This window comes from Dromaius novaehollandiae, chromosome W (genome assembly GCF_036370855.1).
Source record: "Dromaius novaehollandiae isolate bDroNov1 chromosome W, bDroNov1.hap1, whole genome shotgun sequence".
Taxonomy (NCBI): Eukaryota; Metazoa; Chordata; class Aves; order Casuariiformes; family Dromaiidae; genus Dromaius; species Dromaius novaehollandiae.
In genome coordinates this window covers 13,119,105-13,263,283 of record NC_088130.1, presented here as the reverse complement: position 1 = coordinate 13,263,283, position 144,179 = coordinate 13,119,105, and the positions used below count along the sequence as shown (strand labels likewise).

At 39.9% G+C, this 144,179-nt stretch overlaps 1 protein-coding gene across 1 annotated transcript; it reads left to right on the top strand.

The window, feature by feature from the left end:
• The first annotated feature begins 78,036 nt into the window (after nt 1–78,036).
• LOC112981841 (transmembrane channel-like protein 1) lies at nt 78,037–143,372 on the top strand. Its single transcript, XM_064500133.1, has 20 exons — nt 78,037–78,076; nt 85,560–85,625; nt 85,749–86,124; nt 90,469–90,609; nt 99,915–100,005; nt 101,607–101,688; nt 110,105–110,211; nt 111,447–111,545; nt 115,910–116,052; nt 119,482–119,626; nt 121,657–121,851; nt 127,323–127,502; nt 127,725–127,877; nt 129,065–129,193; nt 134,199–134,266; nt 137,111–137,350; nt 139,933–140,058; nt 141,770–141,848; nt 141,947–142,085; nt 142,839–143,372. The coding sequence occupies exons 1-20, from the start codon at nt 78,037–78,039 to the stop codon at nt 143,108–143,110; spliced, it is 2,871 nt and encodes a 956-aa protein (XP_064356203.1). The 3' UTR covers nt 143,111–143,372.
• Nucleotides 143,373–144,179: the final 807 nt, after the last annotated feature.

The following is a 144,179-nucleotide window of genomic DNA, read 5'->3' as shown; positions in this document are numbered from 1 at the left end:
ATGTATTTGTACAAGCATGGGATGTTTTTCTTAGGGACAGAATGTCTTGAGCTGTGAAGTTCAAAGCTTTACCTAAATGTTCAAAATAGTTCAACTTTGCTTGAATGCAGTTTCTACCATATTCTCTTGGTATTTTGAGGCTAGAGTGTAGTGGGGCATATATTTATAGGCCTCTTTAAACCAGCTAGAATTGGAAGGTATGGCTCTATGGGAAATATACCACTGAAATCATCAGAAAGTCTTTTTTGCCTGAAATGCCTTCTAGAGCTGGTCTTTTTCCTTGTCAGAGAGACATCTCCTGAGACCCAAAAGCTTCTATTTGAGATAGATAAAACTTCCAGATAAATTGAATTATATTGTGCTGAAATATAGCATATTATGCAGAAGTATAGGACACTATTCACTGCAAAAGGCATGCTATGGAACACCAATCAATCTATCTGTAACGAAGCCTTGGAATAACCCCCATGTCATCTGAAATGTTTGGGCTGGCTTCAAACTTAGTAGCACACAATGGTTTTGACTATTACAAGAAAATATTCAAATGCAGCATCTTGATGATATCCTAGTAGAACACTCAAAACATTTAGAGTTGGATGATTTCATTTTCCCCACTGGAAAAAGAAGCTGAGACAGTTTTGTGACCAGAACTGAGGATGATAAGTCTGATTATAAAAAACAAATTTTATCTACTAGTAGCCCTGGAGAGTGATCTCCACCTCTCTTACTTTAGCAGGACAGAGGCAGAAGATTGTTTCAATTGAAAAACATTAACTTCTCTTTCTTTTTCCATTTCTGAGGTAAATCTCAGAGCACTGTGGTTTTCAAGAGATACGTCAACAGTTTACTGGAAGAGCACCTTTTATTTAAATTGCTGATTATTAACCTCACTGCCAAGCTATACTCCTCCTTCAGAGCAAACCCAACATAACTTTAAAAAAAAAATCTGAGTAAAGAAGTAACCACACATTTTACTTTATTCAATGCCAAAGACCTAATTCTAGCTCCTATTCTGGAGACTACTTAACCTGAGAATTTCAGGAAAACTATGAAGTTCAGTCAAGCTACTTTTAAGACCTTTTCTAACTCAGGATAGAGAGGGAATAACAGGGAACCATAAAAGGAGACTTCACTCCTTTGTTAACCTCAACATGTAACCCAGGGAGCAATGGGAGGAGCAAAAGGATACTTCCACCCTTAGAAGCAATAACCTTGAAAGAAGGGAATGGTTTGTATCTCACCTTGGTCTGCTCAGTGGCATCACAGGTAAGCTGTGCTTCTGAGGAAGTGTGGGGCTTGGGTCAGGGAGAGAGGATTTAAAACAAATCTTTTCCTTCTCAGGTGACCATCCTTGATGTGAATTAGTAGCTAGACCAGATATATACACACCTTCCATGGTCTTACAGCTGTCATTCCTGGTTGCACTTTGTGTCTTGTTCAAGGGTGTAGGCATGTTCTCATGGGACTTGGGAGGTGAGGGAGGCAGGAAATGCCTGGTCTGGGACTCACAGGGTGGTAGGGTGTGGAGCAGGATTTTGGGCACTCAGGCCCTCCCCTGAAAGCAAGCTTACCTTGTGGTGAAGGGCAGCTGCCTTTGCAGAGGCTTGGGATGAAACTTAGCATCCTTGAAAAGTTTTGGTGGAAACATGTTGTTTTCAGAGAGAGATTGTGAGCGATCTGACAGAGAGGGACGGATGCCCATCTTCACTCACAGGCTCTTTTCTCTAAAATTTATTACTACTTCTTGGAATGTAGTTGTAAGCTTTTACCTAAGAATAGTACCAAAAGGCTGCCAATGCTTTCCCTCTCCCCTTTCTCCTGTAATGCTGACATTCCAGTAATGATGTATACTCTGAGAAATAGTCTCATCTTCATTATTGGCAATAGAGGAGATGTAGAGAGTGACTAGATTACAAGCTCTTTGGGCAATGACTCTCCTTTTCTATATTGGTATCCTACTTAGCATAATGTGATCCTAGATACAGCTGCTATTCCTAGGTGCAACTAGATAATAATGGTAATAATTATTACAAAGCAGGGTTTGAAAGGCAGTGAATCTTTATTTGCATGATTACAGAATAGGAGGGCTTGTTGGCGTATCTTTATATAACATGCTTTAAAGGATATGTTTGTGAATACCAGTTTTAATAAACTTTCCACATTCTATTTGCTAAAACTCTTTTTAATTGTGCTTTATACAACCTTATTGAAATGAAAATTATGTACGTACTTGAAATTTATGTGCTGAGTACCTCAGCCTTATCTGTGTTTGCTGTCACAAAATTATACTCCCTGTTCAGAAGCAGTACCTCATTTTCGCTGTTCAGTCTTTTACAAGTGATGTAATGTTAGTAGCTTTTCTTGTTGCTCTTGATGTTCCTTCCAAGTCTCAACTCCAGTTGAGCTTTGACTTTCCTGTCACCATCCCTACAGGCATAATGTTCTAATCCTCAACGCCTAATGTTTCCCATTTCCTCCTTTGTAGCCTGTCTGTGCTTCCATCCCCTGTACGCTGCCTTTTTGTGTTGGAGCTCCATCATGAGTTCCCTGCTTTGCTAAGCCAGCCTCCTCGTACATCTCCCTGATTGCCTGAGCGTTGGCATGGACCAGATTTTGTGCTTGTAGGATGCTATGCTTAAAGGCTGACCAACTTTCCTGAGCTCCTTTGTCTGTCAGAACTGCCTCCCATCTGATCTTACCTACCAGCTCCCTGAATAAGCCAAAATCTAGTCTCCTGAAGCCCAGGGTCTAGGGTCTGGGCTCTGCTACTCTCCTGCTTCCCTTGCTCCCTTCAGGACCTTGACCTCCACTATTTCATGGCCACTACAGCCAAGGCTGCCACTGATTACCACATCCCCAACCAGCTCTTCCTTGTTAGTGAATATCAGATCCAGCTGTGCATCACCTCTGGTTGGCCCACCCAGTACCTGATTATCAAGAAATTATCCGTGGCACCCTCCAGAAATCTCCTGGATTGCTTACACCCCACCATGTTGCCCATCCAGCAGATGTTGGGGAGGTTAAAATCCCTGATGAGAACAGGTGTCTGTGGCACAGAGACTTCCTTGAGCTGGTCAAAGAAAGCTTCATCCCCTTCCTCACCCTGGTTGGCAGAGGTCTGTCACACACTCCCACCGCAATGCCACGCTTAGTGGTGTCCCCTCTGAGCTGGCCTTGTAAGCTTTTACCCAGAGCCCCATGCACCCAAGCTGCTCTTCCACACAGCAGGCAGCCCTTCTCCTCATCTCCCCTGCCGGCCTCTCCTGAAGATCCTGTATCTGTCCATCATAGCACTCAGTTGTTCAAGCTGTCCCATGGCAAGGTGGTTTAATGGAAAATACCTTGTTGCCTGCACCCTCATTTGAATGTCCAAGTCAGATGTGTCTGATCAATGGAAATGCCAAATGGCGAAAACCACTTTCTTAGGCAGCCAGATCCTAAGTTTTTTGGGGGTTCCAGTTATCAAAGTGAGCTTCTTTAAGTCTATCTGCAGCTTGATCAGTTGCAAGTGTGGACTACAGGGCAGTGATAATGGGCTTGGCAGGAAAATCCTCCTGTATATTTTGTATTAATCTCAAATCCTGGGCAGTTCCAACATGGACAGCATGTTACAATAATCTAATTGCAATGAAGAAGATATATTGTTAGGTATAGCAAGGCCTTCTTGCGACTGAAATGTCCATATTCTTAAGCAGACAAAAGAAGAGTAATCTTTGTAATCTATGCGTGTTACCTAAACCTTGATTTAAGGCCTCGATTTAAGATGTGCCAAGTTGTGAACGTACATGAGTGTGGCAGACAAGTGCCTCAGTGAGGCCTGCTGTGATGATCCTAACCAGTGTTTCTGGTTTCCTTTATTCATTGTATCAATGGCACCTTAGTCTTACCTAGATTCATTTTCACCTCCAGAACTTAATGGGTTTTGAAAGACATGTCAGTTCATGGGCTATTCTGAATAGTGTGCTCTCTCTTTGTGCAAGTCCTCGCATCCTACTGTTACCTGTCTCACGTGAAGAATATAATCTGTAGTTTCCTCACCTGTGCTTGTGACTGGCAAAGTATATCTGACTGTAGGAACTAGATTTCTGTCTCCAAATATTTTCTGCAACACAGCAAGAAAGAAGTGTATGTATTTGTGTCATCCTAAGTACCTGTGTTGTTTAAGTCACTTGGATCATCTAAACCATGTCAATCAATCACATCAGTCAATCCTATCAGCTACATGAAAAATGAAGAGTGAGTTTCACAGAGTTCACAGGAATTATACTTAGTGTCATGCACCAAGAAGTATCTGAGATCTCATCTGTTATCTCTGTGCTTGTAAAAATAGATTGATTCTTTATTAATTATTCACACCTTTTAACCAAGTTTCAAATGTATAGCAAACATTGAATATGTTGCATTAAGCATTGATTGTTTTTATCAGACGTGTCCTGTAATGAATATGTGCATTGTTCATTTACTGAAATCTCTGTTGCCGGTAAGTAACTTTTTATAACATTTCTTATAATAAATATAAATAATGAATAGATTCATTTCAGATCTTGTAAACAACTTGAAAATTTCTCATCATCTTAAAAAAAATTTTTCTACTATTGATCTGAGAAATACCCTTGAGATGTCTCTGTTTTTCCCTAGTTGTTTCTTATTTTGCATCATGTTTTTCTATGTTCCGTGTTTCAGTCTTGGCTGCTTGTGAGTTCTCTGCAAAAGGAGCATGTTACAATTAAATATGTACATCAATAAAATACAAATGAAAAGCCCTTATGTTGTATAAATAATGTAAATGGGAGATAGATCAGTTTCTGAGTAAATTTCTTGATGTCTTAGTGTTTTCTTTTTGTTTTGTTTTGTGACCTTTATTTCAACTGGTTATTTGTATTCAGATTTGAATTGATAACATTAGTAATATCTTGAATTCTTATTAAGATTTGTGTTTATGGAATTCTCTGAGGAACTGAAATGTGAATTATCTTCCAGTACTTGAAAGTGTTGCTGCTCTGTAAGATAAATTAAAAACCCAAACTGAGACACAACAATAAGAGATTGTTCAGTTTTCTGCTGTTTGCCTTCTGCTGCTTGCTCGAACGGCTGTGAACTTTGTCCTATATATATATCCATCTCAAAGCACATATGTTGTAGGAGCTTCCCTTCACACAAATTGTATTTTTTCACATTTAAAAAGAATCCTGCTGCACCAGTGTTTATTAGAGTTCTTTCTGCTCCAGAACATGAAACACCTGTATTTTGCTCTGCTGTGATCAGCTTCTACTGTTGAAAATGATGAGAGCCATCACTACCATCAAGGGAAGGAGAACTGTTCTCCATTTCCAAACGGTACCAAATTGGTTTCCAAGTGAACCGGAAAAAAACAGAAAATGAAGTGGGCAACAGACTATGTGGACTAGATGAATATCTTTGTTGACTGTGGCACCTTAATTCTTCTTCTAACAGCGAAACAAAAATAAATCAACAAAAGAGCAAACAAAAGCACTGGTAATAATATACATTTGTGAATATACTCTTTCACAGTACCCCTGGGAAGTATGGAAAGTATTTTCCCAGTAAGAGAGTGACTGAAAATGCTCTTTAGTGACTTGCTTATATGCATATATGTGTATGTATGTACTGTATTTAATTACAAATAGCCTGTACATACATTCATTTTTTAGAAAAAATTGTTTAATTTTAAATTCTGTTAAATGTAATCTTGGAAGTTAACTCTCAAGTTTATTTGTCATTCAACACACTTCACTATTTTTAACTGCCAAATGTCTGTTTGTTTTCCCTCTTTTTGTAAATTTTTGAATTCAAGAATTCTTGCTTTGGATGGGACATTTAAATCAACATGGTATCTGTTTCCTAAGAGATATAACTTTATTGGATACAAAGACCTTTCTTTACTGCTGTAAAACTCTGTCTCTAGCTATTATGTCTATTCTTTTCTTTACATATAAATGAAATGGGAGCAACTAACTTGTTTGTAAACAGGGGGCAGCATGAAATACAGAATCTAATTCAGTTTCTCTTGTTTCTTCATTTGCAATAAAGGTGATTTAATTTCTCTGCAGAATGACACATTAAGTCTAACTGTTTTGAGTTTGAACCTAAGAGAATATTCTAGCCTTACAAAATTGCTTTTAAATGAACCTACCTTGAAAAGTAAGGAGTGTTTTCCTTTGCTCTGAAAGTAGGTCTGTTGCCAGTCATGAGTGTTTCTATGGTAAGAATCACACTGCTCAAGCTAAGGTTAAAACCATGTGTTTTAGATTTCTTGGGGGCCCTAAAACTATTAGTAATTAAAAGTGTATTTTTCTTTAATTAAATCAAGTTCAAAAAATGAAAACAGATAAATATACAAATCTTAAAGATTTCTTCTTCTTCCATCTTTAGTATTCTTGGTCCTAATTCTGGTCTTAGCTACATCAGTGGAGATTTGGAGTAGGTGCACCGTCACTGCTAGAAAGTTATAAGTAAAACTCCCAGTGACTTTTGTGTACTATTGCTGAGGGCAGAATCATGGCAACATCAAGCACTCTTGAACGTGTTATTCTAAAATCCTAATAAGTTATAGGCCAAGCATCTGTAGCCACTGTGCTTTTAGAATTTTTTTTACAGGACAGAAGCACAGACTGTTCCCTTTTCTCAGCCATGTGTCTTCCTCACAATGTTTACCCTGAGAAAACTGCAGTGCCGGTTGTAGGCATCCATTTCTCTTGATCTCTGACTTAGTTTTCAAGATTTTTTTTTTTATTAACTACATTTACATGAGAGTCAGATCTGGACACTCAAACTGCTGGGAAGTTCTGCTCTTACATTTCCTCTGGCAAGTAACGTTGTCTTCATTTTCCTTGTCAGATTTCTCTTTATTTTTGGATGTCTCCTGAGCAAAGATCAAACTGTACCGGTGATGTGGTCAGCTCAGACAAATACCCACAAGCCACACATCCTGATATAGAAAGTCTAAAACGTGATCAGGTCTCAGTCCTGGAGAATCAACAGGTGCGTTTTCATTTTTTTTCAGAGTGAAAGAAAGTTTTTAAAGGTGCATATATGGCTGTAGTACTGACAGGTGATCAGAGAAGAAGATTGAGGTAGGCAGATAAAACTATGTTAGGAAAGCCGGTGTGAATCTGCAGTGCATGCTTGTTTAACAGCGTATTTACTGATTCATATAGTGCGTGAATCCCCTGGTGTGGGCCAAATTCTCCTTTTAGTTGCATCTGTGTTGCTATACAGACCCCACTGGGCTACTCAGCTCTACTTGTGGATGTAGTTTGCTCTGTTATAATGCAGCTCTTTGTGTCTGATGTAAATGTAAACTAATCTGTGTTGACTGATACTGGAATATATCTGATATGAAAGATAATTTCTCTAGGGCACAGCAATTATTCACATTTCTATGTGATATAAAAATTATTCTTCCAATAAGGCAAGGACTTCATTTGGAATGGATCACCTTTCTATTTTTTCAGAGTGGGATTTTTTGGAGCTAATTTGGATATGTGGCTTGTAATTTGCTCACCACAGAGATGTAAATATTTGGCAGGATACCAGTGGTAATGATCTATGAATGTCCTCATTCAGTTTAAGGAAAAAAAAAAAAAAAAACCCTTAACCCTCTCCTCACAGGAATTTTCAGGACAGTACTATTTTTGTTTTCTCTGATGCTGGGAAGAGCTAAGGGACAATTCATCAATTTGCTCAGAAAATAACTTCTGATCTCTATTTCCTATACCTCAACACTTTCATGTGCTGTTCTGTGGGAACCCCATGAGTGCCATAGTGTTGGATCAAAACCAACTTGTAGTAAATTTCCTCAGAGAACAAAAATTATGAAATGTGGATGGATAGAACCATAAAAGAAATTTACCTTTTAAGCTGCTTAGATCCTTTGTACAAAAGAACCCCAGGAATTCTTATGCCTTGGAGCTAAGACTGGATCAATGAAATAGAAAAGGAAAAAGCTTTAAATGCGCTGCCATATGGAGACTCATGCAACACCAGCAAAGTTGTAATGAATATGTTTCCAGGACTATGGGTGTATAGAAGCAAATTTATTTTGTTACTAACACGGAGCTTTTAGAAGACTGGGTTTTAAAGGCATAGTTCAAACTTACATATCAAGAAGAAATTGTTCCACAGTAACTGGAGTAAGAAAGATTCCTGCTGACTTCAGAAGGCTATAGATCATGTAAGGTATTACTCAGAGTTATTGGTCTTTGAAAATTTACTTCCTGCTGAAGTTTTCAACAGTGCTTAACTGAGGGATATGAATTATGCTAACTTTTCACTGAGCAGGAAAGTTTTCTTTTATAGGATAAGCTATCGATGGCCCCCAATCCTGAGTGCTATTTATATTTTATATTCTTTTATAGTATTGCTTGTATTATGTACTAGGTATTATTTATAGTATTATTTTGACTTCAAAGCTAGTTATGGGCACGTAACAATTCACATAATTTGTAGGCCAAAGAAAATAATAATTGTTACGTGTGATAAAGCAAGAAAAACTACTAAATAAAATCTGCCTTCAAAGGAAAATAAACAGTTTAAAAGCAGTATTTGAGTGTTTCCAAAATAAACTAAATAAAATCAACATATGAAAAATGTTCAGACACTTTAGATGGGCATATGTTTAAATACAAACAATGCATTTTTTAGGAGAAATAACAGGGTGGGTCTGATATTCTCTGCTGATACACTCATACTCTTGTTTACAGCTTTGCATTGAGGAGAGACTACTTTAACACTGGGAATTTAAAAACAGTTTGTTGTATTTGGATTCAATTCTCAAGTATCAAAAAATGATGTCCACTAATATGTGCCTGCAAAACTAAATGAAAACTGCATACTTTTCCTCTGCAACTTCATTTTTTTATATTAACATGCTCTTCTGGGAGAGTTAAGGCCAACTGAAAATTTTCCTGTGTTGTATAAAGCATATCACCTTCAAAGAGCACTAGCAAGAAGTTGCTCAGTGTTGAAACTGAAAGCATACATACATCCTTTTTAATTAAAATGCTAATACAGTTCTGAGATCCTGCTTATTATTCTGGATTTTTAAAATTTTGTATGGCATGTGAAAGATGCAATACAGTATTTCAATTTACTGTAGCATATGCATGCATATGAAATAGCATGATAGCACTTATTGCAGTTTTAAGGGTGACTTAATAGGCACTTCCCTGCAACATTATTACTCATTAATAGAATTTCATTAACTGATAACACCAAATTTATATATAACACTTCATAGATTTGAAAGCATTCCAGAAGGCTAAAACATCTCCATTGCATCCTTTAGTATTTCTGTTGTAACTCACACAGAGGTTAAAACACCACCTTCAAGAGAAACTAGCAGTCTGTGTGGTACATACTCAGACTGAGGTAGCCTTCAAAGAAGTAGATTTGACAAAGTTCATATCAGCCACATCTTGAACATGATTGAAATGTTTTCCTCAAGGTATCTTAGTATAACACCTAAATGACCATCCAGCCAAAATTCCTAAAAGCTGTTGAAAATCTTGACTTAAGTCACTTTTAAGAGGCGTACAGCAAATCCGTGGAACCAAAGCATGTTCTAATCTGATTTCCACAGCTGTGGGTTAATTGTAATAGCCAGTTTGAGCTTCTACAAATGAATTCTTTGCATGCCAGTCCAGTGTTCTTGCTGTAGAGCCATACAAGATGTTTACTTAAATAGTGAATTTAAAAACATTCATGATGATCTTTTACTCACAGGCCATTTGCTCTAGACTCTTCTCAGAAGTGTCTACTTGTTTTGGCAAGTCTTTTAACCCCCTGTAAGTTAGCCTACTTTAAAAGCCCTGTAAGTGTAAACAAATACATGTAATTTTCATTAAAATGGCAGTTTATCATTCATGTTACATTTCCAGAGGTAAGATACTTTTGGAAGAAGCGCAACACTGTTGAAAATGCAGTTTAAAACCTAATGAATATGCAAAATTAGGAAATCAGGGAAAGCATTTCCTTTATTGCATGCCAAAGACACCACAAGCCTAGAGAAAACCTTATTTTATCTGTCTCTTCATCTCTCAGCACTTGGGAGATTTCTTTGTCTATATATTCTTGACTCCTTCCAGGTATCTGACAGTATCAGTTTATAACTTCCACTTTTCCCTTTTGAGAATCTATTTTTAAAAGAATAAAGATAGTGCTTAACTGGGCTTCAGTATAAGACTGAAGGTATAGAAGGGAAGCACAGCAGGGAGCCCTGTCTATCCAGATGCATTTTCCAGAATGTCCTGGAACTTTGGGTAATGCCACATGTTCCCTTGCATTTTAATCTAAAATGAAAAAAAGATAGCAATTGCAATATTGATCTATAATACTGATACATAAGTGCATATCCATTTTACTACTGATTATCTCATTACATTTACTTCTTCTTTTAGAAAGTCCCAATTGCTGGGGAGAAAATGTATTTATCACTTCAGTTGAAGAAGGCCTGCTGTACTGGGATTGAAGTGGGAATTATACAGAACACCTTTGGAAAGCAGGTCAGCTTTTATTTAGATACCTAAAAATGGATTTGTGCGCCTAATTTTAGTTGAACATGTTGACCTAAGAGACTGGGACAAGGACACCTGTTACGATGGTGGCAGAATCAAAAAGGGATCCCAGGAGTCTTGGTGCCTTGCCATTTCTTGGTGCCTTGCTATTTGTTTAATCCCCAGGAACTGCTTCAGTACTCACACTACTCCTTCGTGTAAAAGATTAGCCCAGCCAATCTGTGCTGGTTCTCACAAACTCAATGAAATTTGTTTCCAGACATTGTGCAATCCTGAGAAGCAAACTTACCCATCCAAATGAGTTTCTTAACGATGTCAGGTCACCATTTTTAATGTGCCGATCTTCAGAAACTGGACAGTTTAGTTACTCTGCCATTGGATAAGTTTGTTTGCTCCATAATCCAGAGGTCAAAAATGACAGAGGCAGGGAGAATCTCCTCTGAGAGCTGGCATTGCATCTTTAAGTACTGACTGAGATTTCCAGTCCTATCCTTAGCAATGCCAGTGATGCCTTCCCAGTCACGTTGGCTTAGTTCATCATGGCCCATCAGTAATCTTGTGTACTCTGTCATTCTCGGGCTGAAAATGCTGTTCACTTTTTGTAAAATGAGCATTCCAACAATAAAATAAAATAAAATAATAATAATAAAGTTGTGTCGTAAAGATCTCTCAGTCTGGAAGAAGAACTCAGTTTACCAGAACTCCAAGGGACTATTCATTCTTTAGGCTATGATGGTCTTCTCTTACTTCTTTTAGCAGAAAATCTAAACAGCCTATATACATTTTATTTTCATCCTGTTAGGTTTTCAGTGTTTGTTGACTTCTTTTCATTCACTTTTGAATTTTATGAATGTTCCTTGTTAGGTTTCCACTGTTGATAACCTTCCTGTTATCCTCTGTTTTTAGTATCACATTTTATTTTTAAGTCTCACAGTTTATGACTAACGAAGCTAGATATTCACTGAGAAGTTGACTGAAAATGTATGAGATTGCACTGAACTCTTGGGGCTTTGGCTGCTTAGTCCTGTGGAAATTCAGGCTCTTACTTGTCCAACCAGTGCTATATCCACCAGATCAGGGCAACGGCATTTTTAGAACATTCAAAATGCTCTTTCACAAGACCTTCTAGCTACTATTAACATCTCATCCACCAGAAGTTGTGCAATATCCTTTCATACACATTGAAAGAAGCCCTTTTTTCAATGTGTTTCACCTAGGGACACACAAGAGAAACTAAATGTTTTCTAGGAAGAGATCCAGTGGTCAGGCACCTTTCTTAAGTAATCAGTTTTCAACAGATAATTAAATGTCAGCTTCTTTGCCTGATCTCTTCCTTTCTCTCCTATTATTTAAGCTATCTGTTGAGGGAAGCGAGTTATCTCACCAAAATCTTTCCATTTCACCTGATTTATCACTTCAACATTTGAAAAGCACAGTAGAACATAATTGCACCCAAGAGCGTAGCTTAATATTAACATTTCTTTCCCTTCCATTGCTTCAAAGGAACCAGCTTCTGCAAGACAGAGGCAATACACCTATAAGCAATGTTTTGAAGATGATTACTACAGCTCATAAAATACAAAGCAAAGATAAATACAGAGCATGCATGAGCTCTGTGAGCTCTGATTTCACTAGAGAAAAGAAATTTATATCTAAAGTATAACTGATAATCTAAAATTATATCTGTAACATCTTTCTTTTTAAAACTGACACCCTTATATTTGGAAATTTTTCATTGCTCCAGTCCACCAAAATGGATAAAAACAACTGGTGGATGTTTAATATAGAAGGGCTGTTAATAAGACCTATAGATACAGGTGATAATGATTTTAATTCTAAGACACTATTTTCAGTTGCCTCTGAGCCCTACTTGGTATTAGATAGCTGTGAGGCAAGTTTATGCTGCAGATATGTCTTGACTATGTTATCTCAGACTGAGTCTGTGCTAGACTCTCCTGGTGCCAACATGCTTATAATGACAAAGCTATGTTTTCATTGGTGTAGCTTCTTTCATTCGTAAGAGGAACAGGGGAGAGATTTTATTATACTAGTGCTGGAGGCATTCACTGGAACAGGAGTGATTTGTCAGTATAATATAGTGGGCTTTTTAAGGTGAAACTTTCTCTGTCAAAGACAGTAATGTCTGCATCATAACCTGTTTGCAGGCATGGCATTAATACCGGTATATTGTAATTTCTTTTGCTTCACTTTGCAATCTTAACCTTCTTTCCATATCCTTTTAAAATTAAGATACCATTTGAGATCAAAAGCACCTCCCTAATGTCAGTGGAAAGACGCTGTCTTTGACGAACAAGGGAGTTAAAAGCAGAACTTCTGCTGGGGATGGGGTCACATGGCAGAAGGGAGATCATACAGGAAATCTGGGCATACCTGTGCAACTGAGACAGTGCAGTACACTCAAGGAGAGTGATGGGGACTTTGCCAGTAGGTCCACAAATTAAACATCTCCATTTGCCAAAATGCCAGCTAACAGGTCATATTTGCTACTTTCCGTTTCTTCCCCAGGGCTACCTGTTAGGTACAAATTGAGACTATGCCCTAAGGTCCAGGATTCAGTTTGGTGGCCCACCTCACTTGAGACACAAAGTGCATAGCCCAGTCAGCTGACCTGTGTACTCATCAATATTAGAGCTATAATGACAAAAGTAGAATTGAAGCCAAGTATTGACAGGATCAAAGCATGGTGGGGGTGGGGGGAGTGGGATTGGCTGAGTCACTGGAAGAACTGAAGGAAGCATAAATGTGCTTGTCATCAGTCTCAAAATGATGCCCCCAAAGGAGTTAGAAATTATATAACCAAGATTAAGAAATAGTTATAAAAGATCACAGCCTATGGAGGAGTACAATTAGAGCTAGTATATTATCATATATGTAACTTAGCTCCTTTTGTAATTAACAGTGACACTCTCACTGGTTATAGCAGAGCAAAACATAACTAATGTTGAACATTGGACAGTTGCAATTAGGACAATAGAAAAAAGCCAAAGTCAGATAAACACAAAATCCATTGAGCCTAATGGGAACCATGTTCAAATATCTGTGGGCAGAATTTGGCCCAAGAGATCGAATACCAGATGTTCTCTTTTGGAGAGACGTATTTCATGAATAACAGGTAATGAAGATATGTACTTCTTCACCATTGCCAAAATATAGAGAATGACGTTAATACTCTCAGGGCTTCTGAACCTTGAAGAGATTATATTCTCTCTTGCTGCATTTTGTCATTCTGTGCTTCGGTTTACTATACACTGGAAAAAACACTGCTGTTTTGTTGTTAAAGCACTGCGTTTATCGTCTACATTTAAGAGTGTCTACCACAGAACATTTTGAATTTTGTTAGTCTGAGTGCATCAAGCATTAAGGTTATTACTAGTAAAGTTATAGAATAATGTAAAATGAAATAGTAGTAATAAAAGTAAAATAAAAAATCTGAAGAAATTCTACTCACAGAGTGTCTCAGTAAAACTCTTGAATGTAGTTTCAGGCTGTCAGAGCAATTCCAGTGGAAAGCGACATGAACATTTGGTCATGATATCTCATCTTTCCCTCCCAGCAGACTCTGAAAGATTCATGGCTGAATATTGGGCATCAAAGGCCTCCCTCTGCATAGCAAAATTAACCCATGTGCTATATGGAGTTACACTGGTGTTTTCTGGTATGAATTCAGATGCGGGGATCCTTCCCTGAGGCAGAAAGACTGGTGAGAGCCTGCCAAACCTTTCATTTGATATAGGTAAGCACCCTGCCAGCCAGAGCACAAGCAGGGGAAAGTCTGTTGCTAATGAGGCCTTTAGTGAGCTTATTCAGTGCAGCCTTTTGGTGACTTTTGAAGATGTGATTTGCACTGCTGGCAGAACTGTACTGTGGGAGCAACAGTGAAGATCCTGCCCGAGTGGATCTTCCATTGGGTTTGCTCAAGAACATAATGGAAAAACCTTCATGATGCTTCTTTACTCACGGCCTAACCAGGTTAAATGACTGTATTTCAGTTTAGGCCTTAATAGTCTCTCAAAGGCGTTAAGCTTTCTTGACTGAGCTACACTGAATGGAAAAAAAATCCCTTTTTGTTTCTAGCCTGGGCCTAGGTTTGCTGAGTCTAGTCCACAGGAAATGCAGATAGGAGTAGATTGGGAAAGGTTTCAAATATGATACCACTGATATTTCTGTGGAGAACCTGAGAATGGCCCAAGTCACATGAAACCTCTCTGTTCAGGAGTGCACCAGAACCTTTATACTGATGGCTTATGGGGCTTTTCAAAGATGACTCCCCCGCTGCTTCCTTACTGAAAATATGGACAGGAAAAGGCAAAGAGGAGGTAAAGCATGGACACATTTTCTGCCTTTTCACATGGACCACGTCCTGTAGAGGAGCTCTGCCCCATTTGCTCATGACAGCCAGAATATCCCAGTCGTCTTCTTTTCTTGTCTTCTCACAGTGGTGCAATCTCCCGCAGAACTTCTGCTGTGTACTTCTGCACAGTACTTCTGCTATGGCATGATGAATTCATCCATGCTCCCCTCCTGTCATATAAAGATCACAACAACCTTGCCTTTTAACCCCCACACTCAATATATCTGCTTTCTGCTATCTTAACATAAAGACTCTTGACTTGGGCTTTATAGCAGCCCTGCAGCCATTAGCAAAAATACTGCAAAATTAAAAACCAACCATACCACATGAAAATGTTGTAGCTTATGACTTAGAAAATGAGTTTGGCACAGACACAGGCTATTTAGTGATTTATTTTACCATGTCCTTTATAAAGATGGAGCCAGTGCATACTCAGGTGCACCACCGATTTTCAGTTTTCTCCGATTGCCTCAGTGCTGCTATTAAATAGCTGGGAAATAGTAAGCACTTCAGGCCTGACTCCTCGTTGAGCAGATGAATGTTAGTACTCCGACTTCCTTTCCAGCTTTCAGCTGTTTCGTGGTGGTGCTCTGTGCTCTAGGAACAAAAGGAAACAAAGGGTTGGCTTGTCTCTGTGCTTCCTTCTCTTCTCAAGTTTGGATTTGGACAGGAGAGTTGTGGAAGGCTTTCCACACTTCTGGCTCCCATCTCCCTTTTGTGCAAGGACTTTGCTCATTTCAACTATGAAATTAGTCATGCTTGTAAGTGCTTTTGCCAAGTCAGTGGGTCAGTGACTTCGGGGAGGTTGTATTCATGAACTGTGGCTTTTCTTAAAGGAAATAAATGGACTACTGGTTAGTTACAGGCTCAAAACTGCCGAAGAAAGGTATGTGGAAAGCACTTGGCTGTGTTTATTTGCCTTTGGGTAACATTCTACCTGGTGCCAGTGTCTGGGCACTCTATTTACCCCTTTCCCCCCAATCAAAATTTCAAGTGAATTCTCATAGTGTAGGCAGTGGATTTTACTATTACATATTGCTTGATTTCTTCTCCCTACCTTTTACCTGCTTCTATATTCTAGAGAAAAGATCTGATGACTTCTTAATGCTCTCACTTCTCAAGTGCCTTTCGGGAGCATTTGTCATGAGCCATGTCTTTTCCTGTTTTCAGCGTTGGACACCCAGCTCCATCCCCATGTCACCATGTCTAGCTATTTCTTTTTTTAACTGTGGAGAGTAAAAATGGCCCTCCTTTTCCCTTTTTTGTGGTTGGAAGTGTGTCAAATTACATCACATTAATAGGGAACCTGAGTGTGTAGGTGGAGTACAGGGGAGACCAGCCTATCTCATGGCAGTGTAAAGATTACAAAGGGGCCCTATGGGGCGCTGGTCACACCCTGGCAATTGAAGGAGTTATCTGGCAGCTCACGGGAGCTAGTGGCAGAAATAATCCTGTGAACCATCTTTTTAGAAACCACAGTGTTATTAAAATATGTATTTAACTGAGTCCCAAAAGAGTCAAATGATAAGAACAAACCAGCTATAAGGGTTTATATTCATCTTTGATGTGCAGCCGATTTGCAAATAGTCTCTGTTTCTCTGTTCATGTCCTGTAATTACTATGAGTCTCTGTATGTCTGATGTGCAATGCAAATTACTAACCCAGATTAAATATTGTAGTAACACCCAAGCGTGCTGACCTTTTGACCTGTGGTCTTGCAGTTGTTCTGGAAGCCTTCAAAGTATTTTAGGTATGACATGTATATTTAAGATCCACCAATGGTGACAGTGTCCTGTTTGTGAGTCTCAAACCATCAGCTGGTTCTCTCTCTTCTCCGTTCAGTATGAGTAACCTAGTAGGAAATATTATGTCATTATGTACTAGTAAGATCTTTCAATATTAGAAAGAGCTTCAGCTATAACCAGGCTGGCAAATCCCACAGATGGAAACAAGGGCTGTTGTGTGAACTCCCTGAAGTTGGTAGCTGTAGGAACCAACGGACTGTAAATATGCCTGTGAATCTATATCAGATGTGCATGTCAGTGAATCACCCGTCTTTGGTTTAACAGACTCCCTTTGCTGAATTGCTGAGTCTTGTGTAGGCTCACCTCTGCTGAAAGGAGAGAAGATGCTGCTACATTTTTGAGGAATTGTGGTGTGGTTTAGCTACAGTGACATCATTCGTTAGCTCAGTAGAATTTTACTAAATAAAATAAGAGCTTATGGGAGAAGTTTTAGTACTGGAAACTCCAGCTTCCAGGTATGAGCCACCAGACTAGGTTTTCAGTATAAAAAATTTGGGGTTAAGAGGTATGTTTTCTATGAAGAATGTTTTGTGGTTGTTTTATGAAATGCAAAAATTAGTGCTAATCAGCTTACTTTCTCCTGGTTACTCTAACCACAGTTTTTTGCTCAGCTTCAGAAACACACAAGCTTCATGGAACTTGAAACTTTGCAAATGAAAGTAAGTTTCTAGTTTCTTTTTTATTGCAAAAATGATTTAGAGTATTTTAAAATTCCATATTTTGCAAACTTGTGTTTAAAGGAAGTTTTTCAAAGAAATGCTGCTTTCCATACAATCCTCAAGGAAAGCTGACAGAAGCATATATCCTGTTGTGTACATATCATACTCCAAAAACACCAGAGAAAACATCTAGTACTTAAAAGTCAGGGTTCTTGGAGCAGCCGTGGTTCAGGCCTCTTGAGGTTATGCATTATGCTACAGACTTTAATTATATTGTTACATGCATTTTTTTCTGCTCAAAATTTTGCCTAATCTACCCTAATTCTGACATTTCTGAACTTCCAGTGTTGAACTTTGCATTATTAACAGTTCCTCTAGCATCAGGCTTTTCTTTTAGTGTGGAAGAAGGGGGAAATGAGGGAATGTAGTTTCTGGAGGTCTTTAAAACTTAAAGGAAGTCATCCTGTAAGGGAACGAAGTCATCTTGTTCAACTGTCCTGACCATCTTTCCTGTGGGGCCTAAACAGAGCTAAGGAATCAAGATACTATTCTCATCTAATTGAATTAAAAGAGTAATTGCAGTAGAAGCCCAAGGGGCTAAAGTCTGCTAAAATGATAAATGGTAAAACCAGAGATACATAAAACAGCCTGAACTATAGGCCTCACTTCCTGTATGACATATAATGTTCTCTCCTGCTCTTTCCTTTTCCACTTTGAGAGGTAGTGTATAGATGTGAAGATACACCAAAAAAAAATCAAGTTTCCAGGCTCATAATACTGGATCAGTTTCAGTTCATTCTGTGAGCTAATACAGCCTTTGTTCTCATAGTAGCTATTCATCTGCTTTTTAGTTTGATGGGAATTGCATCCAGTCTTTTCCCAGTTCCTTCTCAGTACTCCCTGAGGGGTGCTGTCTTGAGCATCTCCTACGAGGAGCTAAGTACTCACACTTTTCAGGAGCTGCTGAACTTCTCAGAAGAACCAGACCATGTAGTAAATGTCAAAGTATTTTTCTAATGAAAAAAATATGTTGGAGGAGAATAAAAATTAATATCTAAACAAAGCCCTGGAGACAGCCTAAGACACTGTTCTTATAGAAGGGCAGGCATTTTAAAAGACTCAGAGGAACAATAAGAACATATTTTAAAAATCAAAATCTCATGGAAAAAAATCTTTGGGGTCAAGGGGATGGAATACAGATTTCAACTCTACCAATTGTAATTAAAACCATAAGCTTGTGTTGTGATTCTATTAAAAAAATCCAGGAATCCTTATGGAAATCATTATTCGACCTCTTGGTGCACCACTGAAAGAGAGAAGAAAGCCCCAGTGTCACAGGTTGCTCCATGCCAGAAAACTCCTTTACCCATTCCTTTACCCCAGTTAGTGGAGTAACGTTATGGAGGAGGAGACCCAGCAGTTCTGGGGAACCGCTGTCCTTGGCCCGGGCTCTGCTTTGTGGTTTTACCAACATATACTTATGTTGGTTTGTTTTTCTTGATGATGATGATGATATTGGTGGAGTGGCTCTGATGAACAAAGCAAATGGAAGGTGCTGAGGTAAGAAGAGGAGCTCTGTGCAGCTCAGTGCCTGCGCAGTGCTGCTGTCATGTGTCTGATCAGCATGTTAATGCACCAGGTAATGTACATTGCGCAACAGTGCTATGTTGGTTTTCTCCATGCGTGCATGGAAATGAGAAGCGCGTGGGTATCATAAATCAAAGCCCAAATGTTACTGCATGTCCAGAGAGAATGGCCTCCTGAATGCCATGCTATTGATAATTCTGACTTCTTTTCCCCAAACTCACAATCCAGCACAAGAGTCCTACACCCGAATGAAGCCCTGCCAACATCAGTGGTGCCGTTCATGAGTACAAGGGTCCATTCCTGCACAGTCGCTTGCGGCGCTGAGGCCTAAGAGCATTTAAAGAGGTCGCGTCACATTGTGAGTGCCTGCAGAGATCCTCAAGTAGTTATAGCTTATAATTGATAAGGACCTAGCTCTTGGAATGCCAAAATTGTATAGATAAGAGATTTGCTATTAAAAGGGTATCCTCTTTGACCATTCTAACTTTAATAATCACTTCTTTAATCCTTTCTTTTTTGAAAATGTGTAGGCAGCCATTGTCTCAGGAAAAGAGAGAGAGACCAAGAGCAAAAGGTTTCCAGTGAAAGGGGTTTTATTTTCTTCTCTTTCTTGCCATGAAAGAGTTCATTGTTCCACCTCCACAGTTTGTTGCTGGCTGTGGAGAAAGGAGCAAATTACTGAGTGCAGGCAGAGGAGAAGAATGGTATTGAACTGCGATGAACAAGGGTTTTCATCACGACAAGAACTGGCCAGATAAGAAATCAATTGATTTGTGTCAGATGGCTGATGTTATATTTTAATATTCCAGTGGTGACTGTGTTATCTCTGATGCCTTTCGGAACTGTTTGTACTTTGATTTAATCTGGAATTAAAGCTTTCAGATTCAGTAAGCCCCACAGGGGAACAGTTACTTGTCAGCTGTGATTAGGTTTAATTAGTGTGAATGGGAAATTTGCCATTTCCCCCCTTATTCTTAGCTCATCGAGTTCTATTGAGTTATTTTGGGGGGTTAAAAAAAAAAAAGAAAAATATTCTGGTGCGTTTTGATTCTCAGGGTTCTGAGTCACATTGTACTACCATATGCTTGATATGAAGTTTTATAGCAATTAATTTTAACACACAAGAAGATATAATACCAGATAATGTTAAAAAACCCTTCTGCATTATACAGAGAATAAATTTAATTTCCTTTCTCTATATACAAATGCAGAAGTGAAGAAATGTGGCTAAAGAAATCAAGGTGAATTTGTATTCTTTCTTCTAGCAATTTTGATAGCACTTTCTAGAGGGAAAATTTACCTGTAGAATTATATTGATCTAATTATAGTGCTATAGTTATGCTGGAATAAATTCCCATGTGAGCAATCTTAGTCGGGAAGGAGAGTGCTCACACAAGGATTTATGCTGATATAGCTCTAGTGAGATAATTATACCAACATTGTTTGACCCATAAATTTCTCCATGTAGATAAAATGCTTAGCACAAATGGCTAGCTCAGAGACCCAGATCCAATGTGCAGTGAGCCCTGAAGGGGTGCTGGAGAGTGGCTCAAGTACCGACCCTTTTGTTTCTTTTCTGTATCAATTCCTCTGTCGGCATTTAACCATTAAAGCTTTTCAGCATCATCCCGGAAAGCTCCTCATCAGAGAAACAACACAGATGCTTTGTAATATGTTGTCAAATACAGTATATTTTTCCTCACTGTATATAAGACATTCACTGAGCAAAAACAAATTGGGAAACATCTGTAGCTAATTTTAGTTAGAGGAAAGGAGTGGAATTTTCAGGGATGTCTGTAGGCCAGGGTCATTAACAATGACACAAGCAACGTGTATTGGATGTAAATTGGTTAAAAATCTGTGGGCGGTGCTGCTGTAGGCTGGATAGTTACTATGACAGTATGTGCAAATAGTGTGATGGCTGATTTATGTGCAAAGTCATGATTAATTTCAAGTGGGTTTGTAGGTCTTTACATTTGACCTCCTTTTCTAAAAATACCCTTCTCAAATTTCACAAGAACTATTTTGTAACAGAATTTGATCTTTATTAACTCTTAATGAATACATCCAATTGATCTTAGTGTTGCGTGACCATGTCCTAACAGCGCAAACTGAAATCTTGGAAAATAAAATATAGTGTTTCAAAGAGTAAGGAATAGAGGCTAAATAGACAGAGCCATCTTTTCTTTGCAATGTACTAGATTCAGTGCCATACTCCTCTTGCTCTGAAACAATAATTAGAGGCACTATAACAGTTATACTCTTTGCACATTCATAATGATAGCGTTTACTTCAGGGAAGAAGCAGAATATTCAAGACAGCACCTTCTTAAAGAAAGAATTCACAGCTTTTTCTGGAGACTTGGGTTTGAGTCTTCTGTAGTGGTGGTGTGACACAGCTGAGCCCCAGCTGCATAAAACTGGTGCAAGGGAGAACAACCTGATCCCTGGGTTTTTCGTTGTCCACTTTTAAATATATTGGCCTGAAAAAATGCATGCACCTCTATATTTCCTTCAAATTTCCAAGTGGCACATATGGAAAGTGGATAACTCCAATTAAGGTTAAACAAAGAAGTCTCAGTTTGGAATTGACTCTGTGGCAAACAGGAGTAATTTTCTTTTCCCTTTCAATTATACATATTCCTTCTGTCCTGTTTGGCAGCTGTCATCCTGGTATCTTAATTCTGGCTCAGAGGTCAGAAGAATATCTCCATCTTGGACATGTAACTCTCCTGATTCTTACAGTAAAGGCATTGAATATGCATCGAGCTCCATGTGGGAAAAGGAGATTTTCAACATCTATGCTATAATGTGCTGCATAGCTCTAAGACATACAGTAAACAGGGGCTCAGTTCTCTGCTCCCTCACAAGCATTATGCTGATTTAACATAAGATTGCAACAGAATTAGCTAAGTGTAGACTGCTGCTAGCGAATTGGGGAAACAGCCAACCTACTCCATGTAGGCCTGATTCTACTTCATTCCTTCTCTATGCTATATGCTTCATTGGTGGTCGTGCAGCAATCCTGATTTACACTGCGGTGAATTCCTACATTTAAAATGCTATACAACTGGCAAACTGTAATAATACTTTTAATGAGCCAGTTAATAGAATACTAGTACAGTTCTTTGAAAATACACGTAACTACAGATCTTGAAAATACATACATTTATAGTTCAGTCTGTTTTAATTATTCAATACTAACAGCCTCTTTTAAGGGGCAACTAAGATGAACTCATTTCACTAACCAGAGAGGAAAAAGCCTTACACCATCCAACAGCCACATTTTAAAAAAAGCTTTATAACAGCCTAAAACCCAGCTTTAAAAAAGAAAACAAATTAAAGCAGCAAAAAAGTCGAAGCTCTCAAGAGCAGGAATGTCATCCCTGTGAATGACAATGTTTTTGTTTCTTTTTCTTCTTATTATTAAGCAAGCATTCTACCCTCCCATACATTTTTAATAATGCTCTTTTTAGTACTGGGCCAGACTGAGACCTCAGTAACATTGATATAAATCCATAGCAAATTCCATTTGACTTCCCATAGACCCAAGCAGTGACACCCTATAACAAATAGTATTTTATTCCATACAGAGGAGTGTTGGAATTGATAGTACAACTAACAGAATAAGGTATTATTCAATATAAGTCAGTATATTATGGACCAACATTGGAATTTGGCATCTAATATTTTTTCTAGTTATTGGAGTCATCATTCAGAAACCAGTGTGGGCTCTTAAACACCACACTACAGCAAGAAAAGATTAACTTTGTGGGTCAATATTGATTGTACCTGAGGGTGTATATGCACTGGAATTTACTTTGTAGTGACTCAGGCTGCATTGATATAAAAAGATCTGCATATATGCAACATATTCCCTTAGTTTACTACAAGGGACATTACTTTATTGATATTTTTTGTGTTTAGCTTTGCAATCATAAGACCTGAATGATGAACAATTCTTGCTACTTTTTATCCTGAGAAAATCTACGTTCAAAGTGCATCAAAGTCTTCATAGCACACTGCTGCTAGACGCTGCACAGCATCTACAAAAAAAAAATGTTTGGTAACCTATGTGAGCACAATGAAATGAAGGAGAGAGGCTTGGGTTTTGAGGGTTTGCTTATGGAGGACAGTCAAAAAGACAGCAGGACAAGGAGGCAAACCCAAAGAATTGCTGAAGAAGGAAAATTGCTGTAAGTGGGGAACTGACAAGGAGCTGCAGAAGTAGATCTTGTGGATAAATGAACTACCAGAGCATGCTTACTTGTTGCTCTTCTACCTCTTCCTCTTTGGTATCTCATGGCATTTAGATTAATATGAACTTCCATCAGCAGCGGGTGCTGAAAAACCCATGTCTGAGGAACAGCTTCCCATAAGAACCTGTGACACAGAAACTCCACTAGCAGCTGGGATAAAGATGAGATTTTTTTCTCATAGTCATTGTCAAGCAATGCGACAGATTTCTCTCACCTACACTAATAATATATTGTGTGTGATCTCTTTAGGGAGCTGATAATGCACCAGAGCACACAAGCTCAGGGGAGTGTATGTCTAATACATACTTCATCTGATGAGTATATCCCATCTAGATGTGGAGACTATGTGGACAGTCTCAGTGGAAGGGGTGTCATTCAGAGCTGAGGAGGCTACACAGGAGGCAGTGTAACTGAAGTTACATTTATACTGCAAGAGCAAACATCTTTTGGAGGTTACCTTCCAGATCCTGACTCTATGATCATCTAGATCAGTGGATCCCTTAGGCAGTGCTGTGATTTCATTCTGGCTCATGTGCTTGGGTTTCCCTTGTGTGGAAAGCAGGATGCAGGAGATGCTGTGTGCTGTATTTCATCCTGACAGAATTGTCATACAGCTGGGTGCTCATCTAGGCTCCAGGAAGGGCTTGAGGACCTCACCGTACAGATGTAGCCCTTACAAACCCTGCTCCCCACTATCACATTTAGGCCCTGCTGGTGGATTCTAGGTTAAGGGCATATAGGAAATATTCCTGTTGTTAAATAGAAAATAGTATTACATTTTTTTTTAAATTAGGAAACTTTATCTTGTACCTTGACATTGTTTCACAAAATGAACCTTCCTTTCTTTATACCTTTAAGACCGGATAGTGAATCAGGGTGAAACTATCAGATATGTGCTGCACTGTTTCAAATGAAATGGCAAATCAGAGTACAGTGGTGTACAAAGGCAGTCTTGAGGGACCTGAACACTGGGGAAGTGTTTAGCAAATTTGGGGACTGGGGAGAATTTTCTGCTGATCCACAAAGGATCAGTGCAAGGGCTTAGTGCTGCCAGGCAGTGAATTTGTTGAGGATTTTCCTTTGACAGGCACAAATCACATTCTCTCCTGCAAGGAACGTATCTTGAAGTGTCCCTTCAGCTATTGATTCCTTCTACAGTGAAAAAAGTGGCCCATAAAAGCTGGGTTGCTTTGATTCCTGTGGACATGAAGGTAATGCTGAACTATTTCAGAGGTTCTCAAGAGGGCTGTAAGCGGCAACAAGGAACCTTGAGTCAAAAGGTTAAAGTTTCCAAACTGAGAAGTCTCTTGTCCTATAGTTCAACTCCCCCTACTCTCCCCCACAGTGTTTGTGCAGCACTGAAGCAATTGCAGTTTAATGAAGATAGAGATATTGTTTGTTCAAATGTGGAGATTTTCTGTTTTTGCCCAATGACTCAAATGCGCCCAGCCAGAGAGCTCTTCTTCCATTCTTTTAGGAAAATACACAGTTTTATAAAGCATTTGAGAAGGTATTCCACATACAGTAACCGTTTCTTTGAGCCAATAGAACAAAAAGCTTAAATAGATCACACAGTAAAGGTATGCTTATCACCTTCATTTCAGTGAGTGTGCCCTCATATGACTGTATCCTCACTAAGGTACAGCTCAGGTACAACAAAAACATGGGCCCAGCAGGCCCTGGGCCTTGGCTAAGGCTCACCACCGCACAAACTAGGACAAGTGACTCAATACGTTAGTCAAAGCCTGTATCTTAAAGACAAGCCTCTTTCTCAAAGCAGACATGTGAAACATTCCTGATACTGTGTCTCTGGCAATTCTCCCTTAGGAGATGGCATCTCCTAGTGTGCTCAGACTCTCTGGAAAATTGCTGTCTTTGTCTCACTGCAAAGCTTGCTTTGTTGCTTTTGACAATGCTGCAGACAACACATCAGAATCGGACTTGAGAGGTGATATTACTCATCAGGGATCACTATCTCCCAAAGTCATACTCTGCTGTAACCCTGCAGCTGTTTTGGGGACCATTAGACAATTTCCTTGTGCAAGCAATAGCCTTCATCAGCTGTGGTCACTGAGAGAAAACAGCAAGACCCAAAACAAGACAAACACATTGCAATGTCCATGCATTCAAGGAATCATTAGGTTCTTGAGGACTGCTAAGTGCAAGGCAGTGACAGTGTATCTATTAAAGAGTTGTGCCCAACTTCCTCACAACAGTCCCGCTTGTCAGGCTGTCAATACTGCATTGGTTAGTGACTGCAGGTAGCCACGGAGCACCCCAAACTGCCAGGAACTCTAGATGGCTGCAGGAGGTCTCCTGTGTGTATGTTGCTGTTGCTGAACAGATCATCTTCTTCAGTCATGGGTTTCTCTGGGTCTGCAGCACTAACTGCTTCCCCCATCAATGCCTCTTTATTATTCCCAGAACAATAATGCACTAAATGATGCTATTCTTAGTGTCATGCTTAGTGAAGCAGCTACTCAGGCTTCTTCTTGTTCTTGGCCCCATCCTTGTTCTCCTTGGGCAGCTGCAGATGAGACGGAGGAACCTGTGACTGTGGCCGCTAAAACCACTGCCACAGCCAGTGACTAACACAGTGCCTGGCTTGCAGCCAGGCTGCAGCAATCAGCATCACGTCAAATATACACACATTGTGTGTGTAATGCGTATGCCTGATTATCAACGCTGCAGATTGCAGCACAGTTACCTCTACAGTGATCTGTCAGGACAACACCTGGCTATTCATTGGCACTGGCTGTTTGAAAGAGTCAGATCATGAGATGACAGAAGAACTGTCACGGATTTTTCACGTGTGATCTCTAGAGGGGGTACACAGCCGTTTTTGACTGCTTCATAGCCCATGTCCCACCATGCATTGCCAGGCCAATGCTACAGTCAACAGAAGCCAGCAGTGGTATAAATAAGTGCAGGCATCAGAGGAAACCTTCCTTGTGTGAAAGCACTAATTCACTGTAAAGTGAAAGCCATTGGGATGCAGCCACTGCTTGCCTGTTCAGATAGTATGCTTTAAATGAAATACATCATCTTGATGTAACCCCAAGAAGGCAGACGAGCTCTAAATCTTTTTCTACACTGGGATAGCTTGGGGTGATGCTACTGAAATAAACAGGTGAGCTGTATTTATTCATCTCAATTACTCTAGACTGCTTTTTAGAGAGGTGTTGGATTGATTGATGTGGTCCCAAGGTGATAGATAGGGATAGATTAATTCTGGCCATGACACTAGAACTTAGCTTCTTTTTAGCAAATAAAACTATATATGCATTCATCAGTCTGGTAATACTCTTGTGTTTTTGCACCTAGGCTCCAACTATAAGTTGGTAGCAAAGTCTGACAATATTATTTCATTACCACAGTCCCTGGAAAAAAACCACTAGAATTAACTACTAATCACAGACTTACTATATTAAATAAAAGTTGTATTGTCTTCCCAGTTCTATTGCAAGTTATGCCCTAAATACAGACTCACAAGATTTGTGTTTTGCCATAAAATGTCACAGGCCAGAGTTATGATCATGTCAATGTATGAGGCTGAGCCACAGGGCCTGCTGAACACCATGGAAGTGCTCAGAGGTGCTGCCTGGCCAAGAAACTGCAAAATCCCTTAACGCTAATTCAAAAAGCCTATCAGCAAATGGGTGGAAAATGCAGGACATTTATCTCACTGCTTCATTATTGTTGTACAAATGTCAGAATTCTTTCCCCCAGCAGCTCTATGAGAAAAGCAATAATTTAAGTACATGCAAATAAAATCAGGCTGCCACTTTGAACACTGATGTAGAACCAACGCTGAGATGAGAGTAACAACTAGGAGCAAACTCTGTTCTTCTGCTCACAATTTCATTGTCTGGGTTTTGTTGTCCAGCTTTCTTTGTAATGAAACCCAAAATTTAATAATGAGAAGCCACATTTGCTGAGTTTGGCTATTGTGAGACAGAATTACTTTTTATCTTACAGTTAGCTGCTGCTTACTTACTTGGTGTGCATTACATAAGGCTGCAATTTCAATCCCCTCCTAAGCTGCATTAAAGACTGTGTGTGCATGTGCATGCATGCGTGCGTGCGTGTGTGTGTTCAGACCATCTCTTCTGTGTGTGTGGTGAGAACATGCCAAGCATATTGTCATCATTATCAAAATACAAATGGACAAAAATAGTAACACAGTATGCAATAATCTATTTTTCATGTGCACAGAGTATACATGCAGATCGTATTGGTGCAACTTAGCAGCCAGGGCTTTAAAGCTTTGTTCTGCAGTGACTTGACGCAAAGCTTCCTGTAAGCTATGTTGGATGCTGAAGCCATGTGTTACTTAATTCTGCAATCATTAAAGACACCATATACGTGAGTGGCTCTGTGGGGAGGAGGGAGAAAGTATAACAATGCAAATCTTGCAGCAATGAGTTGCTCCATTGGAGGAGGGGAGAGAAATATAGTAAATAGAAACTTGCAGTACCTGGTTAATATTCAATGTTAGCCCTGATCCTGGAAATACTTGTTCATTTATTTGACTGTAAACACACAGTCAAAGATCAGGGCCTTTTACTGTCCTCCCTTGAACCGACACTGACATCATGAGAAAACAAAAACCTGGCTATTTTTTCTTCTCCAGGGCTACTATAGCCTTTGTTCTCTCAGGAACATGTGATTTGCTTGGACTCTTTCTAAAAGAATATCATAAGTAGAAAAAATTACAGGCTAGGCCCTAACCTACCACATCAGCACTGTTTGCCTCTGCACTAGTACTAAACTTTTCTTAGGGCTGACAGTGCAGTTCTTTTCTGAACCCTAATAGTTGTCACAATTCCTTGGGGAATTATTATTAAAGCATAAGTAATGCTTAAAACCATGATAAGTCTCGGTGGAGCTATAAAATTGCAGCCAGTTTTGCACAGGTATGTTTTACATGACGGCACAGTATCACTGTTTCTTCCGTTCGGAATTGATTAGGAAACTCCCCCTCCCACGCCTTTTCCCAGCTGTTTAACCAGAGCACTGCGTATGTCTCTCTCCTGAATAGAGTTTGTTTTAAAGAGGTGTGTACAACAGGTTTGTGCATGTGTTGAATCTCCAAAGATGCTTTTGCAAAATATTTATACTTACATTGAGAACATGGAGTTCACTTGAGGGAATACAGTATACAGTATACTGTGCTGTACGTGGAAGGAACCAAATATTAATATATTTGCCTATATCTAGACTGGCATTTACTATAGTAGAACAAAACAAAAATAAAATGTGCAAGACTATTTCTGACAAGCTTTCTGTTGGAAAATGCACAGGGAAAGTGTGTAACTATCAAAAATATAGGAACGAAGGCTGCTTTGTTGGAATTTCCTTTACAAAAAGCAAACAGAAGACATATTTCAACCATGTCAAGATTTCCCAATGAGCATTTAGGCTGAAAACCTACAATGTTTAAAAATTTGAAATGGCTTTTCATTTCAATTATTATGTATACGCACCATATACATTAATATATATATGGTATAATACAACAGTTGAAAAACTGACATTGACACCGTATGATTTTGAAATGTTTTGACCATTCCAACATTTCCCTTTTCTCCTCAGGCCCTGGAACTTCCTTTCTGAAGAAATTTGAAATTTGGGGTTATCGATCCAGTTAAGGGATAAAAAGTGAAAATCTTTCATAAAACCTGATTTCTGCCAGTGCTCAGTCCTCATGATGACTGTTGTGATGAGAGAGGATTGGGGTGATGATAGACTGACTATAGCATTCAAAGAAAGTGGAAGAAACTGATTTGAGACAATTTAGAGGAACAAAACCACAGAAAATATATTTTAGGGAGCAATCTGGCATAAGACTAGGTGAACTAAAATGGCTCTTCTATCTTTTACTTTTCTGATTCTGTGACCCTACATTATTTGCTGTTAACCCATTGAAATGAGCTTTGACTGCTCACCATCGATTTCCAGTCCTACAGACAGTAACAACGAAATGAGGTGTATTACTCATGTTCCGACTGCTGCCTGGCACTGGTGGGTGGGTTGTGATCCGACACTGTTAGAAGATGAGAAACTGCCTTTCTGAGTCTCCCCCTGAGGCCACCATGTAATTTAGGTGCTAACTACTAGAGTAGGAAGATTTTCTTTTTCTCACCTTCCCATGTGCCAGGTAAGATGATATTTTCCATCAACAAAAAGGATGGAAGCATCTGAAGATTTCAATTAAATCAAATGCTGAAGTCACCACAGGACAAATGATAGAGCCATACAAGTGCTTGTAATTGCTGTGCTGTTGTCACCTTCGTAGCAAGAGAACAGGAGTGGATGTAAGAAGAGAGTGAATACAAGTACTCGACACTGCACTGTCTCTAGAGTCTGGTCTTTTAAACTAGGCTTCTGGCATATTGAACAACTGGTGTGCTCTAAAACTGGACATTTATTGCAGCAGCTGCAGCTTGAGTTTGAAGAATAGACAGAAATCCTAATAGAAAATACATTACACTGAAAGGCAACATTAGGCAGCTATTTATATGCTTGTAACCAATGCATACAAATAGCCAGGGATGAATGTGACATTTTAAGAACCCATTAGACTTGTCCAATTAGGGAATTCTTTCTTTCAGGAAGGTTTAAACAGCAAGGAAGACCTCAAATTCTGACTTGCAGTATCTTCTTTCTGGTTCTTGTTAGCGTTTCATAAATAGACTGTATGAGATGTAGCAACATTCAGGAAAACCTGTTGTTCCTCATTAACGGTTCGGTCGTACCTCCACTAGCAGAAGTCTGTCCCTATACTTTTATTTAATTCAGCCTTTCCTTTTAATAGCTGCTCACCATTCACCCCAGCAGCCACACTATTCTATTTAGAGCAGCTTTGAAAATTGTTGAGGATGCTAAAAACTGCCACCTTTGCGAATCTGCTTCTTTGCCACAGCATTTGCAAGAATCATGTGGCAAGAGGGGAAACAAGTGGAAAGAGACTTAAACATACAGAGAAATTGCTAAGGGAGTGCAGAGGAAGTGAAGCCAAGAAATTAGGCAAAAGCTATATATTAAGAACGGTTTTCTAATTGTGGGAGCTATTAAGCTTGTTGAATGAATTGCCAAAGAAAAGGTGGAAGTCCCTCTCTGAAACTTTTGTAAAAGGAGTTGAAAGCACTGCTGAATACATGGCAGAGAACAAGACTGCTCTGGCAAGAGGAGAACAGATGAGCTAATAGATCTTTTCTATCTTTAATTTTTGTGATTCATATTCCATCAGTCAGCACATGGTATAGGGAGAAGAAATTCAGTACCAGCCAAATTGGTGCAGTTTTACAGATGGGGTTGTTTTCAGCAATTACTTCATGTCTGCCGAGAAGCACTTGCATGAAGTTCTTTAACCCATCAAACACTGGCATATTTCAGTGTGCAGGGCCTAGATGATGCTAAGGGAAGAAACAATTCACCTTTTTAAGAATTCTCAGCTATTCTTGCTGAAGGCGGTGATTTGTAATCAAAGTGGTTTTATCAGTCCTGTAATATTGACTTCTTTCATTCAGAAATCACAGAACCTCTAAGCAGTTACTAAGTAGCAACACAGTTTGACTTCTTTGAATGTTCATTCTAGTTTTAAACTTTTAGCATTTACATTTTTTTCTTTTCTTTTTAAGTGGCTGTAAAGGCTAACCTCTTTTAGAAATAGTGAAGACTCTCATGATAAATGCATACGCCAAGAACGAAATAGCCATTGTAAAACCAGCCACGATTCTGGGTGTACAGCTTAGGTACCTGCATGCACAAAAATGTTACTTAGAAGCCAAACTGGGCCCTGATGTAGACATTTATGTGATTTGGAAATGCAGAATAAGAGCTGTAGTTCTGAGCATGGGCTGCTGGCTCCTATGATGAGGTCAAGGAAGAGCATCCTTCTGGATCTCTGAAGCCTATCTGGGGATGAGGAGGAAAGAATTAAGTCATAGGATGGGATAAGGGTCTGCGGGGGTGAACAGAATTAAATGGCATTTATACTCCTGGGGCCTACGCTTCAAAGAAGAGAAGCCACTGTCACCCCACATCCATCGGCAAGGCACCTCATCGGACTGCGAGTCTAAATGCTGTCCCCTAACAACCTATTAGCAAAAGTCCTAAGGGTCAGCTGAGGAAGCGGTCCCACTGTAACAGCACTGTGAGGCACAGCTTGAGTCATGTCTTCCCCAGGTGGCTGCAATAAATCTTTGGCCCAGCATCAACAGCTTGCTTCGTCATATATAAACATGAGATACCAGACAAACAGGTAGCATTGCACCTTTTGAGACAAAAGAAGGCAGGGATAGATGTGATACAATTATCTGTTATCTCCTGTGTGATGCCTCTCACTTGTGTCCAGAAATTCTGGTCTGTTAATGTTCAGATAAATACATGTATGAGCAGTATTTACTTTCTTGGGAAGTCCAGAGTTTTTCTGCTGGTCATATAATCCTATAATGACAGGGTGTTAAAGTAGACAAATAGCAGGCAAGGAAGTAAGCAAAACCATCTGGGTTACTAAGGTGGAGATGACTCCTGTCCTACCCTTCCATCAAGCTGCCAGCTTTTCTGTTTTTTAAAGAAATTTGTTCCTCAAGTCTTCTTTAAGCCCCAATGACCATGGATTATCTCTCCTATTCATCTCAGAGCAGATATATGTGTCAGAATTATCCAGTCTCCCATGCTTTCAGGTTGAACTGATCTGGATGTCAAGTATACCTTCCAGGCATTTAAAATTATAATCTCTTCATTAAAATTCTTCTGGAGAGAGGGGATAATGAGAAATAATCACACAAGGAAAAATCACTACCCAGGGGATACAACATCTCATTAAATCACTAGCAAAGATCTGTGTTAATAAACCCAATTTAGGTCTTTTTCTGCAAGGAGGTGCTTTCTTTTCCTCCTTGCCTCCATCCTTATGTGGAAGGTTGTCCTTCTGCATGTTATAGTCCCAGATGTACTTTATTCCCTGTGCAGAGTGGAAGGCTAAATCTTTAAACCCCCTGGTGAAACATTGAGGGCATATTGAGGCCAATCGTTCATTAGTAATTTATTTCTTCCTCGATAGCTATTTTTAACACAAACTCTGCAAGCACTTAAGAATGTAGACAACCTGAGGCAAATGAGTTGTCCCATGGAAGTTAATGGTGTAACTTTTATGAATAAAGTAAGCTCACAATAATGTTTACAGAATATGCATTATGGCACAGGTTATGCAGATGTGCAGTCTTAAGTCCTACTCTGAATAGAGTCTAGTTAGAACGAATCAAAAGCCAGTTTAACTCTGATAAAACTACAGAACATATCCTTTTGAGGTTTGAAGGTTGGACAGAGGGTTTTTTTGGTTTTGTGATAATGACTGCCCCTTATTGGGTCCAGACACAACAAGATGGGAAAAGCTGAAATATTATATGACCAACCATTTTTGCTGTATTTTGCCTACATTGAAAATCATTATGCAATTTGCAAGAAAGCCTATTCAGTCATTTCTTCCCACTTTTAAGATTTGAGCATTTTTTGGAATTTATCCACAACAAACGTTTGGGTCTTTAGAGGTTATCTTCAAGCAGTGTAAGTAGTCCTTAAAATATGAAGTATTTTGGATCTCTGCTCAACTCCCGAGCTTTTCTATTGAATACAAGAACAAGGTAGTATCCCTTTAAAACACTCTTATTAGCCATCAACAGTGCTCACTGTTTGGTTGGAATGATCTGCTATCTTCCACTAGTCAGGCTAGCAGTTTTCCTGTTTACATAGGAAATGTAAAAGTGGTGATCTAGACTGTACACTGACCATGTGTAAGCTTGTCTCATCTTGCAAGATAAACAGTCCTAAGCAATGCCCAATGCTTAGGAGGTATTCCAGGTGAAGTAGTCTCAAACCAATAAACCAAATAAATAGCAAGAAAACACTAAAATAAAATGTAAAAACTTGTATTCTAAGGCTTCAATTAACCCTCATCTCTGCTGACAGAGAGGAAAAGGAGAAGGAGATAGATTATTTAGGACTAGAGCAGTCTGGAAAATGTCTGAAGATATGAGTTTTGTTAAAAATGCTGGTCTTTTTAAAACTCCTGAGTATTTTGGAAAGATATGTTGGTTGTGAAGAACATCAGGTGAAATATCATTGGAAATATGTCTGATTTTCTTTCAGCTCACATGATAGACTGCCAGAAAACCTATGATAATCCTGCGTGTGGGTGGTTCAAGGGCTGAGGACCCCAAGGCAGTGGATAGCTGTGTCCTCGGATGCTGCTCTGGACTCAGGGACACCCTAACTTCTTCCCTTAGCTGAGCGCAAGACAGCAGCAGGAAGAAGGGAAGTACTTTCCATGAAACCCAGTTCTGGAAACCCTCAGGACTTACAAAGCCTCTGCAGAAGGAATGGAAGCCCTGGGAATTCTGTCTCTGGCTGAGCCCTGAGACTCTTGGTTTGAGGGTGTAATTTTGAGGCTCCCCAAACTTTTAGACTCCGAATTCATCCATAGCTACCAGTACTTACAAGAATCTGGTCCTTTTTCACTCCTTTAAGGCAGACAGGGAGATAGATGAAAGACGACAAACTCTGGGACTCACAGCTGTTAGGATCCTTAGGGTCACCGGTTTCATTTTGTTTAGAATTCCTCTAAACAAAATGTTTCAGTTGTTTTGAAATAATATTATGGAAATGTGGATATTTTCCCTGCCACAAGAAATACAAAAACATCCTACTAACCTGCCGCTGTAGCCTATCTTCATATTATTAAGTAGAAGGACACTTCATTTTTAAAATTATTGAGTGTAAGGGTCTGTATTCATTTGTAGCTCATGACTGATAATGGTGCTAGGCAAGGGATTAGATCTGGCCTATGACCCTTCCAAATGCAGTGTATGACTGAGGGGTGAGGGGAGGATTTTATATGGGTCTTTGGTTTAGCTCAGTAACTACAGAAGTGGATGATACAACTACACAATGACCGAGGGCGAGTGCAGTCACACGACGTCATCTGACATTTGTGGGTATAAACATCTGAAAGTGCAAATGGAGATGGCTGTGGTATTGCTAGCACAGAGAGCCATCATGGCTGTTTGATCTGTCAACTTGGCACAAAAATTAGTGGGAAAAAATTCAGGACTCCTTGTGTAGATACTGGACTAATACTAGCCAAATTGTGCACACCATTTTCCAGCTCATAGTCCAGTTTCTTAAGATGATGAAGTTACTGTGAAACAAGTGAACAGAAGATGATTAAAAAAAAATCAGAATTAATTCACTAAGCTGCAGTATTTGAATCACCGGTGCCCTGTATGATGGTATTCTCCACTTAAGGGAGAATGTGCTCCATTAGGGCACACTGACTAAATCAATACATACATTTAACAGAAGGTACTTTCAGACTGTCTGCAGGCAGAGATGAGTAATCAGTATTTCAGATATGACACATTCGTAATACTATATAAAGACTAATATCTCCATCTAATATCTAATATCCGGGGCACACACACATTATGTCATGTTAACCTAGTTAATAATTAGTCAAAGCTTGTTTATGCCATATCAATGGGGAGCAGCCCATTAAATTAGTCTGCGTTATACAAATTAACCTGCTGTTTATCTAATACTTACATTATCCCTTGAAATAACAATAACAAAGTTCCCTTCCTGTGATGAATGTCATTTTGTAATTGATGTTGTTGATGAACCAGTTCACTGTTACAAACAGCTGCTTTTTTCATAGTTGTCTTATTGCTTTTGCTGTGAGTTCCTATTGGAATAGCTCCTGTGAGCTGCTATTCTAATATACTCAAGTGAGAGTGTTCAGGACAAAATAGCTATTCAAACAGAAAAATGTCATTTTGACATTTTGTCTTGAAAAAACAGGCATTAATATTTTTTATTAAAGAAAATGTCATTTTCATATTTATGTCATATATGTCATTTTACATATTTAATCTGGGAAATTAGGACTAGCTGTAAACATGACAAAATTATTATTTCCCTCCTGCCCTTCCAGTAAGGCATGGGCATCAGGTAGCATTTATTTTCTTCCAGTGATATATATAAGTATAAGAGTAAGGGAAAGAAGGCACTACTATAGCTATAGGAGAGTTTGTGTGAAAAGGTGTTTTTTTGCATTGACCATGCTGTGCTATGAACTCAAAAACTATTCTCACTTCAGCTGGCAATTAGTTGCAGTCTTAGTCCTCCTCTTGTTAAAATTATGTCTTCTGGGTCACGACTTTTCCCGCATGAATAAACATTTCCACTGCGTCATTGGAACATGGGTGTCTTGAGATGTTCTGGTCTCAGGAAGAAGAGATCTGTCTCAGGTAGCTAGAACCAAATTCATTCAGCTTTTAACTTGAATTAGATTTGGAGTTCAGTTATGAAGTGAGGCGGAGATCAGTAGCTTCATTCTAGGTGACCTGTGCTGCAGCACAAGCAGACCAAAAAATGGGCTTATAGCAATACAGGCGTTTTAAATAATTTGACATAGTCATTATAGTTCACCCGTAGTATGGGGATGTGAGAGGTTTATTAATGCTATGAAATAATTATCTGCCTGTGTGCAGTCTTAATGTTTCTCTCCTTTAAATTCATAACAAAAACATGTTAAGAGAGATAATATCTACAGAGAAGTGAATCTCAGCGACGAGCTGTTAGAAACCTCACTGCCCAGAAGTGAACTGGTAAAAACCTGATAAAATAATTAGATCCTATGGTATGAGAAATTGTTTGAAGTATTCCTCTTAAGAAGTTTTAGAGGGTTTTTTTTTTTTTTTTTTTTTTTTACATTTACACAAGGAAGTTTCTTTGAGCAGTGCTGCATCTAGTTTTTCTATAGTCCTTGCAGAAGTACTTATTTCCAGCAGTGAAGATGTCAGTGATGAGATGATAAAGCAATATGGACAGAAAAGAAGAAAGAGGGAGGAAAGATTCGGTGGGACTCAGCACCGTTCCAGTTCCCCTTCAGTACCTGGGATTTTGCAGTAAAAATGTAAATCACCAAGAAACACTGGAGCGGCCTGTCCTACCCACCTCTCCTTGCCGCAGTGCCAGGTGGCACCGAAGGGCTGGCACATAACCGTGTCCCAGGGTTGGACGTGCCGGGTTGACCTCCAGGCCTGGGAGGTGAACGGGGTGGGGATGGCACTCGGGGATGATCCCCGCCTGCCCGGCCCTCTCTGCTCCCCGATCACGGAGACAGGACACCTCGCTTGACCCTCTGCTACGCTGGGCCCCCTGGAAAAGAGCAGGAGAGCACCCTGTTTTTCTGTTGCAGCAGCACGGGAATAACCTTCGCCACTTGCTTCTGCCTCCAGCTCCAAAACATTTGACCAGTAGAAACCTGTAGAGGGTTCACAGGGTTCAAACAAACAAGGACATTTCAGCCCATGCACTTTATATTAGTCAGCTGTCTTGAGGGAAGTTATTTACAGCTAGTTCTGCCTACCCCTTGGCCTCTCCTACACACCCCTGCCACCCCCCAAATTCTTGGTAGATTTCCAAGGTATGACTAATGCATTTTTATAAATGCTTCAGGCTTCACATCCCAATTCTTGCACTTTGATGATCTGTTTCATCCTATTCCTGTTTGCTAATGTTTCAGTCAACAAGAGTTGTTTGCTGCCCGAGGGGAATGCTGGAGTAACAATGGCTTAAATTATTCCTAAGCAAGTTCCAACTCCGACCTGATGGGAAAGATGAGAGATTTATTATTGCTAATTTAATCCTTGTGAGACATCAGATGCTTTGGTGATGGGCATTGAGATAAGAGCTTGACTACATAAACAGTGAGATGAGATTAAAGGATGGTGGTGGTAAGGATTAAAATGAAAGAATGTACCTTTCTGCCAGTGAATGCAAATAGGTAGTATGAACAGTCACAAACACTTTGTATTGTTTCATTTAGACTCGTCTAGGCCAGCATTTATCATGAGATCTACCACTGCTACAGCTTCATTATGGTGAGGCTCAAGCTTTATAGTGTAGGTGAAATGATGTCATTTAACCAAATCTAGCCAATGCCCTGGTTAAGATACCACTGAGTCCTATCTAGTAAACTTGGCAGTAGGAAGCATAGCAAAGCTACCCTGAAGAGACATAGGTGGGGAGCTGCTAATGCTGGAAAGTGGCCAGCAGTGTGTCTCCCATCTGCCTCCTATAGAAAAGACAGGTTGGGATCTGGCAGAGATTAGTAGAAGATAAGAGGGAGCTGGGGAAGTGCAAGAGGCGTCGTGCTCGTCTTGATCCTTGGAGGATTTCCTATGGGTATAACTTTGAGCATGATCTAAGCTGGAGTTCAGGATCAGGGAATGGAAAGGTCACTTGGACACTTTAGTTTTCTTCTTTCTCTACTCTCTTGTGCTTGGCTAAAGTAAGAATTTGTCTCCAGCACATTCGTGCATATTTCTGTTCTTTGTGGCCTCCATTACCCCAAAAGCTATTGAGATCTTACTGAGCTGCTGACAGGGGTGCAATCATTAACATAGTTGGATGATGGTCCAGGATATTGTGATCAAAGTATTGTACTGACAATACAAGCAGACCAGAAACCTGTGGAAAAATTGCCACAAAATAATAATGTGTTGACAGTCATCCAGCCAGCTGAAAAAGGAGGTGGGCATAGTCTACTAACTGGACTTTTGCCTTGCTTCTTTTCAACCTTGCAATATAGGGAGATGCAATAATCTGGGTAGAATCTGATGAACATGGGAGAGAAAGTGACTGAGCTGGAAGAAAGGGATGCAATTTTCTATATAGGAGGGTAGAAGAAGACTCTCATAGCCTCGTATATTGCAGGTTAATGACGACAAAATGAATAGTTACCTAGCAAGGTCCTAAGCCTTTTGGGGGACTACTAGGCACATTAATTCTTTCCAGGTAAGATCTGTTTTCATACAGTTTTCTAAGTTCTACCCTGTTTTGAAGACTACGGTAACCCATGTAATTAGCAAAAAGCCCACTTGTGGTCCTACTGAGTTCCGAAAGGATCAGAAAACAATTATGCCATAAGTATTTGCCATCCTACCTCCATTATTGCAGCTGCTATTTTATCAGTTATCATTCCTAGATATAAGTAGCTAAATTCCTTCCAATTTTTACATTGTAATGGACAAGCGCTTATCAGTTAAACTTTTCAGTTTGTGCTTTGCAGTACATCTTAAAGGTGATAAGGAAAGAACACTGCTAATAGCAAGTGAAGCCTCAGTTACTTTCTCCAAAAATGTTTGGAAAGCCAAACACTGTTCACAAAAGAGAAACTGAAGTAAAGTCTCTGCTACATCTAACCTAGCTTCTGTAACCTACCATATAACCTAACAGTGTTATAGCACATCTTTTTGCGTTAAATTAGATCCTTTGCTTGATATTAATTAGGTAACATTTCATATTTGAAAGCCACCCCCAGATATTTTCAAGCTTGTCTACTGCTTTTGATACTACTCTGTTTTAGTTTAATTTGGAGGTAGATATTTTTGTAGTATTTCTTTTGTCAGGGGAAAGAATTTTGCTGCTTGTTTGTATGTTTCAACTGGCATTTAAATCTTGTCTTTTTTATGACTTTCTCCATTAAATTGCATATGTTTATACAGTGAAGAACAGTGAAGGAAGTACATCTTCTACCATGTAATGTGCTAAAGTAAAACTAGTACATGCTGCTGCTGAGGTCCTGGATGGTTCCCAGATACAGAACAAATTGTTCAGGAAGTTTTCGCCTTTTCTGTTCTGAGGCATTATTTAAAAAAAAAAAAGTCTGAATCAGTTATGGTGGCTTTTTAGGTTTGTGACAAGGATAGGATCTACTCACACTGGATTGAATGTACTCATTTGTGAATGTCTGGATTTTTGTCCAGCACATTATTCCTCCAGTTAGCACACATTTGCATATGGACAGATGAAGTTTTCTTCCCACAATCAGTTACCAAATGCCATTAAATATGATTACGGACAAATCAGCTGGAGTCATTCATGAGTAACGTTTTGCTGAACTTCTGAGTGAATCTTTTTCAGTGGTGGGTGTGTGAGGAATGAATGTCCCCAAGGAGGATGGGTTCTCTTCCCTGTGGGACTCCCACACAATTCCCTCAGTATTTTCCACCTGAAGTTAATCTGGGTGAGCTTCTCAGAAAAAGCTTGACTTAAAGGATATGTAAGGAGGCACTGGGTGGCAATGTAACTTGCTCCAAGCTGCAGCTGAACACGTGGTGGGAGCCCCTGGTGTTCCACAGGAGCACCACGCTGGGGTCGTTGGAGGACACTGAGCTGCACTGTAGTACCATTATAATTACTGAGTATTTATTTGGTTATTGGGATGTTTCCTTGTGACTATATTGGGTTAAATCAGCAAGGCTATTAGGCAAACAAATAGGAACAGGAAGCAGCAGTTTGCAGTGAGCCAGCTCATGCTAAACACTTGAGAACTGTTGTGGGGCAGTGGTAGAGCTGCTGGCTGCTGGGAGTTCAACTTGACCTCCTGCCGAGCCCACGGGACTATTCGAATCCAGTTTGGGAACTGGCAGGAACAAGGGGACTCTGTAGCAGTGAAAGAACTTTTTCTTGTTAGAGGGGAGTAGGTTCCTAGGAAGCTGATCAATGGGTGAGAGGCACTTGCTGGTTTCTTAAGAAGTTTGGCCTGGATTTTAGAGTGGCAGTGTGGCAAAACAATGGTAAACTCTGGAGAGGGAACCTGGATTTGAACCAAGGATCTCTCACACTGCAGTCAAGCGATCTTTCCCTGAACTCTACTCTGTGCCCCTACAAGGACACTGTCACAGGATGGTAGGGTTTTAGGGGAAAAGAAATGAATGCAGATTTTGGGTTGTTTGAGGATTCCCTTTCTCAAAATGTTCTATCTCTCCTGGTGAAACTATTTTAGTTTTGAGAAGCCTGAGGGGATTCATGGCTGGTTTCCAACTCCAGAAGGAAAAAGCAAATTGCATGGATATGCCAGGTAGGCAGACATGATAATTAGGGAATCACAGCCAAAGCCAGAGAGTGGGAAAGTTGCGTGCTTTCACGTTTCCTGGTGTCAAATCAAGAAGCTCAGACAGCTGAGGAGATTTATTCAGACACGTGAAAAGGTTGATAGAAGAGCAGGTAACTCTTCAACAAAATTCTTCTAAGGAACATGCCTGTCATAGAATAACAAGGAGTGGGGGAATAGGGAGCTGGGATGTTACTTCCTGTTTTTGGCAGGGATTGTTCATACCAGCAATGATCCAAATCATTGAATAAGGGCAAAGGACTTTTTTATCATCTCAAGGAAACTGAGGGCTCACAATATCGTCCTAACCCCAAACCAAAATGCTTCATTAAACTCCCTTCTGACTCTGACAGGCACCTACCCCATCTCCACTGAAGGAACAGTTAGTCACTGTGTCTTGGGTCTTATTTATTGGTTTGGGAATAGATCTATGTAAAAATTAAAGATAAAAGAATTACGGCCTATCCCTATAGAAATGTTGATGTTTGTTTGTAGTCCCTCTATTTGGATATTCTAAACTTAAAGTGAAGTTTTAAGGCAGAGAGCCCTGATTTTAAGTGCAGATGGTTAAGATATCAAGATTTTTATTTAATTGTGATTGGACTCATTACAAATGTAAGTTGTCCTTTGTGTGCACTCCTTGAAATGTTTCAGAGGGTTGAGTAGTAAGATTCAAGTGACAGCATGACTGTACAAGTTTCAGGAAACAACATGGCACGATACTGCGTGGGGAATAAGTTAAGATTTTTTGCTTGCAGCAGTGACAGTGACATGCTAGGTGCTTTCCAAACACACCAGAGGAGTCTCTAGTGCAAGGGAATCATAGTCTAAGAGGAAGACAAAGTAATACAGAAGAGGGAAGTAGAACAGTGCAAGCTAATTGCTCGTGAAACAAACAGGATTCACTACAAAAAAGGCAAAAAACACTCAAAACAAAAACAGCAGTGGTGAGTTTTGAAGCCAGAATTAAAAATGGAAATGATGATGGCCTGTGGAGGAATTCATGTGTGGGCTGGGGAAGGACTATCAAAGAAGGCATAGAAATGACTGGGTGAGAAACTGGCAGTCGTGGAGACAAGGATGGTTGCTTACTGGAGTGGTGTGATGTGGAGGACAATGAATGGAGAGAGGCATGTTTGCAGAATCTTGAAAATGAAGAAACAATCAGATAGCATCAGGAAGGAAGGAGAAGTCAAGCAAGGAAGAGAAGGCGCATTGGAAAGATAGGAAATGTAACATGCAGAGCCTACGCTTCCATTTCTTCTGCACCATTACTCACATTTCCAATTTGCAGTCCTGCCCCACCAGTAGCAGCAGCAGCAGTGAGAATGCTACGACAGATACTGCACCGCCAGAGCTGTCACTGTCATTCTGTCTACATCTTCTCTGAACTGGCCTGGGCTACTAGGGTTATTGCCATGAGTGAAGTACACATAAGACTGTGTCAGGCAGAAAATTTGAGGACAATCATAATACATAAGTATTCCAAAACGTGTGTGACTGAAGAAGGAGTGGGGAAAAATAGGAAGAAGATGAAAGTAGATGAACTTTTAAAAGGAAGGAATGGTATTTTGAATGCAACTTCATGCATTTCTTAAACTGTATCTTCATTTCAGATTGCTTATGTTCAAAGGCAAATCTTCAGGTCGGGAACACAGACATGAGAATAGGGTGGATGGTATGGCCCTGGAATAAAGAAGGGGATAGGAATTTATAAAGAGAAATAAACAGGGATGCAAAAGGGAGAGAGAGAAAAGTAGGTTGGAAACATCCTAGGGGTACATGTAACAGCCTCAGCCCTTTGGACAAATTAAGATCCTTGTTTCCATTTGTTTGACTGAAGCATCTTTTCTCTGTGGATGAGGCCTTAGCTGTGAGGTCCAGCCTAGCTGGAGGATGAACCACCTTAACCTTCAGCAGCTCTGATCATCTTCCAGGCTGCACAGCTGCAGGAACAGAGTTCATTTATGTCCCATTAGTCCTGTCACTTTATTCCATGTGCACTCCCACAACTTATTTGGGAAGTGGGGACTCTCGGGTGTCAGAGGCAGCAGTGCCATTTGCCCCATAGCCATGTGTTGGTGGAACTGTGTAATAAGGGCAGTACTTGGGGCCCTTTTGTGCTGGTGGCTTTGGCAGCCCATTTTTCCTATGGTTCTGTTCCTTCCCCTTTACACCAAACAGTGCATACACTTGGATTGCTAAAGCAGTGCAAGTGCAAAAAAGCCCCCCAAAACATAAACTCAAAAGTGAACCAAAAAAAGCGCTGTAGTTCAGCGTCAGCAGTCTTTTTGGATAACAGTTTAAGGAGGTTTCAGAAGAATGCACAGATAAAATGGACAGAGATACCAATTACTCAGCACACATATTGTAGTCTCATTGAGTTTAATTAGCAGTGAACTCTGTGGTACCCAGGCATTTCTTTCTAAACACTGTTGTTTACAGTTTGAAAGAGCAGAGAAGGCCGAACAGCTTTGAAAGTGTTGGTATTCTGTCGCCAGCAGCCCAGTGGGAAATTCACAATGAAATCCCGTCAGCCATTAAACTATTTAAAGAGGCATAGACTGGAGAAGGGAGGGGAACAAGAATAGCATCATCTCCTCATTGTGCAGAAAAAGGAGGGATCAGCTTTCTTCCTTTCTCTGTCTCTCATTGATCAGTAAAGCTCAATGATGACATGTAGCAGGGTGACCTGAAGTGAAAAGAAAGTATTTTCAGTGTATTTCTAGCTTGTGTAACTCCATGTTACCATTTTAGCTACGTATCCATTGCCATAGCAGCTCTAGAAGGCTGGGCTAATCTTGCAGCCTGTACACTTCTATATGCTGATGTTATTATGATAGCAAATGCTGATGTTATCAGGATAGCAAATGGCCCTTTGACATAGAAAATAGACAGAATGTGTGGAAAGCAATTCCTCTGGATGCTGAAGCTTATTATTATGTTTTTTATAAGTGCAAAATCACAGATATGAGTTGTGAAGAGAGAAATAAAGGAGTAGAAGGTAAGCAAACATGGAAATCCAAGAAGTTGTTCAACAGAAGATTGACGTGGACCGAGTAAAGATTTTCTGTGAGATCAGGTGTTTCGTACAGGCAGAAAAGGGAAGAGTATCTATAACAGTAGTAATCTTTCTCTGCAAGAGGGTAGATTAAAGAATGAGGAGAAAGCAAAGTTAAGAAGGGAATTGAGAGTGACGGCTGCAAGTGCTTGAGCATTACACAGCAAAACCAGAAAGATTCAAGAAAAATGTAATAGCAGGGTAAAAGACCGAGGAAACAATTTTGTAGTGAAGAAGGACAATGTGAGTGCAAGAGAAGCCTGAGGTAGCCTTTAAGGTGCAGACATGAGTACAGCAAAGTCAACGGGACAGTAGTTTGCCTCCCTGCTGTAGCTCAAGACGTAGAAATGTAAAAGGGAGTCTGATCAGGACTAGCAGTCACATGAGATCAGAAGAGAGACAGCAGTGGAAATTATGTGTGTGGGTGAGGAACACTGACCAAGGAAGAAAACTGGAAACCCTTTGGTGCCCCAGAGAGAGTGGGCGAGGGAAGCGGGAGGAGGATCTACTGCAGAATCATTGCAGTGACTGCACTGCATCTTGCTGTGGTGGAATTAACTCCACTTATTTTGAAGGTACTGCAGAAAAGGATGCCTGGATTAACTGATTGCATTTATGACTCATCTGGTGATTTTCAATTTTTGTCATAGATTCTGTCAGAAGCATTAGGGATATTCTCTCAAATATCTGCTGAATGGAATCATTCTTTCAGGAGAAATAATTATGAAGTTGTTAGAGGGTGAGAGAGAAGGGAGGGGAAAGAAAGACTGTCTCTCACTAATTCAGGCCTAATAAATATCTTACCGTTGAGTGAGAATATTCAGTAGTGTTATTGTGCACCCTATTATATCACTAAGCCATATATCCTAATAGCAAACCGTATTGCTCTTTGGATAAGAAAGGATTGCTAAGTCAGCAATTTATTGGCTATGGTTAGCAGCATACGCATTTTTTTAAGCTGTGTAAAAAACAGTAATGTACCACATTGTCTTCAAGAATAAATGAGCTCAGACTGCAGTCTCCTCAGGGCAGGGATTTTGTGGCTTATGCTATGCTTGCCTAAAGAAGCTTTTGTGGAGTAGCATGTTCACTTGTGGCACTACTGAAAAGCTTATAAATAATCATCTCTTTGTAGCTTCGTCAACCTTTTTTTCATCAAAGACTTCTGGCTATTAAATGACCGAGTTACTTCATAAATATGTCTTCTTCTGGGAAGCATTTTTTTTCTGTAATGCGTTCAGTGTTTAGGATTCACAGCCTTGAGGAGTGCAACCATTTTATTTCCCATAGAACAATGAATAATAGAAAACAATAACTGCTAACCCTGTCTCCTTATATTTTGACATTATTATTTTTTATGGTAGTGTTCTGACCAGCTGTGCTTTACAGTGAGTGTGTCTCTGGAGGGGCCTGATGTATAGTGTCCTCTTTATTTCATACTGCTAGTTCAAGGAGTTGGCTAATCTATAAAGCCATGAAAGAAATGGGTCTTTGTTATCAGGGAGGCTATTTTTCCTGCCAGTGCATTCTCATGACATCCGTAGTCAGCCAGAGCATTTTGGCCAGCAACTCCTGGGGCTGATCATCCAGCAGAAGCTCTGGGTCATCCAGGATGGGTACTGACAACTTCTGAACGTTGCTCTGCCAGATGAGAAGATTATCATTACGGGCTGTTTGTTACCATCTGCCAAGCAGAGGTTACCACCCCAAAGCTTGTTCCAGCTGAAGGGATCATATGAGCTGTCAGTTACCCACATCAGGAAAAGTCAGGAAGGTCAGCTCAAACCACTTGGCTGGATAAGCCAATTTTGAAGTGGACTAGGCAGTGCTGGTGTAATCCCTCTTGCTAGCTCAACTCCACACTGGTTATGACTGGCAGAGGATGGGAACAAGCAATCTTCAACCAGAAAACCCGTTTGCCACCCAAGCATCTCTCTATGGCCTGAGATGACCCCCAAAACAGTTAGCTCAATGGTTGCTTCTGAGAAATGTTATGAGAGTCCATTTTGGGTTTTTGGCTTTCCCTGAGGCATCTATGGGTCAGGCAACTGAATAAGCATCTTCTGTATGTGATGCTGTTGTACTTTTCAGCATTGTTCGAGAAGTAAATATTTTATGCTCAGTCCTGCTCTCCCAAAAATGTTGTACAAGAGTCATACCCAAGAGGGTAAATGCTTTTGTGAAATAATAGTTGAATAAATAACACGCTAGAATGCTGAACTGACACTAAATCAACTAGGCTGCATTAAATATAGCCTCAGTACTTATTCACTATGGCTATATACAAGCAAATTAACCAAAATTGCACTTGAATAATTATTGGCACTTGAATGAAAATTGTTTAGTAAAGTTTCCCAAGTTTTTTATCCTCATGTGATGTACCTTTTCTGCAGTCTTCATGACAACCTATTTATATTTAATTACATTTACTGTATTCAGCCAAGCTGAGAATGAAACTTGAGGTAAAATTCTCCAGTAGCTCTTGATGAATTTGGTTGCCAGCCCTATGCTTGTGTAAATTAAATACAGGCTAATGATTTGTGCCCTTGAAATCATAGAAGAATGACAGAAGGAGCGACATAGAGCTAAAATCTATGCGGAGCCACATAAAATATTTTTATCTAGCAGCCAGTTAACACAAGATCATCAAACTTCAAAGCCTGGATCAAGGTCAGGCAAGTCAAGGCTGGGTCTGGTGAGAGTCCGGACAGGGCAACAAACAGCAGCAGCAATAGTTTCAATGTGCACCGAAACCAGCTGTTCTGAGCTTGACCTTGGGGCTCTTCCTGCTAACATTGCTTCTCTTGTCACTGTTAATAAGCAGATGCATTGCCGGACGGACCTGATAGACAGGCTGCAATCAGAATGAGGAGCTGGTGCAGAGGGTATGTGTGAAGGTGAGGATGCTAAAGATGATTCATGTAGAATGGGAAGGGGAATGTGGCCAGGGACTGTCACCACCACAGTTCCACCGTGCAGCATGTTGCCCTGGGCAGAGCCTGGCCTTTTGTTGCTAATATTAGCCTGTGTTTTTCTGCTCTGGTTTGTTGGGGTTTTTTTTGCTTTGCCACACATTTTTGTTATGACCTTAAAATATTTCTTAAAAAAAAAATTCTGTCATTGTAGCTTACAATCCAGCAATACGCAAAAACGTTAGTTAGCTTGTGTTATTACTCCATGAAGGAGAAAGAAGGGTTAATGTTTACACTTCCCTTTGATCTGTGTTAACCTTCTCTCACATGTTTGTTGGGTCAGTCAACAACAGGGAGGCTTTTCATGGAAGAACTTCTCTATGCAATGGTACCTTGGTGAAAAATGGTTGTAAAAGGCACAAGGACATTTTTAACACACACGGGTGGTTTCACTGGATGCCAGACAACAGAAAAACAATTCATATACATTTTTACATTCTCTAGGTCACAAATTATAAGAAGTGTCCATTTTCCCTACAACATGATATTAGGTTCAGTTTCCAAAAGGTAGATAGGTGGTAACTGAGGTCAAATCCTCAATCTGCAGTGCAACTTTGTGTGTTTTTTTTCCTCTCTAAGGTGCTACTTGTTGCTTTATTGCTTTCCTACTGTGATCCTCACCCTGTTTCTTTAACATTTCTCTTTCCTGCAGAGTAAATAAATAACAGACCATCTGGAGAGCATGCTTTCACTCCCTGTCCTATGTGCAATATTTAAAAGAAGCTTCAACTGCCAATAGCTTTACATTTTTTTAACTTAAAAAAAAATCAGGGTTTTCAGAGAGTATCGTTTCCTTGAAATCCTTTGAGGATATTCAGTTTTGCCACTTGGAAAAACATGTATACACTTTTAGAAAGCACGCTGACAGATTTGCAAGGTTGTTGATTAGAACTGATTATAAAATAAATGCAGTCATCTTGTGATATGTAATTAGATTAGATTTCAAGGAGTTTTGTATTGATTTTTATACCACCTATTATACACCTCAGGTAGAGAATGGAAAAAATAATGTAGTCCTTCAGCCAGTTGATTATGAGTACATTTTGCATACCAAAACCTTTTCATAAATAGTTCTCAGAAATGAAGGAAGAGGTCTCATCTAATGAAAGGTAGTTTTGGTAAGGAAATTCAGACAGCAATTTGATGGGTATTTCTTCTATCAGCAGTGCTGCCTTTAGAGGCTCCTTCCCCTTGTATGTATTCTTATCTTAGCATACTTGAATTAACTTTACTCTGCCCTTCCTGTCACAAGTGAAAAGAGTATTCAACTCAAATGGGAGTTTATCAATGGATTTAATTCAATATAGTTATATCTGAACTCAGCTGTAAAGACAAAGTGTTTGCACAGCCATGCAAGTGGACCGTGGGGCCATGGATTTGGACTGGGGAGCTCATCTGGGACTAAAGAAAACCTGAAAAAAGGCAGAAAGAAAAACATTTTATAGCCAGATTGGTTCCATCAGCTGCAACAGCTGGAGGGCTTCAAGGATGCTTCAAAAGAAACACTTACCAAACTACTCCCTAAAAGGGCCATTTAGATAGAATTTGGAATTTTATTTCCCTCAACACCTCTACTATTGTGAAAAATTAGCCAATGCTTTTTTTTAATGTTTCGTCAGAAAGTTAGTTCCCTTGTGGCTGTGTTTTGCCTTAATACTTTAGTAGGGGGCTTAAGTGCATTACCAAATTATTCCATATAGTCATTAGGATAATTTCTGCTTCCCTGATGAAGTATAGTAAGAGAACATCCAATGGGTATCAGATAATGGCTGGAATCCCAACATGCTACTGTAAATAGTAATTAGCTACATTTTGACATACATGGTCATGTTCCCAGCTTTTTGCCTGTCTGCCCAATGAAGGTAACAGCCAATACACACTTTACAAGATTGCAGCCAACCGTTTAGGTGTGAGCAGGAGTGAAGCTTCTTCAAACTCTGTCCTGATGCGCTCAGCTGTCTCCGTGCTGTCTTTGCAAGGTGGTGGCCTTTGCAAGGTGCTATAAGAGTAGAAGGGCAGGGAGGGTGCAGCACCTACCTGTGCATGGGGTGCTCACTCTTCCACCACTCTCAGGTTTGCTTCTAGCTTGTGTCCTCCTGAGGCAGATTTCCCCCACAAAAAATGGTGTTACTCCCCATTGCCACAAGCATGAGCAAATAGCATGCCAGACTACCACGATGGAGACAAAGGATATTATACTCATGCACTTAAGTCAGTGTAATTAACTGTATTAAGTACCCATTTTATTATGTTTTGTGATCCTTGGATGGAAGATGTTCAAGAAGAACTGAGAAAATGTAGCTATTCTGAATCTATTCTTGAAGACTGCTGATGCCAGGCAAACTTTAACACTTCATAAGGCATCTCCATAACTCACTCTTTCCTTCTTTGAGGAAACCCCCCCCCCCTCCTAAACTTTGCACCCACTGCAATGTATATTCAGCAAGCTACAGAATGGGAGCTTATCTGCCAGAAGTCCTGTAGAACATTCATTTTACCCACTCCTCTTTGCCAATCTATCTGCCACGTAATGTACTAAATGAAAGATTAACACATCTGAATAGTGCTTTTGTTGTCTCTGACTTTTTTCCCCTTCCGTGACTTAATGCCAAGTTCTAATAATGTTTGAATCAGCTTTGAAACCCTGCCAAGAATTCTTCTGTTCCATCATTAATAATTTTATTTTGGCAGATGTATGATGTCATGCAGCATTGCACTGAGACTGGATTTATTCAGATTTGCTTGTGAGATCATTACACGTCACAGACACAGTGTAGAGCTCCTGGAGAAATTTTTTTGCTCATTTACTATATGCTAAGAGGGACACCCAAGTCTATCTCTGTGTTTTCAATAACTGAGATTGCTAAATGCTTCCAGTCACCATAACCATAAATCATTCTGAGGTCCAGCTCTCTGGTACCACAGAGAAAGTCCTGAGGGGATCTGCAAAGGGAAGTTGCCTTAAATTGCCATCCGAGGGTCATATAACACTGGCAGATGATGAAACCTCCAAACGCAGCAGGAACTAACAATCTGCAGAGTAAGAGCTTCTACATTCACATAAAAAGCTCCTGACTGATTCCCCTCTGTCCACAGTCGACCCACCATGGCACGGGACATCAGTTGGCTTCTCTGCAGCTGTTCAACATAGACTTTGAAGGAATTAATGCAGCCTGGTGTCATATTCATTTTCGCCTTGACTACTGTATGTAAATACAAGGAGGGGGCTGCAGGGATGAGATGCTGAAGCAATTTGTAGCTTTGCCTCTGCTCCTGCTGGCATTTGTGGGGTCTAGGCTGGGGCTCCTATGGGAAGATGGCAATCCCTCCTTTCTGAGCAGAGACTTCAGTGAATGCTGCCCGCCTCTTTCTTCAGGCTGTAAGTAGGAGTAGGGAGTTTCTGTTATACAAAATAGAAGCACATAGTACACAGCTGTTTGCATTCCACTGTGCAAATGTATTGGAGACAGGTTTCAGCCTGGGTTGCAAAGGTCTTGCTTCAGTCTCTGGCTTGACTGCTCTAGATTTGGGCATTGTCGCCTTCTGATGCGACAATCTCCCGTTCGCCTGAGACGGCACGGAGGCTCCCCCAGCCTCCGGGCCAATGAGCACTGACACCAATATGAGGATGCTGCAAATGGCGTTTATTGTACGCATGTATTCGCTTATATACCTACAAGCATACTGCTATCTCTACGTCATATCCTTCCTCTTCCTTCCTCTTTCCGTGCCATCGCGAGATCTTCCGATCGCCGTTCCCTACAGGGCATGGAGTAATGAGAACTGGGTACCCGAATATCCCCAACCTGATGTCTGGGGATGAGCAGGCAGTGGCTGAAGCCACCAGTGCTTCTGTGGAGAAACTTGAACGAGTTTCAGAGTTTTTTGCAGCTAATATCCAGCCCATATTTAATATTCAGAAGCTACAATTTCATCTTGTAATAGTTCACTTCCTCCCATCGTTTTGTTTCTATGGCCTGCTTGGACAGTATTTATCAAATGTTTGTTTCTACTTCATACCTGAACACATGTATATGCTTGATTAAAAGAATATCAGTCATGGATGTGGTCTGGTGTTTTCCAAACATATGTTTGAGAGAATCTTTGTAAGATAAAAGTTTGTAAACTCAAATCAAATAATAAAAGGGATATAAATAGTCTGAGTCACAGTTTAGCTCCTAGTTTAGGAAACTGTGAACAGATTCTTCTACTGGGAATTACATTACAATACTAAAGCCTACATATTGAAACCCAGTCCACTTACTGTGTTGGTCCAGTAAGTGCTTGAAAGAAATGCTGTCCAAAGGTGTTCTTCCTGGAAACTATAGTTGCAAGAAGGCACTTCAGACAGCTTGTGATGAAGGAAGGTGGGAATTTTGCCGTGCTTTCGAATTCATAAGAATTCATTTTGTTTCTAGCTATTATCTTCTGCTGACTTAGAATAATAACTAATTGCACAGAATTTCATCCAGCGATGCTCTTTGATAAATAACTATTGTGATCTGCAATTTTTTCATTCTGTGCAAGTGATTCTAGCATTCTAATTTCATCTTTTAAGTGTAGTTACATGGAATACGTAGCTTTGGGTCCCATTTGATGTGGCAGCTTTGGCAATGGGATTATGATAATGAACAGATTAGACACTTTGATATTAAATAAGCATACTGTTAGGGTGTAAAAGGTTTCCTTTTCTATATTCTGCATTTATGGCAAAGTGAGTTGGAACTCTGATTCCATATTCCTCAGATACACTATTAAATCTGATTTTCTCAAGTTGTCCCCCGTATCTAGGAACTGCAGTGCTATGATCAAATATCTCATTATTTGGATTTATAAATATCTCCAATACTTTGTCTGAACAAATTGGAAAGCAGATGCGTGTAAGTCAGAAGCAGAATAAACTACACATACTCTACTAACTTTTACCAGCATCATGGCTGTGTCAGGAAGGTAGGGAGTTCTGAAATCTAACCAAAGGAATGGGATAGGCCAAAGCAAGTACTGTAGCCCTGTTATACTGGCAAAACTCACAGGTACAGTCTATTTCACTTTAGGAGGCTGAGAAAGGTTACACTAGTAAAAGTGTAGCTGTACTGGCATCAAAGCACACACTGCTTCACTGCAATACTAGTGTCCTGGTGAAGTGCTGTTGTGTGGATGGCAGTACAAAATCGACAAAACTCTAATCATTAGTATGATTTCAGTGAAATCCTTTCTGGGGAAATTTGGCGAGTTGTTTGTGTGAATATGTTTGCAAGGTTCTGTGAGCTGTAGCTTTAACCAGTTTTAAAACTGGGTTACATTTTTGGAATAATTTCTCCTGCACAGCTCAGGCTAAAGGCAATAAGAAAGCTGATAAAAACAAGAACACAAAAATACAGCTTTGGTGTGTGATATCTGAGGCAGTGTATGCGACAATTTTGTACATAGGTAAAATATTTTATTTAAGGACATGACACAAAAAGGGCAAGATGTTTTGGACTAATAGGAGGAAAACTTTCCTCAGAAAGTTAATGTGGGTGAATAAAAGCAAAGCAAAATCCTCACCCTATTTAACAGTGAAAAATGCTTGCTGATTTGAAGCTGCAAAGTAGTCCGGCTTGATAATTTCCATATTTTCTTGCTTCTACTGAACGGGAAGGAGGAGGGTGTCATGAGGCTTTTACCGGCTCAGGAATGCCAGTAGCTTGCGGATAGCAGTTCTTAGTGATAACTGTCTCCACACAACTGATGAGGGAAAACTGGAAATTATCTGAAGAAGAAGGCGGATTCATAGATTATATAGATCTATAGGACATATCTGTGAGCCCCTCATCCCTGTGCCTGAGCACCCCATGCCATTCTGCTATATTTGCCTATTTTTGAATAATTGTCCTTCCCATCAAAATAATATCTCAGAACTTCAAAACTATGGTCAATCTCCCTTTTTTTTTTTAACCTAGTGTATAGGTGGGAATTTCTTATACATCATACCACAGTGTAAAGTCTGAGCATTTAGCCTGCTGCCTAATAATTAAGGGCTCTGTCTCAGTGAAAGCAGAAGGTATGTTAAGAATATTGTGAGAAGGCCTGCTTCAGGCAGATTTTTATCCGAAATTTTCTGTTTTAAAGTAATGTAGTTTTTTTCTTCTTGACATTGGGCACATTACTTAAAACAAATAAAACTATTAAAGGCCTTATTATCCCTCCTTGGTCTTAGTAGAGAGAGTGCCTAAATTAGCTGAAAAGCTACTGAAGAACAACAAGAGTATGCAGGTTTTTCATACATTATGAAACCTGTGTATTAAATGGCATCAGGGCTCCAAATCAAAATTACTAGTCTGAAAAGGTCACACAGAAGAGGACATGAGAACCAAAAGATATATCAAACCACCAAAGATATATCAAACAAATTCAGCATGAATACTTCAGAAGGAGGGAGCTGACAGCTGGCTTCCCACAGCGTAGTCCTGTCTGGCACAGTTGTCCCACACAAATCGGTGGGCCTTCTCTCCCAAGTAGTGAGACCGAGCAATTGTGCCTGAGCAGGACCCTCTTGGCCTGTGGTGCCCTGTATTGTGGCACCAGGCTTAGTGAAACATCTGTGATATTTACCTGCATGGTAAAAATCTTCAGCTTCAGCAAAATGACATGAATTCTGCTGGTCTAGTGTTTTTCAGCTGATATGACTCACCCCAAGATTTTTGCCTCCAGCACAGCCCTCTTAACGTCCGTGCACTGCACAGTGCCCTAGCCCTTTCCCTTACTTCAGTTACTAATCAGTAACATATTTTGGAGGGAGCCCTGCATTCGCCGTTCAGCTTTCCTGCCTGCCTGCTCCCCCGTAAGACAGAAGCTGGAAGACACGGCTAAGCCCGTCCTGGTGCGTTTGCCTTGTGCATCCTCTCTGCGCCTCCGTGGTGCCTGCAGTCGGCGTGACGTTGGGCAGCGGGAGAGGACGGGCCGACAGTGCGCTTGTTCAGCACAGCAGCTACCGCTCTTTTCCTCAGGTTAATATTGAGCTCAGCTTTTATAATGTAGGCTACGAGAAGATGCATTCCACTAGCAAGGACCTTATAGACAAGAGATTGTAAATGACTCAAGATTTTCAAGTGGTTCAGGTTTTCCAAACTTCAGAGCTGCTTTTCTTGTTGAAATCAAGAATCTTTATGTCACCGTGATTAAAATCAACAGAACTACATAGATATAAAGCTGGTGTAATGGAAAGGAGAATCAGGCCCACTCGTAAAAAAACCCACTTCATTGAGGAGCATTATAGCTTGTGCTGTCATTCATGAATAGGAATGTTTTGGCTGTTATATTGAGGTAATACACTTGAAGTCGGTGTAGCAGAATGGAAAGCAGACACTTTGAGTGCTCCCACCTCATGTTTACTTAATGTGCAGACTAATTGGGGGCATCATCGGATATCAGCGCTGAGAAAAGACATTTCTCTTGTTTGAAATTAGGTCAGGAGGAAACCTGACATTTCCTCATCTAGCTGACTGCCACGTTTGTCTGCCCGGGCAGCGTTACTCAGAACACCCTCTGCAACTGAGCAACAAAAAACTGGCAACGCTAGTTGCTCACTCTGCTAATGTCGTTTACTGGATATAGCTTTCTGCTCATTTTTTCATCAGAACTTTTTTTCTTTGGCTTTGTAAGCGCAGTGTCGTATGCATCTGATTAATTTTGTGAGTAAGCCCTAGCAGAAAGCGGAAGCGGCTGGCTCGCAGGCTCTGTTTCTCTCTGGCTTGGGAGATATTGCAAGGTGGGGCTATGACGGCAGCTGGGGGTGGCTCAGCAGAAACTCTTGTCACTGGGTTTAAAAAGTCATTCAAAACCAGCTTGTGCCTCTTTCTTTGTTTTCTTTCGCTTCACCTAACTGTGCTGGGGAAAAACCCTGTAATAAGATGAATGAGTCATGTCTTATGCTGCTCACTATTTGTTTTGAAATTCTGTGCCAGATTTGAGCACCAGATTGCTGCTTCTTCCATGGCGACTTTGTTTTAAAACCAAACGCACCTCTGTAACAGTGCAGAACTGTTGAGCGCCTGGTGCAAGGACTTACAACAGACGAAAAGCCTTGATCGAACAGGGACACTCTTCCATGCATTTGAGCAGGTTAAGCCTCGGTGACGGCGCGAGGACCTTTGTGCGTGATGCAGGGTAACACTGGAGGGATGCTCAGATTGGCCTCTCGAAAAGAAGGGTTTTGAGGCCCCAGGCACACAGAGCTATGACATTCATGCACGCAGACAGGCAGGGAACTTGTTTTTGTACACATGCATGTGCCCACTTGTGCAACTGCAGCAAGTGCTTACTTAAAATAGTTAGACATCAGCAAGCGATTTTGAAAGGCTGGTAAAGTTTCGAAATTCAGGTCCTCAGGGCTACCCGCCTCCTTTCTATAGAGAAGGAAAAAGACCAGAGTTCAGGTTACCATGTAGAAAGGCCAGAATAAAAATGGGGCAGCACATGCCCAGAGATGTTTCGAAAGTCTGTATGCTAGGGACAGCCCTTTTTTTCTGGTCTCCTGAACTTTCTCTGGGCCTGTGCCTCCATCTCGGGATACTCCACTTCTCTCTCCCCGCTGCTTGCACTGCAAGCGGATGATGTGCGACGTGGATCTGACAGTCGCTGGGGGCCGGCAGCTGCCTTTTCCTGCTCGGGACCCCCCAGCAGTTGTTCGGCATCTGCGGGGGGCTGCTGGGAGGCCCTTGCCTGCCCTGGGCCGGCTGGGAGAGTGGAGCCAGCTGCCACCGTCCTCTTCCCAGGGCTCGGCGGCAAGTCCCAGCCACCCGAGGGAGGGGGATTAAAGGAAAGGCAGCTGTCTGTGACCATTAATAATAAAACAGGGTTTGTTGTGTTGTTAAACTTGCTGGGTCTCCTTCTTCCTGCTGAAGCGGGGCTGTTCAGGACAGCTGAGGCAAGCTCTGTGGTTTCCCAAGACTGAGAGGGGAGAGGCTCGTGTGGTGACACTAATTCTGCCCTGTCTGCAAAATCGGGCTGGCCCCACAAGGAAAAAGTAATCACTGCTGCCGCTTCACCCCTGTTAGTCCTGCGGTGAGCTGATACTTCTTAATCACTCCATTCGGTAGCTATACCTAGCTGATTCACGTTCCTGTTAGGAAGAGGAACCAGGCCGGTACGCACTGCGGAGTCATGAATCACGGGCTCTGCTGCTTCCGGCTATATTTATCACGGATGGGTGGATGTGCCTGAAGGGCATAGGGAGCCTGTTTAAAACGTCACGGTTCTGCACACTGCTCGTGGGACTGTGTCTTGAAAAGTTTCATGTACTGCAAACAGAGCAGCAATAAATCTTCTGGGATGTGGCCCTGGACTGATGATTCAGCTCTCCCATAGGGGCTGCCTAAAACAAATGACCACAGATGTTTGCAGAGCGCACAAAGAAATTCCAGTGTCTTCTGCCCCTTTCCGTGAAAAGACCTGCTGGACTTGGAGGAAAGAGATGTGATGATTAGAGCTCTGTAGTAGAGGAATTGCCTATTGCAATGCAAGAAAAGGAGAGAGGAACTGAAGGAAAAGAGAAACGGAGAAGGTAGATCAAGCCTTGGCTGCATGGTGCAGATTGGAAAGGAGAGGGTGAGCCAAGACCACGTGGAGATGAGGAGCGAGGCAGCAGTTTCAGGAACAGCACTAGCGTAAGGCCACTCATTTCTCTTCTTGTGCTGCAGTGTCTGTGGATGGGCTGACGAAAGAGAAGGGTCTGAGTATTTCTGGTGAAAGCTCCTGCACCGCGCAGCTGTGGCTTAGGAGATACAGCACGGCAAAAAGAAGGTGCCCATCCCATCCCCATTCAGTGACTCTTAACTAAGGGGACGTGTCCAACGCATTAAAATCAATGAGACTTTACACAGCGCATAACTAACCATGAGCATGTTTACATGTGCTGCTGAGTCGCAGCCAGAGACAACACGCAAGGGGCAAGAATGGGGGGACAGGAGAGAGGAAAAGAAACCCCAAACCCAAAACACTTTTGGGCCTAGAAACAGAGGCCCAGGAAGCAGGCAGCATTTCCAGAGCACATGCGCATTGTCAGGGTTTCAGAAGTGAGTTTTAAAAAATCACATAGTCGGCACACACAAACATCGCAGTGTGAAACAGATTGCTTTAGTCATTTTTTTGGCATGTAAAAAGCCAAACTCTCCCTCGCCCCTTATAAAAGAAAAGAACATTGTTCATTCGTCTCAGTTGATGGTGGTTTCTTTCTTCTCTTTCTAGCAATCAGTGAAAGAAAAAAGGCAGCAAGAATGAATAAATAAACAAACAAATAAATAAGAGCCATTTTTTTAATTCCCAATGGCAATGTGCAGCTTTTGCTCTGGGAATCATGCTTACTTCTGTATAGAGCAGAGATCTCAAGGGTCCAAATCTCCCACGTCTTACTTTTCAGTAAGCATCACTGATCATCAGTTGTGGTGACTTATATGAGCGTGTCCCCACAGGATCTGGCTATTACTGCCTTAGAAAAAATTACCAGTATCTCCTTTTTCCTTATACCACACCATTATGTCAGTGGTATCTGGCTCATCAAAGGTCTGGATGCGAAATATTTCTTATACTGATATGAAATCATTTTGTTGATTCACTGCATCCCATACAAAATTAGCTCAAATCGAATCTTCCGAAAATAAAGTATTTGAAATTCTTTTATGTCTATGTTGACTGTTATCTAGCTCTTTCAAGCTGTACATGTAGATTAAATGAATAGCTTAGAAAACAAAAGACTCCCAGAAAGCTAATATTTGTGAATAGGGTAGAAAAATACCCTGCCATGTCTGTGTTACCTTTGAACTCCACTGTAAAGTGATGACAAATCTTCAGTAGGGAGCAGTTAGGGGTCTATAATGCAGCTAGCCTGCGTATCGTTGTCATGCAGCAGCACTGGGTAGATCCAGGTTGAGCTGGAGAGCTCACTCGTTCAGGCAAGCGTGGCTTGTCTTCAGAGATCTATAAAATCACAAATGCAATGAATCAGGAAGGATCATGCACAGGCTGAAGGAAAGACAGGACAAATTCATGGAAGAGAAATCCACTGAGGGCTATTAAATATACAGAAACCGGATCAGGCTCAAGAGATCCGAGAACTGAAGAGAGTTAGAGGTTGGGAGGAGAATACCAGAGGGAAAAGTCAGATATACTTGTCTTGCTCTTGTACCCTTCCCTTGCATGTGCTTATGGCCACTGTTCAGGGTAGGACACTAGGCTAGACTGACCTTTAGTGTGGTCTGAAACAGCGGGTATTATTTATATATACGCAAGAATACACAACCTCTTGAAATAATGAGCCATTAGAAAAAAAAGAAGTGTTACTTTGAAAAATGCCTTAAAAACCACTGACACTGAGTAGGAAGATTCTGGAGGATGACAAAAATGATGGAGGATCTTGATTATTCTCCTGATTTTTTTTAATTTTACGGTTTTTATAAAATATTGTTCTTTTGCTAACTACTCTTCTCTCTTACTGTTCACCTGCTGGAACATCTGTAAAGCACGAATTGATCATGCTGTACAGCTGTGCCACACACAGCTACAGATTTAGAAAAAGTATGATCTGGTCCATTGTTATGTAGTTGCAGTCTAATTCTTTCTGAATTGTGACTTTCTGAACAAATAGAGACTACCACAGAGAGAACAAATAACTACAGAAGGATAGTGGAGCATACTGTCTACAATTTTCATATCTAGACAATGAATAAGAACAGTGCTTGTGAGTCTATCATGAATAAGCATCAGCCTTTGTCATGGTGAAAAATTTTAACTCAGAATTTTTCTATAGGTTTTCGACATAAGTCATAAGTGTATAATAGTATAATTTTTAGGAATTCCGGGGGGTAGAAGGAAATTACAATGCAAACTGTAGGTGTAATGGTTTCCAAAGGCAGTCTCTGCCTTTGCAACAAGCTTTCCCACACACATTTTAGTACCTGTGACTCATTGCGGAGGCTGATATTAATTGTTCGTGCCAATACTTTCATCAGTGCCCATTGATGTAATGTGTCTCAGTGTTTGGGTGCTCCAGTGAAGATGTCACCAGAGTACCGGAGATGCCTCTAACTGACTAATCCTCGCTAAATTCAGTGGGGTTTAAGTACCTGGCCGCATAAACATCCTTTGTGAATCCCAGTGAATATCCTTCTTTATGCTCTGTGTTTTATCCAAGTGACAAACAAAGGTACCTAGAGGCCTTTTTACCCTCAGATATGCCATTCTGATAGAAACAGTCCTTAGAAGACCCCATAACCTTTTCTCACAAAAAATTGACTTACCTTTGGGACAGCACTGATATTCCAGCACACTGTTTCCTTCGCTCAGGAGGCAATGAGTAACCTAGGTAGACTTGGCATAGTCTACAAGAGTGGCACAATTCTCACATGACAAATGTCTGTGATTAAAAACAGGAAGGACAATTTTCATTTTTAAATCATGGGGTGCTGTATAGACAATAGCACACGTAAGCTTTTATAACTAGCACTGATCTATATAGTTAATTAATGTAACTGGCATTATGTCACAAGTTGGTATTTAGTGTGAAGCATGTTTTACAGTTGTTGTGCTTTTTATATTGACTCACAATAAATCAGCACAGGTAATGAGAGAGTCATGATATAGAATTCACACTTTTTGTTGCCACAAAATGTCATGTGCTGGATTATTTGCTGTCTAAATCATAAGAAAGTGGAGGTAGAACACAAATGATGACTTCTAGTTACAGTTTTATTCTGGGGCTTTCCAACAATTAGGAAGATGTTGCTTTTTCTTGAGCGTGCCTTCTATAAAAGGAACTGAGAGTTGGTATAATAATATCTTCATCAGAAGTATACTACACTATCTGTTCACTCTGCTTTGGCTTGACTGTCTTACTGACAGTATTGATTTAATCACTCTGAGAGACACAGAATCCAGATGTATACCCCTGCAAAAAGTATGTTTATATGAATGAGTTACTTTTTAATGGTTAGTGTAAAATGAACTAATAGCTTTACAGTAAAACAATCACCAATGCTAACATGAAAACAGACCAGTTCAGAGTGCTCCAGCCAGGCTTCTGCCTATGGGGGACCATCTTTGTGCCTCCAGCTTCAGAAAGAACCTAGGGACACTAACTGCTCATGTTCGTCATTGATGTAGATACTGAAATTTGGATCATGCGGATACCCAGCTACACAGTGTCATCCACAAAAGTGGGATTTGCCACGGTGCTGGTTTGTAGGATTTCTTTTTCACTTCTGAATTATGTAAACCTGTCAATGAAATTTTGATTTTACAAATAAAATTTTATGAGTAAGTAGCATATCACTATGAATGTGACTTTCTTAAAGAGTATCACTCTGGCTCAGTTTAAAATTCTAGCTGTGAAAATCATCTAATATACTGATACACTTACATGGTTATTTGTCTGTTCGTGTCCATTGTCCTGCCTGAGCAAATGCACTCAGCCTTATACATAAAACATTGCACCGCAAATTTGAAAAATCCTTCTGATGCATTTTATGATTGAACAGGCTCTGCTGTGGCACTTCCTCAGATCTTTCAATAATGAAATCTATTCATATTTCATCTCACTGAAAATCAATCTGACTTTTTGTTGAAAATATGTGATCCATGTAGTATTTTTTTAAATTAAATTATCAGGACAAGAAAAGAGAATGAAAAAAAGAAGCAAAAGAGAGAACACTCTTTTATAAGAGAATAAGCTGAAGAAGAAGGTAGGAGAGAAATTTCTAATAGGTTCGTCATTAATTCCAGCCAAGTAAAAAGTTAAGATGAGAAAAATAATTTCTCACAAAAGATTCGGGGTTTCCTCACTGCTGAATTACTTCACTTTTATATCTCTGAAACTGGGTTTCAGTGGAGTCACATGTCCAGAACGAGAATAATGGATTGGTAAATTGCAGTGGTGTCCTGCTCCAAGGCCAGCTGTCGTCAGTGGGGAGACTCCCTTGAACCTCCACAGTCTGATCTGGGGACCCTTCGGAGCATGTGGTTGGGTAGATCCCTAGTCGCTGACATTGTCAGGGCCTGCTCTTCATAGGGGGTTGGCATTGGCTTCACCAGGAGCAGAATCAAACACCTCATGCTGTTTGGTAAGTAGGGACAAGACTAGTCACTTAAACAGCTAATGGTCAAATGGTTGGCTGGATGAGACTGCTCACATGCTTAAAGGTAAGCATGTGCTTCGACATTCACCTGAACTGGGGCCTCCACCAGTCACCTGTGCAACCTCTACCACAGTCTGTTGGCTCTGTTCGAGAAGAGCTCTTTGTAGCCCATGAGGAGCTGGGAGGTTTCCTTTCGCGTTACAGGCTCACAAAAAGTCTCAGAAAAAAACACATTACCTTACTGTATGCTTCAATTTATGCCAAAAAGCCACTGTGAAATAATAATAAAAGAAGGATTCCAGTATTCTCATACTCAGTCCTCACTCATATAGCTAGCCTGCAAATCCTCCAGAGGAATGTCACCTATAGCACCTGTACTACAAGACACCTCAGGGTTTTCTATCACCAGCTCTCAAGGCAGTGGTATTTCCATGTAGGAGATGAGGAAGCAAATGCACAGCAGCAAGATATTTTACCTGAAGCCACCCAACATACCAGTGTTAGACCCAAGCGTCCTAAGCGATGGCAGCCCCTTCTCTATGCACCAGGCTGCAGTCACTCCCCAAAACATCTGTATACAGATAGCTAACTTAGCAGGATTCCCCAAAGACTGAAACAGGGCTCACTTCAACATCTGTGTCTATTCCTATGAATTGTTTTTTTCCATAGTTTTTCACCTTAGCTCATCTCTGAATGTCTCTTTCTGACAGAAGATGAAGAACATTACTGATTAATATTTCCTAGGTAGAGCCCAAATGTGTGCTGGAGATTTATTCAACCAAATAAACAACATTTCTATCTTTGTGTGCTGAGTTTGGATATGAAAAACAATAACAAGCGGTGAATTGTAAGTGAAAAAAAAAGAAATGACAACTTAGAGACATCTAGAATTTTGAGAGCAGGGTCTGATATGCTCAGAATAAAAACAAAGCATCATCATCTTATTAATATGTGCCAACCACAACTGTTCTAGTCATGAATCTAAACTGCAATATTTGGAATGCTTGTATTTACCTTTTAGCACTTGAAACTTCTAAGGACGTATTGTAAGCTTATTATGAGGGCTATTCTTCTGAAATAGAAGCTATATTCAGCTGACTGGAGATGAATGGCTTTAAGAAGAAATACCAAATGTTGTGAAACATGAAAATTTGTCAGTCGGCTGACATGCACTCATATTGTTGTCGGCTACTTGTTAAAAAGCGGGGAAGCTAAAAAATGGATAGGAAAATACAAAATAATTTATGTCTAAGCCAAAATAGAACTAAACATATATATCTTTTGCGATCTAAAATATTTCATTGCCATTCAGTTTTATTTGCCTCTTCCTATAGCATCTAAGATTGCTTTGCTAATGGAAAGGGATTTGTATGGTTCAAAGTAAAAAGCAGTCTCAAGACTTTTGTCCATTAGTATTGCTGCTGAGTTTCAGCTGTTAACCAAAATGATTTAGAAATTTATGCATATTGTGTGAACTTTTAATATTGTGAATGTACATTTTAAAATATATCTGCACCCCAGAGACATACATAAGAAAGTGACTCCTTTTCATACATAGGATGCACCTGTGTGTTCAACTATGTGCAGCTATAGGTGTGGCACATTGGTTCTGCGGGAAAAATGTATGTTCTTTGCTAATTTTTTACACTTGCTGTTTGCGAGTTATGTGTTCTTAGATTTGTGGGTAATAGGGAACATGTAGGCCCAGTTACTGTGGCAATTAAAAACATGGCAACCATTGGAAAACATGATCGAACTTTGGAGGAGGCATGGCTGTTTTCATTTAAACCAGTCACTCTGCTTGTACTCTGGTCAGGCCAGTCCTCTGCTTGTAGGGGAGGGAATGCTCTCCATGGGTCTGCGCGTAAAAGAGGTTGCTTCCATGGTTTTCATGTCAGCAAGTCAGAGCCTCTAACTGATCTCCAGTTAGCCGGTTCTGCAAAAGGAACAAGTGAACCTGCATCCTTTGAAATTCTCAGAACAGCTGTTAAACAACTTGATGGTAAGCCGTTTGAAATACAGATGTGCTGAAACCCCTCAATGACAAGCTCATTTGTGACTGATAAGGAGAATGGATCAAATCTGCTTTCATCTACAGTATTGAAATCAAAGAGTACTTTGTATATTAGTGGTATCGCAGCGAGCGGAACATGGCCTATAAATGTGCATGCATATCCTCAATGTAGACTTGAATAAAAATCTTGGAAATGAACTTCATGAAAATTTTAGTGAGGCTCAGATGGGAACAAGAACTTCACATCCTTCCTTCTTACCACAACAGTCTGGTCTCATTTACACAGTTTATTAGGGCATGGCCTTCTGTTACATAGGATTTACATCTGTGAAAATGAAATTAACTTCCCTAGATCTAATATCTTATATTTCTGAAAGATTTAAACCCTGTTTCAAACACTGGCTCCTTTAACTTCTAATCTGCGTTAGAAGAGAGGGCAACTTAAGTCTATTTTACTTACAGACTTTCCAGAAAGCACAAGAAAAAACTTTGTTTTCACACCACTACTCAGCTTCACCATCTTAAATTCATGTGTTATATTTACATGAAGACAATGAAAAATATTCTTCATAATTAGAACAAGATGAAAATTAAAATTAAATTTAAATCTCCAACAAAACCTCATTCTTTTAAAACAATAATAAAAGGGGTTGTCAATTGTTTTAGAAAGTAGCTTATGGAAGAAACTTGATACTTGACAGAAAAAAGGATCTCTCCAATTTTTGGATTTAGCTGCTACATGTATCACAAATTTAAGGGAATATCTGGATTTCATGAGCATTTTAGTGTCAGTTTCCTTGGCAAAGGTAACAGAGCTTGGAGGAAGGATTTAATGAGGCTTAGGGCTGCTTAAGTGCAGCTTCCCCACGTCCAGGTACGTGGCCAGGCACCGTTGGATGCATCCTCCGTGCGTCCCTCCTGCAGCCATACAGCCCACTGAACCCCTTCAGTAGAGCTGGGCCAGTGCTGCCCCAAGGGGGGGGGGGGGGGAACAGTCAGCTGCAACTCTGAATGCATTTCTATAGTTAAAAAAACCTTCTAAAGAAGCAGCATTATTAACATTTGATCCTACCAGAAGACAGAGGGGTCTGTGCATTTAAAACACAGCTGTCCTCTGTGGGTTATTCCCTTAAAATGCTTTCCTCTGTTAACACTACATGACCACCTAATTTGCACGTTGACTTTGACTACTCGACTTTCCTGCCTTGCCTGACCTAGGCGTGAAGCCCCCATGACCCAGCAGGAAGGCCGAGGCCGCAGGGCCGCTCTAGCGACTTGGGGACTGCGCAGGCCTTGAGGAATGGACGGTGCCAGGGGCTGCGTAAGCAGACGGACACCTCTGGGCTCCTGACATGGACTGATGTGGAGATGCTATGGGCTCATCTCACACCTGCATTTCCAGTGTCACTAAGAGTTCAGATTTCCTCCCACATATAAACAGCAGCACACAACAACCCACAGCCACGTACGACACCAAGTTTTATTTGTCCTTCAAAATCCCGTGAAGAGTGCTGCACATTCTGGAGTGCCATCTACTGGCACCTTACCTGTGTCATATTTACAGTCATATTTTTTTCACAAGCACTTTCATATCAGCTTCTTCACGATGGCTTTCAGTGCCAAATTCATAAAGCCTTGGTGGTGCAGGGTACCTTGCCCAGGACTGCCCCTCTGCTCTTCACTACACTCTCCAAGGAGGATCCTCACATCTCCCACCATGTTGAAGCTCCACATGGCCAGAGACCTGCACCCAGTTCCTCGCCCTGCAAAATCTTCATGCGTGTCCTCGCACCAATGGTGTGCCTTGTCAGCATCCCAGTACCTCACTCACAGTGGTCCTTCCCTCTTCTCATCCTTACTGCTGCCTTTGTAGGTGCCTTGCGACAGGAGCTCTAGTGCCTCCACTGAGGCACATAAGCAATGTACATACGCTTAGCTGTAAAAACAAGGGAATAGCAAAAGCGCTAATATCTTTATGGTCCTACACAAATAGAAATCTATGAAGGTGATGGTGAGGACTGGGATAGTAGCCTTAGAAATAGAGGGATTTCAGCCTTTTGGGACCATCACAGGGAATTAAGGTCCAGTTATTTATGTGACTGACTATTAGAAGAAAAATGGACTTTGCTTAAGAAGAGGAAACAGTTGAATGGCCAGGTCAGTTTATCTGGAAATATTTATTTACTCCTGTCCATCTGTCTATCTCTTTCTATATGCCTGTCTGTCTCTGTCAGATTAGGTACATATTTTTCCTGTCAGGAGACGTTCACAAAATTATTTCTAGATGTTCAAGATTCATAAACACATTCAGGTTTCTGGATCCAAGTGCCTTCTGTCTATGTAGAAATATAACTGTTTCTAAAGCTGCCTTTTCTCCCATATTGAAGAAGCGGTCTAAGGTATATGTGTTTTATTGCTTGTCTGTCTAGTTGATATCTGCAAGTGGTGTATTTGGTGTCTATTTGTGCCCATTTACTGGCAGAAACATCAGCCAAAGAAATGAGATTTACATGTAGTACCAAGACTGGACTATCTTCAGAGCCTTCTTATCTCCTGTAGCTCATTGCAGTCCAGGTTTATTTCTGAAAGCTGTTTTGCTTACAGCACATAAACAAACTGAAACCAAAGAAAACATTGTTTATGCCACTGTCAAATTAACCAAGAATCACACTAATCTCTCCCATCCAAGTGGCTGATCAGTTGAAATACAAGTCACAAGCAGGAACATAACTGACATGGCTTAATTTCATGCTATTTCTTTTGCTGCTTCTAAGAAAGACCTTTGTTGGATGGCCCTCTTCTTTCTTCAGTAGACAGTCATTGATATTTCCTGGACTGCAGGTTGCATACTGAAGGGAGCCTTGCGCTCCATATGGGACTGAATCATACGTATTGCCACCTGCTGATAACAGCTAAAACTGCAACCTCTCAAAAGGGGGCTGGAGTTCCTCACTGCAAACTATAATTCAAATAGTTTAGCAAAACCTCTGTCTATGTGGAGGGTAACAGATCCAGAAGCTAGAGATGACATATCAGTCATCAACGCTGCCTGTGTTTCTGGCTATGCATATATTTATAGATTGAGTGGTATGTTTTTAAAGATGTATGAAGGCTCTTTCCTGACACTTTTCATTATTGTGATAAATGAAGAATGACAGAAACAATAAAAAAAAATCTTTCTCTAATTCCACAGAAGTTGGGCGTATTAATTAAGCCAATTAATATAATTTGACAGATAGATACGTATTTCTGTATGTGGAGAGCTGAAATTAATGGGTGAGTTTTGCAGCAAAAGGACAAAAAATATGTGCTAAGAAAACTAATATTCTTTCACCTTTTTTTTTTTTTCTAAATGAGGAAAAAAAAAGAGCCAGAATTTGACTCAGTGGTCTTGACCAGGACTGCTGGGGGGTGAAGGAAAAGAAATTCTCTTCTTCTGCAAAAAGAGTGATGTTAAGCCTCTGGTCATGGCATCTTAGCATGGCAGTGCTGGACTCATCTCTTGCCAAGGCTGTGAATACAAGGATGTGTTTTCCAAGAATCTCCCTTATTAAACGATGACGCAATGTTACCGTGCTTAAGGACAAGGATGATTATATTCTGAAAAAGCTTGTGAAAACTAGCTTTTGTCTTCCATCCAGTATATAAGCTTATGCAATGAAAGAAAAGCTCACTTACAGATGATAAGTTTTTAGCTTTTTGTAATTTATTCAGTAGCCGATGATCTGCATTTTGCCCAAATCGTAGTAATTTTAAGACAAACTTCAGTCTTTGCTACATTTGCTGATTTTTTTTTCAAAGGATCTTTGATGTTGTGAATCATTCTTTATAGGATGCTAAACTTCATAGCTTTGGTTTTAATGAGGAAGTGATTTTATGGTTTTAAGTATATCTTTCAAGCCTCAGTTTGTGCCTCCAGGATTGGAGCATACTGGTCGTATTTTTCCAATCATTGCTGGCTTGTACATGCGTGTGTAATTTTATAGGATTTCATGCTTTGTTTTCAAAGCATTTTGTCTTATTTTATCTTTAGCTTGTTCTGTGCTCACTTGATACAAGCATGTTTATTTCCCTGCTCAATTGAATTATGGGATTTGTGTCTCAAGAGATTATTAATAGTCTAGGAAACCCTTAACCTGCAGTTAACTTGCAAGCCTCTAACCTATTGTGGCCAAACGATAAAAGCTGTTGTCGTTCAACAGCTGTTTAAGAGGTCAGTAGCAAATGAGTTCATAGTTTCAAAGTCTTTCCTAATGAAGGGATGTCCACATTTTAAACGTCTGCTGACACTGATTGGCATTTGTATGGGAAAGTGCGGAAGAATGTCGAGGAGATAGGCGATGGAAGCCAGCCAGACCGTTCCATGGGAAAAGGAGCATCAGCAGGGCATGTTGACCCACAGTCACGTGGTTGAGCCTGTGCCAGGGTGGCGCTGCACCTGGGCCTTGAATCGAGAATAACGATGAGCTCAACATGCTTACTGCGCATGTGTATGGTACATAAAAACTTCATCTAGTGCCCCCCCACCATGTTCCTCACCCTGGACCGATGCTCAGCGGTGCCAGGGATCCCCCGCTCCATTATTGCCTCGATCGGGAAAACGCCGGGGAACCCCCGCTCAGACGCAGAGGTAATAAATGCTCCATATCGACCATCGTCTGCCTTGTGTTTGTGTATCCGTCCCTGCCGGGAGTCCAGGCGGTGCCCCCGCCTCACCCTTACAGCATTCATTCTGGCATATCACCTCACAAAACTAAGGCTGAATGTATATGGAAATTAACATACCTTGTCACTCATATGCTGTTATTCCCATAAGAGCACTCAAGCAAATGGGTTTTGTGAGAAATTTGCCATATCAGTAGATAAAAAAATTCTAAGTAGTATGCTTTTTTTCCTCCCTGTGAAAACAATTTTCTTGCCCAAAAGATGACTTCTTTTGTAGTCTCTACCCAGTGGAAAAATTCTATTCTTCTAGTAGAACAGAATTAGACCAGACTTAGTAGAATAGAATTAGACTAGACTAGACTTCTTTTTGGTAGAACAATAGAGGCTATTCATACGTTTAGCTTGCTTGACCTTGTCTTTGCAGGATACTTATTAGTTCCTAGGAGAAGGCGCTGGTTCAGGGCATTGGAGGATTATAGGCAGTGTCATGAATAATGTTTCATTCAGTAGCTGAAGAATTTGTCATTGAATTGACTACTTTTTGCACCATTGTTCCCTAGATTCCTGGCTTTCATTTTTATCATACTCACTTGCTTAATTTTATAGACAGTATGAAACAGAGTGGTATGAATAGACCAGTTCCTCTTGCTAAAAACACCGTGCCCTCTGTCATTTTGCAGAATTTGCTGTTTTCCCTCAGTATTTTGTTATTTTGCTGAAGCTGCATGCTCAAGGCTTTACTTTCTATTGTCTGACCATGATGAAACATGCTCTGGTGCTCTTTCCTCTATACCTTTCCCAGCAAAAACAGAGTGGTATTAGTTTTATAGCATTTGCCACTTGCCTTGCCACTCTGGGGAACCAGAGTGGGATGCAGATGTTAGCCAGGAAATGTGGGGATCTTGCTATTCTACCATCCTAATGCCTTCATGAGGTATAGACTGGTCTGCTCCAAGAACGTTAGATGGGCAACGCGCAAGGAGAGAAATCCTTGAAGCTGATTACAACTTCTCCGCTTCCTCTGGCATGCATGGAGACAAGGAAAGTTTTAAGCCAGGTTGGCTGGACAAGACTACGCCTACTAAGTCCCTCACAAACAGGCTGCCTGAAAAATTCAGCAAAAGCGTGGGGTTGAAAGTAGTCACTGATGAATGTTAGGTTCTCTGAGTCATGATAGCTCATGTAAGAGTTATGTAGTACAGGAAACTTATTGTACATGGAGTACGTTAAAGTTGCCATGGTCTTTAGGAGGGCTTGGTCTGTGGTTTGCATAGGGCGTTGATCGCCGGCAATCCTGTAGTCTCAAGTGTTTGAACTGGTCTGTGCAGGCTAGGGCTTCTGTTCACCCCTTTTTGGCTGCTCCAGCCACACTTACTGTATTGATGAGTACTTGAAGACATGCCACAATCAGTATTGTTTAAATCTAACTGTAGAAGGAATGAGCAATAAAAGGTTGCAGTGAGACACAGAACTGGAGTCCCTCTATTGACAGCAGCCACAGCTAAGCAGCAAATAAAGTTATCTGAGCAGAGTGCCCATTTGTCAGCATAGCAGGTGCTGGGAGCAGCCAGCCATAGCAGACAATGTGCAGTATCAGATGAAATTATTAAAGAAAGCAGCTGTATCCATGACCATTCATTCAGCCGTTCATTTTGGCTAGGACAAAGACAAAAATAAGTTTCTAAGTAGAAAACAGCATTGTCTTTAGAGGATATATGTACACACATTTTCAGATAAACATCTTCCCAATGCAACAAATTTTCAGAATTAGTCTAAGGAACAGGAAGCATGGATATGTAGAAAGTCTGCTATTTCTCTTTTTTAATAAAAAAACTCATTTCACAGAATTTTTATGAATTTAAAGCTCTTTTCAAGCTTCTAATAAAACATTCCAACTAATGATGGAGTGATATAGATTCAGTGATCAAGATCAATTTGGGTAAATTCCTCTAAATAATATATGCCACCCAAATTTCTTCTGATCTACATTAACTGGCTTCGTGAGACTGCTGACGGTTTCTGGATCAAATTGAGCCAAAAGTAGAGGAGTATGTATTTTTTACTATGCTTAGATGCTCTATGTTCTCCTGATAGATGTAATCACCTGGTTCAAAGGAATAACATCTGGGTTTTGAAGGACCTTACATTACAGCATTTCAGAAATGTTAAGAAAAAGAAAAGAGCTTCAAATAACTGGAATTTCATGTAGTTTTTTGATTTAGCTGTTAAAATTTCCTTTTAATTTGCTGCTCAGAAAAATTGATCCAAATAGTGTTGTGACCACAAAGCAGGCAAGAGAGGGTCAGATATCAGCGGCGAGAGACACTCAAGGTTCATAAGGGGTTAAACAGGATAGTTTAATAAAGGACTTACTGCATGGGAGCCCTGGGAACTGCGCAGAGGGGTCACCGATGGGCGGCTGCTGGAGGTACAGGTGGACGCCCAGGCGGGACTCAACTTGTTGTCCCTAAGGGCCCCTTAAGTCTACTAGAACTGTTTCTTTATCTCAACCGTGCTACCCTTGAGTAGCTACTGCCTGGGAAGCAGCTAGATGTTGTTGACAAAACGGAGTATGCACGCCTGGTCCTGGTGGGAATTTGGTCAGTGTGTAGTTTCACACGCTGGGGCTGCTACCACGTACTCTGCCCATCACTGACTCCTCGCCAGGTCTTCCACAGGTGGTCTCACTACACGCCACCCCCTGACTGACAGAGACGTGTGTCATGGATGAGTGGGGAGTAATGCACTTCACTTGTAAGAGAGAAGCAGCAATATGTTTTATTGAGGTCAGATAGTGATTTAACAAAGTTCAATCATAAATAAGACGAAGATTTAATGAGGGTTGATGGCAAGGTTCATTCAGTTATTTAATGCATGGAGGACAGGATCAGATAACAGTGTCAAGGAGACCCTCCCGTTGAGTCACGAGGTTCAGAATGGACCCCCTTGCTTTCCAAACTCTTTCTGAGGGGAGTCTGAGGGTGGCTGGATTCACTCTTAGTCCCAGACTTGGTCAGTGGTTTATGTCTAAAGGATTATGTGCACAATCAGAGATGTAACTCAGTGAAGTTTCGTGTGTTGCAAAGTTTCAGCATGCTATTAGTCACTCACCGAGGATGTGTCGCGGGTAAGGAATTTGTCAACCTCGAGGAGTAACCTCGAGAGGCGTCCCTGCTCCAGAGGAGGTTCTGCAGTGCAGCCCACTGCTGTGCAGGAGAGCTCCATGGGCTCTGGGCTGCCCCCTATTTATGGGGGGGAAGATGATTGACTCAGTCATATTTGCATACTAGATGGATTTTAGCTGGCGCATGCTCAATTAGCCCCTGCCTGTGTGCTGTTTACGGAGAGGTCAGGTTGAGGGGAGGGGGGGCAAGAGGGTGGGAAGGAGCACACTGTCACGACGTGGTATCAATGCCACTAGTGTGTGGACAAGGTTCAGACATGCCTTTTAGGTATTAGCCTAACTAAACAGCTAAGGTGTACAAGCAACTAAATCATAGTGAATATACATATCTATATATACATTTACAGTAAATTATAACATGTATGCACACAAAACTGATCAGCCCAGAAGACTAGGAGCGTAATGTATTTTCCCCATAGTCCTAAATTCGACATTCATGATGACAATCACTGACAGGGGTTGTCCCATACTGATTCTTCGGACTTTACATCATGTAGTACTTGAAGTAGGCTCTTTACCTTGTGGATGTTAGGTTCAATGTGCTCACTGCAGTTCCGTCGGTGTCCCAACTACCGTCAGGGTACAGGGTTAGGATGGAGAGCAGCAATGTCGCGGCTCCGCTCAGCATTTTCATCAGGTCATGGTTTTCTGGGCGAGAGTCTCCTAGAGGGGACATAGACTGGGACTCTTTCCCCTTTGATTAATACCAGGTGGGTGTCTCCTGGCCCATCAGCAATGATTTCTCCTTCCAACTGTTCAGGTTTAGCCGGATCATGCACCCACACAGCATGCCCTGTAGACCCGAAACTGCCTGTTTGCTGGGTGGGCTGCGAGGAATCTACTTCCTGGGTAGTGGGGACCCCTATCTGCTCACATGTCAGTTGGGCTATTTGATCTCCCTGTGCACATCGCAGGGGTTGGGATCCGGTGTAATGGATTGCAACTTTCACCCCTTCAAGGCAGCTCGAGTCAGTGACTCCTGCCTTGATGTCCATCCCCTTGGAGAGCTAAACTATTACAGGGCACCATGTGACCATAATACCCTTGAGGTATGGTGATGGCCAGCCCCATACTCACAAGATGACGGCTCTCCGATTCTAGGGTGATTTTTTGTGGGCAGTCGCAGACCCAACCCTGCACTCCCGGGCATGGCTCGCATGGGGAGACAGGCTTGGGGGTGCAGCCGTTGCACTCTAAGCGCATGTGGCCGCTTGATGCGTTCCCCTTGGAAACAAGAGTATGGGGTAGAGCCACGTGGTGGGTGGTCACTGAGGCAGGCAGTTGCCTGATGAACATTTTTGCTCCAATTAGTGAGGGTACCAATAGGGGACATTTGCACAGCTGCTCTTTGAGCAGCCCATTCATTTGCTTTATCAATCCTGCCCCTTGTGGATGGTAGGGTACGTGATATGTCCCAGCTATTCCTCACTCTCTGGCCCAGTTTTGAATGTCATTGCCTATAAAATGAGTGCTCTGATCACCTTGGACTTCCACTGGGGAACCATATAACCCAATCAAGTCTTCTAATGCCTTCATGGTGTGAGCCTGGGCAGCTGCAGCACAGGAGTGGGCGCACAATAGACCAGAGCAGGCATCTACAGCAGTCAGGACATATCTGTGCCGCTGGCTCTCTTGTAGGGGCCCAATCCATTTGCCGCACCTCCCCGGGCTTTTGCCCTCTGCAGATATAACACTTTTTGGTCCCCAACTGCTCTGGACTGAGCAAGTACAGCAGGGGCAACGCTGCCTGGCCTGTTTTTGTGCCGCTGGCAGCTCCTCCTCTGTGCACGCTGTCGGCGGGGCAACGGGTGTTGTGGGTCCCCCTGTGCTCCCCCAGCTGCTCACCGCGCTCCCCCACCCTGGGGGCTGCGTGTGCAGCTCCGGCTGGAGCTGCAGCCACCGCTCGAGCAGCTCTGTGCTGGGTTCACAGTCCACCTCCCACCATGGCACACCGGCCTCCCGCCATGGCATGCTGGCTCACAGCAGGTCTGGTGGCAGTGCCACAACTTGCCCTTTTTTCCACATTTATCCTCCTGTTTCCCGACTTCCCATCTCTGCGAGCAGAGGACACCTCTGCTATGTGAGATAGCAGCGCTGCGACTCCCCCCACTGCACTTGCCCCAGCCACAGGTAGCACCATCGCTTTAAGATGGGGGGGGGGGGGGGCGGTTCACAGCATCTTAGTCCAGATGGTTTTGCTCATGGGGATCTGATCCGGTCCCGTAACCGCGGGGGAGTAAATTCCGGACAACATCCCTAATTGCCGCAGCTGGTTTATCCCTGCCGCAATAGTAGTCCACCCAGTGAGCCCGTCATCGATGCCCGCGGCAGTCGGCCAGGTTAAACGCATTGCACCCATCACCCACTCCATTAGGGAGGGGGGACCTTTCAGTTCTGCTGCTGCAGGGTGCGGAGGGTGTTGCGCAGCCTGGGATCCCGGGGCAGAGCCCCCATCCCACCAAGCTCCTCTCTAGTAAAATGAACCGTCTCTTCCCCATCATCCCACAGCCTTAACAGCCCCTCTAATAACCCTTCACGGGGCTGCTGCTTATAGCACCCCTGCACATCCTGCAGCTCTGATGCTTTAAAATCACAAATAGTTGTGGTCCCTTGCAAATTGGCTGCATTTGGTCCAGTGAGCCGCTGCTCTGCCACCGGCCGGGCAGCTGCCGCCCCCTCATGCTCTATGTCTGACTCCGAGCTGGGGGGCTCGTCGGGGTCCCAGATACTGCCATCCCAAGTTTCCGGATCCCAATCTGCTTTTCGCACCAGTTCCCGCACAGCCAGGGGATGGACCTCTCGCCGCCCACGCTGTCACTGCCGGCAATCTGCAATGCGGGCAGCCACACCAGCACACTGGTGCTCCATGGTTGCAATTTCAGCCTCTTGGGTCAGTTGGTGAGCCTCCTTAGAGGCTTCGAGATCACTTTCCAACTGCTTTATTTGCTGGCACTGTGGCAGCAATGCCTCGTCCAGGGTGCGGAGCACAGTCAGTAGGATCCACCCCAGATCCCCCACTGCTTTTCATGCCACCAGCCCTGCTTTTTCCAGCCAGAGCTTGGAAACCAGTTGAACGAGCCACTCTGGGGAACCCCCCGGCTCACTCTCCAGCTCCAGCCATGCTGCGGGGGTGACCCATCCTGCCAGCTTGCGAGCCATGGGTGCCCACCGACCCGTAGCGGGCCACCTGGGAACGCAGCTCCCCACCTGCCACTCGTCCTTTTGCCCCCAGAGAAGCATCTCCACACTGGTATCCTGCCAGCTATGCCAAACGTGACCTCAAGGCAGGCAAGAGAGGGTTGGATACCACCGGAGAGAGACACTCAAGGTTCATAAGGGGTTAAACAGAATAGATTTAATAAAGGACTTACTTACACTACAGACTGCACAGGAGCCCTGGGAGCTGCACAGAGGGGTCGCTGGCAGGAGGCTGCTGGAGGCACAGGTTGGACACATGGATCAGACACCCAAGCAGGACTCAACTCTGTTCCTAAGGGCCCCTTAAATCTACTAGAACTGTTTCCTTATCTCAGCTGTGCTACCCTTGAGTAGCTACTGCCTGGGAAGCAGCTAGACGTTGTTAACAAAATGGAATATGCCTGCCTGGCCCTGGTGGGAATTTGGTCAGTGTGTAGTTTCACACGCTGGGGCTGCTACCACGTACTCTGCCAGTCACTGACTCCTCACCAGATCTTCTGCAGGTGTTCTCACTACAAGTGTTTTGTTTGCAAATAGGTTTATGATATAGCAGCTTTCTCCTCGAATAGCAGGGTGGCATCAGAGCGAGGTTACTCGTGCTTCGGCGACATGGTATGCCCTAATGAGTGTCCAAGAGGCTCATTCGAGCCAGCTTTTAACAGTTTGTTTCCTTCATGAAATGAATTAATCAAATTTGTCATCCAAAGGTACCTGTCCCAGTGTCACTAGGGATGCCCTGGCGTTGCTGTCACCACCCCACTGAGCTCATGCTGCCGCAGGACCATGCCCCATTGGGGAGGGCAATGCCCGTCCCGGGGTCACCTCGGCGCCTGGCTTGGCCCCGCTCCTGCTGCAGCTGCTTGCTGCTCCCAGATATCGTCAGCGTAATCACCCACTCAGCTGTGAAAAGATGTGAGATAATGAGGATGTTAGGCAAAGACCTACTAGTTAATGCTGTGCAGGCTCATCTGACTCATTTGGATGCAGCAGGTTAGGGAATGATCGATGCGAGTATTGCGTTACATTGAAAAAGGCCTTTTCAGTGCCACAACTACAGTGCCATGACTTCGGCTTGTTCTCGTATCTGCTTCCAGAGCTGCCTGCGTTTACTTTGTGCTGCCTTAGGGCAGAACATAAACTTGGTATATCCACAAGCAAAAGGGCATTTTAAAATCCCTCCCTCAAAAGAGCCACCTTTAGCAAAAGGGTCTGTAGAAAATCGTTAAAGGCAGCGTTTATTGCCCTAAGTTTTGCACTGTGTTTAGAAACTGGTGGAAAATGCCCCAGGAAACATGGGAAAACAAACAATCAGGACATTTCATCATGTCAGAATGGGTCTGCAGCTGATGTGCAAAAGTGGCAGGAAAAAAATTACGTTGGTTATTTCTTTGGGAGTAGGTTATGGCAGTGTAACTTAAATGCTGATTATGGGCAAAATTGATGCTTTCAGTTTTACTGATGTATGTACTAAATGTAGTTATGTCATCATTCCTTAGTGTCATCTTTATTTCCCTTGGGTAGATTCATCTGTTTGGCAGATGGCTGTCGAATGGGTTATCAATTTAGCGGTATTAGGGAGAGATTGTGGACCAATACTTTCCCCTCCTCCTTCACTGAGAGATGTTCCAGGAGTTCCAGCTGTGTTAAAGGGATAGCCATGTACTTTAGTCTTCGTCTTTTGTGTATCAAGCTTCAGCGTTTTAGTATAGTAAGCATCCCTGACAAGGAGATACAGATTTGAACAAAGAAAGAAAAATGTAGCAAATCTGCTAACAAAAGAAATTTTTGTGATGTTTAACAAACTCTTTTAGGAATGTGTCCAGTTCTCTGAATCTGTCTGTATCGGGGCCATTTTTCTCATTTATTTTATATTAAAAACACTCTGCATTGTTCTGATTGTATGGAGTGCTATTACGCGGAGCTAAATTAAATTTAAGGCCTCTTTGAAAGACTGGAGTGCGGTAAAGAGGACCCTGGGTAAATGAGACCTGTCCATGCTCCCTATGTAGTCATTTATATCCCTGTAAGAAGAGCACAGAGTGGCAGTAAGATGCTGCCAAGTCAAATTAATACAGTTTGTCCTCCATCGCTGTTCAGTGCTCCTCACTTCCAAGGACAAGCAGAAACATGGGGTGCAGCTCCCTGGTATGTTATCTCCAGCGGCAAACCTGGCTTAAAAGTTTGCACCCTCTTTCTGTCCCCTGCCCCGGCTGTCCTTTCCCACGCCACGTCACAGCCGGAGTCCCCCTTTGCGCAGACACAAGTGCTCGTGGGGCTGCGCTGCAGACGGGATCACTGCACTAAGCCGACTCAAGCAAGTAACTATTTACTCTGTGTAGTGACCTGGAGGTCTACAGTGCAGCCCCACGTTTTAGTGGTACAACTAAGAGGGCAGCAAATGCTGCGGTGAAACAACAAATGCCTTAGGCTGTTTTCCCTGTTCAAGATGAAATACTCTGGATACATGTGCTCAGCTGCAGCATGAACTACACTGGAAATCAAAGGTAGGAACTTGTGCAGACATAGCAGCTCCTGCATCCATAAAGGCAAACCACAGACCAAAGTGGAGACATCTGGCTTGTCTACACTAAGAAGTTGGGACGTAGTAAAAATATTAAACTAAAGCTGAACATTGAGTCAGGAGACCTTGAGGAACAAATAAAATGGGATGCGTAATTCAACTACAGCATAGCTAATGCTCACTCAGCGATACTGTAGCTACTGCTCACTCAGGGACCACATTCAGACTGCATTTGTAACCTTAATTCCTTTATCTCCTTAGATTTTGAATACTTGCCTTTGCTTCTTTAATATTAATGTAATGTCATTTTTGTTGGCAATTATTAGTAAATCAGACAGCTCTCAATGTATATTCCTTTCCTTTTCATATATCCAGTCAAATATTCTCCAATGTGGCAAATAAAGGAAAATGAGGTATTATTAACCCAAATTTCTGAGGCTAACCTATACAGTTCCATCAAGTTTAGTCCTGATTTGACTGCAACAGGCAAACACCTTGTTATAATTCTTTCTCTGCTTCTTTTTGCAAGTATTTGCAGAATCATAAACTTGAATGCCATGTTCATCATACCTCTCAGGATTTTCTTCTTTCTGTTATTAAAGAAAGAATGTTAAATTAAGCACAGAAGACTTCCAGCTGGATTTTTAGAAAGTGCTTATTCTTTCCCTGAGTTCTTAAAATCATACCTTATTAGACATGGTCTAACTATGGATTTACAGACATGATTTGAATCTTTCCTTGCCTTTCGTTTTGAACTAGAAATATTTCCCAGGCACATCAAACACAAGGAGCTAGGATTTTGTATAATGAGTAATTTTAGAATGCAGTAAAGGAAGTAAAAATAGTTCAGAAAACATGTTTTATAGACAAATGAGTAGTGCCTAACTTGCATAAAAGGAAATGTCTCTCTTAATTGTATATACAGACAATCTCTCTGGGCATATCTGAAATAAAAGGTGTTAATATTCTGACACAAGGCTATACCTATATGTATTTTGTCTCTGAATTGAATTTCAAGTCAGTCCAAACAACACCCACAAAGATTTTCAGTACTTTCAAGAAACCCTGATGCTAAAATGTGGAAATGAACAGGCAAGATGTCCAGCATTCCTGCTTTTTCATACAAACTTCTTTCAGGCCTCTGAATTGCAGGTACAAAGAAATACAAATGTTTTTTATGGTAGTGTGGATAAGAGGATGCAGTCAGGAACATCTCGGAAAGTGGGGTATTTTGCCCATTATTTGTCCCTTTTTCTAGCTAGGTCATGTTGAAAGAATTCTAGATGAGGAATGCTGAAGAAACTGTGAAAGAATGATCTAGTTAAACACAAACCAAGAACTGCAGTTTGTATCATTTTATTTGTAACCTGTTGTTTCTAATTTTGTACTTCTAAACCTGACCTTCTGTCTTGTCGAATAAACTTTTGCTTTGTTTTACCATTAAGCTTGTCTGGTGTTACAGGGGCAAGGTGAATCAGGGTAAAACTAGTAAACTTAGGATGTAATGTCTGCACAGAAGGAGAAGAAAGGAGTCTAAAGGAAACTGCAACACCCAGTCATGCAAATTTAAACCAGTGGATTTATCCTTTTTCTACGATGTTTTAATTCAGGGTAGGAATGCTTTTTGGCTTTTAAAGCCATGCCTTTTAAATACAAGTGTAAGGTAAAAGCTGTCTTTTATGAGAAAAAAAATCTATATAACTCGTCTTCCACACACAAACACCACTGAAGTGCAGATATATAGCATCAAAGTGTTCCCATGTGGATGATGTGCAACACCCTTGATCAATAGGGCACTTAAGCATTTAAACAGCAGTACTAGCCACAGGTGAGTACATTGCAGGAGAATTTTTCTCTTTTCAGTAATAATAATAAAGAAGGAGAACAAGTTCTTCCATTCTTTTGACCCTAGCATGCCAACCCTAAATAGTAAACTAAACATTCATGAAAAATTAATCACTTCGGAAATTAGTATCTTCTTATATTTCAGTCGGTGAAACTTCACCAGCACCATCCGTTCACTAACAGGCAGGACGATGTTGATGTGCTACACTTCACCTTGAACCACTCAACCTCCAGGCTCTCTCCGGTGTAGGTGGCAGCGGGAGCAGCCCTGTGAAATACAGTCACGATGCCTAACCATGAAAAGCCAACCACCACTGAAGGAAATGGTAATTACAAATATAATTATACATCTTATACAAGCATTCGTTTTCTGCATGTAGCTCAACAGTGTGCAAGTTTTGTTTTCTTGTTCTTTCTGATAGGAATTCGCCTTTGTCACAATATATTATCTTTTGTTCAGAAATGTATTTTGCTTGGCTTTTGAAAGCAGCTTTGCTGTGAGTTGGCTAATTATAGGATGGCAGTGTAGTTCTCCACTAGCTAGTAAATCAAAACAGTGCAACCACAGCCCTGTTGCTTGACTCACATTTATATATAGCTTATAGGGAAGAATAAGAAAATAGGGATATTTTGTGGCTACTATAAGCTGCACAGAGACAAACCTTCCATTGCTTATTGCTTTCAGTATTTAATATTAAATGTCAAACACATGCTTCATAGTAAGATAAAGCATTAACGATATTTCTATACTGATACTGCACTATTATATTCTGAATTTAAGAAATGCTTTTGTAGGAAATTTAAGAAATGTTTTTGTGCTTAATGAATGATTCTGGCAAAGTGTGAAGCAGCTCTTGGATATGGGAAGTACTTTCTGTCCTCATGGGCAATATTGCCCTTTCCAAAATATTGATCTTTTTAAGATGGAATAGGCATGACATTTCTGATCTTCAGCATGGAAGGAGATTGCCAGGGACCTTATTCTAGAGTGGTTTCTGATGAATTCATTAAGTCTCATTAAATAAGACTGATATTACTAAACACTTATTGCTGTGTTTTTTAATAGGATAAATATTCTGCCTACTTTAATATTTATGTCCTTGTTAGTACAGGCACTGAAAAATAAGTGCTATGTTTGCTAGTGTGGGTGTAATTGAAGAGAAACTATTATTTTACTCCATAAATTCATAGCTAATGCTGGATGGGACAATTTTTTAAGTTGTGACTTTCAGTTTTGTACATGTATGAAAGGAAAAATTGCAAAAGGAAAAAAAAACAGAAGAAAAATCAAGCATGGTCTCCAATATTAATCGTTCTAGTTGTGCTAGAAATTGCAATTCGCATTTGTAATTTCTGTGTTTCAATTTATGTTCCTTAAAAATATAGGCTATTTTTAAAGGCAATATTCTGTGAATCAGGCTTAGTTTCCAGTAGTGTGAGTAGGGGAATTATTTTCTTCTTAAATAAAGTTACTGGAAAGATGAAATAAGTGAGAGATCCTGAAACACTGAAGTTAATGGAAATTTTGCAGCCACATGTTTGGTGTCCATTCACGTAGGATGGTTAGCACAAGGTGTGGATCTAGGCTCTTCTGCTGTCAGGGTGGAATTCTCTCTGCTGCGTATCGAAAGTCATCCTGGAAGTGCCATGTTTCAGCTTAGTTTTAGCATCTGGCAATATGTGGCAGATACCTGGTATTTCTTTTGCCTCCAGGAAGTGAGAATAATGATGGGAGACTTTAGGGTACAGCAGAGAAGATGTTTGAACCTCTATATAGCTTCTACAAAGAATTTTACAACTTGTAGTCAGAAAACCTAACTTTGATGGTTCTGTTATTTAACGAAATATAACAAGAAACCCAACAGAAAAGCAGTTGAGCAAAACCTGCCCCATCCCAAGCTCTTTCTGTTTGCTTTAGGTATTTTGATTATCTATTGATAATTTCTCAAAGTAATATTCTGAATCTAGGTAACGTAAAAAGCTGGTTGATTATAAAACAGTCAGGGAAACTTTGTTCGGGGTTGGCAGCTGGAGACAGAGAGAGAGCAATCCTTTGCCTATTTATCAGATCCGAATTGCTGAAATGGAACATTATTAAAAATAGTTGAGACATTTTAGACAGATGTAAACAACATACCTGGCTGTATCTCCATCACATGTATTTTCTCCTGAGACAAGGAGGGAGCCGTTTTGAACCATCAGGTTTACACGCAAAAGTTTCACAGAGGAGGTCATAAAGAAATTGGAAAATAAAACTGCAATAGAAATTCTATATCAGATTTGTGGTGCAGATATGAAAACTAAAGTAGAGGAAAAATGATATTTGTTAGACTAGAGAGAAAGAATCTGATTTCTGGATTTGGTCTTGCCACTTACTCTGTTGTTTCATAGGAGATAAAAATTAATTTTGATGATTCTGTATCTGGGACAGGGACAATGGTGGAAAGAAATTAGATACAACCGAGTTTGGAATATACCGATGCCTTGTTTCTTCAGGTCACATATAAAATCCTTACTCTGGAAGTGGAATTGTACATGTCAGCATTCCTATGTTCTCAGGATCAGTGCTCACAACCCTTTTTAAAAACTCACCTTTCCCAAAACTCTGCTATTCCAGACACTATGGATCTTCTTTTACCTTCTGAGAGGATGTTATAGTAAAAGCAAGCTTTTCAGAAGTATTTATCAAACCAATCAAATATTCTTTGCTTTACACAGCAAAAGAGATACATAGATGCTTGAACAACAGTAATACCGTTTTGCACTTACTTCTTCACTCTGGGGTGTCCTGAGAGACTTGGGTCAACCTCTTCCCATATGACCAGTTCCTCATTGTTGAACCTCAATTCTCAAGTTAATCACCAATTCACTTTTTGTGAGATTTTGGTATATTATTTATGGTATGTTTTGGAGCTGTTACTTCTGTGATATTTATCATTACAGAAGTATTGTCAGATACTGTCATATTTACATGATCAGAAACAATGGCACGAAAATGTATGTAGATACCTAGAACTGAATATTATGCCATGCTCTCCTTTTTGACTGATACTTCACATGCATTTATTGCTTATCGCTTTGATTAATATGTTCAAGCATTGCTGATGCTCATGCATTGTTGACGTTTCTGCATGCTGGATACCCAGTTTCTCGGCTGTCTAGGATGACATCTTTCTGGCACCAAGAAAAGTCCAGCACAGGCCAATGGAGGTACAATAATTGCTTGCAAGGGTCTGTCTGCATATGACCCATCTCACTGGCTTAACAATTAAATAATACAATAAATATTTATTTTATAGCACATTCAAAAAGTTGGATAGCATTTCTGAACCATATACAAACTCCTTCACTCATCACTGAAATTTTTTCAAGGCAATGGCACAGAGAATTGCTTAGCAGCAGTCAGTTATACTTAGTAGTAGTGTGAGCAGTAGTATCCCAGTACTGGGCCACATTTTATGGGTTAATTCCATGAATCATTATCCCTCTCAAAATGAAAAATCAAAGGAAGTTTGTCAGTAGAAGACAAGCTGAAAGAAAATACAAAATCTGAGCAGAACCCTCTGGTAAATAATGCACAAACAGTTTGGGAAAATGAGATAAGAATACCACAGTCCCAACAGTCCCAATTTCCAATTCAGGAAAGCTGGGTGACTAGGATGAGCAAGACTGTTGAATAGCCACCTCATACAGTAAAGGCTTCTAGGATTCTAAAAATTTTGTTTTGCGCTTAATTTCCTCAGCAACCAAAGTGACAACATTTTGAGTTCTGCTCTGAGCTGTCTTTTGAGATCTGATGCCCTGTCTTCACTGCAGCTTCTGACTTGTGGTTTATTCTGAACTCAGTCAGGATGCCCTCACAGAGATTTTTCAGCCTGATGTAGTTGGCTCATTTGTGGCTATAGGCTAAAACCTAAAGGAGGTTTCAAGCAAATCAGTTCTCAGATTTATGCTTTTGCTGCCCTTAGTCTAGCAAGATGACAAAGTTCCCTTTAAATCACTGGGGAAAAAGTCAGAAAGTGACTGAGTTTCCTAGAGTGTAAGGTGTAAGACTTTGAATATTTCCAAATATACTTAATAATACATGGGGCAGGATGCAGTATCTGGGAATAGATAACAGCTGAAAAATAGTTTGCTCTGAGGTCACCTTACCTTAAGTTAGCTGACCCAGAGCCCCATCACCAAAATTAGCCCTGCGAATATTAGTACAGTGAAGAAATGAGGTCCTATTAGCCCTTCTCTGGAACAATGAGCAGTTCTAGACATTGCTTTAGTGAGATTTAGTTGCTTTCAGTGAAGGCTATATATCTCCTTCATTAAGCTTTTCATAAGTGGGATCATACGAAGATCTGCGTGAAAAAGCAGAAGACAAATTATAGAGATAAAAGGATCCTGCACAGTGATGTTTTTGTTCTTGCTTGAAAGACCATACACTTCAACAAGCCAGAGCACCAAAAATACTCTTCAATTTTCCTATAGGATGATAATACAGTGCCTGAGGAACGCTTCTCTACTGTTTCTCTGTGTTGTGGTTTATAGAAGAGCATTTAAATTTAGTGCTAAAGTGCATTTAGATTTAGTGTCACCATGAAATGTAATTTGTGTATAGTTGAAATGCTTCTCCAATAATTCAGCGAGACAGGGTTTGCCACAAGCAACTGAAGTGCTGAGTTATGAGCTGCTTAGCCTCTTGCTTTCCTCTTTGAAAAGTATTACAGAGTTAATGATCTGAAGTAGCTTTCTAATAATAATAATGTTAAGCACATTAATGATAAATTATCACTCTTATTGCTCAAATGCCCAACCAATTAACATCATTGGTCTTTCAAAGAGATGAGCAAAACCCCAAAACATAAAAAGACAATTATTAATACAGACTGTCTGTATTACAGTTCTTGCATTACAAGGATAGCTATAATGTGGGTGCAGGAGGGGGTGACTATATAACTGTGCACATCATTCATTACATGAATGTATGCATATATGCTGCTCAGGACAGACCTCAGGGGAATTAAAGCTCCCTCATTCCCCCTTCTGCTAGTAACCCAGCTCATAACATAAAACAGTGTGCAGCATGTGCAGGCAAACTTGAGGACATGAGACCCTTGCCTGGCTTCTTCCAGCCTCTTTTAAAAACAATTCTACTACTATGCTTTCTGCATCGCACCGCAAGCCCTTGGGAGATCTCTCATTCTCTGGATACACCAGAAACAGAGGGACGAACCCCCCACATTCTTCTTTGTGCAGATTTGGCTGAAATCTGTTAGCATTATTTGATGCAGCACAGACAAAAGTTTGCAAATTTTCAATATATCCCATCAAGCCTCAGATGAGGCTTTTCATGTATCCCATCAATGTATCCCATCAAGCCTCGGATGAACTAATAGTAATCGTCTACTTGACATCGAGGTGGTGTAATGAGGCTTTTTTTTTTTTTTTTTTTTTTTTTTTTTTTTAACACAGTAAGCTCAGACACTTAAACTGAGCATGTTTCCTATCTCTGGATGAGCACAGCACCCTGGAGTCAGGAATGACCTGAAGTCCAATATGGTGCTATAATTTTCAGCTTTTGCAAAAATCATCGTTGAAGCTGGACTGGTGCTTCTTGAGTTTGTCTGTAGTAGCCATTGTTCTTCTAGCTGTGTGATTCCGTGTAATCACTGGTCGTTTTCTAGGCTCTTCCCATGGTAATGTCCACTTCCGGTTGGTTTTATGCTTGTGTCTTCATTTTTTTAAAATAATCTGTTCTTTATCACTCAGATGCCTGAGTGCATAGGTAAAAAGTAAAAGCAAACAGGACTATTCCTGATTAGTAATTCAGTACACTCCCCTCTAGTAGTACTCACAGTACTTTTGTGAAGCAGTCTGAAATTCCTTATTTAGCTTAACACTTTATTTTCCCTGAAATGTTAGATTCAGACTTACACATTTGTTACCCCATGCCATCATAATTAATTAAACCCAAACAACTACCTTCTGCTGGGTTTAAGCCTGGGTGTTGCACACTCCCTTGTTTCTACTTTCGCTATTGTGTCAATGTTATACCAATTTCTGCACGATATACTTGCAGTACTGAAGTCTGTTTCAGGGTATGTGATAAGCCCCCAGCTGTTTGCTTACTGTGTTCAGTCATCAGAAGCTGCAGTGAAGCCAATCTTGTATCATTAAAGTGCTTCCCGGGAATTTTTGTTTGGCTGAAGGAGATCAGCAAAAGCATTAGTTGCAAATAAAAGACGGTGCCCTATTGTTGCATGCAAAGCATCCCTTTAGAAGAGGCTGTCTCTGTCTTTGCAAGCTTTCTATAGCAACGTAATGATCTTTGTCAAATGCAGATCTAGTTACTGTCAGCAACAGAAGGCAGGAAGAACAAAAGAGCACTTATTTTCACATTCCACTGAAGATATTGAATGATAACACTTTTGCATAATCTTAAAAAATTTATTGTGCAGATGCTGTGGAAATGCTAGAAAATACTATTACAATGAAATTTTTCATGGAGGGAATTTAAACTCTGCCTATGTCCCTGTTTTAAAATGCCTGTCAAATTATGTATAATAACCCTTTGCACATTATTGCATGCAATGAAAAAAACTCTAGGCTGTTTCTTGTTTGCAGCCTTATGTATTTCACCATTTTTGCTTGATACCTTTCTGTCTGGGTAAAGCTAGTAAGTTATGCCTGATGGTTTAGCTATAGCAGTCACCAGATAGATCAACATGCATATAAATTTTCAAGCAATCATTGGTGGCTTAATGAAATTATGAAAGGAACTAGAGAATGGGTGGAAAAAGATGGAATATAAGGAAAAATTCAAAAGAACTACAGGTAAGTGAAAATGAAAGATAACTAGTTTCTTGCTGCCTGAAAAACAGAGCCATATGGACCATGACATGTTACCTGTCCTTGAGGAGAAGTTAGATGTGAATGAAAATGTATGACACATAAGAGTGGAATGGCAGCTGCCTATTTCTGTTCAGGCTAATATTTCTTATTGTTCTCATTAATCCCCTACTACCATGCATCTCTCTCTTTACATCTTTCACTGATGTATCTCAAATGCTGTCCTATATCTACAAACTCAGTTTTACTTCAAGAAAGCCTCTTAGCTTCTGGCTTCTCAGGTATTAGGTGGATTGCTTCTGAGGAAATGTCCACTAGCAGTTCCAGTAGTGACATACTATGTGATATGTTCATACAAATATTTCCAGAGAGAGTATTAATTAAATATCATGTATGCCCCATATATAGATAGGATTCTTGTGGCTATAATATATATATGAAAGAGAGGAGTATTTTTCTTTCTTCTCCATATATGCATGATCCCAATTTCAAAGTGTACAAGGTAAATGATTAGGCTACTTTCCTGGTTGTGAATAGGTAGCAGAAGAGCCTCTCTCATTGAACTTAGTATTAGTCATTAGTAAGGCTGAACAACTTAGGCAAGACATCCCACACAAAACAAAAATGTTTTTAACCAGGCTAAGAAGCATCTTTCATCTCCCTTCGTCTTTTCCCCATATTGTGGGATGTTGCTGAACGTGGTGTTTTTTTTCACGGGTCCTACTATCCTGCTTATTTCCGTAAGATAATGAGGAAGTTCTTCACTTTCAGGCTTGCTTATCTGAGTGCTAAACGACAGTGTAACTGCATTGTTTCTGTCTTCACCTTATTTCTTGAAAACTGTTCACAGTGTTCCAAAATGTTGGGTTTGTGAAATGGTGAAATGGAGCAATTTCTAAGCATTTCATGAAAGATCTCTATCCCTAATGACTACTCCTCACTAAACAGGCCTTTTTTTTGATTTCACAGATAGCAGTGATGTTGACAAAGAAAAAGGCAGCACAGCAGACAATGAAGAAAATGTCAAAGAAATAGGTAACTAGGTGTGGATAACTGAGGCTAGACTCAGAAGTTTTGGGGTTACAAACTATGAAACAGGAGCAGGGAAGATTTCCCTTCAACATGCTGCTTTCTCTTGTGTTTTTCTCCCCATCACAGATAAAGAGAGGAAGAAAGCAACACCCAGAACTAGACGGGGGCATGGCAGAGGAAGAGCCAGACATGGTGGTGAGGAAGATGAGGATGATGATGAAGATGGGCCAAGGAGAGCCGGGCATCGCAGGCACAGAAACAGGAGAGGACGGGGAAGGGCATCTGGAAATGAGGGCAGTGATTCTGAGGTGGAACCCCGCAAAACCAGGAAGAACCAGGCAAATCAGAAATCCAAGGAAGATGATGAAGAAGAGGAAGATGAGAAAGGATGTAAAAATGGGAAAGGCAAAAATGAGAAGAAACAGGATAAAAAGTCTGATAAGAAAGGGAAAAAAGAGAAGGCCAACAAGAAGAAAAAGGACAAAAAGAAATCAGGTTCAGGGTAATTCAGTATATTCCATTTTTTATATGAAACCTGTTGTTATCTCATGTAAAACCTGTTTTCATTTACAGCTGTGAAATGCTGGGAGTCAATATGACTCCTTTTCTCATTAGAGCCCAATTTGAGCTGGATAGAATGGTTTTTCGCAGTGAGGAAATTCTGACTGAGTGAAATGGAAACTTTCCACAACACTATATCCATTGCAATGGAATGAAGTCAGGAAGGTGTCGTGGGTCCAGGGTGTAACTTCTGAAAACAATCAACCATACACTTCCCGGACCACCGATACCGGATCAAAAGCAAATCCAGTCTTACAGGAACTTGAGCCTGGCTCCTCCTTATGGTGTTAGATGACCTACGTTTATGAGTTGGTCCCTGGAGAAAGGGAAGGGAAGGTGCCAGAGGAAGGGACTGAATGAGAGAAGGGTGGCCGTGGCGGAGCTCAAAACCCAAGAGGCACATTTTATTTCTGGTGTGGAACTAAAATCTTGATGCTTTTCACAAAATGGAGTTTTTGTTTCCAAGCCTGGTTGGGGCCAACTTTTCACAAAAGATTAGTGCCACAGCTTGAGGGAGTCAGAACCAGGAACTGAGCTGGGACTGTCCAAAGTTCATCTGCCACCGGCTCCCACTGAAATATGCCTAGTCACTTTTCCACAGCATTTCAAGTGGGGGTCTTTGGGAGATCCCACAGGTACCGAGCACTTCTGAAAACTTCTTTTTACTTTTTTTCTTGCTCCCTGCCCTTTCTCATGTTTTTGAAAGGAAACAACTTCTGGGAATAATGTATCATGGAGCAAATGGAGCTAGAAATGCTTATCTCAGTGAACAGGGAGAGAGATTCCCCTTCCCCCAGTGAGCACATGCTACAGCTATTTGTGTTTCCAAAGGCACCCTTGGAGAACACGGCAGGAGTCAAAGGGAAAAAAATATGGTGAGACATGCTGTTGTATTAACTTGTCCATGGTCCCATTGCAACATACTTTGACTTCATCCCCCCTCCCTATTAGAATGCCTAAAATCTGTTTTTGTGTGAGCTCTTCGCTATAGTGCCAATTACACCCCTCTGTGCAATCTCCTGTACTCATATGGCAGCATTCCTCATTCTGCCAATCCGTGTTCCTTTGCTTATTTTTATTGTCTTCTATTGCAAACATTTGCTGAGTGTTAATTAAAAAAAGACCACTGAAAATATAAAACAATGAAAGCAAAACATTTTTGATTGTCTTCCAAACAACTGAACACTAGAATACATACATTTAGGCTAAATAATTAGAAACTGCTAACCAGATCAGGGCATTCTTGAGGCAGTGAGCATAACACCTGAGGAATAACTGAGGACAGCTAATTACTCCGGAAGGTACCTCAAGAATATTATATTCTTAGACAGTTAGGAGACCAACTGACAAGATTACAGGCTTTTCTTTGACCTCATTTTGGAAGAACAAGCAATTATAAGTAAGGTAACAACTCTGCAGCACAGAGAAGGGTGGTCCTTTCATTTTAAAGTAGAAGCTGAAAAGATACATCACAAAGTGACATTTAAAAAGGAATTGTAAGAAGGTTGAAAGGAAGTTTCTTTCCTTCTCTCTTTAAGTGACCTATTGTTCAGACAGCTCTCTATAAATAACCAAGAGGATTCACAGGGTTTTTTAATAACAGAACTATAAGTATTGTAAGAACAAAGGAATATATGCTGGTGATCAGTTCCACTATGATTCAGGAAAGCCTTGAGGAGGGAACAGAAGGGTGGGAGGACAGAAATATAAGCTGTCTAGTATGTCCATGAGGACTCATCACAACAAAGGCTACATGCTGCTTAAAAGCGCATCTTGCTCTTGGCATTTCAGACAGCACGGAAAAGTACACTAAAAGAAAATAAGAAGTTGGGAAAGGAAAATTAAACAAGATAAATGAAAGTAAAATTAATATAGACAATGCGTTGAATATGATATTATTCCACAGGAGGATAATATTGTATTTGCCTATATCATCCTGTGCATTTTGCAGAAGAAGACAGAATTCCGATTTCCTAGATGAAATCTCACAGTGCTCCATCACTGGAGCTAAAGGAAAAATCTGCTGCAACTGTATCAAGTTTGACTGCATAGTGTAACCATTGTTGGACAGAACTGGTTAAATAAAAAAAAAAACAACACCTTAAAGGTGTCTAGAAAACTGGAATTCTGATTATTTTCTTAGTTACAAAGGAAAGTGAAAAATGAAAGATGAGATGTTTACTTCCAGAGCAGATGTGTTTGCAAAGTTAAATAACGCACTAAAAGGCTACGGGCACAAGAATCAGTATTATCCCTACTTTATCCCTTCTGTTCTGCACAGTTTCTTAGCTCACTGTATTATTTATTACCTACCACTCATATTTCCCACTATTCTCACTACATTCTTGTGAAACTGAGTATTTCACTTTTGCACAACCCAGCGATTTTCTTATGTCAAAGGAAATCCTCAGTATCAGGCAGGTTGTTCTCTGTTTTGTATAGCACAAAGCAGCTGATGAAACAACTAAAGATTTAGAGCCCTCTCATAAAGACGAAAATAGTCTCCTTTAATCCTTCTGTTCTTTTTCTTCACTCTGCACACATTAAAATGCCTCTCAATTTTATACACAATTTTTTTTATTGACCTTCAACCATTTGACCTAAATCTTTATGTAGGTCTTCCATTTGCTCATTGCAATACCAGAATAGCAATAAATATGTCTCCCTGGCTTTCCGGAAGGATCTTTCTGGAGATTTACATTTTCTGTGGCACTGTTGCTTAACACATGGAGTTTTGAAATTTTATGGCTGATGATTTCGACTTTTCAGTGTGACAGCCTCTTCAACAAATAACGTTTGAGTCTTTAACAGCAGGCCGTTTGATAAACATGAGCCTCTTTCTTTCCGCTGCTGACTTCCTCCTGGGTGCCTGGAGTTTTAAACTCTTTCCCTGTGGCATTTGCTGAAACTATGCCTATTTCACCAAAGCTAAAGAGAGATGAACCATGAGAAGTTTGGATTTTGATGTGTTGCAAAAGAATTTGGCTTTCATCGTATTTGGTTGTTTTGAATTTTTTCACAGACATCCTTGCTGACAAGCCCTTTTGGTAGTAGAAAACCCATTCCAGAGGTCTTTTACTGTAGCTCTGTTATCCGTTTTGATAGATGCAAAAGTTCATAATTCCTTAGTTATCTGGAGCACATAAACCATACTATTATGTGACTTGGGTAACCAGTCATTCAGCTCGGACGTCAGGTTTTGAATATAAAACACTCGAAAAGGTGAATTGTAAGCAAAACTGCCCGAAAACTGCTAGCTTAGAAAGTTCAAATGAACGGTTCCCAAAGCAATTAGAAAATGGAAAGTTGTTTCCAAAAAACTGCAGTACATTTTCAAACATTCCAAAAGGAAAAAGGGCAAAACAAAACACCCTCCTGAAAAACAAATAAAAGCACATCAAACAGTTTGTTTTGAGTAAGAACTTGGTCAATGGTAGTCATCCCTGTCAGCTTTTTAGGGCAGGAAGTTGAAGTGTAATGAATTCTTTTTTATTATTTTCCTGTTAGCTGGCATAAAAAGAGGAAACACCTGTTGCTGTTGGTTTGCTGCCATTACAAGATTTCTCACAGAAAAGATCTGCATAGGTTTTAGGAACGTAGACACTGCCTCAATCAACAAGGTTTTTTGTTGATGCTATAAATCGGTGCATGAATAAAATGTTCACCTTGTAAACAAAACACATCTGGAGATGCCCTTACTATTGCCTCAGCTTACTACCAGCACCTGGACGTGTGGCAGCCACTCTGCAATGTGGCTTTGAACCTTTCCCAGCTCTGAAATGTTACTGCCTTGATCAGTGGAGATGGCCATGGGCCTTCGTCTGGTTTAGATGTACCTTTGCGGAGGCTGTGGTGTCTCTTCTCTCCCGAGGCATGGTGGAGTGGGCTGGACAACTATATTTTAAATGCTGCCATTACAGTGTTCTCATGTGCCCGTTCTGCATTTGGGCTGAACTCTGAGGCGGGCGGTTACTCCTATGGGAGCAATCACGGGCTGTCAGACACATCGCCCAAAGAGCTGCCCGTTCTCTGTCTGTGATAGGATTGCTCCGGGTGGGACGCTGGTTCGGCCGGGACTCTGCTGTATGGCCCTCAGTGTGCGGCTCTGCCTTTTACCCTGTAACTTCCACCCAGTCGAGGAACTCCATCCTCCCCGCTGAGCAGCAGGGAAGACACGAACTTAGGTCTTAAAGACGACAAGAGTTAGCACCAAGTACTCACATCAGTGAAAACTTCTCTCCTTCCCGAGTTTTAGTGACTGTTTTCTCCCTGTTCTTGCTTGCAGCTCCGATTCTGACTCTGAGGAGGAGCCGATTACAGAGGAGGAATTGGCCAAGCTGAAAGAAGAGGTAGAAGAAAAAAAGAAGCTAATTGCCACTCTACGAAACAAGCCATGGAAGATGAAAAAGAAGCTGGCTGTCCTGAAGTACGGTTTGATTTTCATGATGAATATCTGCCATCCTGATTTGCACTGTGCACTTTTCTCCTGAACTTTTGCTTTATTTCTACACCTAGTGACACAATTAACTTCAAGCCATTTCTGATCTCTATTTCCTTCCTGGTATGTGCTTTCAGAGAAAGTGGATTTAAATGGTATTGCAGATCAGTGCTTTTTTCGTCTCTGCAGATCTGAAATCAAATATTAAAAACTTAGATCTTTGTTTGAGGTTTCCATCACACACTCCAGTAAAAGCTTTCATTTTCTTCAGTTGATAATTTTTTATTAGGTCTGATGCAAGCCAAATGTTGAATTTCAACAATACCTCAAGATTACTGGGATGGCAAGGGTGGATTTTCTTTTCTGTCTTAACCTTCTTGGGGAAAGAACAGATTTTGTTGAACTTAAGAAAAAAACAAACCTTTTTTCTGATTGGAAACTGAGCTTGATTTTTTAATACATTTTTAGGTATGCCCCATGTAAAACTATGTTTTGCCCTAGCAAATCCACTAGGGCATAGGAAACTGGGTTAATGTACAGAAATTTATTCTTTTGCAAAAGCTGCTATGCTCATGTGTTTTAAATAACTCATCAGTCACTGTGGTACTGTTCAAACACCAACAAATGATATGACTGGGTTTTGTTAGACACAACTAACAGAGAAAAGATGGTTCCTGCTCCAGAGAGTTTTCAATATGGATAGAAAACAGAAACATGATGGGAAGAGAGAGCATAACACAGGTTGAATCAACAGTGGTGGAAAAACTCAGGGTGTAAGGTCTATGATTTTCTTTTTCTCTGGAAGGTAAAGTCATTTTGTGGAGGATATACTCATGAGGAAATTGAATGTATGTTGTGAGAGAAGGGGACATAGAGCAAAAGAGAACAGAGTACACAGCAGATGTAAAGAGAAAATACTGTGGAGATGAGAGAAATTTCAGGGAAAGTAGATAAGCAGATTAGATAATTATGTAAGAGCTACTCTATTTTTCGTAGTCTATAATTATAGGATCCTCGCCAACATAAAATAAAATTTTTACAGTTGTGTCCTTATTATGAATGGAGCTCCTACTTTCATAGTTGTTTTCTATTCTAGCTTTGACATCAGCTGGTTCTCTCAGTTTGCTTTTATGACATTACAAAAAAAGAAGTGTTTGAAGACAACTGGCACACATTTATGGTGAGGGCAAGTTACAGCAGTGTCTTTAGGGACAGTGTCAATTAAGTACAGATCGAAGTCTTTAAATTGGAGGTGCAAATTTTACATGATATAATTAGCTCAGCCACTAGCTCTGGGTTTGAACCAGGAGCCTTGATGGTCAGAGCGAGAGAGAATATCAATCCGTTCTGGCCTTAAAAAATCTATGTTACTGTGAAATGTTTGTAATTGAGTGAGTGCTTCTAGTCAGCTTCAGTGACTGCTGAACTACTGCACTGGACAGCTTTTTACACTCTGAGGTGGGCTTTCACAGTTAAACCAACAGTAAGTTTTCAAAATCCCACCCTTATTATCTGTCCAAGAAGTGAAAATCATTTCTCTGTTAATATTCGGTATTAAGTTGACCTTATATATTTGGGCATGGGCAGCAATTCTATCTGAATGTTCATTAACGTGACCACCTTTTAAATTATTTTATTTCTGAAATTCTGACTGAGTGACTAGACTTGCATTCAATTTTATTTGCTCACATCAGAAGGTCTATATTAGTACAAAATATGCATCAGTGTACTCTCTGGGGGTTTTTCAAAACAATGGCTTTTTCTATACTTTGCTACAGCTCTCTTTGAAGTAGGCTTAGAAGCACTTTAGTAGCTTATTTGCCCTAGAAAAATTTGTATTCCAAGTGGAAATGACAGTTCCTCAGATTAGCTTCTTTATTTTGAATCTGCTTTTATTAACTGAAGAATTACATTTATTGCAATGTACCTCTGTCGAATAACATTCCAAAAATAGTCACCATTTATTCTGGACAATCTCATTTTAGACTGTCACAGTTCTGCACAGAATCATGCATATCTTGGCAGGCAAAAACAAACAAATCCAGAAAACTACTGGAAGAAAAAATATAAAAGAAAAACTAATATTTGGTCATGTTTTCAAACTTGTGTGTTGAGAATTAAGTGTTTAAACCTATGTTTTGCATCTTAGATGAAAATCAGGGAACTTGTGAGTACTCAGTACCTTTAAAAAAATCAGAACCAATCATTTAGATACCATAATACAGATATAGACTATGTTTTCTAGAGTCTTGTTTTCATAACTGGCTCTTTGGAGCCTAAGTCCAAATGAGTTGCAGTGAAAGACCTCGTGTATTTATACTGCTTAAAATCTAAGAACTAATATTGTTATAACAGTGGCTGCTTTATTATGAACGTATATTGGCACAGTTTAGGATATCTGTAAATTTGTTTTGGATTAAAGGAGCTTATTTAACCGTTATCCTGGCATCATTAGGTTGATAGATTGGCATTATTCTTGTATATATGAAAAATCGGCACAAACTGGCCTAAAGTGTCTTAAACTCCTCAGTTATTTCTTACTCTTGAAGGTTTTGGTCAACAATTATTATTAGTCATTCTTTCCCTGTATCATCTGCTTCTTTGCTTGGGCAGATGTTTGAATACTATGGGATCTGCAGAAAGCAAATAAAGGCTTTAAAAATAGAAGAACAAACTTTCCTATTCTTTGCCTTCCAGCTTCCACAAAAGGGAGATGCTTCATTGGAGGAGGTTTCTCCTCAGCATTTTAAGGAATGTCCTTTGCCATGAACCAAACCCCACTTCCATATTTGTTCTCTATTAGCACCTACATTTTTCTGAGAAGGAGACCCCCCCCCCCCCCAAGGAATGCTTAAGGATTAGTTACATATTCATGACAAAAAAGAGAAAAAAAAATATTTCTCACATTATTTGAGAAGCAATTAATAGGGCTGGTGAGGATTTTTTTGTCTAAATATTATTTATCAGAAAATGTTAATTTGTCAAAGCAAACCTTTTGTAAGGAAAGGTTTAATTTTCACTAAATTACCCATTTTAAAAAAGTGAATAAGAAATTTAAAATTGTTGGAGCATTTTGTTTAAGCATTTTCAAGACCTAACAACCCCCTTAATCTTCTGATTCAAAACCACTTTCTTGTCCAAATGTAGACCAATTATAATAAAATAAATAATAAATAAATAAAATAATAAAATGATTATTTTTTTAAAGAGTAAGTATTGAAACTAAATGCTTTGGATTTTCCTGAGGGAGTTTCTTTTTTTTTTCTTTGGTACAGGATGGGAAAGGCAATTTCTACTCAGCTCTAGTGACTGCTTTGTAAAAAAGTTAATCTTTTCCTTCATCCTTTTGTTCTGAAATGTGTGAATCAGCAATTAATTTTAGAACACAGTCGCGGAACTAGTTGCTTTGTAGAAAATACCTTCTGTTGAAACCAGACTTAAATGCTCATTGCTGAAATGGCTCTCTTAATCGAGGGCCACCGCAAAATTAGATCAGCTCTAACTTCTGGTTTACATCCCTGCAACTAGAAGATGCATTTCAAGTAGCCTCCGATTATTCTCTGAAGACCCGCGAACGAGGACAAGCCTCTGGAGATCCCTGCTCCCGTTGTAGTGTGCAGGCGGGGGGACATCAGTCCCCGCCGGGCTCCAGTCCCATGGGTGACACCATGCTGAGACCTTCGCAGGTCTGGTGGGGGGGAAAGGAGGGAGGCGAAGGCGAGGAGATGCGTGAAATGGTGCCCTATGGAAACCAGCATCACCTCCCCCCAGCCCCTAATCATAAAGGTGTCAGGCTGCGAGCAAAGGACATGGCAGCCCGTGCTGGAGCCCCGCATTTTCCATTTTCACAGAAAAATGCCCTCCTTCAGAAGAGCGTGCTGGCCCTCTGCTTTTTCCTCCCGCTGGTTTGCAGGGTTTGTGAGTGCTGTTGTTGCACCCTTTCTGTGGGAGATGATATTTTGTGGACATTTCCTCTCGAAACCGGCTACCTATGCCGGTCCAAAATTAGCTGAAGAGCTCTCAGCTGGTAATGGCCATCAGTCATTTCTTACCATAATGAGATTTAGAGAAAGAGGGTTAAGCTATTAAGACATTTTCTGGATTAGAAAATGGTGCAAAAGATAAAACTCATGGGGCCACAGCTTCAGCTGCTGCAAGTTGGAAAAGCTCCAGGGAAAGCTATACCAATTTATAGCCGAGGGTCTGCTTTGGAGGATTGTGTCCCTTTCTGGGCCTTCTCCAAGTTGGATTTTGCACAGATATGAAAGCAAGGGAAAGATTGAAAAAGCTGTGCTACTGTGTTTGGCTCTTGAATGCTAATCTTATTCTCCTTCTTCGTATACTCCACATTTTACATAAAGGTTTGTGCTATAAAATAGGAAGGGCTCTTAGCAGCCATGCAGTTTATATCTACTAACAAAGTCTATTAAATTACTGTGTAATCAGAGAATAGTACACAAGGACCCAGAAAAGTGCTAACAGCAGCCTCAGTTTAGAGGTATACCACAAGCCAATTAGAAAACTATCAAAACAAACAAAATAGTGTTATGAAAAAGGTGGCAGTGAAATGTCAAGCTTATGGTTTTTAAAGGACTCCCAATTAAATACAGACTATAAAGAGATCCAGAAGCAGTTTTTAGTTTTTCTAAATAATCCAAGGAGCAATCTCTTCTTCATGGGTCAGGGACAGAATATAGTACAATGATTTTTAAATATCTTTCTTTAGTGCCATTTGTTTTATTACAAAACTGAGGTTATCCGTCAAAACAGATCAAATAAAAACAGAATATTCTGTAAGTATACAAAAAACAATGATTCATAAGGTGCCTTTGTGAGATGGAGGAAATTTCTCCTCTTTGGACGTTGTCTTTATACGCCAGCATATCTGTATTTCAGTTCTTTTACTGTGAACATCCTGGCAGTCCCCAAGGGCAGCGTGGCAGTCCCTGAGGCCAACCGCGTATTAAATAACACTATAATTTGCCCATTATTACTGCTGAACTGCTTTTCAAGTGAGCCCCTGCCTGGCAACAGTTGTTTTGCCGTCGGTTTTTAGCCGATCTTTTCAAGACTTGGAGAAGTCCTGGATGATCAATATTAATACGACATTTCTTTTTAATGAGTTTTTAGATCTTGGAGACTGAAACCTTCCTGAACTGTTACTGAAAAATGTGAGCAATCCACTTGAATCCTATTCATTAGCAACAACCTCTGAGAGCTGTAATTCATCCTCTCCCTGCAATGCTGAAGTGCTCGAAGTACCGTACACCTAGCACTTTGGAAGCTGTAACTCCACACCTACTATTAATAATTAACTCAGTCTTCTCCAGGACAATAATGCCTGGCCCCATGCAACATTTATTAGTTCCTTGTGTCGGTAATTCAATTAATAAGGTTTCTCTGAAGCTTCTTTAAATTCACAGTTAGCTAACGGGGTACACTTTGGCCTATCTTGTGATATAGATAATTTACCTATAACACATGATACCAGTGATTACAAAGCTTGGTTTTGTCTCTCTGTGTTGTTTTTGACACGTCCCCATGTTAGCTAACTTGCGTGACTTCCAAGCAGGTGTGCGTGGTTTTTGGTTGTTGTTGAGGTGTCTAAAATAGGACTCGTGGTTTGAGACTACTTTTTATTGCTTCATCTTTCCCCCTGCCTCCATATTTTATTTTAGTGCAGAAGAAACGGGGGAAAGGACAAAGTTTGGTAAAAGTCTGCAGAGATGTACAAATAGAGGTCTTTTAGTTTAGACATCAAGGTAGAAAACTGAATCAAGTGACATACTGGATTACATTTAACAAAAAAGAGCACGTGTCACAGACATGGAAAGGCCACTGCAAGCCTGTTCTGCAAGCCAATACTGCTGTGTTGTTGCTGAACTTTTAAAGCCAGGAAGCTTAAGCAGAAGTGGGGGAAAGTTTTCCTTAACCTACAAATCAGAGGAGTCAGGAGCAGCCCAGTGGGACTAACATGGTAGAGAGGGGAGAAAGGACGAGGGAGGGAAGGAAAACACATTCTGTTTCATGGCTCCAGTATCATCTGGTAGTAACGCTTTCCATATTACTGCCTTGCACATAACTGCAACACACATTCTCTGCCTCATTACCCATAGGCCCTCTTTCAAGCTCTGCGTCTGCAATAAATTTGCTTTTCATATATTTCATTAAAACTCCAGTGGGAGTATTTCATAGAATAAAATTGTTACTGAGATTTGCATTTAACTACCAATTAAATAGGAACTGTAAATTACTCATGCAAATATTCATGGCTACAGCTAATGGATAGGCTGCTGTGGGGCACATAACTCCTCTGTACGCCTGTATGTGGTGGGGTTTTCTTATGAGACTTAGTCTCTTTAAATGAGACTTAGCCTCATACCCTCTGGTATGAAAACGCTCTTTAAAATGTCTGGTAAAGAGAAATCCACCACACGCAAAAAAGGGTAAGACATGCTTGTAACTTTTTTGACACATAAAAGGGACTTTAACTTTTCTCCATTTTACAAAATAATTACACATTTCTTTCAACTGCATAATAATGTCACACAGCATGTGCTATGTTTTACTTCCTTTATGAAGATTTTGGCTATTACTTCATAGAAATGGACAATACTAATACCCGTAGTTTGTTATGTTTGTTTGAAATACCTCAAAACTGGAGGGGACTAGTTTTGGCAAAGAGGGAATGGAGGGAGAGAGGAGAACTTAGCCACTGGCAAAGTGAAAACAAGGGAAACATTCAGGAAAGTCAGTAATATTAACCCTGGAGATCTGGATCAAACAGCAAGGTTTTGGTCCGTCTTGAAAGCCTGAGGACAGCGAAGGAGCTTGTATACTACTAACACTCTAAAGATTGTTTTAAATATACCCTTGATAGAGAGGCCAGAAGATAGAGAGGGATAAGAAATAATATTTTTTTGTGTAGAAAAACATAACAAGATATTGCACACAAGTGAACATAGGACTTGGATTCAGAGTTGAAAATAAATTTTTTAATGGCTCTTATTGGGGAAAGTTCCTTCTTGTTCTGGCTTAGCTTAATTTTATAGCAGAATATACTTATTTGAGGCTACAGATGCAAAATGTGTTCTTAAACATTGTGGAGGATTCGTTATGTGCTAAGGGTTGCTTTAACATTATCCTCTTGAATTTCTAACACTGCTTCGGTTTAAAAAAAAATTTGAAAATCTTGATAGTCTGCAGCAAACCTATGTGCAATCAGTGACTGGAAGAACAGTTTTTCTATGGTTCTGTAGGTTTTTATTTCAGTAATTTTTCATGAACCTATTCCAGTACTTGAATCACTTAGTGACAGAAGTGGTTGGTAGACGATTTTCCTCTTACTTCTTAAGTCAAAAATATGATATGATTATTTGGGGGATTGGTACAAGCCCAGTTTATTCTGGCTGCTTTTATGGTGCTGCTCCACCACTGACTACTGGGTTCATGAGGAAGCTGCCATCTGCTGTTAGGACAGCCTTATATCTCTCCAGACACTGCAAGATTTTAAACCTTGAGGACATGGATTTAAATGGGACTCTTGAACACTGGTTTCCTGAAGTTGGAAGAATCCATTTTCTCTAACTTATTTGAGAAGGCTTGAATTTAAGAGGAGAATTTTTTGAGAACCAAAATGAAAGGATGAGGTGTTAGTGCTGAGCCAGGAAATCTCTGAAGTACTCAGAGGACTGTCTCAAAGGAAAAAGCTAAGGGCTCGGTCAGTGTCAAGCAAAAGCATAGAAAGATCAGCCTCCAAGATCCAGAAGACACATGTGATCTGGAAGAACAAAATTCAGAATAAGACATCTAAAGCCTCAATAGACACTGACTTGGTTCCTGAAGAACACTTTGAAGGAGCAAAGTGATGGGATATGTGGTGGGAGGGGAGGGGGAGAGGGTCTTTTATTTTTCCATCTGAATGTGTGTGCCTTGTGCCACACAAAAATAAAGAATGACTGGCTTGAGATCCATGTTGTAGTGTGTACCTCTTCGCTTCTGCCAGCCTGTGTCCCAAAGAAGACGACTAGGGCTCAGATGGTGGCAAAGGCACACCGACCGCCGGGGGGGGGGGGGGGGGGTGAGAAGAGCCGTCTCTCAAGCTGGTGCCTCGCTGGCATGGTGAAGGTGTGAGCTACAGAAGGTGACGGAGCAGCTCTGTGCTCGGAGGGCTCCCGGAGAAAGAACGGTGGATTCAGCGGCTTTATATTGCGTCATCTTGGGAATGTCATGTCATTTTTAGGTTTTGCAGTTTGACACAATCTTTTCGCTTCTTCATGTGACTTAAATCTGTGGGATGCAGCTATAAGCATGATAATTAATTTCTCTCAATGAACTTCTCTGCATAGCTTCTAGAAAGATGTGCATCACAATTAACTTTTCTAATGCTCTACTTTTCCCCAAGCGCTTAGTGTGATAACTAATAATATAATACACAATACTTTGCAATAGTCTCACTTGATGGTAAAGTAGTTATTCACTGATGCATACAGTGAGGGCTAAGAAATCTTGCTTTATTTTGCAGTGCTTTAGATCCGCACATGTGGCCTTTAAGGTGTATTTTCTCCATAGAGAGACAATGGAATGGAGGAAATATTAGTACATTCTTGATCTCATCTGTTTATTGTTTTAATCCGTGGACATCGTGCATTTTAAAACTAATTTAAAAATCTCCCTTTCATATTTGTATCACTAGGGTATTATTTCATTTCTGTATCTTTATAAGGTAAAAATTAATATTTTGGGGACCACTGAAGCTACACATATAAGAAATGATTGAGAATGGTACAGATAAAGATGATTTATGCCAAAATTCTGAAGGACTGAATTAAAACTAGTCTTGAGAAGGGTAGACATGGGGAACCAGGGCCATGAGTGTCTACACCTCTCCAGAAAAAAAAGAAAATAAATTTCTGTTAGGTAGATGGACAAGAACCAGTGGCCCAAAGGATGAATAACAGTTTATAAGTGACGCAAATGGACAGTAGTTGGACTTTTAATGAAAGACACTGAAACTACAAATATTAGATAACATTAACTGGATGTCAGCAAATACATTTGGATTAGAGCAGTGACTCAAGTTGCTTTTTCTGTTTGCACTACATATGATTAGTCTTCTGTGAAATACAACCTCTCAGAGCTTTTTTCCTGCATATTGCTAAGGAACAGTGTTATACAAAAATCTGTGATGGGGGAGGGATTAGGACACACCAAAAAATTACATTACAGTGGTAGAGACAATATTTTGTTTACCATCACATCATCTGTATCTCTCTTTTGCCCTCGTTTCCCAGGGAAGCCCAGCTTTTTGTTGAAAGGTTTGAAGGTGCACTTGGGAAAGGAAAAGGAAAAAAGTTCTACGTGTACAAAGTGATGATGACCAAGGTAAACATATTATTTCATTAACTTCATGTAATGCAGACAGAGAGCTTGTTGTAGATATTGCCATATGTCCACGTCTTTCCAAATAAAGTTCCCTATTTTATTTGCGTTTTAACCCTTTTTCCATTGCTGTCCTGTGACAGAATTTCCAATGCAAACACACAGTTTGATTGAGACTTATCATCTAGACAAAAGTCAACTTTTTTTGTGAGTTTAATTTCATACGGGTGTACATTGGCTTTCCTCTGTGAACTGGATCCAAAGCCCAGTGTTTTCCTTGAGCCAGCCCACTGTGAAAGATCAGAAAGTGCCTTTTCCCTCCCACCAGAAATGCCCTCAGCATCTCCCTTGAGCCAATACTCCAGGGCTATGTCGGCCCAGCCCGACACAGGGCTCTGCAGAGGCATAATGGAAGGGCCAAGCAGTGGCTGCTGAGCACCTAGTGTCCACACTACAGGTGTCCTGGCAGGTTTTACCTTGGGCCAAGTCTGGTGTGGTCCCATGGACCGCCCGGTAGCAGCTGATGTGGATTAGTGCACTCCTAGAGCGCATCTTTTGGCTTAGTTTTCTTCTCTGACACCACTCCACAGTGCAAAGCAAAGCAAAGTGTGGTAAGCTGGGATTCATTTCTAAAGCATGCTGCTGCTCCAAACTCAAATGCTATGCAGAAACACCCTAAGAATAATATTTGGCAGGACTATTTGCTATGGCCAGGTTTACCCTTAGTTTAACTGGCTTTTCTGCAGGCAACTGTCACATTTTTGTGACTACACATTTTTGTGGAGTCACATTTAATTAGCATTAATGTTCACAAAAAATAATTAGGCTTTCAAACTCAGCTGCACACAAGAAGCTCAATTATAAAAGTTATACTTATCCAATAGATAAAATACTGGTTCAAGTAGTTGCAATTAAATAACACAGCTTGAGCTCCAGATCTGAATTTTGAATAGCAAAGGAGAGAACAAATTAAATTCTCAGAAACAATTCTCAAAAATGAATGATATGAAAGGAAGGGATTATTTAATCATTCTTCTTGTGGAAGAAATAGGGGCTTCAAATGAAGCCAGTAGGAGCCACATTCAAAACCAACAAAAGGAGATGGTTCTTCACAAACTAGCGCTTTTGCTGCAGTGCTCTTTGCCAAAGGATACTGTGGATGATTAAGGGGTTACATTGGCTCAAGGGGTAACAGGGAAAGTTCATGACAGGAAAATCCATCAAAGGTTTTGAAATATATAATAACCCCATCTGGCTTAGGAGCTGAGAGCTGAAGAAGACTGGCACCTGGGAGGGTGCTAAGAAGGATTACAAGCACTTACCCTCTTCTCCAGGTACCCACTTTTGACTGCTGTTAGATAAGGGATAGACAGAGCTCTGGCCTGAGCCAGCCTCATCACTTTTTCAATTTCAAAGAAGAAATAGTTAAAACACATTTTTTTTCCAGGCATTTCCCAGGCAGAGCTAGCAGTATTTTTGCTACGGTAGAAAACATCAGTTACAGGTAACTCCTTCCATTTCCCATGACGATCTAAGACAGTGACCAGGGATGGGCGTGCAGATGCTGAGATGATTGCATTTTTTTTTCTCTGTGATCCTTTCAGAAATGGATGAAATTTCAAAGAGATTTTGAGAATTTTAAGACAGCCTGCATACCCTGGGAAATGAAAATTAAGGAGATCGAAAGTAAGTACTTGTAGAAAGTAATAAAGAATAGTACCTAGTATCGTATCCCTGATGTATGTGAGAATTTTAAATTTCTTTTTTATATTTCAGAAATACCTGTCTGTATCAAGTGTAAAGTATAAAAAGTTATGAATATTTCTTCTTCCATTAATATTTATTGAGCTTGATATTACAGCTATTTGAAAATATATTTGGGACTGTGTTAGTCACAGATAATAATCCCTAATACACAGATAACATCAGAAGCCAGTACTGAAATTAAATCTGGAAAATTGCTATTGCAATGCAGCTATTTTCTACCTTCATTTTATTTTGTCTTATATAATTATTTCTGTGACTTTTTTCATCATTTTCAGCCTTATGTAAGAGACTCTTTAGGCATTATTTCTCTAATTTCCAACAACATTATACAACACAGAGGAAAAAATCACAATCTTGGATGTCCCCATATATTAGGCATAAATGTAAACAAAACATTGTAGTTAGTACTACGGCAATGTTTGAGAGTGTTTCTTTGACACAAGTCAGCTTTATGTTCCACTTCCAGTAACAGATATAATCTCCAGCCCTCTCTTTAGAGGAAACTTGGCTTGACTTCATGGGTACCTTAGCAAAGCTCTGCCACTGATGAGCTTCAGCTGAGAGTGCAATAGAGACTGACTTAGTCCTTTTGGATGTGAGTTGCATCAAAATGCAATGACCAGAACAACAGAAGAACAAGAAAATAATGAATTTTGAATTTTATGGAGTTTTGGACTGCAAAAGAACCCTTGAGGAGGACTTATATAAAGCCTCCAAACATATGGTCTACAGACTGCTGAGCAGATTATCTACTTGTTTAGGGTGGAGTTTAGAAGAAGCTGCTGCATATATGTAGATAAAATCAAACCCAGCAGCAAGATGCATGTGGTCTCTTACTGGTCTGGACATGTAATAGACACCTTGAGGATTTATGAGAGTGATGTTTCTGTTAGTTTCTGTAAACAAGTAGTCCTGGCACAAGCTGTCCTGCTAGTAATAACTTTTAACAGCCACATTTTGCTCCCTATAAAATATGAGTTATTTTTCTAGTCTTATGTCTATATCTATTTATTCTTTCTCTTACAATGAGCAACATTTTTGCTGTCACCTGGAAGCTCCCAAAATCACACTAAGATATTACCTTTTAGTAAGCTGATGAGGTGAACTCTGTTCTTCTGTTATATTTTGTTCCATATGCTCAGCTCACTGCTTAGGTGAGTTGCAATTGCTTTTGCTTGCAGAAACAATCCTGCGCTTTGAATATTAGTAATTTCAGAAGTGCAATTAGACTACAATTTGGTCCAAAACTCTAAAGTCTAGAACAAATTTTGATTACAAACAGCTCCGAAATAATGCTGAGGAAAATATTTTTAAGTCACAACTTGTTTGACTTTGGTTAGTCTAAGCAGTAACTCTCACCATGTATCTCATATGTAATACTAAGCGCAAGATCCTCTTGACTGGGAGAGTATCCCAAGTCCTGGAAAAAGAAAAGTGGTTTAGATATTAAAAAAAGGAGAAGCAAGAGAGATTGAAGAGGAAGAAAGAGAATAGAAGAGAATAGGATCTGCTGAGGCACAGAGACCAGACAAATACTGCTTCAACATTTTATAAAAACCTAATTGTCATCTGAGTTTATACGTAGATAGAACATGTACCATATCAGTCATACTCTGTCACGTCAGTAATAGGCCAGGAGTTATCCTGTATTTTTTGGCATTTAACAAAGTGTATTGTCTGAGTAAAGGATTATACTGCCTTCTCAAAATTTCCGGTTAGCAGAGTCAGTATGAGATCATTTGTAAAACCATTTTCATATCAAGCTCTGATCGAAATCTCCAGATTTGAGCAGAGATCAAATACAGACCATGTTGGAGAAGCTTCAAGCATCAAGCTGATACGTATGAACTCCAGGAAATGTCCTTAACAACTGCTGTCTTTAGAGGCGCAGCTGTGTTGAAAGAAGACACAGAAGCAGCTCTGCAAGGGGAGGTGTGTTTCCAGAAGCTACGGACTGAGCCAGGACCAGGAGGCTTGGACTCACCTTTGACTCCTAGGTCACTGCGCCAACCACTTCTTCTTTTGGGCCTCAATGGAGCCACTTGTACGATGACAGTGACACTGCTGACTTAAGCACCTGACATCAGACAAGGAACAGGATATGCATGATGCTGTTTATAAAGAATATGGTAGTAAAATATTTTTGGTTACTTAAAATTCCCTTTACACATGAGGTGTTAAATGTGGCTTAAAGGACAATTTAGAGAATCTTGTTGCTGGTGCCGGCAGCACCTCACTTGTAACCACTCTGTTCTGCCGTCTACCCGAAAGACTCAAGAAAGGTCGAAGAAAATGGTTGGACACCGGTATCATTATCTAAAAGACAGATATTGTGGTTAGAGAGAATTATGTTTGCGGTGAGTGCTTAGTCGTGTTAGTTCCCACAAATTGTAGTCTCATGTGGCAAAATAGGGCAATGTAAAGGCCCTTGGAGCGCTGTCTGCATCACAGCTCGTTTCAAGAGGAGCTAGAACAGTGAAACAAGCAGAAAATATCAGATTGTGACAGGTCAAGTAGGCTGTTTGGACCACTCCTGGAAACCCATTTGTGAGAGGGAGCAGGAATGAGGCAGGGCGTTTGCATCACCTGATGGCTAGTAATGCTTTATTTTCTATGTCTGGAGATAGAAGGGAATAATAAATTCTGATGATTCATGTTTTTCTTCTTAATTCCTCTGATTCTATAGTTTTTAATTCCTTTGATTCCGTAGCTTTTGTACTATGTATTAAGAATAGGCAAAGACTTCTCAAGAAAGTTAGGCAAGATTTTCAGAAGGAAAACAAAAATGTCTTTAGTTAGGAAAATGTGATTTTATTTCTTGATAACCAAAAATATAAAATATATTTTCTCGGTCCTTTTTTGGGTTATTTAAAGTCCTCAGCCAATTGAGGACTTTAATTTTCTTGATCTTCCTGGATTATTTAAAATTAAGAAAACTTGATATCAAAGAAAAAGTTCCATTTAAATCTGCTATCTCATAATTAAGTATGAGATGCCCCAAACATCTGTGAAACATAGCCAGTCTGAAACAAAGGCTTGAAAATCACTGGCATATATAACGAATGCTCAGTCTGTACAGGTTATACAAAGAAACTGAAGTTGCACAAGGAGAGTTTGTTTAGCTGGTAACATCACTGCTTTTTTGATAATCTCTAAATTATATACAAGAAAAAGCAAAGATTGGCCTTTCTGCCTAGTATGTAATTATTCATTGAATATCTTTAAAGGGAGACAGAATGATTTCTAGGTGAGTGATTGGAGTCTTCTGCTTTTTTTCAAACATCCTGTCAAAGTTTAAAATTAGGTATTGTATTGCATATGCAGAAATTTTAAGCAATGGTCCCCAGTGGTCCCTGGTTATTCATGCGACAGTAGACTTGGTAGTAAGGAGGAACTGGATTTAAAGGAGATTGCAAGTCCTCCTTTAAGAGGAATTGGGAATCTTTTGTTTTCAGAAGGAGTTTTCAATTATTTCACAAATGTATATTACAGCAGCCAGTCGCAAACAGACCTGTAGTGTAGTTATCACACAGTAAATCTACCTTTCAAAAAACTAATAAGGTGGGAGACAACCCCTGAACAGAATACCAATCCTCTGCTCTTTTGACAGCCTGCCAACACACGAACATAACAAAATTCACTGGCTCAGTTTTCTGCCACAGAGCTCGGTCTGTATGGCTGCCTTCCATGTTACTGTGCCCCTTGGCATGTTTAAACTGGTTTGCGTCTTCCGTGATAATTTTGTCCACTAAGACACGTGTGTACACACGGATTTGGTGTACTTCAACAGGCAGCTGAACACATTACAAAGGAAATGTTCCTAGGTAGGATCTGCTCCTTCCAACAGAAGGACCATGGCATTAAAATTGCATGAGCAACCCTTTCAGACCAAAGAAACTAGAAGTAAAACTTGTATATAATCCTCAATTATCACTTTTGATACTGTGCTATGAGCTGTTTTCTTTCAGCATAAAGGCAGCTGCTAAGCACTGAAGTGTAAGTAGTATCAGGATATATAACAGGTCATGTCGATAACCTTAGAAGGGAGAAAAATTTTATGAAACTTCTCTTTGAGTCCTACATGATCCCATTAATAGAAAGTGTAAGGTGCAGGTTTGTGAATGGAATGAAAGACTGACACTTATATGCAACTACTCTATCTAATGAAACTCTCTGGTTAAATGTGTGTGCAAAGGGATTGTTTATGCTCAGCAAACCCTCACAGCTCTTAGCTTCCACCCAATTACTTCTCAGCATAAGCCATGTCTGAGCTCTTACATGATGATTTTCATTTGCTCATCTAAAAGCTGAGCTGCTTATAAAAAAATCCCAACCAAATATGGCAGTATCTCTTTATAGTAGAAAATGATGCAAGTAAATGAAATTTTCTATCCACTTAGAACAGCTAATGTTTATCCTTTAGTCCTTCTGAAAATTGTATCTGGACACAGACCAAACATGACTAGTTTCAGTCCAAAAGGAAACCATTTTGCAGCACTAACAGTCTCTGCCATATATATTAATATTAGCATAGGAATATGATGATAACTACATTTGAAATCTAGAAGATCAACAGAGCAAAGGAGATCAAGTCATTTTTGATAAAATGACACAGATCTGACTGTCATCTTTGTGATGCAGGTCAGAAGTTAACACGTAATAGAAGCTCTTGGTTAGCAACTTGATGCTAGAGCATCTAACGCGCTAGTGTTGTTAGATGTTGGTCCATTCTCAAAATTAGCCTGGGTTGTAGGGAGGTTGCAAATGATGTAATTGAAGGTCTCCTATAGTAGTAAAACATCAACTGGGTACTTCTGGGGAAGATTCTCCTGACTTAGAAAGATATACTGTACTGGTAAAACAATGTTAGAAGTTATAAAAAGATTCCTGTCACACAAGCAAAAGAGGGTAGGTAGCTGTGCCACCCTACCATTGCCAACTCATGTTGGAAGGCCAGCAAATTCAAGCCTAAACAAAAAGGTATTTTAGCTATACCGCAACAAGGGCTATGGGTTTTTTAGTCCCAATTAATATCTTTAGTGAACAACTACAGATTCACTCCTTTCAGACAAACGTTGCTAGGATAGCTGGAGCACAGGGCTAATCCTAACTGATAACATATCAGCAGAAAACTTATAGGAAAAAAATAACACTGTAATAAACACACTTTATGAAAACAACAGAATGACCTCACACACTCTGTGTCAACAGAAATAGCTACAGCTTTAGGTAAAAAAGGTCCAGTGAAGAATGTGTTGAACTGTAGCAGGTAACACACTCAGGTGTGTCACAGCCTGGCAGTGCTACTGAACTGAAAGCTTCCCTTGACCATTGCTTATATGCTAGAAAGATCAGGGAAGACAGTACTTCACATTAAGCAGCTTTGCAGTTGTGGTCAGAGCTCTCTGTACCTGGATTTGTGCCCATTCTGCATGGAAACTCCCAAGGTGAGGGAGACAAGGTTTATCCTTTTTTTTTTTTTTTTTTTTGGCCATAGTTTTGTCTGGATGGGGAGTTAAAACAGACTTCAGGAAGATACTTTTAATAAAAAAGGGGCTTCTTTAAGATGAGTCGGGGTAATCTGCGAAGGAGACCAAAACTGTGTAAATCTAAGAATTCCTGTCTGCTTTGAAGAAACAAGTCAGGTTCTTATTTCAAGGCCACTTGTAGATACCCAGGAAACACCCTGACCACAGTAAGTCAGATAATTCAACAATTACATCACTGTGCTTTAGGCAGGCTAAAAAAAGCTTCTTATAGGAGGAATAAATCTTAATCATTGCTCTGGCATGAGAAGACACACCCTTGTCATGGTCGTTTCATACTGTAACCCAAACTGCAGAGTCACATTAATCACACATTTAAACTTTACACAAGATTCATTTCTGGTAGGCTTATGGACAAGAAACAGGGGGATTGCTCATGTTTAGATCATCTTCTATACTGTAATCCTTGAAAGAGTTCTCCTTTTTGTGATTATTGTGCAGCAATATCATCTGCTAATAATAAATCAGATAATGAAGAAGTAAAGAGATTAATAAAAAGAATAGAAAAAGTACTACTATATCTAATCCCTAACAGACAAACTTTCCTCTTTAGCTCTTCCTACTTTCATAATATTCCCTTCTGTAACTAATGCCCTTTTTATCACAGCCCCCTTCAACTGCGACTGACTCTTCCAGGCCACCACTTTTTTCTTACAGAATAGACATTTAGTAATGTCTGTGCACCAGAATTTTATGGGAAGTGCACATTGCTGTTTTGGGACAGTGAGCCTCCTTATTCCACAGGTGGCATTTGGACTGTGCATCTCAATGTATAGCAAGGCTGTGGATGCTGCACCAGCAACCTGGGAAGGATGGCTGATGCCTACTTTAAAATATTAGACTTTCATTCATTGCTTGAACATCCTGCACTTCGAAGTGGATTCAAACATCTGGTGAGACTGGGACTACTGTTGTTGACAGCTGGCACAGGCTGCATGTACCATTTTCCACATTCCCTGCTGTCCCCTGTTTGGATCTGCCCATTCTGGAGGGGTGCATCCATAGCTAAATTATCTTCATCCCCAGCTGAGCCTTCCTCTTACAAGAGGCTGCTGTTCCTGCCTCATTGGTGAAGAGGAATTAAGGCCAATATCAGACTGTGCACTGTGACTTGCAATAACTATACTGATACACGTAATTCCAATGCAGTGCCTTCATACAGATGTTCCAGGTGGATGCATAACAGTGAGTTCATCAGGATGGCATTTTTTTGTACTATAACTAGATTCATGAAAGGAAGCTATTTCTGACAGGAGGGAATATTAGGATTAACCCAAAACAAAACACACAGCAGGGAAGGTCCTACGGCATCAAAGGTTGCTTGCTGCCAGAAACCTTCTCGACTCCCACATTTAATTTGTTTGAATCCATGGCATCTCAAAATGCTGTCGCTGGGTTGTGATGGGATAACTGACATAGCACAGCCAGTCTGACTGACTCAAAGTCTCTTGCCTTAGACTGGTGCCCAGATTCCCCAGTAGGCAGACAACTGCTAAGATTGTCCTCTTCTTCATGGAGAATTTCAAAATTATTTTCATTCTGAACTGTGAATCAAGCAGCTTTTGAAATACTGAAATCCTTGACAAAATGGCTTGCTTCTCCCTTTGCACAGGTCTCATAAATGCCTCTTTTAAATGGATGTCTGCTTATGCTGTGGGGTTATACCAGTTTAAGTATATTAAGTTTTCTACTGATTTTGTTAGTATGATAAAAAGTGCATAGCTAAACCCCAGATGGCACCAGCTGTGTTAACTGCATATTACAAAAGGAAAAAATCTGTTACAGGGCTTTGCAAAACAGCGTGGATGCACCAATCTAAATTCCTATGCACGGAGAGATTCACTTCTCGTTATTTGCCATCAGAGTGTGTCAGTCTCCTTCACTAGACTGTGTGTGTGAGAAAACTTGTGAAAAGGTCAGTTTTTACATGTGAATGGCTGGTAACAGAAATGAAATCTGGTGTTTTCCTAATTCTGACAGCCAGATGAACAAGACCATCAGCTATTCTATATTCAGCAGAAGCCGTGCTGCGGCAAGCTGGCGTTGAATTCAAACCGTTACTTCTATTTGGCCTCACTTGCAGAGATATTGGTCAAATCAGGCTGTTATTACCCAGTGATTCCTCTGCAGCCTCCTCCTCCCTGCTCAGTGCTGCCCCAAGGGTGTAGTCCAAGGCTCATCTGTGCACTTGGTTTGATGGGATTGCCTCTGCACCTGGGTGCAGCTGGAGTACCTCAGTAGCAATGCAAGAGAAAGAAAGGGTATGCAACACTCGCAGATCTTTTTTTCTTCTCCAGTGAACAACTCCAGTTACCACACCAGTAACTGGGTTAGACAAGCACCTGTAAGTACTCTGTGCCTTTGGAAAGACTGTTCCCGTTGGCTGATTTTGTGCTTCTTCCCATTAAAACTGGGCTGGTACTTCTTAACATGTCAAGAATGCTCCTGATGCACATCAGAAAAAAGGAAAAATGAAAAAGGGGTGATTCTCTTTAAATCCTGCTGCTAGAGGATTTTGTATAAGTAAACATGACAGTATTTTACATGACTACAAATAGTATGTCTAAATAATACTTATGCTTTTTTGTTTCTGTTTTTTATTTTTTGTCATGTCATTGTTTGTTAGCATGCAATCTGGAAAAATGGTATAAGGTTATAGTAATAAAGAAAATGAAAAGTGTCCCTGATTTTATTTATTTTAAACAAACTTTGAGCAACTTTACCTTAAAGTAAAGAAACACAAATGGACTGACCCATCTGCCTTTTTTTCACATCTTGTGTTTTCATAGGTCACTTTGGCTCATCAGTAGCTTCTTATTTCATATTCTTACGCTGGATGTACGGAATAAACATGATTCTCTTTGGACTGACCTTTGGACTTGTAATGGTGCCCGAGGTGGGAATGCTTTAAATTGTCATTGAGAATTGTTATATGAATTTCTGTCTTTGCTGTAAGATTTCATAGACTGGACTATCAACGAATTTTGTAGCGTCTTTATGCATTAAGAGCTATAAAGTTGTACAAAGGCTGTAAAGGTGTATTTTCTTCATGGACAGTTGAATCCAGAGAAGTCTCTTGAAATAGGCATGACAGAAAAATATCTGCAAGTAAAATATCTTCCCAAAATGACTTCACATGGCCCGGGATGGAGCCAGTGTTGTGTTTTTGTCTGTGGAGAACCAAGGAGAGGGACTGAGACTAAGCAGCAGCTGAGTATATCTTGCTATAATGTACATTATGAAGATATATTCCAAGCCTGTTAGGCAGCATGGGTGCTTTTCATCAGCCTTAAAGTGCTCATATTGATAAGGCATGAGAGAGGCCCCTTGTATTTTGAGCTGTTTGCTTCACTGTTAAAAACGCTGCCCACAAGCTGTAATTCAAGCAAAAATCACTTTTGTGCAATGTAATATTTATCTAGTACCTTTGGGCCACTACAGTGTCTTCCTAAAAAGAGGATTTGTATGGAGTTAAAAGTGTAGTGCCATCTCCCTGATTTCACCATTTCATATCCTCTTTCTTTATCTCCTAGTGAGCAGATGTGAAAAGGTCAGACAGGACTTTCCAACCATTTCCTAGTACTGCATTTTAACAGCTTTATCTTCCACTGAAACAAAAAACTGAGAAAATGCCCAACTGTTTCCAGGGTGAGGCCTTGCAAGGGCCCAGTGCGGACATATACTGGGCAAGCATCTCACCAGCAAGAGGGAGACTTTCAGCATCCTGACTGTCATCATCCAGAACCTAAATCCGTAGCATCTGCCCATACAGTTCTTTTAACAAAGCAGCAAAATCGATAACGGGAAAAAAATGAATCCATTTGTCTGTAAGACAAGCTCACTCCTCAGAGGAGCTCGGACCTCTTTGTTGCCTCTGAATGCAAGAGGCACATCCATTGATCCTAGCGGAACACCACTTTAAATTAAAAAACCTTACCATGACTGCATACTTTTAGTATAGTTCCAATTATTAATGTGAGGAGGGATGGAAAGAAGCAGAGAAGTAGGTCATACTCACTAAACAGTTAAGGAGCACAAAATAAGTCTTCCTAATAACTGTCAGATCTGTATTCCTTCCCTTTATTGGTATTTTGCTTTAAAGCGTAAATTTCTCTCATTCCTTGGTTCCAGGCTTTGATGGGAAAGCCATATGGCTCTTTACCTAGAAAAACTGTCCCAAGAGCTGAAGAAGCAAGTGCTATGAACTTTGCTACTCTCTGGGATTTTAGTGTAAGTGCATATTCTTGCAATACTGCATATTCACAATACTCTTTGTTTATTGTCGGCTTTTGCATCATTATTTAATATTCAGAGATTTAGTATGAAATATTTGAGGAGAAAATTGAAATAGAAATAATTTACCTAATTTTTTCATGAATTCTGAGGATATATGTTCCCACAGGTAAAACATATCCTATTGAAGTCTAGTGTCCACATGCATATTTTAGTATCTTTAGCAATAAAAAGATGTATGGGGAAAAGTCTCTAGGCTAGATTCACATCTCTGGTTGCCATCCATTCCTTACAGGTGAAAGTGGCCCTCTGTGTTGATATGAGTTAAGGTTCCAAATCCAAGGAAGCAGTATGAATTAGAAAAAAGAAGAAAAACAAAACAAAACGAAACGAAATGAAACATGCTCTGTAGGTCTTTTTTTTAAAACAAAGAATATTGTTTTTAGCTTTTCTCAGTCTTGTAGAATATGCAGCTATTTTAGCTGTGTTGAGACACATTTTTTAATTCTTTACTGTTGCTGTGATGCCCATTCTACCCTGAGGAACTACACCTCCTGTACCTTCTTAATGGTACTTTCCTAAGTATGTCACACTACATTTACTCTGTGAAAACATATTTTTATCTAATTTTGCACATGGCATGTCTCTGTGGTTGGTCTCTTTATACAAAGATGATACAATTTTGTATAAAGCCAGCTGATGATAAAATTGGTGTTACAGTGCCTTCGTTAGAAGGCTGTTAGAGTTTTTTATGGCCTGCAGTTGATGTCATCAAAAAGTGCTCTTCACATCTAGTTACAATTTTCCTTCAGATTAGTAGGAGGAGCATCCATTTAGCTGTGTGATTTCTCCCTCAGTCTGCTGCACTCTTTCCTTTCTATAAGGAGTACCAAGACTTTCAAAGAACTATGCATATACATATCTTTTAGCACTTGAGTTGTTTTAACAACAGCAGGCAAGGATATGTTGTTGGAAGCGGATCCATTTTGGGGACAAATAAACTCAGACACTGGTTCCTCCAGCTTACAGCTCAGCCGCTTCAGCTGTCAGCCGAAGGGCTCTTCTAAAAGCAGCCTCTCCGTTTGGATTTGTCGCCCGTGAGGTCCAACTCCACTGCGCTGGTGGAGGGAACGGCGCAGGCTCTACGTGAGCAACTCAGCGGGGGCAGAGGCAGATTTTCCTACCTCTCTTTTTTGCAATGTACAGAAAGCTCTTATCCCTCCTGAAAAAGCATAGAAAGGGTACAGTGGCTATGCCTGCCACTATTATTGACATTTTTGACTATGGTTAGGGTGTGTAGAGGTCCCTAATCTTGTGACATACAGATCTTTGACAAAAGCCCAGATAAGGTCCCTCTGTTTGTGGCTCAATACTCTTATGTGGAGCCTCAAATGACTCCAGATTTTCGTCCTTTATTTAGCTTTTCTTGGCTCTATTTTCCATCTTCAGCTATCAGCAGATGAGGAATCTGGTTGGAAGACTGCAGAATGGGGGAGAAAAATGAACTGGATATGCTAATTTTCTCATTTACAAGCAATTCTTTCAGGCTTACCTGTAAACCACTGAATTAAAAAAATAATATAACAAGTATAAAGTGGTATGTTTATCTGTCTTTTGACTGTAAATGTATACAAAGTGATCAGACAACTTCTGCTCTGTTTGGTCACATAAAATGGTGGGCCCTCTTTGCTTACAAAAGCATAGAAGGGCTCTTGGCCTTTCTAAAGAGCCATCTGATTAACATTTTGCAATGACTTACATAAAACAACATTGCATTTGGTTCATTGGGAGTTATATTTCAGTGACGGAAAGAACACATCTAGAGATGTGGCTGGGAAGTTAGATAATGATGATGTTATTTTAAAATGAGAAGTTAAAACATCAGGGAGATATTGGAGAAAAATTAATCATATGTTGTAGCAACAGAGCTTTTCTAAAGAGAGTAGAGAGGTGAAGAGGTTTATATGGCAAGTGGGAACAAAGTATTGAAAGAAATGGATTAGAGAAAAAAGAGATGAATGAAGACAGATGGCGGAAGGAGAGGGGAAGTTTATAATAACTGAGAAAAACAGGGTCTGACAGCTCTGAAGAAGAAAGTCTAGCAAATAACAGCAGCAGTTAACACAGGGAGCAAATGTGATGGCAATAAAAATGTAGAATAGGGCAGTGAAAGAGATGAATCCCCTGAAGTATTCAGATTCAAAAGGACTTTCTTGAGGCATGTCAGATTGACAAACATTCTCCAAAGGCAATGACATCTTTAATTAAACGGTGTAGGAAATATTATTGTTTATCCGATGGCAACTTTCGTATGCTACAAAGTAAGTTATAAGTGACTGAATACATATCACCAAACATCATTTCACATTCTAAAAATACTCAGCAATCTTCAAAATGGGGAACAAAAGATGAGCTCAAAATGTTCTTTGCTTTGTTGTCCCTAATATTGTACTCATTTTATTGACATGGAAAAGAGAAGTAGTTTTGGATTCATGCATATTCTCCTTGGAATTCAATTTTAACACTGTATATTCTACAGATCAGGCAATAATCCAAATCTAAAGGAATCAGAATCTCAAGGCTCATTATAATAATGTTTTTGACCAATATTATTATTTCACCCTTCTTTTATGTTAGACCGAGGAAGGAATGAAAGTGATCTTCCATGTATGCTTACCTTTACAAGCTAAAAATATTTCAAGTTTCATGGTGAAGTGCTGCAGGCAAAGGTCAGGAAACAACATACTGAATTACACACAGTAGAGGGATTATCTCCGACTTGACAGAGCACAGTGACTTAAAAGATATTTTAATACTTTGAGGGATCCAAAAGGCTCTCCAGAACTGCAATGGCTGCACAGAAAAGCAGGCTAACATGGAATTACAAGATGCTGTAATAAACATACAGATGCAAAAGGCAAAGTATTGCATCTGAGTGTGTCCCGATCAGTGTAGGTGTTCTACTAGTAATTAGTAATAAATGTGTTCTATAATAATATTTCCCTTAGGAGAGAAGCAAATGCCATTATCTGTTATAGCTATGCACATCTCTGAAAGTTAGTCTGATATGAATGAAAATGAGATATATTTATTATCAAATCAAGACATTTTGAATACTCCTGTTATTTATCATATATTAATATTTCATTTTCACCTTAACAAGAATTGCAAATGAGGTTTTGCAGATAACACCATGACTTGTTTCAGATATAGTAAGAGCTACAATAAATCAAATGCATGTCTTAGATAATGTACAAGGATGTTAGTCTAATGGCATTACAATCTAAAGGATTTATTTTAAGAAATACTAGCAGCAGAAGGGAAGCGAATTGCTGTTTCAACTCAGGAAAGCCTAAGCTTACTGTATTAGTGTCAAAATAATGCTCAATCTATCCACCAATTACATTTTCACTGAACTCTGCGTTTGACTCGAATTCATTATGTCCAGCCAGAGCTTTGCCACTGCTGCGCATGCGCTGAGCTGTCCTTGTAAAGGTTTCTGAATATGGTGTCCTTGCAGGGTGGTCAATTCTTGCTGTAACCTGAAGATTATCAGGAAGCTTTAACAATTTTGATTGCTTCTAGATCCCAGAACTTGACTATAGTTGACCATATGCAGTAAATTATTTTGAAAAATCAACAATCTGACCCAAAGAAAAGGTCATTCACATTAAGATTTTTTAAAAAGGGAATAAACTTTGAATTTCTGAAAAAGATGATACACTTACGTTGCACTTTTTATAGCTTTGGAGGACAGGCTTAAAAAATCCTGTGCATACATAATAATCATCCAATAAAATGCAGCTACCTGTTGAATAATGTATATCACCTGTGAACAGCAAACAGTATTTCTTGACAGACTAATGTGGGTAGAAAGTGTATGAGAATGTTATACCAAACATGACATGCAAGGAAATTTTACAAATGTGGAAAATAAATTACTAATCTGACATTTTTGTTGAAATTACTTTCATACTTTTCGTACTTTCACACTTCGTGAAACAAATTTTGTAAAACAAAGTGTTTTTGTCTTTACACCAAAAAGTATGTGGATGAAAAAGTTTTCTTTTCAACAAAAAGTATGTGGATAAAAAAGTTTTGACTCATTAAACTGTAGTGCCCAAGAAGAGTTTTAAAGACAAGAGAAAAAGACATTTGAAAATCAACATGAAATATTCAAAGTATTTTTAAAAACTTCAGAAAGAGAATTTTTCTATCCTTTGAAATTTATTATAGTGATGCTTATAACTGTTTCAAAAGCATGGAAATGCACATTTCAACTCGTTGCTATTGATACAATTTCTGTTTATCTGCATATTTAACAGACTGGTGATGTTACCTAATTTTTGTTGAATTTTCAGGGCTTTGCACAGTATTCTGTGCTCTTTTATGGTTATTACAATAACCAGAGGACAATTGGATGGCTAAAGTTCAGGATGCCTCTTTCCTATTTCCTTGTTGGAGTTGGGACTATTGGCTACAGCTTTATGATTGTCATTCGAACGTAAGTTCTGTTTGGCTCTGCAGTGAACGTGTTAAAAGAGAGATAATTCCAGTGTTGAATTACTGACTTTTTTTTTTTTTAAATGCATGGAATATGATAATTTTAAGAGCAGGACAAATGCAAGAGCGATAGGACTATAATGCAAGGAAAAGCTAGCTTATGTCAAAGTCTCATGAGATTCCTTAGGCCTATGTATATAGTTTTTCTTGCACCAGCAAGTATGTCACAGTCTTGTAGAAGTGGGAAAAATCTTTACTGAAATAATATAGCACATCCCTCCTGCAACTTAAATGTGTAAAATGAATACATAAAGTAAGGAAGTGAGCTGTCGGCCCATCTTTTCGTAGTACTCTCCATCTAGCAGAATGTCAGCTCACATCAAGGAAGTTCAGTTGTTCTTCCTTTAACGATACCTTATTGGAGTTAAATTCTTTTAAGAAGGAAGAAGACAGGAAAGGAAGAAACACATGGCAAATAATTCTATGTATAACTTTCAGGCAGCAGTAAATGATTCTCAGCAAGACTATAGCAGTTAGCTCATATTTGCACAGTGGTGTAGAAGAATTAATGCTACTGGTCATAGTAAAGGCTTAGTGTCCTGTGGCAGACAAAATAATCTCCAACAGTGCTTTCCTAAGGAAAACTATATTTAATATAATGTTAAAAACATAATATTAAAAACAGTAGGAAGCATATGGGTAAGTGAAACAGGGCTTCGGCAGTACAATTGGTGAGACGTTAGCCTTTTTGATCTTGCATTCTGGACTTGAATTTTGTCCTAGGATCAGAATTAAAAGGAATATTTATTCAGTCATACTTTATAGCTAGTTTCACTATTGGAATAAACTGTGGTAATTCTGATAGTTTCAAAGGAGATATGTCACTAGTGAACATAACCTTTAATATCCTTGATTCAAGTGAGACAACCACCTACCACAATAAATGCAGTTCAGCGGTAAGGTGGCTTTAGAATATGCCTAGGGTGAAAAAATTCAGAGCAGTGCAGGTTAAGATTCAAGGACACTTGTGAATATAGAGTAGAAAATTGCAGATAATCTATTTGCACTGTATTGTGCTGAAGCCAGTATTTTTCACTTTCATGAGCATTAGATTAATTCATGTTCCATTTTTTCAAATAATTCATGGTTTCCTGCATAGGGCGAGAGGCATTTTGGAAGAAGAATAATTCCTTCAATTACACATGTGTATATTTGGAGAAAGAACAACCTACTTCAGTGAAAAAGTCATTGGTTTAGCTGGAGAACGTCCTTTAAAATATTTCTTTGATAGCCTAGCTCTGAAGATTAGAAATGTCTTAGTCTCAGAGAATTATATTTCAATGACTGTCACCCAGACCAGGAAAAAAAGAAAAAAATCCTTCCAGCAGAGACTCCCTAAGGCCCAAACAAAGGAAATACCCTTGGGAAAACCTACACTGCACCCACTGACTTTCCATCTGGCCACATGACACGAGCACTGATCTATATTTAGGTAATCTTAAGAGCAGTTCTTACAATCTTCTGCTTCATGCCATTTCCCCAGAAAGCAGTGCAGTCGGCACACAGGCTAAAAGGCAGTGTACTGGGGGTGCTAGCGCTGCTCTGCGTGTGACTGGGACCTGGGAAAGGGGATGTCCCCATGCAAGAGGGAGGAAGAAGTGTGTTTGGGGAGTATTACTATGTTTGGGGAAAACATTTAGATTTAAGGCTCCTCTCTGCAACCCTTCCAGTGCATAGTATAAAGTGGAAATATTTCTGGTCTCAAAGCTATCAGTTTGTTTTAATTCCAAGGGAGGGACCTGCGTGACTCCTCCAGGCACTCTTGTTGCTGCTGTCTCTCCACCTGTGATAGCTCTGGCTGCAAAGAGCCCTCGTCACCCTGTGTCCCTGACTCATCACAGAGATGTCATTTCGAGAAACTGAAATGAAGGAAGCTTTGAAGAAGGTTTTAACTCCTTTCTCTGCTTCCTCCTCAGTAATTGTTAATATAAACACATTAGTTTTTATTTAGCTGAGGGGACATTTAGATTCCATGTTGTTCAGATCAGATGTTGTGAAATATGATTATGGAGAGCATTTCCCTGAATATTTATGGATAAAAAGGGCATCTTTATAACCAAAAATGATAGAAGGTATGACACATGAAACAATTGAAGACAGAGCGGTCTTCTGGAGAATCTGAACACTGAACGTGTACCTAAAGTATCTAGTCTCATTCTCAAAATTACCTACCTAAATTATACTATCTATATACAGTAGCACCAAGTTATACTGGCATGCTGAATGGCAATAGTAAATACAAATATGCAATTAAATATCCAAATTCCTGTTATACACTTGTCAACCATCATTTTGGCCTGTTTTTTCTAGGAAATAGATTTTCTAACCACTGGATTGTTTGCTGTCTTTTAGAAACTCTTGAGAAGGAATTGTCTTAGTCTAGAAAGCAGCAGTGGGGCAGATCCTCCCAATACCCTTTCCTGATCCTTGTCCCTTCTATATTTAAGCAGTAACAACAAAAATAGTGGCATGGGTTTGTGCCAGCTCAGTATTATTTATTTATTGTTCTCTGACTGTATTTGAGAATATATATTTCACTGTGATGTTAGAAACCTGATGTGAAGAACTTACTGGTTTTAATAACATCTCTGCTGCATTAGTCAACTTTAAAAAAGGAGCTGCATTTTCCTGAGCAAGAAATCAATGCAGAACCCAAGGCTAAATGGTTTATACTCTACCAATATATTCCATCCTTGTGCTTAATGAGTTGAATTAAGAGATGCAGAATTATGGACAGCAGAAATAGGACAACCATTATTGCATGAATTATTGTTACGTGTATATTATATATGTATATTTTGTGTGTGTGTGTGTGTGTATAATATATATAAATCCATGTTATTATACCTTGAAATAGAGAATTTAGTAGTCCAAATGAAGTCTGGACTTCATAAGTGCATAGGAGATGAAAGGCAAGATAGACAGCTGTATTAGTGATTTCTTGGTTTGATATGACCAGCTTTTGTTCTGGCTAGTTATTTTAGATTTATTTTTTTCTCTTTGTGAAGTCTCTAATCAAATATACAGCAGTTCAGGATGTTCTACAGCTTTCTATTTGAGAAATCTTCTTGACATCATGTTTTCTATTGAGTTTCTCATCCACAGAGTTCCTCTGCAATGCTAATGAAAGAAGCACATAAAAACGTGTGCAATGATGACATAATTGTCTAAAAAAATGAAAATCCTTTCTCCATCTTTCTCCATTCTGTTTTCAAACTGAACTTTCTGGATTTAGTATAACATGGCTGACAGCCATAATAATGTAGTTCTTTAAGAACAAAGTTAGAATTTTAGGAGCAATTTGAAAATTAAGCTCAGATAGCAAAACTAGTTCTAACAGGGCCTTTTTGTGTCTTTCTGGCTTTTGTAGAATGGCAAGAAATGCAAATGAAGATGGTGGTGGGGATGATACTAGTTTTAATTTCAGCTGGAAAATGTTCACAAGCTGGGACTACCTCATTGGCAATCCTGAGACAGCAGATAATAAGTTTGCTTCCATCACAACAAGCTTTAAGGTAAAATAGAGCTCACTAAGGAGAGGTAAGCTGATTTGTCTTTCACAATGATGCGAACCAGACAGAACTAATGTCAAATATTAACTGTGTCTGGGATTTAGGTGCTTAAATTTGAATTGGGCAGCTATATACCTTTGTGGGACTGGGTCTTTGTGCCTTGCCATCATAACTCTTCCATTTTGGTTGTGGAGGAAGAAGCATCCTTTGTGTCCTCCGTGACTGCGGTATTAGTTTTAGCAAAATGATTCTACTGTAAAATAATGTTTTCCTTGTCCTCATCTTTGGTGGCTTCCGGTATCTCTGATGCTTATATTGGTTTTCTTTTTTAATGCTGGTGACATTTTGCCAAGCTGACATTATCATCTTTTCTTTCTATTCTGAAGAGATATCACTCGACAGCAATATCATTGTCTAAAAAGGGCTATTCAGCATATCAAAAGAATTTGCCTCAGAATTTTGAGTCTATACCTTCAATAAGAAAAAAAGGTTGCCTTCCTTGCATAAGAGAAAGTTTTTATTTTCAGATGAATTATGAAACATAGCTCAGTCTGCAATGCAATACAAGGCATTCTCAGGCTTGTTTTCAGCTTTAGGTTGTGATGATTTTCGCAGTCACTCTGTGAGGGATCTGGGGCAGGATGTGAGGTGCATCACAGTGAAAATGGTGGAGGGGAGGTACACTACTTGTTGAAGGTTGAAGAAAACACATCTACACCAGGGTCACTGGGACATGCCAGAGCAATTTCCAAAGGAAACTGTAACTTTCAGTATAATGATGTACAGGGAATACTCCAGCAGGGTCTTACCAGGCAATGAGTAAGGGTGACCTGTGGTCACACTGACAGCATACTACACGGGAACTGGAGGACCAAGCAGTAGTTGCATTTTCCAGTCGCCCACCTCACCCTTCTGTTCTGCATTACCGATGTTAGAGCCGATATACCACCTCACCCTGCCCGCCTTCCCAGCTGCAGGCAGAAAATAATAACTTCAGTCAAAGACAGTGGAAAGAAAAGGTCCCAGGAAAATGAATATTGAAGAATTACTGATCGGATGACCTCAAGGTCTGTGGGCTTTCCCTGTACACCTATTAGGGTCAGTTGCTGAAAGCTATAGGAGGAAGAATATAAACTGGTTGAGACAGACTTATTCTTGAGAAATAAACCCATGCAGCTTTACCATGATCTTTGCAAGCAAGCAAGGAACCAAAGAGAGAAAGGGTGAAGTCTGGGCCTGAGCGAGGCCATGGGAGTTTTGCTCAAGACCTGCCACAGCTGCCTTTCATTTACGTAACAAACGAAAGTGGTAAGAAAAGCAGAGACATGTAGAATAATAATTACAGTGCAGGAGTTTAGCTTCCCCACTGGGCAACCGATCTTCTCTGAAGTGAGAAGCTGTAACTAAACTCCCTTTTCACAAGGACATCTCAGAGCAAAAGCTCTTTCTGCTGGCGAAAGTGGGAGCTGGAGATTGAAGTTACACCACAGTCCTAATATCTATCAGTCCTGGCCAAGGGTAAATGTGAGGCAAACATTTTATCCTGCAGTATGAAGCTGTGCACTTTTTTGCCTTGTTTGGGATTCCTGTCTTTTCATTCCTCCTGAATTGCTTACTCTCAAAATGCAACTTTTTGCCATTTTCTCACAGATGCACATATTTTTAAGTGTGACAGTTCCTTTCGTGGCAGCTAGTCACACATTTATCCTTCTGGGCCACTCAGCCTTACAGCACCTCACAAGCTGACAGAAAGTGCTGGTTGCTTTTCGGCACATGAGTGCGGGTGTAACAAGACTCCATGGGGACACGGCCACCGGAGGCTAAACAAACTCTAGGTTGCCAAAACCCCGGGGCCCACCAGGGTCCAAAACAGATTTTTGGAGACAATATAAGCCGTTCTCAACACACGATGACCAGGTGTGCATTGGCATCTTCACAATTTATTTAACTGACTTCTAACAAGTAGAGAAACATCCTTGAGATTGACCCTGAAAGTGCTGCTAATAATACTCTTTTGTTTCTAACAAGTGCAGGAAGCTATTGTGGAGGAGCAGGAGAGCCGAAAAGAAGAAAATATTCACTTGACTCGATTCCTGAGGGTTCTTGCTAACTTCTTGGCCCTGTGCACACTTGCTGGGAGCGGCTACCTCATCTTTTTTGTTGTGAGAAGATCCCAGAAATTTGCCCTGGAAGGTCTGGAGAACTACGGGTGGTGGGAAAGAAATGAAGTTCGTGCTAGCACATTTTTATAATAGATGTGGTTTGAAACTGTGTTCCTATGCTCTGCACGCTGCCTTTTTTTTTCCTGGAGTTTAAATAGTTTGGGTGTGGGTGGTGAATGTCTAACAAAGCAATTCTTCTTGTCTCCCTGCTTCCTGCTTCATTAGAATGATTATTCTTTGGTTGTTTCTTTTAAATGTCCCTTCGTATTTAGTTTTCATTTGATGCTTTGCCTTTTGTTCTCTGTGCTACTAAGATTGTTTTTCAGATCCCTCCAAAGAGCCTGTTGTCCTCTTGCTTTCCTCTTGAGACTGGTACAGGCAAACTGACTGGTGTGTGGTCATGCCCCAAGTTACATGGGGCCTCATGAACATAACTTTGCGGTGCAGCAACAGGGTGAAACTTATACCTTCCAGCTCCAACTGCCCAGTTCAAGAATCCAATGTCATTTTTAGGGTGACCACCTTTTGAACAGATCTAGCCCTGCCTCATGGAGGTGTATAGTGAAAGTAATTGTTAGGATGGTTTGCAGTACACAGCTGTGGTCAGCATTGCCATATGGAAACCTGGGCAGATTTTACTTTCTTAACAAACACACTGCTGTGTATGTTGTAAAACTAGCTGTTACTTATTTAAAACTCATATTCTGAACTAGTAGGTAAAACAGATATCTGATTTAAGGTAAGGCAAAAGGATGCCAACCTGCCAAAGCTGCTGGGATGGAATGATGGTGGAAGGAGGAAGGTTGCTCCCTAATTTTGAACATCAAAAACCAACTGAAAAACTAAAAACTAAAAAACTCCAGCAATCCATCTTTGGAATCCAGAGAGGTGGGGCTGCTGGCATTGGATGAAATTACTTAAAAAAAATTATTTCATTTTGCTCTAATGGGAAACAGAAGTCATATACAAAACTGCTTGACTTAAAGCAACATGAGCTCTAGGTGTGACAACAGACTCTCAAATGAAGGCAATTCAGGAGGAATTCAGCTTTCTCTGGTTCAAAAGGTGTGGTAACAGATCTGTGATAACGAGGACTGTGCTACCAAAAGCTGTTATATTAGCTTATGTTGCAATCTGCAAAGCAGTTAAACATATGCATGTTTACATTTCAGGGGATTTTTTTGTTTGTATGCTTTACAAAAAAATCCTGCTAAGGAGGCTGTGTATCACAGAGCAAAGATATAGAGCATGTCTTTTAAAGAAGGATGGATAAGGTAGCTTTGCTAGGATTTGACTAGAGCTACCTATTGACAGGTAACGAACACACTTGCAAGGTACACACTATTGCTGCTGATTGGAGGCTAATGATTAACTAAATAAGTGAATTTGCCTTCTACCTAATAGCCATTTAAACATTTTTTCTTATTTTCTAGATCCATCTAAATCCAGATTATGTTTGTATCATGAAGAAACACTGAGATTTTGATCAGAAAAAGGCCATTAACACTTCATGTACTATTCAGAGCAAATGAAAGTATACCTCTTACATACAGCTGAAGTACATGTCTTACATACACCATATTTCCCTCTGGTTATTCCCCTCTGCCATACTCCTGCAAGCCTACACAAAACTGGTCTCAGGTTCAGTGAGGCTTAACTTCCTCTCTATCGCAGCGGTACCTGGTCCTGTGGGGTCATGGCTCAGATGAAACAGCCTAGCCCATGATGGGGAGGAGAAGGAAGTTATGGGAAACAGACAGACCAGGGCTCTTATGGGATTTCATCAGGCTTTGCATCTCTCCCCATGCATGGCTGTGGCCTGGTGGGTAATTGTGGACAAATCATGAATCATTTGGGAAAAGAGAAGGCAGGTGATATACATTAGAATTTTTTCCAGATGTAAAAATATATAGATTTCACATTTCATATCTTGCAAGCTTAAATGACTCCATAGATTTTTTGCCAAAAATATCCTGCTATTTATCTTAGAGTTCATAGCAGTGGAGATGAAGTAGATCAGTGCATTTATATTGAAGTTATTAAATCGATGCTCAGTTTTAATTCTAGAAATCATCAGACAGCTTTTATTATTACGAAATATAAATTCTACTCTAATTACTTTTTAAAAATGAAACTGTATTTACTAGAAAAACAGATCTCTGTTACTGCTTCCTGCAGCAGGTGCTAGACAAACCACAATCATTGGTGGTGGAAAAAATGATTTATTTTAACTAAACTGCTTACTCTTAATGAACTTATCATTTAACCAACAAGCGGTAAGTGTTCAGTATTTAATGTTGTGTTGGCACAGTTTAATGTGCTGGGGGGGCTGGTGTTTAGACATGACTGCAGTCGCAGCATTTCTTATCAAATTCGCAGCAGCTGGAAAAACGGAAAGGCTTGTATAAGCTGTAATTTTCTAGCTTTCAAAGTGTCATACAGGGGTTTGGTCTCTACAGTAGTTAATCTCCCAGAGAGATAAAAGAATAAAAGAATGTGTTTGGAACCACAGTTTTTGCTAATTAGTGGGTACCTCTTGATTGTTGTTCCCTTCTTACTGAGAAATGTCATCTCCGTAGGGCGGAGAGTGTTTTTGAGATTCACTCAGCAGATACTGAATATAAGATGATGTTGGCTATCGAGTATAACTCTATCTTGCATGCATGCTGGCATGTCGCCCCTCTTCTGGCATATCATTCTATAATTTTTAAGTCACACAGAACACTGGCACTGTCCCCAATATAAACAGCAGAAGAAAATCTGGCTCCAGCACCTGAGCTTGGAGTTGACAAAAAATCCAGAATATAAATTGGCCCCTTCCTGAAATCATGATAGATGTGGCTAAAATTCATTGGAAGATATACTTTTGCTTTTCTTTTCTGGCCAACAAAATCCTTTACAAGAAACTAAAAAAATTATGAAAATGTATCTATGAAACTTGTATGAGAAATGCTTATGCTTTTGAAACACAGAACCCATCAAAATTTTTGGATTTCGAAAATTCAGTAGGCTACATTTATCTCAGTAAAACCTTGCACTTTTGGTTACAATCATTCACCACTTTTCAGCTTGCAAATTCCTGTGCCTTGTTTCACCTCCCATCCCAATAATGTTTATTTCTCCAGAATTAGAAATGCTCCCAAGATGGGGAGCATGAATAATCAAGGCATGGAAAAATACTTATATAGAAAGCAACTGAACATGCTTGCTTTAGATAAGCAGTAAAAAAGTGAGAACATAATAAAAATATAGAAAATATAGAATGTTAAAGAAAAATAGTGACTTCAATGCTGCCTCTCCTATAATGCAGCAACAAGAAAGCTTTCAGTAAGGTTAGCAGGTGCTATATTTAAAACTTACTGTAGGACACATCTTTTCTTCCAAAATGCACATTAACTAAGTCTTCCAGCACAAGAACTAAGGGACATCAAATGAGTCAAGTAGGATTCAGGCTAAAAAACAAACAAAACAAAAAAAAGGAAAGCAATGTGTTTGCCCTGTTCTTGCTGTGCTCTAGACATCTGTCCGGCTAGGCCAACCTCTGGTGTGACCCAGAATGTCTATGCTTGTGTTATGTCCATATTTGTCCCCTGGGACTCAATGCCACAAGAGGATACAACAGACCAGAGTTAGCAATGATTTTGATTTGACACTCAGCAGGATCAAAACAGGACTGAGTATTTTGATTGATAACTGGGATATGCAGCCTGTTACAATAAGTTTATATTTCAAGGATTCATGGTTGGTCATGTTGGCTGTGGCTGGCTCCAGCGTGAGCGTCTGTGTTTGCCATCTGCCGCTATATTGGGCATTAATTGTTTGGCTTAGTGGGGACTGAGACAAAATATGTTAGAAACAATGTTAGATACTTTGAAGATTTTAAGATAAAATGTTTGCACACTTTACTGTTACGAAAAAATAACCAATGTATTAAGCACAAACATTTCATCTAGAGCTTGATACTCTAGTGCTTAATACTATCTTCTAGAGGTACCAAAACCCAAGAAGATCCACGACTGCCATAAAAGAGAAAAATTTTTTTGAAACAGATTAAGGTACGAAACCCATCAGCTGTTAAAATAATAAGGTAGAGGTTACGAGAGATTTAAATATAAATCCCACCTTTTCAGTTATAAAGCCAAATACTGCTAGTGATGGCAGCTACACGTGTTTGTTTGTTTCTTTCTTTTTTGACTGTTATGAAAGAATAGTACCTTATTGTTATTTTAACAAATGAATCCCAGTGACAAATAACACTGTCTAAATACATAGGAAACGTCAATGAATTCCTGTGATCATTGAAAATCTGCCTATGACTATATTTCTTACACAGTGCCACAAGACATGTTCAGAATGTACTACTGATTGCCTATCAATACAAAAATCCAGTAATTAGTTCTAGAACTCATTAAAAAACAAAAATTGAAAAACAGGAAAAGGAAAGCCATTTATTTCTTTTAATTAAAATCACCAGTCCAACAGAAAAAGTTTTGTAAGAGTGAGAATGTACAAATTTGTAAGTGGATGAATTTATTTGTAGGCACAGTGCCTTGCTGCTGCCACACGACTTCTGACAACCAAGATCCAGTCTTAGCTCCCTTGATAGCAGGAAGCTAGAAATGTATTAAGATTTGTATCGGTTTTAGCAAGACAGATTCTAGTATGGCTGAGAAATGCTAGTTTCAGAGCAATTGGAAGATTAGAGTTCTGTGAACGAACAATTATGTTTTTTGTGACTAAATCAACCCTTTTCTTATTACTTGTTTTATATATGAGTCATCTCAAATAAACATCTTTGTGTTTTCCACTAATCTTTGTCATTTAGCTTGAAATAATGTTTTCTGTTGGTTGGGTTTTTTTTTAGTCCCTTGAAAATGCACTTTTTGTAATGAAATTTTATTTGAAATTGAAAAACTGCACTTTTACACCTTTTCAGTTATTTTCATTTTTGGCAGACACAATTAATTGGATTTTACACTATTTCACCAAAAGTTTCAAGCAGATGTGAAATAAATTTTAGCAACCGCTTAGGAATGTTAGATCCTTGGAATGCCTCATTTTCTGTAGAATGTATAATCCATGTTGAATTTCAGACTTTTTATGAAAGCTAACTATTCTTTTTTTTCTAAGTTTGCATTCGGTAAACTCATTCCATTTCCATACTGCTATGACGATGAGTTAATGTTAGAGGCTTAAAAGAACGACAGGCAGGAAGAAGGATTGACTTGAATTTGCCTATGCAGCAAAGACATGTATAATTAATTTGGGGTGAGATATCAGATAAATTTAATTTAGTACAGTATAAAAAAAGGACCTCATATATCCATCTATGGTAGACTACTACTGATTTTTCACCTCTTTCTTTCTTTGTGAAAACATCCTGTGACTCCCCAAGCTGATTTTGTTTCTTGTTAAATCAAATGCCAACTAAAAAGTAGTAGTGGGAATACACTCTTCTCTCAAACCAATAATAATCAAAGAACTTGCCTCTAACATTTCACTGTATATTTCTTTTTTTTTTTTTTCTTTTTACCTAGGTGAACATGGTGATGTCACTTTTAGGAATGTTCTGTCCAACACTTTTTGATGTAATCAGTTCTCTGGAAAACTACCACCCTCGAATAGCTCTAAGATGGCAGCTGGGACGCATCTTTGCTCTTTTCCTTGGCAATCTCTACACTTTCATTATTGCCCTGATGGATGAAATCAATCTCAAGGCAAGCTATTTACAGTGGACCTCCCTTCACCATTTTTAGCATGTAGCAGGGCAAAGACAAGGATTTCCAGCCATGTCACAGAGTCGTCAAAGAGATAATTTCTTCTCTTATACTGTGAAACATGTCCATGACTGAGCTGGAAATGGGAGTCTTGGAGTAGAAATGGTTGAGAGTTGGTAACGCAAGCTCATAATGTTGTTTTCCTATTTATTTATTTTTTAGTTGGAAGAAGAGAAGATAGTCAAGTATAACATGACAATATGGGAAGCCAGTCTATATAATGGTACTATTCCAGGAAATTCAACTGCTCCTCCAATACAGGTGGACCCTGCAGATGTCCCCAGAGGGCCATGCTGGGAAACAATGGTAGGGCAGGTAATGCAATTGAGCTAATATTTGAAAATAGATCATAATCTGTTAGACATCATATAAAATCCTTCTCTATTTTAGTTGTTGGGTGGCATTAAGGCTGGAAAAGATGTGGTGAAATGCAGATATGGGACAAGATAATGGCAAGGTCCTATTTTTTCCTTAGCTACAAAGCTGAGAAAAAGTTATTTTAGTTTCTTCGAACCCTAACTAGTAAGAACTCATGTGTTTCTCCTGATAGCTGACAGCATCTAATATTAGAATTTTGATCAGACAAGATCAATTTCTGACTAAAATAGGCCTATATCAAAGATAAAAAATGAGTAGCTCAGCAGGGAAATATACATAAAATCAGATCTTGCCAGCAGTGTGCATTTGAGAAGGTATCTCTATCTTTAGCCAAGTAGCATACTGCAATACAACAGCAGTGGTTTAATGGTAAATCTGCCCAGACAATTTATTTGATTCAGTTGGACATCCCTACTCATTGACCTATTCATGTAAAATGCCATTTCCAAAGACTTTCCCAACATCTCCTATTCCTCTGTTTGATCATACCTCATTCTTGTTGGTTTTTTGTTCCTGAGACTGAATAAACCATTAAATCACAACTTTTTGCTGTTGCTCCGTCACTCTCTCAGTCTCCCTATGTGGTTATCTCCAGTCCTGGAGGAGGCACTGGTATGGAGCAGACGGGCAGGAGAAAACAGCCTCTCTGGTCTTCTGACTAGCACTGAGTGACAAGTGATGAACACCGAAAGCTCATCACTGTGTTAACTTTCTCCTTAATTTGAGATCAGAGAGAATAACAGCCTTCTGGGCAATTGGGGCTAAGGCCTGATACAGTAGGGTTTAGTGGGGCTTACTGAAAGTATATCAGAGGAATGAGGATTTCTGTTAGGATTTTCTTCTTTCCTCTCCATATTTGCTCTGCATATCTCTCTCATGAGAGTTGGTACGCCTATAGGAAGTAAGCCCCCCCCCTTTTTTTTGAATCTTCCCAATGTTATAGGGACCAAAAGGGATTTAAGATATCAGCAAAGAATTCCATTTTTATTCTCTGGAAGTCTTGACTGAGAAAATATGAATATAAATTAGAGCAACAAATAAGGGGCATTTTTTTCTCTGTTTCTCAAATTATTTTTACAATTATTTATTAACTGCCTAAACATAAGAAAATATTGCTTTAACAGGAATTTGTGCGGCTGACAGTCTCTGACATGATGACGACATATATCACGATTCTAATTGGTGATTTCTTGAGAGCTGTCTTCGTTAGGTTTTTCAATTACTGCTGGTGCTGGGACTTAGAGTATGGATTTGTAAGTATCTGATTTGCTATTTTACATGTCTTTGTCAGATTATCACTTGACATTTTTGTAGTAAATTACATTTTCCTCTGAAGCCTGCAGAGTTTATAGTTGACTAGACATGTCCCCTTCAAAATCCCAGAACAACATTAAGTGTTAGCTCTTCTCAGAATTTGCTTTTGTCTTTATATCTGCCTTGTTCTGCAGGCTTTGGTAACCTTAGGAAATACATTTTTATTCATTTGATTATGTAAGCAAACTGGGTACACATTTTTGACTCATTTCCATTTTAAAGCCTCATCCTCAGTTCTACGGAAAACAGTGGAGAGGCTCTCATTGATTTTTGTGGACTTTCAGTCAGGCTCTTAAATGGTTTCTAACGTACTGAGACAGCCAGTGTTTGTGGGGAAAAGCATGAAAGAAGTTGCTCTAGAAATTTTATTAGCTATATTTTCTGCTGGAATTAGTTTAGCCGAAACAAAGTTAATGAGTCCCATAGCATAAGCATGCGGGTATGCCAGCTTCTCACCCTGGAGAGACTTTCTCTCTCTTAAACAGATCTGAGCTAGATTTAAATTAGCTGGCTAAGATAGCTGCACTGACGGCTGCAGTTTTCACCTGTGAGGCACCTGCCAGGGAAAGTCTGCGAAGCTCCTCCTGAAGCCTCTCTTGTACATACTAACTGTTATGGAAAAGAGCTAAGCCATGTAAAGCTATCTCGATCACGTGTGCGTGAACAGCTCTCATAGCTGTCCTGCCGTCCGCTTATTTGTCCTCGCTTCCTCATAGTTTTACCTTCACAAGTACATGCTTTTCTTCCTTTACTAAGAGCCATCTTCAGGGAAATGATCAGTGCTCAGGGGAAGGGAAAGTTTTGTTGTTTTCGTGGTTTCTGGTATAACAATCTCACAGCTATTGTTGAACCACTATGAAAATTCAGCTGTTATAGCAAGGTTCAGCTTTCTCGCTGTTGAGACAGGGAGTCTCAGCCAGGGCTGGTGTAGGGCTGGGGAGAGACAACCAGCCAGACAGCCTGTGGACAAACAAGTCATACCCTTTGCAATATCAGATGTTGGAATTTGATCATAGTACAGGCAGAGAGCCAGCACAGTTTCTGGAGCTCTGGAACAACGTATTTTCATATGCTTAAATTGCCTCTGCAGCTTTCTCATATTTTCATATGTACTGCAGGCATTGTAATAGCTGAGCCTGGATGTGGAGAATGCATGAATCTCTGTAGCCAAGGCTACCTCTGACCGGAAATAGCTCAGACTTCATATTTTCCAAAGATGCTGAAGTGGTAGTCTGGACATTTTCCGTATTAGGATATCCAGAATCAATGAAAGAGCCTAAATGGATGCAAGTCTGAAAGTCATTCTGATGACTGTAGGACAGACCCTTTAATTAAGGTGACTTCGCATCCCTTTTGCTGCTTTTGGGCTTCCTGAAGCTGCTTCTCTATTGCCATTTAGTCTGAATCAGCTGCTCTTTATGCAGGGACTGAGAAAGATGAGGAGCGGCATTATTTGTTTTCAGTGAAGGATGATGAAGGGGATGCAGAGCAGAGTATGATCTCCATAGCACTGACATCCAAGACCAAAGTTGACAACCTTTAAGTCTTACTGCATAGCTAGGAAATACAGTAAACAGGGGTCCCTCCTCATTCTCTGCAGGAATTACAAATATCAATGTAGGCTTTAGAAAAAGCTTTCAGATTTAGTTTCTGAGAGGGGTATGCTACAGGGAGCCTTCTCTATCACTGTACCCTTTGGTATATCTGTAATCAAGAACCCAGTGAGAATGTCTTTGGGTGAGGGGATGCTCAAAGCCCCTGCATGCTAGCAAGCTGTGCAATAGGGAGGCTCTAAGGGATCAAAGGATATTTTTGTTTAACACTCCAGTCAGCAAGCTACTGGAGCACGCAGATTTCCAGTGGGATTACTCATACATTTAAAATGATATCCTTATGTGTTGCAAAGTGCTATTGCCCATTGTGCATTTGGCTTGGCAGAGAGACAGAGCACGCTGTCTCAGAAACTCAGTTGGTATTTTCCTCTCACTCTTTTCAGGGTAGCACAAGTTAGCAGACTGAATGTTACAGTAAGGTACAAACCTTACTCAAAAGGTTTAAAGCATTCACTGAGGGTAGAGTTCAGCTGCTGAAATACAGTGCCTAGTGCTATTTGAGATGCCCTAGGATATCCAGAGCAGCTGAATGCGGCTACTAACTGCATGATCTGTGCAATGCCTCCAGTGTTCCAGAGCTGAGAGCCATGCAGTGTACTGTAGGACAGCGTGGCTTGAATTCGGGTTGCCAGTTGGAGAAGCACAAATTTGTCCATTAACACTTCAGGCTTAACTCTTGCTGGTTGCTTTTCTACCATTAGTTATGTTAAAGGAATACACTATAGTAATTGAATCAATAGAACAAAGCCTATAAAGCCGAGAGTTTTAATTGAGATACTGGACTAAAGAGCTGCATAGATACCATCCTTCTTTCTAGGCAGCCAGCCACATACAGATAGAGAGTGGTAGTATAGGGAGCGGCTCTTGACTGTCAGGAAGCAGGGAGAGTGAGCCTCACAGCCCACCTGCGAAGGGTTCGCCACTGTTAATGGGAGCTGCGGCATATTTATCCAGCAATGAGGGAATGCCTCATTTCCATGATATATTATTGTTCTCAAAGCATCAACAATGCATTCGTTGGTAGAGGGTGCTAGGAATATATTACTTGTACAGAAAGAATGCAATTAGTGCCCCGAGGAAAAGATCTGTTGCATTTAAAGAATGAAGGACTCAGAGATTCCTGATTTAAGGAATCAGAGTTGATGCTGTAGCCTAGAACCTTTGTGCGATTCCTGATTTAAGGAATCAGAGTTGGTGCTGTAGCCTAGAACCTTTGTGCTGTTCCTTCTGTGCAAAAAAGCTAGAAATTTATCTAAAGGAACATTTGAAATGCATTTTTTCTAAGTCTTTACACTATTAGAGACTATAAGGAACTAGGAATCTGTGGGTGAGTCACGTCCAGATTTTTCATTTTGTTGACAGACTTAAATTTGAACATCACCCTGTGTTCACTTGACAGTTTCTGTCCTGATCAGCAATACATATTTAGCAAACTCAGCTTAACTGATAGTTTCCATTGGTACTATAGAATCCAATTTATTATTAATAAAACAGTGAAATTTTTCCTTGGCAGTATATAAGAGTGGCTCTACTGGGTTGCTCAGGTCCAGTACCCTGTCTCAGCCAGCAGCCAGCAGTCGAAAAGCAGACTGTAAACCACTGAGTCTCTGGCAATCTCTGAGCTTAAAATCTTTCTAAGCAAGAGGCTGTACCTGTGCCATTGTGGTTAGTAGCTGTGACAAAAGCTACAAAAGTAGCTTTTGTTCATTAATTTTTGGACTTTTTTTTAAACCCTCAAATATTTTTGACAACCAAAACCTCCTTTGGCAATGAATTCCACAAATTAATTTGCATACAGTGTAAAAAAGTGCTTCCTTTTGTTTGTTTAAAAATTCAATTTCAGATAGTTTGGTCTGATACTGCTAGCTCCTATGTTATGAAAAACAGTGACACATTATTCGGGTCTATATGATGCTATTCACCTTCTCCACATCATTTATGATATTCTACTCCTCTGTATAGCTCCCTTTAGTCAACTATTTCCAAGTCAAGGACTACCAGTCTATTTAATCTTTCCTTGTATGGAAGAAAGTTCATAAATACACACAACATAAATATAGCAGTTTGATGCAAACATATACATAAATATCTATACACTATGTAGAAAGAGCACAGGGGCTGCAAACATTCCAAAAGTACAATCCAAAAGAGTGACTTTAATTTGGCTCTTTTAATAGAATATCTTTGGCTTGGTTCAGCCTCAAGGGAATAGTTATTTCTGTACCTCATATCCTTACTCCATCAGTCGTCAGTAATTATTACCTGGATGGTATACATCATTCATGATCTTCTCTCCCACCCACTACAGTGAATCATGCAAGTTACCAGCTGTGGTGTAGTATAACTGACTATTATGAGAGAGCTGATAAAAAAAAATCTTGTGACAACGTAAAACCATAGGGATAATATGTTTGAATGAAACATTTTGGTGTCAACCTAAAATTTACAGCTCTTATTTCCTACCGGAAAGTTTTGTTCAGGTGTGCACACACACAACCATGTGCACACCAACAAATACTTGTGCATCTCAGTCATTGCTCAAATGCAGTGTATTCAGTGATCGCAATTGAAAAGCGTTCATGAATTAGAGAGACGCTAATAAATAGGGTAAGAGAAGATCTGTGGAAATGATTTAAGGTTTGGAAAAACAGAATGAGATGAATAGTTCAGAGAAGACTAAGGAATGATTTGATGACAGTCTATGTATCTGCACTGGAAACAAAAATTTACAACACGGTGCTCTTCAATTTAGCAGACAAAGCAATAATGAGACCTGATGACTGGGTTTTAAAGTAAAAATTGAACAAAATAATATATACATATTAAACAGGAAAGCCAGTTAACCATTGGCACCATCTATCAACACTTAAAATGGATTCTTCAACAGCACAATTGTTAAATTTAAAATACGAAAGATATGCTATAGTTCAAGCAGGAATTAATTCAGGGAAGCCTCATGGCTTGTACTTTATTGGAGAGCAGACTAGATGACCACCACAATCTTTATAGCCACTTCAATTGGAAGCTGACAAATCATTATTTTAAAATTCACCCAGTACCCAGAACTATTTTTATTCTCTCTTAGCGCCTTCCTCTGTACAAACAGCTCAAAAGGATCTTCAATAAAATGCTTCAAGCTGTATTAAAGTCTGCCTGTTGGCTTTGAGTCATATTAATTTGTTTCATGTTTCACTGATAATATGCAACAAGAGTCTTGACAAGACAATGCCAGTATGTTTGTGCTGTTGGAAGTGACAGCTTTAATCTACCGTAAATCATCTTAAAATGCTTTGTGCAAGCCTAATGAAAGCATTTGTGTTATTTCTTTCAGCCATCATATTCAGAGTTTGATATAAGTGGGAATGTGCTGGGACTGATCTTTAACCAAGGCATGATCTGGTAGGTGTGGCAAAGGGTGTTGTGTCCTAATGGTCTCTTATGGGTCAGCATTCCCTGCAGGAATGCAAGAATTAGCAGTATCTGTAAAAGATTCTTCTGAAATGCTGATCCTACCTCATTGCTCTAGTCTGATAGAAGTGTAATGCAATATATATCAAACTCATGCACATTGAAATCAGCATAATTGTTCCAAAACCAGTTCTGAGCTAAGATTATGGGGTCAGATGCAGCAGTATCTTGCAATGAGTAGGTAAGACTAACCAGTATAAAGTTGGGTTGACAACTGCAGTCCTTTGTGACAGCAGAGTAAGCAGCTGGCCTGTTTTGCTTTTAATTTCAGGCTTTCCAAACATCTTATACTCTTTTCCTATGTGTCCTGTGGAAAAAAAAGCCTTAAAACAAATTTATATATACTTGTGTGTGTATGTGTGTGTGTGTGTGTGTGTGCATAAAATGCTATTGCTGCAGTATTAGTCCTCAACCCTGCTGCATGAGAGATCTAAGTTTCATCACATTTCTGGTCTTTATTTTAGTTGGGTTTGCTGAGAAAGCAAATTGTTGACTCCTCGTGAGATGTTATGTCTTTCTCAGGAACTGTCCTCCTCAAGCACTATTGACTGCTCCTCTGAATTAATTATTGTTTAGACCTGATTTATTTAACTTTAATAGAACTCTGCTGATTAGACTTTTTTGCTTCATGCAAGCCCCCAGGTCTGTAATGCCCAAGGGGCATTACAAGCCCACTGGCTTGCTCAGATGAAGGGTGCATTGGTAGGACGAGCATGGCATCAGCCATGGCCACATATCTGCCATGTGCCATTGGAGCATGGGAAGAGTGAGTCCAACCTGCTGCTGAAGTGCAGGGGACCTGCACTGCACATGGCACTTGGAGTTAAATAGTCAGCTTAGTTTTGCAATCAATATGTTCCTGTCTGCCTTAAAAGTGGCGTCCTAGTTTCTAATAAGAAACATTTCTCAGGCTGCTGTTCATCAAAATGATGAGGCTGCAGTGTAACCTGTGCTTGCACACTTTATACACAATTGATCTCACTCACGCTTTCTGCTGCTGTAATTAATACTTTGGAAATCACTGTAGTTGAAAGAAGCTGGGGACTGGATGAGGGAGGAGATTCCTGATTATTCTCTAAGAAAACTTCTATATGTAGCAGCTATCATTTTATACTTCATTACCCATACAGACTTTGTGCGCTTCCATGGCATAATGTCCCAATATATATGTTTTATCACAGAATCTGTGACTTGTGTCTTAGTGATGCTATATGGATACAGCATCTATCTTACTATCTATCTTACTGTACTATCTATGTTACTACTAATTGCAGAGTTAGGATCACATTTACATGCCAATTGATATTTGCTGGGCCAAGTAAAGCACTAGAGCTGTGCTGTTTTTTTAAAAAAAGGTCTGAACTAAGCATATTAGAATAGTTTAAAAAAAAAAGGTGACTGAATTATAGTAAATATATACTTCAGAAGCCATGGTATTATATATAGGATAAATTTGTTTCTGTTTTATATAGTTTTACATATTCCACTGCACATGCTTGTGCTCATCTGAAACAGAATAACAAGTTTAAGGTGCACCTGGTGAGTTGGCTGTATCACAGAGCTAGAAAGGGTTTGAGAGGCATGTATGTGTGCATTTATACTTCTGTATGAGAGAGAGACCATGTGCTTAGGAAATTTCCTTTCTTCTCTTTCTCTCTGTTTTCATGAAGCAAGTGGATTGTAAGTCATTTGCAAGTCTTCTCCATATTAATGTGGCATTGGAAAGAATACTTCTATCTTATAATAAATGTTATACCTAGAACTTATGATAGCAGCCATGAATTACCCAGAGTTTCAACTTGCCAAAGCTGAGTGTTTTGCAATGATTTCTGTGAGCATAAGAAACAGGGCCATGAAGTGCCCTCTGCCTTCACCCATAGACTACCAAAGTCTTTACTGTCTCTTTTCATTAAAGATGTATGAAATGAGGAAGGAGCGATATCAATATCATATATTCATTCTGTCATGACATCACTGTACTCTGGAGGTCTTTCCAACCATGTAGAGAAATAGATCTATTTCCTATTTTGTAAATAGAAAAACTGAGGCACTCAGAGGCAAAGTGGCTCAGTCCTGGTGACCTGGCCAGTGGTCAAGGAAGAAGTCGATTCCTGATCGCTTACACTCTGTGTCACTTGGCCATGCTGATGGAAATGATTGCTCTTCAGTCAGCAGGGCACAACAAACAAGGTCAGATAAAAATAAAATGGTCTCAGCTGTTTCAGTGTCATAACCATGCAACTGTAGATAATAAGGAAAACACAATATTTTGGCAAATCAATAAGCAGTTCATTGGAATGAGGCACTAAATAACCATGGTAACAGAAGTAAAATAAATGTCAACTTAGCAAAAATATCCTTCCTAAAATGGTGATAAGACAATAATAAAGAAAAAGATTATTTTGATAATTATCTAAGTTTGGGTTATCTTTCTGTACACAATACAAGTGAGATCCTACCTGAATTAAAGAGTCAAAGTACGAGTGGATAATATTTCATTAAGTGGTCATTTTGTTTGCAGAGAAAAAGGGCTTTGGAACTTTGAAAGAAATATTTCATATAGAGAGTTTTCTCCATGTGCCTGGAGTTCTTCTTAACAAAAGACTGGAGAGACAAGACCAGTAGAAAAAAAATAAATGTTTTATGAACTAGATTTCTGCATGCACAGCGTGTGTGGCTGTAAAAGAAGAATATGAAAGAAGGGAATGGGTGGCTTATCTAGCAAGGCAGAAATTTTGTAACAAACTGGTTATATTTTGTTTGTTTGGTTTCTAGGATGGGATCTTTTTATGCTCCATGCCTCCCAGCGATCAACGTCTTCCGCCTCCATACTTCCATGTACCTGCAGTGCTGGGCAGTGATGTGCTGCAATGTGCCCCAGGAGAGGGTTTTCAAGGCTTCCAGATCCAACAACTTCTACATGGCCATGCTGCTCTTCATTCTCTTTCTGTCCATGCTGCCTGCTGTGTACACGATTGTCTCCATCCCACCGTCTTTTGACTGTGGTCCTTTCAGGTCTTTTGTATTTTATGTCCTTGTTTTGTTACCGATGAGATGAACTGCCTCACAGCATCACAGTGAATGATCCAATAGTGAAAAGGAGTTTCCTTAAGAAGTTTTAGTATCTGATAGGCTGAATGTTTAATTATGTGTCATTTTTTAATCGTGCATAATGCTTGAGGGTGAAACCCTAGAAAACTGGCTAGTTGTTTTTAAAGTTTTTCCTGAAATGTAGAAGAGAAAATCATTTTTTCCTTTTTATTTTTTTGATTTTAATGAAAAATTTTATTGTTACTACTGTAATTAAGTCAGGAATTATTCTTAGGGAGTAGGGCAGTGACCTGCTAGGGATCTCTCGTCTATTGGCTTGAAAGTGATGGTTGCAGGAAATATCCGCATGTGCCATGCCAGGAGGGGAATACTGGAGTGCTGGTGAGTGGTGGTTTGCCAAGGAGGCACTACAGTCTTTGGCTGCTCTGAATTTCTGCAGTGGCACAGTATTTCATTTCATGCAGCTGTAGTATTACCTCTGTGATGCTGAATCTGTTTCTCAGGTTTCAAGACCTCCACATTTGCTAGTCTCTTCTGAAAAAACAGGCCTTCTGCACTTGTGCAAACACGTGCCTCGCATACAAGCTAGCTGAGGTGCTGCCACAGTCCAGGACCATTCTCAGTGTCTCTACTTGCCTCTGAGCATGAGATACAACTTTAATGAGTACACAACAGCAGTTAATACATAAAATTCAGATTTTTTAAAAGGCTCCAGTCATTGCTTTTGAACAAAGTATCAGTAGGGCAAGAACAGTAGGACAGTAAAAGAGGCTTCCTGATTCCAGTGAAGGTCTTGAATAATACATTACTGTCATGGGTAAAATGATCTCTGCATAATCCCCAGTACACTTTGTAAAGCAGCAGAAGTCTTGACACATTAACTTTGGCCAAAGGCCATCTGTGGGAGATCTTTTCTAGCCACCTGCAATAGTCAGTCACTAAGAGAGAGAACTGCATGACATGCAAAAAATTCAGCTGAGACAGAAAATTGCTTGGATTTTAGGGAAGCGATGATAAAGCAAGTGATGCTAAGTAAGATTTTTATTAACTGAGTCATAGCAAAGAAAGTACAGAGAGAGACATCTGGAGTCAAGTCTGAGTAGCTGCGGTTATTGAATCTGATATTACTGACACGGTAAGATTACTTTTCAAAGAAGTGAGAAGGTTCATGTAACCTGTAACTTTTCCTCTGTCAAATGCAAAGATATTTTCTTCTTCATCAAAAATGTAAAATCCTCGATACAGCTTTTAATGGGGAAGGGCTATAAACTAAAGAAGGTTCATTCAACCTTTATATAGGTAATACAACTGGTGAGCAGATAAATACTGGCAATGTGTGGCTATATATTAAAAAAAAAAAATCCTGTTGATGTCAGTGGCTTATCCGTTAGGAAAATTCTAATTCTTTTTTTTAATCCTGAATTTAAAGTCTGCATATACAACTAAGCAGAGATTTCTAGATCTGCCAGGAGTAGGAGAGGCAGGACAGAACTAGCAAAGTTGGAACAGAAGAAGCTTTGTGTGTGCTGGTGAGAAGAAAAAGAAGAGAGTGGAATTTCACATCTACCATTGGTGGGGAGGAAGGGGAGAGGACGAGCTGATCTGAAGGAAGAATTCTCCCTGTAATCTTGTTATATTTGCAGGACGAGCATAAAGGTTATCATTAAATTAAGAAAAAGATCTGATTGGCAGAAATGTTTTACAAGAACTAAAAATAGGAGATAAAGAACCTCAATGGCTGGAGGCAATTTGGTGAATTTAGTGGCAATTCTTTCAACCAAGTAAACCTGCTAGTTGGTCTCAATACACATAAAAAGCCATGTCGCTGTCAGCATTCAGGTAAACAATGTCAAACTCTACCTTGTGAGGCACAGCCAAAAGCAAAATAAAAAGACAGGAATATTTGGAACATCTATTAAAATGATTCTGCAAGAAAAACTTGTGTTAAAGGTCCGGCAAAAAAATACTTTAGATAAGTTGGTCATGGGAAAACTTGGCATGAAAGTTATTAGTTTGCTAGAAAAATAACTAAAATGTCCTAAAACACAGCCATCGACTTCCATAGGATTGATACAGAGCAAAGAGAGAGGAGAATTTGGCCCCGTACACCACTGAATGGACACTATTTGCTAGTGGACTGCATTTCTCTTATCAATCATATGAAGATGGGGTGTCTCAAGAGTCTGTCTCAAGGACTCCCTAGAGCACAAATAACCCTCCACACTTTGGATGGTGATATGGAGTTCACAGATCAGTACACTGATCCTTGGAGAACTAATCTTGGTGACAGAACAAGCACTTGTTGGAAACTGCAGGCAGGATCTATTAGCAGACATTAAAAAATATTGGTATCCACTGCTCTCTTTAAAATGCATAAATGCTGTTTTAAATAATGACAGTTTAAGATTTAAATAATGCTAACTTATGCAGTTTCTTGTCCTTGCCCCAAGTTTGTTGTGATGTGGTTCATCTAAGTATTCATACTACTGCACTGCCACTGCCAGAATACTTGTATGTGATGCACTGTCACCTTTTCTATTTAATAGTGGGAAAACTAAAATGTTTGAAGTCATATCAGAAACTCTGGAGCACGACTTCCCTTCTTGGTTTGGGAAGGTATTTGGGTATGCTTCTAACCCTGGACTCATCCTACCTTTCGTACTGCTGATGGTGTACGTATTAACTCAATATTAACTCAATGCTTGCCTGCTCCAAAGTCTGTTAAGTTCTTTTCATTCTGTCTTCACTGCCTGGGTATCTAATTAAATACAGTACTGATTGCCCTGTGGTGAGGGACTTGAAGAATTCATGAGCCTTTTATTTGATCATAATTAATGTGCCTGTGCACAAAGGGCAATCTCTTTTTTGTTCAATGGCTTTGTTTTTGTTATTGCTTTTTTTATTAATTTTTTTGTTGCTACCATAATGGCCAAACTATTAAAATGCAAAAGCTTATAAGGAATCTGAAGTGCAATGACTTTGCTCAGCCTGTTTAGTAGGCAGAACACATATCATAAATCCTTAAATATTTCAGTAGAAAGCTCTCAGAACTGTGACCACCATGAAACAGTTATTTCTCAGTAACTCTCAGTAGGTCTGATCCTGAGTGCCTGAGACTTTCCTTGATAAAAAGAGCACTCTATGCTTTTGGGCCTGAAATGTGAGAGGTGGAGATAACATATGGAGACGTTCCTATCTCAGCTATCTGTCTGAAATCCCTCATGTCCAAAGCCACTTTGTGGAATAGGGCTAGTAGGAATTTTCCATATTTCGGGAGCTGTTAAAGAATAATGGTCATTGAATAGCCTTTCTCAGAGACTGTATAAAGTCCTTCAAGATAAAATTATTGTAAACTGCAATATGCATATATAGGATTACTTAGCATACTGTTAAACTAAAAGTTAATTCTTGGTGGAAATGAGCTGGGATTTAACCCTGCATTGTAGCACTGCCAACAGAAGATTATAGAATACAATAGAAACTACAGAAGTATCTTATGTGAGCAAACTGAAATTTTGTGATGGAATTTGGCCAAGATTCACTTAAAATCATGTTCTGTTTAACCCTTGGCTAGAAAAATAAAGAGCACAGATTGTCCTCTGAAATACATGGTCTCAGTTCCCACTGATTTTCTTGAGTACTGCTCCTATCTTGGAATCATTCAAGGCAAAGACAGGAAAAAAAAAAGAAGAAGAAAAGAAAATTCAAGGCAAAATCAGGCAAAGCAGAGAAAACAACATATGCAGATTAATTATTTACTGCTTGCATCAGTAAAAGACTTCACATAAGGATGTCTCTAATTAAATCAGGATGGTGAAAAAATGCTAATTTCATAGAGTTATCACAAAACTAATACAATACATTGGCAAATAAAAACTTAATTATGCAGTCGTGTTTTTATTTGGTAGAAAGAGATTGTAATTTAGAGCAAAAATTAAAACCTATGCTTTTTGCTGTTTTCTTGGCAGTACATGAGTTTGCCTATTGTGTAAGTTAAAAAGCTTTTATAAATATCATTTAGTCATTTCTAAATATGTCATACAAGTTAATTAACTTTCACAAGCTATTCTCTAGAACACACTTCATAGCGAGGCATAGCTTTATGGAGCATCTTCCTTAACTACCATAATATTGCATGTGAAATATTCATAGATGGAATAATTCCTTTCAGCCTTTTTTTATCCCTGAAATAAGAGTGCCTTCTTCACACTGTGAGGAAGCGTGTTGTTAATTGTCAAAATACCACTACTGGTAAGATATAAATGAGGAAAGGATACAGTTTTTATATTCGCACAGTTGTAGTTATTGCCATAGGAATGCTGTAAAATTCTTTATATTTAAATCATTACCTAACAAAATATATTCTTTTTTCTTTACATTTAGCCTGAGTATTTATTATCTCAATGCTACATCTAAGTCCTACAAGGAAGCTAACTTGGAACTTAAAAAGAAGCTACAGAGTGTAAGGAATAGATAACTGTTCATTTTTGTTTCTACTAAATATTAGAGCAGCCAGTCAGCTCACTGAAATGTGACCTCTCTCTCTCTCTCTCCCTCTAGCAAGCAGAAGAAAATAAAAGAAGAAATAAACAAAAAGCACAAAAATCAAATGAACAAGAGGAAAACCCTTTTGAGACAGAACCACCACAGCCAAAGCAAAAAGGAAACAACAAGCAAGATGAATGCACTCCAAATCAAGGTAAGGACTGTTTTGAATTGTTCAGGTTGAGGAATATTTGTACGTCAGGCTGTAGTCGTCTTTGCTGCCTTTATTGCTTCACTTGCAGTAATGCCTTCAACGACAGTCACAACACTGTCTTACAATTATTAGCCTAATCTCCAGTCCATTTTTCTCCCTGTGGCTTTTTGAAGAAATACTGTAACATCATTCCACAGCAAGCAAAACCTTTTACCAAAGTAATAAAACAACACAACTGTAGCATATTGTAAGGTCCCAGTCCAAAAAAGTTGCGTAAAGTCTGATCTGAATGTCAGTGATCCCTCTTGCATATTGCAAATCAGTATGGTTCAAGTATTGTATCTTTCTATTATATTTCTTTGATCCAGGACCATTCAGGACAGCATATGGCCTCTAAGCCAAGGTTCAACAGAAGATGCACTGAGAACACAGTACAGTAGCAGTCCTTATCAGAAAGCCTAGCTTGGCCAGGCAGGTTTCGACCCATCCTGAAGAACTTCACAGGCTATTTCCTTACTCCTGAACATTTCTAGACTTTCCTCTCCATGTGTGCCACAAAACACTTAGAGGCTCATGACTGAGAGAGAAAGGCTTGGAAATGCGTTAGAAGTGATCATCTTCGGAAGAACCTTGTGGAAAGCATGTCAGCCACCTTCATATTCGGGAGAGGGTAGGCTGCAGCAGAATCTGTCTAGCAAGGAATTTCTGTTTTGCATTTTCATCCTTCAATGCTGTTCTCCAAATATGTTTCAGATAACAAGAAAGGACAAGGAGACAATGAATCAAAGAAGAAGACAAGCCAGCAGCAGGAAGCAAGCTCCTCCCCGTCCCTCCAGCATCCGGGCCCAGCCCCAAATGGGCACTTTTCCCCCCAGAGCAGAGGAGGAAACCTTCCTCCCCCACATGTGGCTGTGACACGGCCTCCGGGGCCCCGAGGGTATGGAGCACCAGGCTATCCTCCCGGAAACCCACGCTTCCCAGGGGCACAGCCAGGAGTGCCCAGGGGCCCTCCAAACTACCGATGAGGAGGCTCTCCTCGGGGAAAAGTGCTCTGTAATACGATGAAGGACGCTGAGGGAGAAAAGAGTGGTTTTAACCCCCAAAACACTCCCATAAGTGCAGAACCCCATTGCGTTCACTGTGAATCTTTATGTGCATAGAAGTTACTCATGCTTCAGCATTTGCAGGATAGGAGGTTTCAGTGTTCAAGTTCAGTAGGAACCGTTGCATCTGTCTGCTTGCATCTGAAGGCATTGCAAAAATGTGTTATCTGTGTCAATATGTTCCTGAAGTTACAGATATTTATTAGAGGAATAAAATTATTCTTTTATTTAGTTGGTATTTTGCCTAAAATCCTGAAAGTGTTTCTCTAGTATCTTTTTTCTTTGGCTTAAAAGCCCAGTTCACTGGAAATGTAACTTCTCACAAAGTGTATCAGTCATTTTTATTAAACAAAGCATATAGCTTGTCTTCTGCTGGTCTGACATGCTTACCCAAAGAGTTCACACTGCATAGGAAAACTGGGATTTTTTCAAAAGCCAGATGGTTACCTCTGAAGTCTTTGGGAAAGTAATAAAGAGGTAAAGGACAAGGAATATTCTGGCTGTTGCAATGAAGAAAACAACTCCTATTACAGTACCACTTTTAGTCAATATAGTAATAATGAATTTTATGACATTCTGAAAGACTAAAAATAAATTTGAAAAATCAAAGAGAGGAAGAAATATTTCCTATGCAAAAAAGTAGTTGGGGAAGAGAGGTAAGACTGTTTTTTGTGATATTTTCCCCAGATACTCACTAGGATTGTGTCATTGCATAGAGACATTTATTTTGCATAAGAACATGTGCTGTATAATTAAACACAACTGCTCTGTGAGTTTATTATTGTATGCTTACATTGTAATGACTTCTAGAGAGTCCAGGGTGGAACAGGACTTTAGTATCATAGGTCTTGTTCAAATACAGAATGGATGCAAGTGCATATGCAAGCTGTTACTACCTATTCCTATAAGGCGGCTTTATTTTTATGTTCTGATTTTATTCCATTATACAGAGTTTGGGCCATGGTATTTATTTTAAGACCCATAAGAATGA

Bases quoted from the DNA above. Each gene is read 5' to 3' on its own strand.
- LOC112981841 (XM_064500133.1), top strand. From the start codon at position 78,037: ATGCCTAACCATGAAAAGCCAACCACCACTGAAGGAAATG. The intron at 110,212-111,446 runs GTGGGAATGCTT...CCTTGGTTCCAG, and splicing joins GACTTGTAATGGTGCCCGAG to GCTTTGATGGGAAAGCCATA. The intron at 127,503-127,724 runs GCAAGCTATTTA...TTTATTTTTTAG, and splicing joins TGGATGAAATCAATCTCAAG to TTGGAAGAAGAGAAGATAGT.